The sequence below is a fragment of the Mus caroli genome, unplaced genomic scaffold, assembly GCF_978045245.1.
Source record: "Mus caroli unplaced genomic scaffold, Mus_caroli_1 scaffold_20, whole genome shotgun sequence".
Taxonomy (NCBI): Eukaryota; Metazoa; Chordata; class Mammalia; order Rodentia; family Muridae; genus Mus; species Mus caroli.
The window spans coordinates 20,320,255-20,463,273 of NW_028227275.1; the positions used below are offsets into that span (position 1 = coordinate 20,320,255).

At 42.4% G+C, this 143,019-nt stretch overlaps 2 protein-coding genes across 5 annotated transcripts; one reads left to right on the forward strand and one right to left on the reverse strand.

Annotated features, from left to right (window-relative positions):
• Nucleotides 1–2,246: 2,246 nt before the first annotated feature.
• On the forward strand, nt 2,247–67,354 carry Blnk (B cell linker). Its single transcript, XM_021152187.2, has 17 exons — nt 2,247–2,584; nt 24,614–24,679; nt 29,055–29,104; nt 33,459–33,499; nt 35,327–35,483; nt 37,934–38,097; nt 43,970–44,051; nt 45,355–45,426; nt 50,546–50,615; nt 51,751–51,778; nt 52,580–52,622; nt 56,082–56,166; nt 56,917–56,948; nt 58,640–58,716; nt 59,809–59,892; nt 61,728–61,883; nt 66,995–67,354. The coding sequence occupies exons 1-17, from the start codon at nt 2,538–2,540 to the stop codon at nt 67,112–67,114; spliced, it is 1,374 nt and encodes a 457-aa protein (XP_021007846.1). The 5' UTR covers nt 2,247–2,537; the 3' UTR covers nt 67,115–67,354.
• Nucleotides 67,355–77,923: 10,569 nt separating this feature from the next.
• Znf518a (zinc finger protein 518A) lies at nt 77,924–102,345 on the reverse strand. 4 transcript variants are annotated; one of them, XM_021152278.3, is made up of 5 exons: nt 102,267–102,345; nt 99,452–99,529; nt 88,336–88,480; nt 84,737–84,818; nt 77,924–84,349 (listed from the first exon to the last, which is right to left on the reverse strand). In XM_021152278.3, the coding sequence occupies exon 5, from the start codon at nt 84,214–84,216 to the stop codon at nt 79,780–79,782; it is 4,437 nt and encodes a 1,478-aa protein (XP_021007937.1). In that variant the 5' UTR covers nt 84,217–84,349; nt 84,737–84,818; nt 88,336–88,480; nt 99,452–99,529; nt 102,267–102,345; the 3' UTR covers nt 77,924–79,779. The 4 variants fall into 4 exon arrangements, with proteins under 4 accessions (XP_021007937.1, XP_021007936.1, XP_029328584.1 ...); XM_021152277.2 differs by lacking the exon at nt 102,267–102,345 and adding an exon at nt 101,832–101,926; XM_029472724.2 differs by lacking the exon at nt 102,267–102,345 and adding an exon at nt 101,551–101,808.
• Between the last annotated feature and the right edge of the window lie 40,674 nt (nt 102,346–143,019).

The following is a 143,019-nucleotide window of genomic DNA, read 5'->3' on the forward strand; positions in this document are numbered from 1 at the left end:
TTCACTGAACATTCTTGCATGTGACCTTGGTTTATCAGCTTAGAAATGTCTTACAGACCCTATGACCTACCCTCACAAACATGTGCACCATTTAACACGAACCTCCTTCCAAAGTGATTGTGCCGTATGGCTTTCTCCGTGGTATGTATGACTCACAGTTGTGAAAAGGCATTTGTCGTGGTACTTGGGTGATTCAGTCATCTCTGTACCTGCTGTTGTAGCCTGGGCCTGGCTGCTCTTCAAGGCATAAGCTGTGGAGTCACACTGTGTGGTCTCCCTTCGTTAACCAGTCAGCAGCTGAGATTTGGTAACGGGTTCCCAGTCGTGATCAACCCTTCTTGGCAAGCCGTGGCAGCAGGAAAGCCACTGAGTCAGGCTTGGATTGTTGGGCTGACCCACTCCACACACTCCACACCACACGGGGCAGAACTGCAACACACCGGCCTGGAAAAGCAGTTTCTCGTTTTCATCGCGTCAGACTTGAATACAGTAAAAAGAAGAAAGACAAGCGGCTGTAAAAAGAAAAAGCAGAAGTGGAACCCTCGACCCTCTCTCTCTCTCTGGGGAAATAAGTTGTCAGACCAGGTGCTCAACAGAGTTGGTGGAGAGGAAAGTCCGCAGGTCAATTGGGAGCATTTTACAACCATCCAGAAGGAACAAAAGGCTATTATCACCGCCCCTGGCCAGACTCTCCTGACCCTTGATGACATCATATATGTTTTTTATGTTCCTTTCTGCTAAGAGCTGTGGGAAGGGCGGGGCAGGCAACTAGATCTCCTTCAGGATACATTGCAAGAAAACCGTGCAGGCAGATTAGAGAAAGCCAACAGTTACGGGGAAGCAAGTGTCTGCATTTCTCTCCTGATGCCCTACTCTTCTGCAAAGGGACCTCACCCTTCAACCACGCTGAAGCATCAGCTCTCAGACATCCTGAAGAATGGCAAACGCAGATATAGTGCATGAATGTGAACAGTCAAGGAACCAGGAGGACCGAAGAGCTCCTCTTTGAACCTGGAAGTGGGGGTGGGCAGGGGCGGGAAGAAATCCGGTTTTGCTCTCCATCTCTTCTCCTCCCTTCTCTGGCCTGGTCCTCCTTCCCACTCTCTCCTCAGCCAGGCCTTGGAGCTATAACAGGAGAGATAACTGAAATCCCTCCACTCTGTCTCCCTCCAACCCCCGTGCATTCTTTAGACCCAGGTCGATGGTCCTTTGATAATGTTCAGAATGTAATCTCCTTTCACAAAGGTGACTAGGACGTGCCAGGTGAGTGGGGGTGGGGGTGCTCAGTTCCAAGGGGAAGAAAGAACACTCCCTCTCATTTTTTTTTGTTCTTTTTTGTTTTGTTTTGTTTTTATTTGTAACCGTAGACTGCCTTCTGGTCTTTTTTTTTTTTTTTTTTTTTTTTTTTTTTGGTTTTTCGAGACAGGGTTTCTCTGTGTAGCCCTGGCTGTCCTGGCACTCACTTTGTAGACCAGGCTGGCCTCGAACTCAGAAATCCGCCTGCCTCTGCCTCCCGAGTGCTGGGATTAAAGGCGTGCGCCACCACGCCCGGCTTGCCTTCTGGTCTTTAACACACAGATAAATCAGAAGCTCACAGAATGGGGGGGGGGGGGGGCTCATGTCTCGAGGAGTGTAGCAGAACTGTCTAGATGGGGTCAGAGGCAGGTGTGGGATTTCACTGTGCTTGGGATACCCCTACACCTGACATATTGCACTGGGTGTGATGAGAGGGGAAGACATGGAGGGGAGTTAGGAGGCATCTGCCTGATGCCATGTGTTGGGAAATCACTAGGCTTGTTCTCAGCTGACTTTTGAGTGTATCCTGACTTTATTTGAAAATGGCAAGCTTTCGGCAAGGCAACTAACTCCTGACTCCACACAGCATAGGGTCGCCTTTTCCCCACTCCTAAGTGACCTTGACCTTGCACAAAGAATTACCCATCACATTTTAAATGACCACTGCTGCGACCTCAGTGACAAGAACTGTCCATTTCATGTCTTAGTTCTCTAAGAAGAAGAAGCTAATCCGTGGCTTAATGTAAATGAGCAGAAAGCCCCCAAGAGCCATCCAGATATAATTGATTATTCAGCTTTTCCTTGTACCTCAGAAGTGGCAGGGTGACTCTGGCCATCTGCTGAAAACAGGGACTACCTAAGGTTTGGGACAAACAGGAAGTAGTGCTCAGTCAGAAACTTATCCAACCTGGCAACACACCTGATCATAAAAGAGAGCTACTGGAAGGGATTTGCATGCCCAATAAGGTTTCACTACCGAAGTTTACACAACGCACAGTAATCAGCCAGGCTGGCTGACTCCCTGGATCACATGACCTCGTAGAAACATGAAACTTGGCGATGCGCTCCAGCGAGTTTTACTTCCCCTGTGCAGGGGTGTTTGCCAGCAGCCTGCGGGTTGCTCGCAGAAGTCAGTTCCAGTGGCTTGAACTCTTGAGGCCAGAGCCTTACCATGCTGCTCCCCAGGAAGTCCAGGAGCTGCTGACATCCCCCTGGACAGCAACACATCCTCTCTCAAGAAAATGGACAAGCTGAATAAGTTAACTGTCCCTGCCAGCCAGAAGCTGAGGTAAGAGTTTCCCTTCGGATCCTTATTCTTCTTCTTTGCCCTCTAGGGCTCCTCCAGCACTCAGAGGCACCAAAACCATGGGATACTTGACCAGTGCCAATCGGTTAGCAATGGCTAAAAGGAAGTAGATCGGCTTTTTAAAGAAACGTGTAGGAGGAGTGAAGGAACCTGCTTTAGCTGGTTTTTGCCAGGGATGGGACAAAGAGTGAAGCTCTGGGAAGGAAGAAGATAGAAAATTTGATTGCCCACATGCTAGCAACAGCCAGCTTTCTGAGTCTGAGGAGGGGCTCGTCCACGGTGTGAAGAGCATTTGTGGTCACTGTCGGTTACTGTCTCTTGTTTGTTTTGTGGGTGTTCACCCTAAGTTTATTGGGGGAAACTACACGTCTCTCCAGTACCCTCATGACTATCTATTTTAGAAAGTGCTTAAGGGCCAGTCAGATGGCTCACTGGATAAAGTGCTGAATGTGCAGGTCTGATGACCTAAGTTCCATGCCCACAACCCAGATAAAAAAACGGAAAGAGAAGCAACTCCACAAAGCTGTCCTTGGACTCCACAGTCACTGCCAGCCTGGCACATGCATGCCCTGACACATCATGGCCACACACATTTCACACACACACACACACACACACACACACACTGATAATAACAATAACCGTTTTAAAAACAGCTTTGGCAACTTAAAGAAATCTATACTAAGAAAGACTAAGCCAGCAGTGGCCTAAGGCATACATACGTCAAGAGACCACGCAAAGATGACTTCCCAGGTTTTGAGTTTGAAGAGCGTTGTCTTCTGAAGTGGGGCTGATGACTCTCAGAGGCTGGAACTTTCAAATGTTCAAGGGTGCGTTATATTCCACGTGCAGGCTGGAACTTTGGACTTTCATGAGGTCATACTTAGGGGCTGGAGCACTGGAGATTCTGAGACAAATGACAAGAAAAGACATGGAGTTGGTAGAAGGACAGTCTTTCACGGTGGTGGCACCTGGGTCTTCTCACTCTGAGGGGTTTGGTGAGAGGCAGACTGAGAGGTACTAAGGGGTCCAGACCAGTGGGCAGCATCAGCTGGTCAGCCATTTTATAGAGGATACCCAGGAGAGCCACAGAGCCTTTAACATGGAAGTCAGAAGGTCCCACAGGCACCCTACGTCTTTTGCTGTGCATCTCACGGAAGGGAGGGGTAGAGCAGACGTAGTAGAAATAATAAGGGGGCCACAAAGTGGAGAAGAGGATTGGAGTAGCAGAGACATCTTCATGAAGATGATGCTTCAAGAATTAAGCTTTTGAGAGGCAGCTGAGAAAACAGATGGAGAACTGAGGGAAACGGGTTACATGCTGAGGGGGCTGTAACCTCACACGTACAGGCTGATGGGAGTGCAGTCTCAAATGTGGGCTGGTGAGAAAAGTCCTGCCCAGCAGAGGCCACAGAGTGGAACGTATGGGGTGAGAGGGCCCTGGGAAATTGGTCCTGTCTAATGGGGCCAGCTGGAAAAGAGCTACTTGGGGGGGGGGGGTCTAACCATACAGAGTTGGGTAGCGGCTGTGCTGTTAGAGAGTGACCAGGACGGATTGCATAGGGGAAGCTGAAGGCGCAGATTCTGGGGGTGCTGGGGATATAAGTCTCCTAAGCATCTAGAGTTAAAGGCACAGCATTGAGAAGGGACAAGCAGGGAGAAGTCAGAAGACCTGGCAGAGAACTGACAGGATCTCCTGTCGAGGCTGCTCTGAGCAGAGGTCCCATCGGTCCCTAACCTAAAGCCTCTCAAACGCTCAGAACGTGCTCCAGGGAACCTAGATGAGGATCGAAATAAAGAGAGCAATAGAATTTTAATCACTTTACGATCCCTCCCGGTGAGACAAAATTCCGTCTAACCATGGAGTGGGTGGTGGGCATTATGTAATTATATTACAGGCGAGAAGGCCACAATTATATTGCAGTTAATCACATGCTACGTCTATCCGCTGAGAGCAAAGCATCATTTCCCCACCCCCCTATCTCCCCCCCCCACCCCCGCACCTGGTTACTAAGTTGTCTGCACAGACTTGGCCCGTTTTTTTTTTTTTTTTTTTTTTTTTTTTTTTTTTTTATGAAATGTGCAGTCAGCGTGGACCTTTGCAAAGAAATGCAACTGTAAACAAAACAACTCAAAAAAAAAAAAAAACCACCTCAAATATTTTCTGTAAATACTGGACACGGTGAGAAGTCAGCAGGGGAGAGTTGGGCAGCAGCTGTGCTGTTAGAAAGTGACCAGGACCGATTGCATAGGGGAAGCTGAAGGCGCAGATGCTGGGGGTGCTGGGGACTTCAGGATCCTGAGCATCCAGAGTTACAGGCACTGAAGTGAAAAGGGAGACTGCGTGCCCTCCCCTGACTGGCCAATAGCAGTTTAGAAGGTTGCCCAGAGAGTTACTTGGCTCCAGATTGCAACGTAAATGCAGAAGGATATTTGGATTCTTGCAAATTCATCAAGGCTTATAGAGGAATGTGATCAAAGCAAAGCCAAGCAAACAGCAAATGATACAACAAAGCCATGGAGTGAGTATTCTGTTCACGAAAGGGGTGCGGTGGGATGACCGGGATCCAGGGGCTGCATATCCAGGTCTGAAGAAAGACTGGGAGCAGAGGGGATGAAGAGGAAGAGAAGAGAGTGAACCAAGGAAACAAAGGCAGGCGGGATTGGGGGTGTGGGTAGGGGATCCTCAGTGTGAAGGACGGAAGTCTCCCATGCCCCCCCCCCCGGAGGTGCTCACCAACACATCTTCCATGTACCAGAACTGAGGCAGTAGAGGTGGCCAGGAGAATATGGGGACATGTCTTTGTTAATATAAATTCCCAGACTTTCATTACTTTGGACTTGGGTCTTTGCCAGGACTTCCCTTTGCGTTTTAGAAGGTAGTGACATCATCACGAACTCGCCTGAGACCTAGGTTCTCAATTCTTCAACATCGAATGTCCGTAGGCTCACACAAGTGGCACACATTGCTGTGTGAGCATTTGGGGATCTACAGAGCTCTGGCAGCGGTGCTCTTCGGTGCTCTTCCCGTTACTGTTACTAACTTGAAAATGAAATGTTACATTTTAAACAGCTTCCCCACCTGTGCTTGTGCATTTCCCTCTGTAAGGCACATGAACGCATGCCCATTTGTTGGCGTCAGTGGAGAATGTCTTTGACATAAGGCCGGTCAAGCCACGCTTCGTCAAACTTTCTCTTATTGGATAGAAGATATAGTATTGGTTTTGATCAGACAAAGTAAGGTGTTTGGTTTTTTTTTTTTTTTTGTGACATTAGGCGAGTTTACTTAATTTCCTCATCCCCAGTCTCTTCCCCTGTAAGACAACAAAAGTTATAATAATAACACCAATGCCATAGAGCTATTGTAGGAATTAAATCAATTGTCGAATGAAGCAACTGGCATTATGACCCTGGCACCATAATTACTGGGTCTAAAAAAAAATTAGTTATTAATGTAGCCATCATGATCATTCTTATTAACTGTTCTGGATAACAGAAGGCTTTATGCTGGCCCCTGGCTCATCTCCTGTTGGTCTCGTTTATTCTTTCTGTGTAGGACATGTTTGTTATTGAGTCTGGCATCTGCAGCATTTAGCTTTGCATGAATTGTGGACAGGACACACATGTCTCTCAGGCCTCGTCTAAGTTAACAGTGAAACTGCTGGGGACAGAAGACTCTGTCACAGATGTCCAGGCCTTGCTGCCTAGGGTCTTACCTTGGGATTTTCTCTGACAGACTCTGGGATATTGCTCTCTCTTCATGTCCTGGAATTTTCCATTTAGGGGTTTTCAGTTCCTTGACTTTCCACATTAAGTTCTTTAGAAACCAATCCAGCTTTCTTTCACACTTCCACCCCTCCCTCCCTCCCTCCTCTCTGGCTCTCCCTGTTTCTGACAATGGTTTCGTGAGCAGCCCTAATTCTGACTCATCCTCCTTGCACTGCCCTTCTGCCTACTCACCTGCCACACCCTGCGGTCTTTATTTCACTTCTATCTGTGTTCTCTTCTTCCACACCATAGCATCCTGAGTTTTCCACAGTGCCTGATCTACATCCTTCCACAAAGGGGTGATTTAGTCTAACAACTCCCAAGGCTCTCTGTAGCCCTGAGCTCTGTGACCCTGTAAGCATGGGGGGGGGGGGCATTTCTGACACACATCTTACATTTTTTTCTAAGCTACTGTGTTCTCCCTTGAGCCTCGAGAAATACTTCTGATGTATTCAGAAGAAGGATGGGGCTGACTCCAAAAGTCTGCTCTCTGTTGCCAGCTACCAGCCTCGGGTCCCCAGAGAAGTGAGGTGTTACGTCTCAAGCATGAAAAGAACAGACTAAGAAGATTCGGGGCTGAACCCACACACTCGCTATCTATCCTTTAAAGTCTTCTTAGTCGCATATGCAAATCTCCAGCAGTGTTTTTGAGACACAGCTTTGCAAGGATCCTCCGTCAGCCAGTGTGGCATCCCTAAGACTCTCTCCTTCTGAGCACCCATCAGGCTAGAGGAGTAGATTTTGAGAGTTCAACTTTTTATTTCTGTCAGAGTTTTATCTGGCACTATTATAAATCCATTCCATATCTCCCCTCCCCCTGTAAAATGACTCCTTGCTTTGATCTTATCAAGGTCTCTGGAAATGGTTTCTCTGATTTTATGTGAAGGATCCAGGTCTACCTTGCCTTAAGTGGGGTGTTCAAGGTTGGTGGCTGATCCTAGATCCTACCTCTGAGAAGCTTCAAGGCTCCTGCCCTCTGTAAACAGAGCCTCAATGGAGCCTTTAAGCCTGCTCCACTGGAATGTCACAGGTGCCTCTCTCAGACACCTGTAACTCTGGGCTGATAATTATATCTCAGTGGCTCCTCTTTGTGTTCCTGTATTTCCTCTTTTTCATTCTGACAAAATGCATGCAGCATAAAAGTCACCATCTTAACCCCTTTCGAGTGTACAGTACAGTAGCATTGGGTGCTTTCATCACCTTGTGCAGCTGCCATCACCATCCATCCCCAGGACTCTTTGGTTTGCAAAACGGGAACTCTGCTTGCTGAGCAGTAGGTTCTCACTGCCCTCCCACTCGGAAACCACAGTCTACTTTATGTCTCCTCTGGGAACCTCAGATACCTGGAATCATGCCCTGTTTGTCTTTCTGTGCTCGACTTACTTTGCTTAGTTTAATGCTCAAGATTCACACGTGCTGCGTCGGGACATCATGTTTTAATTTCCCTTGTTTGTGGGCAAGTGGCACTTGGCTCCTTCAGGGGTAGCCTTGCTTCTCTTGGCTTGCCAGGTTGGATAATGATGCTTAAAGACTCAGGGATGGAATTACTCTTCTCATCTTACAGCCTCGCTGAATTTCCTAGGTCCCTAGGAACTCGGAATTCTAGGGACCAGTACACATTTGGTGTGGAGGGTTGGGAGGGTAGGGAAGGAAATGATATCCATCACTCCAGAGCTGTAGCCTGAGAGGGGGCGAAATTCCATCCCTCCTCTCAAGGGTCCCTCCAAGAGAGTGGGAATACCTAGTAGGTGACACTGGGGCTGTCTTCTAAGTCTCACATGCCCTCTACGCTCCCCAACTCCATGTGAAGCAGCAGCCTCTGTGCTTGCTGATGCTGGGTCTCAGGGATGTGCAGCTACTAAGAAACCTTCTTTTGGGGAATGCTTCTAGACAGTGTATTGAGCCTCTTTATTAGTGGTACATTTTCTGTCTTCTGGTCTCCGTCCACCAGTATATTAGCCACTTCTCTCATCATTATGACAAGAGTACCCGACAGAACAACTTCAGTGAGATTACCTTAGTTTTGTTCACAACTCAATCATCGTGGGGAGGGCATGGCTTGGTCAACAACACTGGGCACCTGCAGCATGGCTTGGATACGTCTCGGAAGATCAGGAAGCAACGAGTTTGGGATAGAACCAAGAATAGATATTACCTTCAAGGTCTGCCCCTAGATACCTGCTTCTGTTGGCTAAGCCATGGTCCCCAAAGTTCCACAGCCTTCCAAGACATCATCAAACACATGAGCCTATGGGTCCTTTGTCATGTAAACCATGATAACTGGAGTGTGTTTGTCTTTCTCTCTACTGTCCCAAATCTTATTCCACAGCTGAGAAGTGTTTGCTTCCTGAGGCATCCTCTCCGGGCCCCTGTCCCATTCACCTGACCCATGCTGTTGGCTTGTCTTTACCTCCTCTCTGAAACAGTACACTGGCAGCTATGCTTGCAGCCTTAGACTTCATTCTGGTGTTCTCACAACTCTCCATGACAATGGAGTAGGCCTTTAAAATGCCATGTGCTCATCAATGCCCATTTCTAAAGCAAAGAAGCCAGGGTAAGAACACTGGGTGTCTTCTTGCTGGGCTACACTTCTCTGTTGGTCACTTGCCTGCTGAAGGGACCTCAGTAATGCAGGAGCATCTCTGCCTCCAAGAAATGGGGTCTCTGGGGTCCCCAGACCTTCTTCGGACTTCTCTCCCTCATACAAAGAAAGCAGGATACAGGCAGCCAGGCTACTGATCTTCCTTGGGTGCATGGCCACACACACTGAAAGACCCACATGTAGTTTAACCTTCTGTTGGCATTGGCCTTAGTAACTTCAATGAGAGGTCTTGTCATTTTACACTGGACCCTGGAAATATGCAGCCAATGCTGATCAAAGTGTCTACGTTGTAGTATGCCTGCTTGCCTATGTAAATATGTGGTGTCTACAAAGAAGCACTGAGGCCCACTTTTTTGGACATGAGAGACATCTCCCAAGTCCCTTCATATCTCAAGTAGGAGAGCTGAGACCAGAAAGACAAAGCCATGCGTACAGGTCAGTGCCAATAAACCCACCTCTAACACTTACACTTCCGTGCTGCCTTGGATGAAGACTTGGGGAAGTACAACATCCTTTCTCCCCTCCCCTCTCCCTGAGCGATGTACTGGCTAACAGAGTGTTCTAGCTTAGACAGTGCTCTATACGTACCCTAGTCAACTAGTTTAAGAAGCTAAAAAGGATGGACTGGAGAGTCAGCTCAGTGGTTAAGAGCTCTTGTGGTTGTGAAGGACTGGGGTTTGATTCCCATCTCCCACATTGGAGGCTTACCATCTCCTCAGGCACAAGGCACATACATAGTGCACAGACATATAGATGGATATGCAGGCAACACACACATAAAATAATAAAAATTGAAAATAAATTAAAAGGAGACTGCTTACTTGTCAGAAACCTCCAGGGGGCTAGATGTGGGTATAGTTCTAGTCATCGCAAATTTTCAAGCCTAAACTTGAATCCCACTGACTCAGCTTGAGAGGTATCATACACTGATGTGTTTTACAGTGGCTGAGCCGGCAGTGCTTCCCATTGTCTGTGGGTAAGTTATAATTACAAAGAGCATAGCTGGCCTTACCTGCAGGCTGGGCATGCATCACCAGTGCAGTATAATTTAGGAGGCACCCTGGGAAAGTGTCTTTGCTATGATGGAAAGAGAGTTCCTGTTGGTTGGAATCAGGCAGACCCAGGTCTGGCTGCCTGCTCTGCACTAATTAGCTCACAGTCTTTGAAAGGGGCACTAAATCCATTTAACCTTGGCTCATTCATCTGGAAGATAGAAGTAATACTACGTACTAATAAAATACACAGTGTATAACAGGGGCACTGTAACAATGAATAAAAAACCAATTGTGAGAATATCCTTTTCCTACAAATAAGCATTGGCTTCAACTTCCTTGATGCACAAATTATGTCCTTAGAGCTGTCCACAGTATTTTGAGGCTCTGCTTCACAATCACATCACTAAGTGTAGTAGTTATGGACCCTCGCTGTTCCCACACCAGCACCAGCCAGGAACCATTGCTCTGAGAGCTAGCGTGGACCCAGAAGCAGATGCTATGCCCCTGCCTCCGGCTCAGAGATTATTTGGTCAACAAGGTTTGTGAGTTGAATGAGCAGAACACTGCTGTGGATAAGGAGGTCAGTGGTGAAGACATCCCCAAGGGAACAGAGTTCCCAGTAGGAGGCTATGCCTATGGGTGTTAGAACAGAAATTGAGGGATCTAGGCTTAGACATAGAATGAATGTCTTCCTATGGCCCCACACATACTTTAAGCCAGTAGTTCTCAACCTGTGGGTTGTGATCCCTTTTGGAGGTGGGAGGGGTTGAATGACCCTTTCACAGGGTTGCCTAGACCATTGGGAAAACACAGATATTTACATTATGATCTATAGCAGTAGCAAAATTACAGTTATGAAGTAGCAACAATGGTTGAGGGTCATCACAGAGTGAAAAACTGTATTAAAAGGTTGCAGCATTAGGAAGATTGAGGACTACTGCTTTAAACTATCTGAGAGCTGTAGTCCTCTGTACTCAAAAGGTCAAGGCAGAAGAAGTCGCAGGTTCAAGGCCAACCTGGGCAACTTAGAAAGACCCTGTTTCAAAATAAAAAATGAAAGGAGGAACTGGAGATATAGCTTAGTGATAGAGTACTTACCTAGCATGAATGACCCTTGACCCTTGGCCCTTGACCCTTGACCCAATCTCTACTACTGAAAACAACAATAAAACAAAACCTATACTTGGTTCAGGTGTAAAAATATGTAGCAAGAAGAATAAAGTTTGTTTTTAGGTACAAAAAATTGCACATATGTACACACACACACACACATATATATATGTATACACACACATAATACACATAGACACACACAAAGAAGGAGACAACAAATAATTTATTTTTATGTGCTAGAGTCAAGCACTTACAGGAGAATATACTTTCTTTAAAAATTGTAATTTTGTTCATGTGTTTTGCCTCCATGTATACCTGTGTATCATTTGCATGCCTAGTGCCCAAGGAAGCAAGAGAGGGTATCAGATCCAATGGAACTAGAACTACAGATCACTATGAGCATCCATGGGGGTAGTGGAATTGAACCTGCATCCTGTAGAAGAGTAGCCATTGCTCTTTACCATAGAGTCATCTCTCAACTTCTGATAAATCTATTTTCAAAGAATAAATGGAAAGCCAAACATGGCGACACACACCTGTAAGGCCAACACTAGACAGGCTGAGGCAACGAGGCAGACAGAGTTCAAGGTCATCATGACCTACATAGTCAATTCCAGGCCAGCTTGGGTTTTATGAGGTCTTGTCTCAACAAAGCTAAACAAAACAACTGAAATACAGAAAAGAAAATGGAAAGTGGAATGCTAAGTTCTTAGAAAGCCACATTCTACATACATGTGATTTGTAAAGGTTTTAGTTTAATCATATATTAATTGTATTAAGTAATGGGAGAATTTCTGGCTCAACAGCATATCCACATTCAAGGATCTCTCAGTTGCCATGCCAACCACAGATCGTTGGGCCTGTATGCCTAGTGCTATATTTTAGGGTGAATGTTGTCATATCTTAAAATGATGACAGCACTGCGGGGGATGAGGACTGTGGAACAGCCTTGCCTAGAAAGTGCTAGGCCCTGCATCTGATCCTACATCACACACTCACACACAGTCTTGTACAATCACATACAGCCTCATACAGTCACACAAACATACACACACACACACACACACACACACAAGCTATTCATTTAATACCCCAAAAGTAAGTTGAAGAAAATGATATGCTTTAAAACTGTTACTGACTGTTCTGTGCACCTGGATGGTGGCAGTGGTTGTATGACCTTGTGAGTTTTCTAAACATTGCCATAGAAATGGTGAAATCTGCATTGTGTGTGTTTTGCTACAATCAAAAGCTTGTATGGGCCAGAGAGACAGCTCAGTAAGTCTTGTGCGCGCCCGCCTCGCCAGCAAGAACGAAGCTGCAACAGGATCCTTCTGCACACGTTTATTGGGAGAGCTTGATTGCAGAGGTGAAGAGACCCCAAGCCCAGAACTGGTGCTGCTTATATAGGCCTAGGAGAGGCATGTCTCACACCCGGATTGGTTGTGCTTGGGTTATGCTTACCACCTCATTTGCATGCCTACATCTGATTGGTTAACTTGTCTCTCATCTGATTGGTTAATTCTCAAAAACCTCATCTTGGCAAAAAAAAAACTTTACTGCCTATGTATGCGTGGTGGCCAGCGGAAGCCAGGGCCACCCTGCAATGGCACATGTGGCTTCCCACAAGTAAGTGAGCTCGCCAAGCTGAGGTCCACTCCCTGGACCACATGGTATGTGTGTGTGTATGCGCGTGCATGTGCACGCGTGTGTGCACGAGCGCTCGCACACATAGATAGGTAGATAGGTAGATAGGTAGATAGGTAGATAGGTAGATAGGTAGATAGATAGATAGATTTTTAAAAATTGATAATGCAGTCTATTTAAGAGGTCATGGTCAAAGTTTTCTTTGACTAATTCGACATAACTTCATTCTCTTTAAATGTATTCCTTTGTCTTGTGTTGTGTGTGAATATCTGAGTTTACTTAAGCATATGTAACAGTGTGTGAGTGTTTGTTCATGTGTGCACATGTGTTTGGAGGCCAGAGACCCAAAGCCCCAGAGACATTGTTTCATGTTCAATTGTTCTCTACTTTGTTTGTGAGTCTGGTTTCTCACTAAAGCTGGTGTTCAAAGACTAAGCTGGACTGGTTGGCTAGCAAGCTCTCTGGTCATCCTGTCTCTGCCTCTGTAGTGCTGGGGTTACAGGGACACCCACTGTGCCTACCTTTGTTACATAGATTCTCGGAGGTCACACTCAGGTCCCCTTGCTTGTGTAGCAAAAACTTTATGGAGTGTGCCTTCTCCACAACCCTAAAGGTATTCCTGATGGACATTTCTTCAGGCTTTTTGAGAATTGCAAAGTTTCTTTTCAACCTTCTACTCCCCCCTCTCCCCCCGCCGGAAACACAAGATGTTCCCAATGTCTCTCTTTTTAAGTCAAATCCCAGAAAGAAAAGTTTAACTGGGTCAAATATTTTCAGGACATAGGAAACTTCTTCTTCAAACCTGCTCTTTACTCTAAACAATGTTTTGAGGTTTAGCTGCAGGAATGAATGCCTCGCCAAGCAGGTGGCAACACTGTGCAATACCACGTGGTCACAGGCAAGAGTCCTTTTTTCCAGTTGAGTCAACTAAATTTTGTTTATGTTAGTATTCATTAAATATACACAGTGGGTTTTGTTATGAGATTTACACACACACACACATACAGCATTTTGTACACTTAAACATTTTTTCTGCTAACATATAATAATTATATAAAATGATAGGATTCATTCTGGGGGGTTCACACATGTATCTAACGTACTTTGATCATAGGAGGGGTGAATTGAATGACTCTCACCCCTCTGTGACCCATTAAGTTAGCTTTAAAAAAGATACACTCAAATTCTTTAAGCACATTCATTTCCTAGAGAAGTATTTCCAGAATATTCTAGCAGCAGCTTTGAAAGACTTCTTGACACCTGCTTTTACAAAAAATTTCTAGCTGCTTTGGCTTAGAAACTCTGTTTTGCTGTTGTTATTATTGTTGTTGTTCTCTCTCTCTCTCTCTCTCTCTCTCTCTCTCTCTCTCTCTCTCTCTCTCTCTCTGTTTGTTTGTTTTTGCTGGTAATGGAGAGGCTGGGCATCCTAAGCTTCCTTAGATAGGACCTGGTAGAAACAGTGAGCATATGAGAATTAATTAACAGGCCCGGCTCACCCAAGGGCCTCCCTCTCTATGGACACAGAAGCCCCCTGTAATTGTTTGGGTTATAACTTGCTTTTTTTTTTCAGCCTCTTGGAGAATCTTTACTCCCTTCCATGAAGCATGGGTGGTAAAAGCCCCAGGGCAGCAGGGCCCTGCATTCTCAGAGAAGAGAAAAAAAGCTGTAGCCCTGAAGGCACCAAGGGCTTCTAGCCACTGAAATCAGAAAGAGAAAGAACCATGACAATGTTTGTGGTCATATCCAGCAGCAAATCTTCCAAGAACAGGGTGAAGACAGGATGATAGCACAGGTTTTTGGTCAGCCCACCTCTCTCAATGAGGAGAGTCCCCAGTCAATCTGCCTGACAGGGTAAATGGGATCAGGACTTTAAATAATATTGGTAGAATCCTCTCTGTTCCTGATTGTAACAAGTGCAGCCCAATTTCTGCCTGTGTCTAACCTGGCTCAACAGTGTAGACACGCCAACCACCAGCAGCAAATAGTTGTAGATGTTGGTGGGAGAATAGAGACGGCGAAGGATGCTTGAAACATCTGTGATCTACTTTCCATGGTTAGTGGCTGTTAACTGTGAGGTACGGTGTCAGGCAGGCAGGGGCTTTATGCTCCAGGCTCCACGGGGCCTTTCTGCCTAGGCCATTAAACAACAGTGCTTCTTCCAGCTTCTCTGTTCAATCACTACCAACATGTTCCAGGCCTGGAGATCCCCACAGCATCCCCTTCTACTCTCACACACTACCTTTTCTCCTTACCTCCCACTGCCATCTGCCTCTTCCTCTTTTCTTTCTGCCCGTCCCTAAAGGCTGAGATACACAAGAACTCACACCCCCCACTAGCAAAATGCTTGACCTTGGAAGTCAATAACAGGGTAGGAGTGGGGACACATGCATCCTCAGTATGACTGCTGGGCAGGTAGGGGGACTGTGTGCCATCTTCAAAGATAGAATGGAGGCTGTCCATAGAGGCTCATGGTGAAGCTGGTCACTTCCCCAGAAAAGGGCCCAAGTTGAAATAAATCTGTGTACTGTCCAGAGCGAGCACAGGTTATGCACTTTGAGGTCACATTTCAGTTTGTGTATCACCTCTTACTAACAATAGGACTACATGAATCCTTCAGCTTCCCTGACTACATGTTCTCATCTCTATAAATGGGGCTCTCATAGCAGTATGAATATGCTACTGTAGATGTAAAAGATGGTTAATGTGCTTGTCATGATAGACAATGGGACAAAACTAGGAGCTACACAGCGAGGTTGTGACACACTCAATACCTGGTGCATGATACAGAACAAATGCTAAGGGTTCCTTCTGTTCTGGTTCCTTCTCCAAGGCTCTGGGCTGGCCCAAGGGTGGCTCAGTCTTTCAGCTCTGTCTTACCCGGTATGTGCTTCAGTCAGAGTTCCCGTGGTTGTGGCCCAGAATGGAAGAGGTGCCTCATTCCCATATATCCCAGCAGGAGATCTGAGCCAGGTGGGAAAGAGGAAAAGAAACAAAAGAAACAAAGCAATTTTCTACTAAGGTAGCCCTGGGACAGTCACCAAATCTCCCTAGAACTTAATTCTCTCCCTTGGGGCAAGAGGAGACTGACCCAGAACATGGCAAGGTCTCTGCCACTTCTAAATTTCTATGACTTCATAGACAAAATAAGAAGCCTAGATTTCAAAACTAGACAGTCTGGAACAGCACTGTGCTCCTTCTAGACCTCAGTATTTGCATCAATAAAATGGAATGGGAACCCTAGGAGGCATACTATGGCTACCCTGCCATGGAAGGAACCACCAAAATGTGTCCGTAATTACACCACATTGTTCAGAAGGAAGCGAGTGTGGGTGCTGAGTTCACAAACCTAAATATAACACTATTAATGCCACAGGAAGGTCAAGCTGGAGGAGGTGGGCATGGGGAAGTTGAGACCAGAATATGGAGGAAGGAGGCTAGACTTCAAGTGGGGGAAGAAGAAGCCCGTTGGAGGATGTCTGTGGCATGCAAATAACAGGGCAGTCTGCTTCAGAATGGTGGGTCGGGAGCCAGAAGATGTCTCCTTTGAGTCGGAAGTTATCCGAGAGGATTCTGTGTAGGACTGAGAATCCTTGGCTTTTCTCTGAGTTTTCAGAGGCCGGAGGATTTGGGCAAGCCAGGAAATGGGGAGGGATTTCTCTGTCCTCTGCTGCCATCACAGAGGGCAGCAGGATTTATATTCAGCATAATTTTGCATTCCAAGCTTGGCTAGCTCCTTGAACTTTGGAATAAATAAGACAAACAGACAACAACAACAACAAAAAAACCATGACACCAAACTTCAAGGAGTCTGGAAAAAGAAGTAAATCAAGGTAAATAATATTTTGAGAAAAAAAATACAAAACTAACCCATTAAGAACTAAATATTGGAAATTGAAATATGAGGCCAGGAAGATGATGCAACAGTTAAAGCATCTGTCATGCAAGCTTAAGGACCGGAGTTCAGATCCCCTGAGCCCATGAGAATACCCGGTCAGTGGGCACGGCAGCCCACCTGCAACCCCAGCCTCAGAAGGCAGCAGCAAAGGATCCTCAGAGCAAGGTAGTTAGCAAGAGCAGCTATATTGATGAGTTCTGGCTTTGAGGGACCCTCCTTAGTGAAGAAGGTGGAAGAGAGATAGAGGGTGACTCCTGGCATATGCACCAACACACACGTGCACATGAAACACTTGCATGAATCAAACACAGAGAGACAGAAGTTTTAAACGACAGCAGGGCTTTGCTCTTGTTAGTCTTTCTGCCACAGACTCCCACATGGCACACTGTGCAGAACTTTAACACCAGAGTTTGTCTTTTTTCTTTCTTTCTGTGACAGAACTAAAACCCGTGGCCTTGTGTTTTACGTGCTCTACCCCTGAGCTGCCTCCCGAGGCTTTGTTTTTCTGAGACTAGCTGGGCAGCAATGTCGCATTTGAAAGTTGTCTGCCTGAATTCCCAGGAGAAAAATTTCACATCCTCCTATGTCTTCAGTGTGTTCACTATTCTGGGTGCAGGCTCAGCAGAGAGAGGTCCGACTGGCCACCAGTGTCCCCTGCACACAATGTCCCCGTTGTCCTTCCCTTAATCATGACACACCCCAGGAACGGTCCATGAGCATTTCCTGCTACCTGGGACTCATCTCATCATGAGCCTGTGGGAAGATTTTGGCACGTGCCCCTGTCCGGTTAGCCTCACTTTTGGCTGCATCCGGCTTATAGCAGTCCCTCTCCTTCTCCTTGCTGCTCTGAGCTTCCCACCAGGCCCCAAAGGTCCCAGATGATCCTACCTCTGAGCCTTTGTACTTCCTGTTGCTCTGAGTGTCTGGCATTTCTGTTCATATGACTGGTGACAAAACACCAGCAAGCTCAAAGAGAACTCAGAAGCTTCAAGTCTGGCGATCCAAGGACAGCAGATTACAAGAGCCATTGTTTTCCTTTTCTATGGCTTCCTGGAAGTTTTTTTCCCCCTAAATTAAATATGTATTACAATTTAATTAAAAACTAAAATGTGGGCCGGGGACATAGCAAATACCTACTAGTATATGTGTGGCCCTGAGTTCAGTCGCCCATGCCCCCTCCCCAGAAAATGGAACTCCTATGAAAATGATAACTAACATCTTAAAAAGGAATCTGGAGTCAAAAATATTAAACCATGTGAACACTCAAAAGGGATTGGAGGGCTGGTGTGATGGCTCAGTGGTTAAGAGTGCCGACTGCTCTTCCAAAGGTCCTGAGTTCAAATCCCAGCAACCACATAGTGGTTTGCAACCATCCGTAACAAAATCTGATGCTCTCTTCTGGAGTGTCTGAAGACAGCTACAGTGTACTTACATATAATAAATAAATAAATATTTTTTTTAAAAAAAGGGATTGGAGATGCTGTCTCAAAACAAAGGCCAGCTAAATTTGCTTCTTACCCAGCCTGGTTCCTGGGACTTACATGGTGGAAAGAAAACCAACACACAATAATCCAATAGACCTAGGACTGTTCATTCAAACACTTTTAATTTAAAATATAAGTTTAAGCCAGGAGATGGTGGTGCGCACCTTTAACCTCAGCACTTGGAAGGCAGAGGCATGTGAATCTCTTTGAGTTAGAGATCTACAGAGCGAGTTTCAGGATAGTCAGGGCTACACAGAGAAACCCTGTCTCAAAAAACACAAACACACAAACACACACACATACACACAATTTTAAACAAATATATATTTTACGTAAGTTTAAAACAAAAGCAGTTTTAAACATACATTTGTAGTAAAAAGTAGTAAAGAGGCTGGATATGTTCCTTATACATGTGCACAGAGACAGAGGATCACAGAGAAAATATTACTCCGAGTTAACCTTAGAAACAAGTAGCTAGAGACGGCAGGCCTCCCATTTGTATCAGCACCGAGGTCCTAAGGGTTCCTGAGATGGAAGCTTCCACAGAGATCAGGGTGGGCTCCAGTAATGATCAGCCAAGATAAAAGCCCCACATTAGGGTCAGTGGCCACCAAGGAGCTCCTACAGACTCCTGAGGAAGGGAATAAAAGCCAGGTGAAGTTTGAGATTTAGAAGCAGGGACTTTGAAGGCCCTTGAAGCAGAGTGCTGGGCCTTGAGGCCTGGCTGGGCACAGCGTTTCCCAGGTAGGGAGGGGCACTTAGGCTCAGATGGACTCAGGTGGCAGGGCAAACCTTACAGCTCCTGAATCGTGAAATCCAAGAACTGGAGCTGAGGTTGAAATGGATGAAAGGAAAGGGATAGATCTGCTCTCAGCTGGATTTGCTCTCCTTTGAGACTCTTAATCCGAAGACCAGGCCACAGGGGATTTTCTCTGATCTGGTTGCTTTGCATTCGGTCTTCTCTGGGAGAGGGAAGTAGAGCAAATACCAGCATGCCGTGTCCCCTACTCACGGTCCAGCGAGTGCAGTGTGAGCTGAAGGAAAAAGTAAGATACTTCACACACACACACACACACACACACACACACACACACACACACACACACACACACCATGCTTTTGATAGGCTTTAAAAATATGCTTGTGGCAGATGCTACTGTTTTTTTTAATCCTCTTCTATATTCTATTAAAAAGATAATGGGGCATGAATCTTGTAAAATGTGAGCTTCTTAGGACTCCTGTTTGGTTACTGGCTACACCTCAGTACAGCTGCTTTCCCCAGAGCCCCTCACCTTGATGTTCCACAAACTATCCTTCCAGAATTTGTTCCACCCTCCAATGCCTAGGTCAGTTGGCTCTGTGTGGTCCCCCTTGATGTGCCTTCTCTGACCAGATCCCCAGAGCGGAGGGGTGGGGTGCACAAAGCTCTCCTACCCTGATAATGCTGTCTGAGGTTCTCAGCTTCAGTGACACATTGGAAACACTTGAGGGTCAATGACTCTGGGTTCAGTGGTCTGGAGTGAGTCCTGGGTATCAGGATGATTATAAACTCTGCATGACTCCAATCCCAAGCTTAATTAAGGCCCCTTCTTTAGCTTAATCTATCTCCCATGGACAAGTTGTAGTGAGATCAATGGAAGACAAGATGGTATATGATGTCAATGTGCTTTGTGGCTTATGGAGTTGGCATTGCTGCTCTGATACCCAGCATTACTTGATGAGCTTAGGTAAGGGAAGACTGTAGGCCACCAGCAGCCAGAGCTCTCCCTCCTGCTCTTCTCCCATGTTTATGGTAGACAGGGGCGGTGTGCTGTTGACTGAAACAGGAAGCCGAACACTTTCTGTGTCCTGAGCAATGAAGTATCACCTCACTCCCGTTAGAATGACCACTAACAAATTGCCAATAACCATCTGTGGGGTGGTTGAACCAAGGCAGGCAGCCAATGGGGGTCAATGCTTAGAGCCGCTGACAAGGGTTGGTCCTGATAATGACAGGACCTGCTGCTTATAGCAGCCAGTGATAAGAGAAATTACTCAACAGACTTTTCTCAGAGGGAAGAAAGCTTAATTTACTGGCCGGGCACTCCCTGTAGCCAGTGACAAACTTTGAACTCTTAACTCCTTGGAGCTGGCAAGAAAGAGAAGGAAAGAGAGAAAAATTCATGCACACATATACATACACACACACACACATTGAGTAAATGAAGTAAAGGCATATCTAATAAACTCATATATACAAATGCATACATATATGCATGCATATGTACATACATGTAGACAGACAGACAAGCACATATATATTCATACATAGAATAGATGGAGCAAAGCTCAAACAAGCAGGTTCCAAGCATATCTCTCTCTCTCTCTCTCTCTCTCTCTCTCTCTCTCTCTCACACACACACACACAATTGTGTGTCTGAATAAGCTCCAGACAAGCTTTACATACAGACATACATACAGACATACAGACATACAGACAGACAGACAGATTTGATGGATGGAATAATGTTTCAACAATTTTATTCTTTCCCCTATAGCCTATATACCCAATCAAAGTCTTTCAAGCAGTATAAAATTACAATGTGATTATGTCCTAGTTTTCTTCTACTGAGTGACCATGAAAAAAACAAAACAAAACAAACAAACAACAAAAAAAACCCCAACATGTTCCTCAGTACCTTTACAAGAAATAACATTATGTAGTACAGGTAAAGAAAAATTATTCCCCCAAACTCACATACATTCGTAACTAAGCAACTTGTTATAGGTTAACAATGTGAGCAAGCAAGGGAGTTTTCTCAGCCAGTTTCTCTTACTGGCAGTCAGCAATTGGTAGTTACAAAGAGAGGATTAATTGTTTTATTATCTATCTTTAAAAGTAACCTTAAAAGAATCACAAATCTAAACTTGTATATAAAAGTCAGTCATATCTACTTTAAGCCCTCAGAATGCATATCTATTCATCAGCAATTCTTCTTAAATCCTCTCAGGAAGCTGAGGGCAAAAATGGGTATAAGAAATCAGTCATCACCAGTCAGCCTCAGTGAGAGTCCTGTCAGCCAGGGCCGCCATTGTTCTTGTTCCTTGACCACAAAGGGTCCCTAGCTTAACTATTAAGAGTGTGACTTTCTTTTCTGATCTTCAGATTGTTCCCTAAGATTTTCTATATCAGAGCCCGTATCAAAAACATCTTGGGCTGGTGAGATGGCTCAGTGAGTAAGAGCACCCGACTGTTCTTCCGAAGGTCCAGAGTTCAAATCCCAGCAACCACATGGTGGCTCACAACCATCTGACTCCCTTTTCTGGTGTATCTGAAGACAGCTACAGTGTACTTACATATAATAAATAAATAAATTTATTTAAAAAAAACATCTTACCCTAGCTTTGCTAACAATTTTACTTTCCTGAATGTTGTCTAAGGGTGGCTAGAAATCTGAGTTCTTTCCTAGGGTGTTGATTGAATCATAAGTGTGCTCTGGCAGCAGTGCCTGAGAGAGATCAAGCCCGAATGTTGTGAGTGCAGAGATACTGCCCAGTGAGGGGCTGGAAGCTCCCTCTGAGTTTTCATACAATTCTTAGATCAAGAGGGATGTGAGGACAGCAAGCAGGGCAGAACTTCATAACAGCATGAAGCCCTCAGGACGTGTGGTCCTCAGGGTCATGTCACAATAGAGGGGAACCCATCATGGCTATGCTAACCAGTGGGCCGAATCCCATGAGTTCCAAAGCCATCTGCCGTTCCTCCTGCATGGCCCTCGCCATCAAATGAAGTAGGATTACAAGAATGTGGAGCAAAGGGAACCCAGTATGGTAGGAATAGACTTTGGTAGTATTGTGGAAAGCAATATGGAAATCCCCCCCCCCAAATCAGAGAAATAAAGCTACCCTATGATCCAGCAATCCCACTGTTGGACATATGCTGAAGAAAATGAAGTCGTTTATGGAAGAAACTGCTGCTTACTGAAGCACTATCCATCGGCACCAAGAAATAGCAACCTGAGTGCCCACAATGAGCAGAAAAATAAAGTTTGACAATACAAGTTATAGAATATTATTCACTCATCAAAAACATGATGGGGATGGGTAAGAAAGTGGAGAAAAGGGGATGGGGAAAGGTTGATCAATAATTAACAAAATTATAGGGATTTTTTCCTTCTTATTATTGAAAATAATATAATATATAATATATTCTGATTGCATATATATATAGTCCATATAATATATTCTGATTGCAATCTCTCTCCCACAACTCCTCCCAGATTTTCTCCACCTCCCCACCCACCCAAATCCATACCCTTTCTTTCTCTCTATCACTGTAAGAAAGGTCTAAAATGATCTTTAAAAAGAAAGGAAGAAAAGAAAAAAGGAAAAGAAATAAAATAAAGGCCAGAGTACGAAGGGTATAAAAAGGAAAAAGAACATAAAACATACATAGACAGGGAGACACACACAATTGCACATACATAAATCCCATAAAACACAAAGTCAGAAACCATAACACATCAGCAAAGGACCTATAAGGACAAAGCATTATGAGACAAAAACCTCCCAAAATATCATTGAGTTTGCTTTGTGTTGGCCATCTACTGTTGGGCATGAGGTCCGTCCTTAAGTGTGGAGAATTAGCTTGATAGTACAAATAAGTTCTGATATTCTAGGGAAAGGGAAATTTTGTTTCTCCCATAGTGAAATGATAATTGTTTAAGGAGAACTGTAGCATTTTGGCCTAATGTGAACCCTACACGATGTATACATACATGTATTAAAATGCAAGATGGGCCCCATAAATATGTTCAACCTTTATGCGTCAGTTGAAATGAAAATGCATTATATTTATTTTTAATAGACTCAAATATTGAACATATTTCTGGGGCACCACCTGTATACACACATCTATTACGTAGAAGATGCAAGGCCAAGATGGCAATTGTATAAATTAGATGCTTCTCTGTGCATCAGCCTTGGAAGCTTGGGCAGTTGCTTAAAGGAATGTTATTAGTGAAGACTGGAATTAAGACAAGCATTTTTTAGTATTGTTTCCATAGTACCTTCCATGGGAACTATAGTACAGTCACGTGTACTACATGGGTCTACTATTACAGAACCTTGTCGCTGTTTCTTTCACGCTGTAGCCTTTCCGACCTTCAAGCCTATAGATGTCATTGCTCTTTTATCTTCTCTGTAGCTTTCCCTTCTCCACAATGTCAGGTACACTGTTGGAATCAGATAGTACATAAACTTTTCCAATGGGCTTTAGTTTTCATCTGGCATATATTTTAATATAAAATAGCCATTGGTCACATTCCATCATGAAGGAAGTCAGGACCAGAACTCAAGGTCATGGAGGTGTGCTACATACATACTGGCTTGCTCCTCATGGCAAGCTTAGCCTGCTCTCTTATAGCAGCCAAGATCACCTGCCACACTGAGCTGGGCCCTCCCGCATCAATTATTAATCAAGAAAACACCCCGAGGCTTGCCCACGGGCCAATGTGGTGGTGACATTGAGGTTCCCTCTTCCCAGATGACTCTGTCTTGTTTCATGAAGCCCTTCAGCACACTAGGCAAGGGTTCTACTATTGAGTTATATTCACAGACCCAGAATTGTCTGTTCAATGATGGGTATGGGGACCAGCATGTACCTCACTACCAAACAGCATCTCCAGCTTCAGCCAGTCAAGTTACAGTGCCCAATGTCATCATCTCCTTAGTGATTCCTAGAATGCCCATTAGAAATGACAAATATACCTTGGTAGTCAGTTGTAGTGAGAGTTTGGGTTTCTTAAAAACCCTAGTTATGCTATGTGAACATGTTTTCATTTTAATCCCAGAGTGAGATATGAGGCTGCTTCAGGTTATTCACAGCAGCAGACTATTTGCCTCGTGCGTGCTCTGGCAGGGAATGACTCTGCCAGCTGCAGATAGTTTAATTCGGAGGAGTCTGGAGAGGGTAGAAATGCCAGAGTTCTGAGAGGGACAGGGGGGTGTTCTGAAGGAGGAGAAGGAGGAAGAGGAAGATGAGGAAGATGAGGAAGGGTAGGAAGAAGAGGAACAGGAAGAAGGGGAGGAGGAAGAGGAAGAAGAGGAGGAAGGAGGGAAGAAGGAAGAAGAAAAAAAGGAAGAAAGCTGCTGCTTCCCCTCTGCTGCTCCTGGTTGGTGGTGGTGTGGTTTGTGAGTGATCAGAAGCAAAGAGCAAAGTGACAAGAAGTTAGAGATATCCTGACTGTGAAACCAGCCCTCCAAAACTCAATGTCCCTAGTCAGCAGAAAGTAGTTTAAAGATACCTACGCCCCCTCCTCCCTTTAACCTTTCTCTCCTACCTAGTCTTGGAGGAGAGGGTTAGAAGAGAGGAAGAGATCAAAGAAACTAAATAAAATAGCTTTAAAAAATATGCCAGCATTAGTTTGTGACCCAAATAGCACCAGTGCCTTTTCTTGATGAAGGTAAAAATTGTATTGCAAAAATTAGCCTGGATGTTAATATTTTATGCTTGTGATTTTTTTTTTACAGACAGCTTCAAAAGATGGTCCATGATATTAAGAACAATGAAGGTGGAATAATGGACAAGATAAAAAAGTAAGTTAGTCACTATTATCTCTATGCATTGAGTTATTGAGTGCTGAGTGGAGAGCAAAGCTCTGCCGGCCAGTGGAGACCGTGATGCCCCTCCTCTTCTTACTAGGGAGTGAAGTAGAACTCAGGGACCTACCATCCCCATCTCCCTGAGGAGGGATGCTCGGCCCACTCAAGGCACAGAGCAGGAGAACCATTTGGATGACTGTTGAGCTAGGGCCTGGGTATAAAACTGGAGAAGCCAGGAAGAGCACAGGTAACTCAGCCTGGCTCCTTCTGTTCTGCATTACCTAGGTGCCACTGAGACAAGCGTGGCTTGCTTTGGGGTGGTGCCTTGTCACTGGGCTACAGTTTGGTTTCTGCTTTTGCCTGAAAATCAGGTTTCATCAAGCTCTTGAAGGAGCAAAGCCACAATCCTGGGTTTTCATCCGCATCAAAAAGCCCTTAATTTAAAACACACACACATACACACACACACACCACAGAAATTGTATATATTTCTTGCATTCACTATTCAAAGTCTAAGTCGAGATGAAATAACATTTTGTTTTATTTGTCTTTTGAGATAGGATCTCACTATGTAGCCCTGGATGGCTTTTCAACTTGTAGACCAGGCTGGCCTCAAATTCAAAGAGAGATATAGCTACCTCTGCCTCCTTCCTGGGTGAGTGCCAAGATTAAAGGTATTTGATATCACACTCTGCTTAAAGGTCAATTTTTAAATTCACTTATTTTTTATTAGTGTAATACAAATTCAACATGAAAACAATCAGATGAATTTGAAATCTATCAGGACTGCTCACTTTTGCATAGTCCCTCTCTAAGCCCCTCCCCTAAACAGGCTTCGTCCAATGTGCTATCCCGGTGATTCATGCACACTTATCTGTCTACACTTACACAGGCATGCATATGCCAACACTGCACGAACTTACACACAGGCATTTCTGTTTCAAGCAGCATCGTGTTGCATATACAGTTCTCCCAGCTTGTGGTGTTGCTGTTACCATGGACCGCTTTATTAGTATGAAAAGATAAATCATATTTTTTGTAAGTGCTGCTTAGTAGTCTACTATGAGTACATTATGATTAAACAAACCAACTGTAGATTAGTAGGTGTGTTAAAGGAGAGGGCGTGTGTTTGAACTGATAACTTCTCTAGAGTGATAGTTCCCTCCCATCAACCGAAATTCTCTAGCCCTACCTTTCCATTTAGTTGTCAAAGATAATACTCAAGTGAGGGTCTTCTCAGACTTCAAGTTATCCGTTAATCTAAACTCTTGAAATAGGATGTCTAAGTGAAAATTAAAGTTTTATCACTATTGCTAAATCTCCCCCTGCCCCCAATTTCATGCCAACGGCAGCATAGCCCTGGTCATTTCTCCGTGTCTGTAGAACAGTGTACTCATTCTCTTTGATTGGTTTTAGAACCTAACCTGTGCAGGAGCCTTAGCATACATGGGGACTGGAAGGCAGAGGCTGTGGTCCTCTGTGAGGGGAAGGGGTCGTCTTGTAAAGGAGGACAGGCTCTGTCCCGAGGCTGGCAGATATGTGAGGTCATTTCTGTTTATCCTTTCCACTATGGCATCTCATACCCCACACTAGCCACTGTCAGAGCCACTAGCAATTGTGGATTGCCCCAGCTGCCAGATTTGCAACTCCAATGTTCTCAGTGGTGTGAGGTTTCTCTCTCGTGTTCAGTCATCTGACAGAAGCCATGGGCAGCCAATGATCCCGACAGTCTCCATTTCAAACATTTTGCCTGCTGTCCCTAGAGCACTTTTCCCTCTCTCTCTCTCTCTCTCTCTCTCTCTCTCTCTCTCTCTCTCTCTCTCTCTCTCTGTGTGTGTGTGTGTGTGTGTGTGTGTGTGTGTTACATGCACACATGCACTCCTCTATTGCTCTCCAGTTTTCTACCTTGAAACTGGGCGTGCTACTGAACTAGAAACTCACTGCTTCTGCTAGGCTTGGCTGAACAGAGAGCTCTCAAGATGTGCCTCTCTCTCTGTTACCAAATTCTGTGGTTACAGAGATGCACAGCCTGGCTTCTTATGTAGGTAACAGGGATATGAATTCATGTTGTCATGGTTGCAGGGCAAATGCTCTTACCCCGACTCCCCAAGCATCTTCCTAGCCTCTAGAGTTCTTTTTCTTGACAAGCCACGTTTCAGGATGATGGAAAATCTGGCCACCATGGCCAGTACTGTGGAGGTCAAGGACTCCTTGCCTCAAAGGAACTGCAGTTGGGCTCCTTTGTGATACCGTACAACATTCTCCCTTGAGAGGAGGAAGCACGGTTGAGCTTCCTCTGTTTCCTCTGTCACAATGACTAAGATACAAAGTGTGGGTTTAGTGTATGCTGCCAACTACTTATTACTTTCTTTTTTTTTAAAGATTTATTTATTTATTATATGTAAGTACACTGTAGCTGTCTTCAGACATTCCAGAAGAGGGAGTCAGATCTTGTTATGGATGGTTGTGAGATGGTTGTGAGCCACCATATGGTTGCTGGGATTTGAACTCCAGACCTTCGGAAGAGCAGTCAGGTGCTCTTACCCACTGAGCCATCTCACCAGCCCCTACTCATTACTTTCAAAATATACTTTTTATTTCTGGCTTGTGGGCTGTGGTATTCTTTTTTCCTTCATTCTCTCTCTCTCTCTCTCTCTCTCTCTCTCTCTCTCTCTCTCTCTGTGTGTGTGTGTTGCATGTATATGTTTGTCTGGGTGTGTGCACATATGCATATAGGTGCATGTGTGGACATGTGCATGCATGTGTGTGTATGTGTATGTGTGTATGTGTGCACATGTATGTATATAGAGGCTAGAATCCCATGTTCCTCTCCCACTCTCCACCTTAGTTTTCTGAGACAGGCTCTCCCACTGAACTGGGGCTTACCAATCCAGCTAGACTGGCTGGCCAGCAAACTCCCTGAATCCTCCCCTGTCCAGCCACCAGCACTGGGTTTACAGGCAGGCACACCACTCCTATATTTTATGTAGGTGGATGCTGGGCATCCAAACTCAGTCCTCATGCTTGTGCAGCAAGCACTTGCTAACCAGTCTTTCCATTCTTAAGCTCGTCTTCCATTCCCAGATGAGTTGAGCTGTTAAAAGTCTCCTCTTCTGGCTTGGGGATGGGAGTGGATGCTAACTGGCTTGAGCCTTTTGAAATTTTCCTGGACATCACGCCTCCTTTTGTTCCTTTTTCTCTTCTCTTTGATTCCTTTGATGACCTCTTTGCAGACTTCATCACAAGTTTATTTCGATGAGAGTTGTTAGCTTTCGATGAGAATGGGAGCAGAAATAGACACGAAAGCCTGCGGTGAGCTAGGGAGAGCTCCCAGACAAACCCAATACTGTTATTTTCACAATCTGCAATTTTGGTTTGTAAGGAATTTTGTACATTTCTAAAATACACAAATTTTCTTTTAAAAAAAGAAGCAAAATAGATACATAATTACTACATATATGCTGTTTCTATAAAAGGAAATAATATTTTAGTAATTAAAGGCTATTAGATATAAATTTTATATGTGTATGCTTTAAATTTCATTAAGGGCATCACTCTTAAGCAACATGGGTAATTAGTACTAATTGATAATTTACTATAAACCTTCCATCTGAGATGATACTTGCCTATTTGTCGTGGGTTTTGTTTTACATATGCAAGGCAAGGGATTTGCTACTAGGCTATAGCCTAGGCCCCACTTGACATGTTTTGAAATAGTGAAAATGATTTTATTCAACCTAAGAATGAAGTACTTATTATTGATGTTTTTTTTCCTTTAAAAAAATATTTGTAGCCAGGCTTGGTGGTGCACGCCTTTAGTCCCAGCACTCGGGAGGCAGAGGCAGGCAGATTTCTGAGTTCGAGGCCAGCCTGGTCTACAAGAGTTCCAGGACAGCCAGGGCTATACAGAGAGACCCTGTCTCAAAAAAACAAAAAAAAAAAAAAACAAAAACAACAACAAACAACAGAGAGACCCTGTCTCAAAAAAACAAAAAAACAAACAAACAAAAAAACAAACAAAACAAACAAACAAAAAATTGTGAGCTCTTAAAACCCAGTTCATCTTCTCTTATTGTCCTGTCAGTCAAGGAGAACCGATCTCCCCCGAGTCATTGAATGCAGTATTAACTAGTCCTTGGACCTCACAGAGCCCTTCCATGTCTTTGCCTGACCTGGCCCAAGTTGTAAGCTCCCTGTGCACTGTGGAGAATACTGGCTTCAATAAATTAAAATACACTAAACTCAATGCAATGGGGAGAAAAAAATATTCTCATAGTTATCTATCTCGTCTCTATGTTGGCTTGTACCATGAGCCTTGGCAACAGTTGCCCTGCCTTCTGACCCTTGTTCTACTGATTCCTACCCACAGGCTAAAAGTCAAAGGCCCTCCAAGTGTTCCTCGAAGGGATTATGCATTAGGTAAGAATATTTCCAAAATATATTAGCTGGCTTTTGTCTAGTGTTCATATGTATTTCTTCCTTTTTAAAAAAAAAAAAGATTTATTTATTTATTATTTGTAAGTACACTGTAGCTGTCTTCAGACACACCAGAAGAGGGCATCCAATCTCATTACAGATGGTTGTGAGCCACCACGTGGTTGCTGGAATTTGAATTCAGGACCTCTGGAAGAGCAGTCAGTGCTCTTAACCGCTGAGTCATCTCTCCAGCCCTCATATGTATTTCTTAGGGAGGGAAATATGCTGTACTCATTTGAAAGCTAAAAATGCTCAGTCTGATTTTTAAGAACAACTCTATCAAGGGGAGCTTTAACCACAGTGAAATGAACTCTACCCATTCAACCACCCACACGTTCACCTATCTACCTACCCACCCATCCATTCACCTATCCATTTATTTATCTATCCACACATACACCTATGTGTTTATTTAGCTGTTTACTGAACACATCCCATGTGCCAGGCATATATTATTAAGTAGAAGCCATACTTATAAGTGACTTATAGTTTCCACTGCCACAGAACTGATAGCCCTAAAGGGAAGACAGATGATGATAGAAATAGCTATAATTTCTTATAGTATGGAAAGTACAGTCCTGTGCTGTACATGGCAGTAGGGACTAATCTAACCTGCACAAAAACTAGTTAAGGAGTCAGATAGCTCTGCCAGTAAAGTGCTTTGATATGCAAGCATGAAGACCCAAATCTGACCCTCAGAAACCACATAAAAAGCTGGGCATGGTAGCATTTACATGTAGTCCCAGTACGGGGGATGTGGAGATAGACAGTGCCTGGGACTTGTTGGGTAACCATTCCTAGTGAGAGACCCTGTCAAAAGCAGCAGAGGGGTCCCGAGAAAAGGCACTCAAGACTGACCTCTGAACGCCTCCTACACCTTCACATCTGCAGTTCCATTTCAACCAGAATCAACTTTGCCTGCAAAAAGACTAATCTTGAGATTGGTAGCAATGGTGATCAAAGTCACTTCCTGACAACTTCGTCTAGAGTAGACAGAAGCCCACACTGTCAAGCATTTAGCAAGCTTATACAGTTAGCCATGGGATTCCTGTGGAGCACAAAACCAAGAAATTGGGGATTGTGTCCAGGAACTCAAAAACCCACCTAATCCATAAGTCAAGGAAACCCTGTTTCTCAGCCGTGGCGAAAACCAACCATTCTTCTCTGCAAAGGTGGGGAAAGCAAAGAGCTCTGACCTTTTTAGTGTCCAAACAGGAATGATGGGTGTCCGTGTGTACGAGGCGATCCAGGCCAGCATCTGGTCTGGACTTATTCCACTATCAGCACCCTCGCAAATAAGGTTACCTCCCATGATGGTTTCCAGAGCTTGCTTGATCCCCGAGAAATGAGCATCCCTTCCTGGATGGAGGTGTTATTCCTCTCCACTGTCTCCTCATGGACACCCAGTACAAGCTCCGAAGTCTCCAAAGGCAGCCTATGTGGCGTCACAGCTGACAGTTCAGAAGCGATGTCACTTGAACAGTTAGGTGCTGGGTAGAATAGACATCTGCCAGGGCTGCAGCCTTGACCCACTCAACAAATACATCACGAGTTTGACCTGGATGGCAGTGGGTAACGTGTGTTAGGTGCTGGGTAGAATAAATATCTGCCAGGGCTGCAGCCTTGACCCACTCAACAAATACATCACGAGTTTGACCTGGATGGCAGTGGGTAACGTGCTTGCTACACAAGTGGGAACATCTGAGTTTGGATCCCAGAAACCGCAGAAGGCTTAATATTGTAGCAGTCTGTAACAACAAAACTCATAGGACAGGGTGGGAGCAGGGACAGAATACCCAGGCGTTCCTAGGCCAAGTAGCTCAGCACACACACATGCACACACTCACACACGTGCACGTGCATGCCCATGTACACACATTAAAAAAAAAAAAAGTGATTCCCAAGCATGATGGCTGCTCTGGAAAACAGGAAGAAGATGTCAGGGTACAGTGACAAAGAATCAGATGGGAGATAACTTTCTGGGATGGTCTCTCTGAGGAGGTGGCATCTAATTCAAGTGCTGGGGGACAAATTGCAAGCATATCTGTCCCCTGTAGATGAACCAGCAGCACTGGAGATGACAGACTCAAATGCTGGACCTCAGAGACTCAACTAGCGAAAAGAGGCACATCTCTCATCACGGTTGCTTGGTCATCCCTTCCCCAGGGCCGTCAGTCCCTCACCATTTCTTGTTTGCCATTGGACAGAGCTTCTAAGTGTCCCTCTACATCTAATTGTATTCCTAGTTCTTATCCTTCATCAGAGAATTGAGCCATAATACAGTTTTCTTCATCTCAGCCCCACTGAACTCTTTTGGCTTAGCAGAGTGCAGTCACAGGTCACAGGGCTAGTGACAAGGTCCTCTCATGTCTAGCCACTAACTGGCTATGTAACTGTGGACATCACTCCAATTCATCCTTGTCATTTGAGGACTGGAGATCTGCTGGGTTTTGGTCCTGATGCTACGGCAAGCCTTTCTGACATTTGGCTTGAGGAACGTGTGTCTTCCCATCTGCAGCACATCAAAAAGTATTCTCTTTGACCTCAATCACCTGATCTTTTCCTGAAATGTTCCATTTAGTCTTTTCTTATATGGTACTGGGGCTCAAAGCCAGGACCTCATCTACGCTAAGCAGGTGCTTTATATCTGAGCTACAGACCCAGCCCTTCCACATAGCCTTGTTATCAGTATATCTGGGTCTCTTGGAACACAGGAGTATGGCTTGATCCATAGTCTGATCCCTAATATAATGGCAGCAGTCAGCTGGGAGCTTGTTAGGCATATATAGCCTCTACCCTGCACCCAACTACTGAGTCAGAATTAGCAAGAACTCCCACATATTAAAGTGAGGCAACCCCGCCTTAAACCAAATCCATCCAAGTTCCCAATCTTATATATCAGTCCCATGCACTTTGTCAACAGAGCCTGCTCGAACCCTTTGCTCCTCCCCTTAATCCTTGGAAACTATCCTTTTGGCAAAATCAACTTCATCACTGGCAGTTGTGTCTCTTCCTCCTTGTCCTGTCCTCCCCAGCCCATAGGCATCCATGACCCAGGGGCATTTTAAGCTGTTGCCTCTATGTTTTGGGGGGAATTCCCATTCAACTGCAAGTTCTGACTCAGAAATCATCCCCAAAGCTTCCCAATCCAGGGACTCTCCAGGGACTTCAAAAGAAAATTACCTAATTAGACAGACAGACAGACAGACAGACAGAACTATACACCAAATCCAAAACATCTCCAAGTTGCTTTTGGTTATTGTATGCAAGGAGACACAGTAAAGAAACTGCCAACATGACTGTTCCAGGGTATGATTAGGGGAAAGGTCTTATTGTGCATAAGAGGAAGAAAATATACAGGGGCCATCTGGAAGAGTCCAGAGTGGGGGAGGGAGCAGACTGAACATGGCCTGGGCTATCTGCAAGGGAAGGGGGAAGAGCTAGAGAAGAGAGAATAGTACACAGATGGGTGGGAGTAGAGAGAGAATAGTGCACGAGGAGGGGTAGTAATAAAGAGAACAGTGATCTGAGGTGAGAAGGAGGCCAAGATATATGATATATACACACACACACACACACACACATATATATATATGTGTGTGTGTGTGTGTGTGTGTGTGTGTGTGTGTGTGTATATATATATATATATATATATATATATATATATATATATGAAACAAGTACTTGGGAACAGGGATTGTGGAAATCGGGGGGGTCAGTCTGGGCCTGCAGCCACAGGTGCAAGTCAGTGGAGAGCCATTGTCCCTTCTGCCAGAGGTAAGGAAAAAAGTTCCCATTTTGGCAAATGGGAACCAGTTTTACAAGTTCCTAAGAATTCCTGGCTCTTATCTAACCACCCAAAATCCCCCCTAGAGTCCAGATTGAGCTGGACCTAGACTCAGTTTTGGACTGAGCCAGTGGGCCTACCCTTTGGGAGGGGGATGGGTTACCTTCTGGACCTGACAATTATGGAGTTTATCAAAGCAAAAAAATGGCCAAATGTCCAGAAATGTCCCTTGACAAAAGCAGGCCTAGGTAAAGGGCCCCACTGTTCTGTTCCTGCAGGACTTATCTTTTGTGCTTTAGGTTAGGCTTTCTGAGAAAGAGATAAAAAAAAAAAAAAAAAAGAATGACAATATGTTCTTTCTGTTCAAAGCCCACAGAAAAGCAGCCAGTTTTGGCGCCTGTGGGCAGTCAGCTCAGGGGTCTAAGGACAGACAGTACATGTGCCTGTGGGTCAGCCAGAGCTGGCCAGCTGGATTCATGCTTTTTGCCCTGTGTCCCTCTCCTGTTACAGACAGCCCTGCGGATGAAGAGGAGCAGTGGTCAGATGACTTTGTGAGTGTTTGCTCCATGGATCAGGAGGGTACCAGCCTTTCGGGGAGACCTCTTCAATGGCTTCTTTCTGAACCACACACTGAAGGCTAGCTGAGCAACACAGGGAGGGGGGGTGGGTCTCAGAAGGACTGAAAAGCCTCCTCTTGGTAGGTGGCAGTGACCTCGCTGAGAGCTGACTTGACCCAGTGCTCATCAAAAGTCAGGCTGAACGCTTTTACATGTAACCTTTCTCTATTCTACCATGGCCCTGGGGGGGGGGGGGGAGATAGTCTAACACCATTCTTTGAGCTCACAGACTCACAAAACCAGAAGTAACACATGCATTTAAATACTCTGTACTAATAGGCATACTTCTGACCTAAGCTGTCCAGTGCTCTCTTACTCTCTGACACCAGGCAGGAGAACCACCAAAACAAAGAGTTAACGCCAGAGCTGGTACTCACATCTAATCTCAGTACTTGGGAGGCTGAGGCAGGAAGACTTGAGAGTTTAAGGCCAGTCTGGGTTACTTGGAGTGTTTGAGGTCAGGCTACTAAGCAAGCAAAACTCTATTTTCTAACAGAGTTAATGATAGGCAGAGGTGCTGCTAGAACCAGAAAGGAGCATTTCATTAATTTATAATTTCCAAACTCAAACCTGGGTCTCAGAACCAGGCTGTCAGCCACCAGGGTACCTGTTAGGACCAAAAGAACATCAGCTGTGCGTCCTAGGTCACGGAGTGAGAAAGAGGGACCTAGCCATAGTGACCCTGGCAGGTGATACAGCAGAATAAACTGTCACCCTTCTCCAAATGGCCCTGTAGTTTGCAGGGGCCCTGATGGGAGCTGCGTCTAAAGTTTTCTTCAACATTGTTGTATCCATCCACAATGTACCTTCCACAATGTGCTCTGATCTGAGTTTCTATCTGTGAGGAACCCTAAACACACCCCTACCTCATTTATAAGGAAGCGGAGATCAGGAAGACAGACTGATATTTCCGCTGTCCCTCACGGGGACGACACAGAATGAAGACTTCCAGGCCAGTGTCTAGAATCGAATCTGTGTTCACCACCTGGAGTGGATGTGGTCTTTAAGACAGCAGTTCCTCCTCCTTCAACCGCAGAAAAAGAAAAGAAAAATAAGGGGAAGGGTGATCTCATTGCGGGTCACTGGGGCAAGAAGTTCCTCCTAGAACCCAGTGTACCGGAAAACCAGAGTGTCGCGGGTGCGCCCCCTGCTGGCTTCAGCGCAAGATCACATCTGCGGCTGGGAGGGAGAAGACAGCTTGCTGGCTGAATTAAGAATTTGAAAAACAGCAAGGATAGGTATATGGGAGGGTTTGAAGAGAGAAAGGGGAGGGGAAATGGTCTAATTATATTATAATTTCAAGAAATAAAAGAAGTACTCTTTACAGAGAAGGTATAGGTCGAGGAGTACAAAGTAAAAATTAACCCGGAGAGTAGGGATTGACGTACCCTGAAGTTAAACAGCCAAGATTAACAAGGATTGGTTAAATTCCCCTAGCGGTTATTTTTACTTTGGTAGGTCTCCACTGCAGATAGTATGAAACACAGGCTTGTTCCTAAAGCCTTTATGCCCGACAGAGGAACCCCGTTATAACATCCCAACAGAAAGGAGACAAGTGTCTGTCTCTGCACTGGAAAGTCTTGTGTGATCATGGCAGGAGCTGTGTGGCACAGGCAGAGACGAACAGTCTCCATCAGTCTCCAGTCTCCATCAGCCTCCACTTCCTGTCCTCTGCCGCAGGAACCCCTCCTGCCTCCTAAGGTGGGATCTGCTCACTAGACAGCACCTGCAGGGTACCAAGCACAATGCTTACATTTGCAGGACAGTGACTATGAAAATCCAGATGAACATTCGGACTCCGAGATGTACGTGATGCCTGCAGAGGAGACGGGCGACGATTCCTATGAACCGCCTCCTGCTGAACAGCAGACACGGGTGGTCCATCCAGCCCTGCCCTTCACGAGGGGCGAGTATGTAGGTGAGGTCGCTGTGGACGCTGGGACCACAGGATGGGGGAGATGGGCAAACAGCTGCTGCCTGAGGGTCCCCTGTCTGTCTCCACTCTCCCTTGGGAGCAGCAGTACAGGAGTAGACAGGTGCACAGTGGGGGGCGGGGGAGGGATCACTGAACAGATTATTTGAACTGATTAAGAAGTGTACCCTAAGAATTGCTCTCCCCACCCCTGCCCTCATAGCCCACAAGAAGTTAACCCAGACATTAGTCCTGTTTCTCCTAGGATTTCTTTCATCCAGGACGCTGGAGCCCACACAGAATAATGGTGTCCTTCCAGGACCCAAGTGTCCACCACAAAAGTCCCCTCTTTGTTCTGGTCCAGACAGCTTTGCACACAGGCCACCTAAACTGTGGATGTCCACTGGGGAGGGTGGGAGGGGGGAGGTCAGTGAGCCCTGGGCCTGCAATCAACCTCTTAGGTCAGTCGACACTGCACAATCTGGCTTTGAGGCATGCCTCTGGTGGTCCATCAAGAAGTCTGGCATGGTAGCACAGGTCTATAATCCTAGCTGGTGGGTGAGGGTGAGGCAGTAGGATCCCAAGTCTCAAGGCTGGGCAGTTTAACAAGACCACACCTCAAAATAAAAAGTTAAAACACAGGACATAAACAAAGAGACAAAATCCAGGCTGTTGAGTGTTGCTCAGTGGTAGAGTTCTTACCTAGCTTGTAGAAGGTCTCAGGAGGAACGGTAAAATCATTTCTGTTCTCATCATAGCAAGGGACTAGGAGATTTCCTGAGCACTGAGCAAGGTAGCATACTCTTTTTTTTTTTAAAGATGTATTTATTTATTATATGTAAGTACACTGTAGCTGTCTTCAGACAAAGAAGAGGGCATCAGATTTCATTACAGATGGTTGTGAGCCACCATGTGGTTGCTGGGATTTGAACTTGGGACCTTTGGAAGAGCAGTCGGCACTCTTAACCACTGAGCCATCTCGCCAGCCCAGTAGCATACTCTTGCTATTTTCTATATATTGCAGGGCAGTGCTTTATCGCTATAGCTTCTCATCCCTGTCAGCCTTATGGAACAGGGATGCATCTTCACTGTATAGGGCAAGAGGAGACTGCAGGCATGAAGCAAATGGTGCCAAGGTTATGTAGGTGTAGAGCTCCTGTGTGAGCTAGGCCCTCAGTGTCCGTAGTAGCCTTAAGCCCTGCCCCATGCACTCCCCCACTGGATGTGGTAGATGACTTTGTTCACCCATTGTAATGACCCTGAGAGGCAAGAGGCTGTATTAGGTGCACAACCAGAAACCACGGTTCGATTTGTTTCAAAGCCTGCCTTCTGTTCTTTTGCTATGTCTCATGGATTTAAACATTGCATCAAAAATTCTATGAAAACACCAAGAGCTGCAAACAAATACACCTGGCAAAGCGAATGCCCTAGTGTGTGAGCACAGTAAAGGTGACATTGGCCACATACCTCAGACAAAGAAGAAATAAGCGCCGGGAGCAGGAAGGAGCACCAAGAAAGAGCATAGCATGGTGTTGGGGTGTGACAGGCAAGGTAGTGTCACAGGAGGAAGCAGGGCACCCAGCAGCATGCTGCAAGGCACTGCACTGCCTAGGATGGTGAATGCCAGGGCATCGTATGCTAAGAACTCCTGAGAATTCATCAGTCTGATCAGAATGCAGCCCACCTCATCGCTGGGCAGACTGGGTATCTAAAGCCCTCATAGAGCATGATGGGGTCAGATCCATTTATTAGGTAGCCATGCCGCACCGACTTTGTTCACTGCAGTTTTTCTTATTTCTTACAATTAACTCCAAGGGTGGATAGTGTGATCTACTTTAAAATGAGGAAAGGAATGCCAGAGAAACTGTAGCGAATGCAAACAGGTGTAGTTAGTCGATGCTAGAGCAGAAGGAACCCAGAAGGAACCCAGATCCATCCCACTTCAGAGCCTGGGCTCTTTCTCAGATTTCTGCAAAAAAAAGGTAGTCCTGGCTGGACAAAGCAGGCTTGCCTGGTTTCTCCAGGAGTTGAGGGAAGGAACTCCTTGATATATTCTGGGCGAGTTAAAAACCCATCACAACAGATTGCATCCACAAGTCCAGAGTAGGACCACTTTTAAAGCCCCTGAGATGTCTCCAGTGTGTAACCAGACTCCTCACTTGAGCATGCTGTTCCTGCTCACTACGCTTAGCAGAGTGTTGGGTTCTCAGCTCTCCCATCCCTGTAGGCTCTTACCACCCCCCCCCAATGTGGTCTTGAGGACCTTCTACTAGTTAGCACATAGGTAAATAGACAGTTGACAGTTTCTGTCTACCTGTTGACTTGGCTCCTTTAAGAGCCACAGGATCCCTCGTGGTTAGATAGATAACTTTGGCTGTGTGTCTTTTAGATTCCCCATAATATCCACACAATGAATGACCCAGAGCCTCTTTTGTGTTGTCTTATGTTTGTTCAAGATAATCGATCCAGCCAGCGGCACTCTCCGCCCTTCAGCAAGACACTTCCCAGTAAGCCCAGCTGGCCTTCAGCGAAAGCGAGGCTGGCCTCCACTCTGCCAGCCCCCAACTCTCTACAGAAGCCTCAAGTTCCCCCCAAGCCCAAAGACCTCCTTGAGGATGAGGTAAAGTAAGCCTACGAGGAGAGCTGGAGGGACTGGGGAAATAGGTCTGGAGCCCTGCTGGTCCCCTGTCCTCCAAGTCCCTCAAGGTGACACTGAGGGGAACTTACTTTCTCTGAAAATGGCACATGGGACCCATTTTACTCTTCTGGGTTTTCCACTGAAATGTGTATGCACGGGATCTGAGCCTTTCCTGTCACCCTGCAATGTCTCTCAACAACCTTTACTGCTTTTATTTCCCCTCCTACACCCAGCCCCTGGGAATCCGGAGACCCCCTTCATCAACCTCCCCTCTGTCACTGCCTGTCCCTTGGGAGTCTTATTCCACTTGGGATTGTCTCCTCTTGAAAGTAACCCAATGAAATGCCCAGGCTGAGTGACAATGGCTGCCCTAACCTAGTAGTCCTGGATTTCATGGCATTTGAGTTTTAAAAACAAAGACAACCCTTGAGAGTGGCTGTTAAAATAGTCCATTACAATGGACCTACAGGAGAGTGCTGAAGGCAGCTCTAAACCACCACCAGACATTCTTAGAGAAGCTACTCTGAGAAAGTACTTCTTTTGGGATGCCTGCAGTTGCTAGAACCTGTTGTGAAATGACCTTCATTTGTGTCTTTATATGATTTTCAGTAAGGAGACAGAAAAAAGGAGCTTTTAAAGTATGGTAAAGACAACATCTAGGTCTAAATTCTTTCTGATTCCATCAGCTCTGTGATTTTAGGCAAGCTGGCCAACCTCTCTGAGTCTACTTTCTTTCTTTTCTTTCTTTCTTTTCTTTCTTTCTTTCTTTCTTTCCTTTCTTTCTTTCTCTCTTTCTTTCTTTTCTTTCTTTCTTTCTTTCATCCTTCCTTCTTTCCTTCCTTTCTTTCTTTTTACTATTTTGATATTTAATCAATTAAATAGATAGATAGAAATAATTCTTAAACATATATACACACACACAGGGTTTCTATCTTATTCTAGACTTTTTTAGTTTCTCCTGAACACTGAAGGTGGCCATGGCCCACACTGAGTCACAGCTGCCGAGCCCCATGGTAGCTCATCTCTGTTGTGATTGAACCCTTTCCTCGTTTACCATGGACTCACTGTTCCTACAACATATGCACACAGCTTCATCCTGAAAGGCCCCTCACTTCTGTCACCTTTGCACATTTCTGTGGCTGCTCTTGGGGACAGTGAAAAGCAGATGGCAGCAGACTTGGGGGAGCAGTGGTTTCTCAATCCTCAGTCTGTCAGCCAGAGAGGTGGCTTAAAGAGACATTATTGTCTCTTTAAGGAATGTCTCAGACAGGAATGTCTCTTTAAGCTAGGCATGGGGGAGGGGGACCTGGTATGGGACAGTGGTATAGAAGAGAGAAAGGGGTCAGTAAACTCTTAGCCTTGGGCAAACTCACTTGAAGATGTGACTTTACACACAGAAGCAAAGAACTGTGCCAGGATCTCCATTTCTGTGATTAGCTGGGAGGGAGATTAATGAGGCTGGGCAGAGCTCTGCACATACCATCCTGGAGAAGTGGCTCGAGAAAGCCTGGACCAGTGGGAAGGAAGTAGAGAGGAGGCTGCGTTCTGGAAGGAGCAGATGGGTTACAGGCTGGGCGTGGTGGAGCACACCTTCCTTTAATCCCAGCACTAGGGAGGCAGAAGCAGGTGGATTTCTATGAGACAACCTGGTCTACAAAAGCAAGTTCCAGGGCAGTCAAAGCTACACAGAGAAACTCTGTCTTAAAAAACAAACAAACAAACAAACAAACGGTTACAAAGAAAACAACCAAACTGGCTGATAGTTCCGTTGGTAAAGTGTTTGTCTTGCAAGAAGGAAAACCAGAGCTTGTTTCCCACAGAATCACATACAAAGGCATGGGAAGCAATGTTTGCCTGCAATCCCAACACTGGTGAAGACAGGGTAGAGATTGAGTCCCAGACCAGTGAGAGGCCCTGTCTTAAACAAATAAACAAATAAAATCATAGCCAAGGCTAAACAAACCCTGTCTCAAATGGATAGATAGATGATAGATAGATAGATAGATAGATAGATAGATAGATAGATAGATAGATAGATAGATAATTTAAAAATAAACCAAATAAACAAAGCCCACAAGAGAGTGACACCTAAACAATGGTACCTGAGGTTCTTCTCTGTGCTCATGTCTTTCTGCTCCTGCACACACAGAGGACCAAGGATGTGGTTCGGTTGGTAGAGTATTTTTCTAGCCTATACACAGTACTAAATTCCATTACCAGCACCACATAAATCAGGAGTGGTGGCAGAGACCGGTAATCCCAGCAGTCAGGAAGGTCAGGGTTCATGGTCATCCTTTCCTACAAAGTAAGTTCAAAGCCTGGGTAGGCTACATGGTACCCTGTCTCAGGAGGGAACGAGAAGGAAAGAAAAAAGAAAAGGCAAAACTAACACACACAGACACACACACACAGACACACAGAGAGACACACACAGACACACAGACACACACAGACACAGACACACACATACACAGACACACAGACACACAGACACACACACACACACACACAGACAAAAGCATACCTTTTTCTTTTTCTAGTACTCAGAACCTGCTATATCTCTAAAAGTTTATGTTTCATTTATTTTGTTTGTTGTTTGGAGAGGGGGTTGTTTGTTTGCTGTTGTTTGTTTTGTTGAGACAAGGTCTCTCTATGTAGGGTTGGCTATCCTAGAACTCACTATGTAGACCAGGTTGCCCTTGAACTCACAAAGATCTGCTTACTTTGCCTTCCAAGTGCTGGGATCAAAAGCATACACCACTACACCTGGCTCTCTTATTTTTATCTCAATGCAGTCTTGATAAACTGTTCAGCCAGCCTTGAACTTGCTGTACTCACAGGCTGACAAAGTTATGATCCTCCTGCCTCAGCCTCCCAAGTAGCTGAGATTACAAATGTGTATACCATCACTGGCCTACTTATATCTTTGACTCACATCTTACAGTCACTGGAGTTTCTCAGCCACGTGGTGGTCATGCTACTTGCGTGTAAAGGATCAGATGATAGCTAGGGGTGGTGATACATGTTTGTAATCACGAATCTCAAGAGATCAAGGCAGGGGGATCTGTAGTTAAAGTCTTTCTCAAATATTCAGCAAGTTTGAGGTGAACCTATGATAAAGAGGTCCTGCTTTTGTTGTTGTTGTTTAAGAGTAATTTCTGCTCATACTACAGCTACAGTTTTATGGATTGCTCATGGGATAGCAGAGTTTTACCAGAACCTCAAGTTATGCTTGCGGGCTCTTAAAAGTACAGATTGTGATGGAGCTTGTAGCAGGTGGCAATTTCAAACCACAGAGTTGCAGGACCAGAAATGCGCATTTCTCTTCTCTTCTTGAACAAACAGAACTCTGGGGAGTGAGTCCAGTCTTTTCTGTCATTTCCCTTTTGGAATAAAAACATCTCAGTTCCAGAAGTAGCATTATTCTAAGTAGACTGGGTTCTAGATGCTGTAGACAGGATGACTCCTGTTGAAGGTGAAGAAGAGATGAGAAATAGCAACTAACCAGAGAGAGGAGAGAAGAACTCTAAAAGAGGAGGGGAACGGTGGGAGGGTGGGCTGCGGGAGACAGACAGACAGGTGGCTGTGGAGTGTTGGAAGTGACTGGCCTCAAAGCCTGTACCTACTGCCTTGAGCATGCGCTGCATCTTCTCCATACCTCAGAGTTGGTGGTCGTACCTACCTGACAGGGCTGTTAAACTAACTGAGCAAGACGATGTTTGTTTGTTTGTGTGTGTGTTTGTTTTTCTGCTCCCGGTACATTTTTTTTTTTCAGTCTACCAGATGGATTAGAAAATCTATCTTTAAGATCTGGGCAGCAAGTTTGTATTTTATCAGTATAAAAAGTCTCTCCCTAGCCGGGCGTGGTGGCGCACGCCTTTAATCCCAGCACTTGGGAGGCAGAGGCAGGCGGATTTCTGAGTTCGAGGCCAGCCTGGTCTACAAAGTGAGTTCCAGGACAGCCAAGGCTATACAGAAAAACCCTGTCTCGAAAAACCAAAAAAAAAAAAAAAAAAAAAAGTCTCTCCCTCTCTACATTTGTGGTCAACTGGTTGTTGACAAAGGCCAAGAAAATTTAATAAAGAGGTAGCTGATTAAAAAAAAAATAACAATGCTAGAAAAACTGCATATCCACATGAAAAATGAGGGAACTAGACCCTGTTTCATAGCATATACAATACCAACCAGAAGTGGATCATAGACCCAAAGGTAAGATATGAAACTATTGGGCTCTTAGAGGGAAAAAGTATAAGTGTAAACCTTTATGGCCTTGAGTTAGGCATTGGTTTTTCATGACACCAAAACACAAACATCGAAGAAAAAGATACACAAATTAGACTTAAAATTTAGATCTTTGTACCTGTGGAGGGATGATAAAACAAGAGCTCGTGGGCTTGTGAGTCCCATGGTGTCTCAGGCCTATAGGACAGTTGGTCTGTAAATCCTATTAGGAATAAGAAATGCTATCACAGACACAAGTGTTGCATCAAAAAAGGATGAGCAAGGCCCGTTACACGTGCCTGTAATCCCAACACTGGGAGGATTTCAGCTCAGTACTGCTGTGTGCCACATAGTGAGACTTAACATTGGAGAGAAAAAAATCTAAGTCATGGATCTCATAAAGAACTTAATATCTAGGACACTCAAGGAACTTACATGCCATAACAATAAAAGGCAAACAACCCAATTAAAACTAGGAAAGGATATTAGTAAGCACCCGAGGAGATGCTCGGAAGCATTAGCTATCAAAGAAAGATGGATCCAAACTACAAGACATGCCCTACATCATACTAGGTGTTTAGAAGCCTAACGATTACAATACCCAAGCCTTGGCTAAATACTGACATAATGGTCTGAACGAAAATAGCACACACACACACACACACACACACACACACACACGGCCTCAGGCATTTAAACACTGGTAGCACTGTTTGAGAAGGTTTAGGAGGTGTGGCCTTGCTGGAAGGAGTCTGGCTTTGGACTTTTATAATCTCACCCCACATCCATTTAAGGCTCTGTTCCATGCTTGTGATTAAATATGTGAACTCTCAGCCGGGCTTGGTGGCACACACCTTTAATCCCAGCACTTGGGAGGCAGAGGCAGGCAGATTTCTGAGTTCGAGGCCAGCCTGGTCTACAAAGTGAGTTCCAGGACAGCCAGAGCTACACAGAGAAACCCTGTCTCGAGAAAAAAAAAAAAAAGAAAAGAAAATATGTGAACTCTCAGCTTCCTGCTCCTGCTGCCACCTCTTCTATTGGCTACTGTGCCCATCCCCCAACCCCCTGCACACCATCATGGACGCTTATCCCTCCATAACACTAGGACCAAACAAATTCCTCTTTCTATAACTTCCATCTGCTCCTGATGTTTTTTTTAATGTTTTTTTAAATTTATTTATTTATTATATGTAAGTACACTGTAGCTGTCTTCAGACACCCCAGAAGAGGGCATCAGGTCTCATTAAGGATGGTTGTGAGCCACCATGTGGTTGCTGGGATTTGAACTCAGGACCTTTGGAAGAGCAGTCAGTGCTCTTAACCACTGAGCCATCTTTCCAGCCCGCTCCACATTTTCCTGTGATGCTTTATCACAGAAAATACAACTGATATTATCCATTTCTCTTAAGGGACTCCGGCAGCCATGAACTTAGCATTCAAGGGGCGGAGTCTGGTAGGCAAGCCCCTGTAGATACAATGGATAACTAAATGCCAAAAGGTACCCCATTGTAAGCAATTTTACAGTGTGTGAATTATAGCCCATTAAAGCTTTTATAGACAAAAATATCTCTTTCTCCCACAATTAACTATGAATGTATAGCAAGCGTTCTCTTCACCTCTATATTTCTTTTAGGCTGATTATGTGGTCCCTGTGGAAGATAACGATGAAAACTATATCCATCCCAGAGAAAGCAGCCCGCCGCCTGCTGAGAAGGGTAAGCTTTGGAGTTCTGGGGTGCTTGAAAGCTTCCAGCAGTTGCCTGGCACCAGGCTGCTCAGCCAATAAGCACTGGGGAGCTCAGGTGGGGCAAGGGCCTCTCCTCTGTAGCCCCGCCCCTTGACTAAGGACGCATCTGCTTCAGAGCCTTTCTCCTCCTTCCATGTTCACGGGTTTATTCCCAGGTTATAAAGGCACTGGGCTATCATCCTCCGCTGCCTTCACGCAGAATGGTTCTCAGCAGTTAACTCTCACTGGACCGCGAGCCACAGACAGGGTTGACTTATAAATAGTGCACAGCTAGCAAATCTGTGGAGGGATGATAAAACAAGAGATCATGGGCTCTGCAGCCTGGCTTGTGAGTCCCACGGTGTCTCAGGCCTATAGGACACGTGGTCTGTAAATCCTGCTGGGAATAAGAAATGCTATCATGGGCTGGAGAGATGGCTCAGTGGTTAAGAGAATTGACTGCTCCTCTGAAGGTCCTGAGTTCAAATCCCAGCAGCCACATGGTGGCTCACAACCATCTGTAATGAGATCTGATGCTCTTTTCTTGAGTGTCTGAAGATAGCTACAATGTACTTACATATAACAATAAATAAATCTAAGAAAGAAAGAAAGAAAGAAAGAAGGAAGGAAGGAAGGAAGGAAGGAAGGAAGGAAGGAAGGAAGGAAGGAAGGAAAGAAATGCTATCACAAATACATTGTTCCAGATCAGACAGGAAAACAGCGCCCTCCAGAAATAGTGACTTTGAAAAATAGAGTCCCAGGCAGGTGATGTCTCTTCAGGTGACGCTTCTCATCTAATAAACTGGGCCAGAGAGAACAGGTCCTCCCTTCCCCAAGCATGAGCCATGGCTTGAAGACCAAGCCACCCCGTGAACAAAGCAACACCTACACGTTCCCTCTCTTCTCTCCTCAAACAACCTCAAAAAATTTGTGTATGGAACGGAAGGCGCCGTGATCAATTAGGCATCACCATGTTGAGGTGTAATATACTTTTGGTTAAAATGAAACAAAACGAAACTTTGTCCCCCAAGCTTCCAGGATATTCTGATATTCTGATGACTCAGTATGTGTTTTAATAGATTATCTTTCTTTCATTTCTTCAATCACTAATAAATACACCCATCCCTGAGCTTCCCCTGAGAAGATTTCTTTGGATGGCTTATGGGATTAATGAGGGCCATGGAATCGTTGCAGATTCTCTGGTTTGACTGATCAGTGTTCCTGTCTACAATACCTTCCCTCAATGGGACATGTCTGCAATCACTCTGCCTGTGTGTATTTGTGTGTTTCAGCTCCCATGGTGAATAGATCAACCAAGCCAAACAGTTCCTCAAAGCACATGTTGCCTCCAGGGACTGTCGCAGGTAAGTAGATGTACGGCTTGTTTTTGAATCTGTTCCAAAAGATATGTATAACTAAGATCATACATGGACAGTCACCTATATCCCAAGTTCCTAGGACAGGGGACAAAGTCTCAGTCTTACCCATGAGCACAGTCTTCCTGGAAGCGGCCTGACCTCTACCCACTAGACTGCAAAATCATCTCCCTAAACATGATGGGCAAAAATATCCCCACATGGTGCCAAGTATCTCTGAGTTGGATTCCACTTCTAGCTGGATGAGAACCATCAGTTTAAACAAACCAGTTAGCTTAGTCCATAGGGACTGGTCTCCTGGTGAGAATTTGGAGAGGGTAAAAATCTCTAGATGGTCTTCAGCTTTTGAATGGAGAAGATACATAGAATCTGTATTTCTAAGCTTTCTCTAAGCTGGTATTTCTCTAAGATGGTTAGGATTTATCGTTGGAGTACCTTGGTGGGTTGATCCCAGCCAAGGGATGCTGTAAAGATCATATAGTGCAGCAGATCTCACACAAGAGATGCGTGTGTGTGTGTGTGTGTGTGTGTGTGTGTGTGTGTGTGTTGGGGGGTAAGAAAAAAATGTCTTGAAGCGGATATATGAGAGAGATAGAGACAAAGAGACAGAGAGTGAGAGATATACCGAGACTGGAAGACAGAGGAGGCTGTGACAAGGGGGAGCTTTTAAAGGGTTGGTGACTAGTGATGATATAGGCACCAGTGCCGAGCCTCTGAGGGCAGACCGGGGAGCACCTACTTTCTAACAGATATCATTTAAAATTGTGTTCCTCAGAAAAAGAAAATATATCCTTGCCAGGTAGTGATTTAGCAAACCTTCAATCCCAGCACTCAGGAGGCAGAGGCATCTCTGTGAGTTTGAGGCTAGCCTGATCTACAAAGTGAGTTCTAGAACAGCCAGGGCTACACAGAGAAACCCTGTCTTGGAAAAAAACAACAAACCAAAATAAATAAATAAATAAATAAATAAATAAATAAATAAATAAATAACCGAATGAATGAATAGATATATAGACAGACAAACCCTTGAAATTTATAAATCCCCCAAAATGTGAAAATTGAACCTCACACTAATGCAGCCAGAATTACTGGGTGCAATCTTTTGTGTGCATGCCTTAGAATACAGTATGCTACATACTTTAACAACAACAACAACAACAACAACAACCAGAGTCCAAGAATGCTTGCAAAGAGCTGGAGCTCTGGAGGCTAAAGGGAGGTGGGTGCCAGGTACACCATTGCCAGGGTCCTGCTGATGTGCCCCGTGGTCTGGCTGCACACTGGGAGAGCAGAGGGCTTGGCTGGTGATAGAGGGAGGAGTCTGTCTGTCTCCATTCTCCCTCACAGAAGCATCCTCCTTCCTCTCCAGAAGAAAGGCCAGGATGATGTGCAAGCAAAACAATATGGAGTCTTGGCTGAAGAGAGAAGTGCCTGCCTGGGTTCACAGCTCAGGTGACCCTGCCACTTGCTCTCTCTGAGTCTCCATCTGTCCCACCTGGTGTTAGGGAGGTACAGATGGTGCATCTCCAATCCCTAGCCCTCTGCCACACCCAGAGATGCTGGGGGTATTGATCACAAGACACTAGTTATAATCCTGTTTACTAATCCTTTATGAGTTATAATTTGATTATAAATCTCATCCATCTTAGTACAAAGTCAATGACTTTGATGAACGATGATGTTTATAGTAACGCATTATGTAACCATTGCTACAGCTCACTTTAGAGCATTTCCCCGCCCACCCAACCAAGATCCCTTATGTCCATTTGTATATAGCCAGTGCTAGTTCCGCTCCTGACTTCAGGCAGCCACGCTTCTGTTTCTCTTGCTGACATTTCGTATAGACAGGATCGCTCACTATGTAGCCCTGCACAGCTGGCTTCGGAACATCTGGCCCTTTCCCCTCACTATCAAGCCTTTAGCGCTATCAGATATGTTTGCTCCTCTTCCAGCGCTATTGATTCTGGCTGTCAGATTTATCCTGTTGTCTGACCCCCCAAAAATGAATTTGATAAGATGACTGTCCCCATTTCACAGGGCGCCTGAGACAGTGTTTGTAAGAAGTCACCCAGACCCTTTGGTGACAGATAAGTAACTAGAATGCTGTCTTCCTAATGCAAGGCCATGATAGGTTTTTGTTTGTTTGTTTTGTTTTGTTTTGTATTTGTCAAGGGACAGGGCATGCTCACATCATGGGGCACACGTGGAGGTCAGAGGACAACTTTGTAAAGTCAGGTCTTTCCTTTCACCAAGGGGTTCTGGGGACTGAACTTAGGTCCTCAGGATTGTCTGCAATCACTTTTACCTGCTGAGCCACCTCACTGGCCCAAGAGCTCCAAGGTACCTCAGAGCAGAGCTGGAAGGTCCTCCTTTCTCCTGTCTGCTGGCTAAAAGCTGTTTATAAAGAGGAAAAAAAAGGGAAGCTATTGGCAGGCTGGTTGGGGACATGGAAGAAAGGATAGCTTAGTAAACAACAACAACAACAACCAAAAACCAAAAAACAAAAATCCAGGCAGTGGGTCTAACAAAAGCTGGGGTTGGGGTGCCGTCTGACTTAGACCTTTTACCTACTTCCTGGGTTTCAGGCATGGCTGCCGCCTCTGCCCTGACTTCTATCTGAACATGTATGGCTAGCCTACTTGCAGTGTCAACCTTTAGTATTACTCAGCGGTTAGACCATCACAGTGGGACTCATGCACCAAGGCTAGAGGACACTTCAGTTTATTTTCATGTAACATGTACAGCTTACTGTATGTGAAGAGACACAGTTAAAAAAACAAAAAACAAAAAACAAAAACCTGTCAATGTGACCAGTCCATTATTAAGGGAAACGTTTTCATTGTGAGTAAGAGAGAGAAAATATCCAGAGGTGTCTGAAAGAGTCCAGACTGGACATGGCCAGGGCTAGGGAAGCATGGAGAGGCAGAAAATAGTGGAGATAGCAATAGATAGAAAATACAGCATGCATGCATGTATGCGCAGACACACACATAAACACACATACACACACACACACATACATACATACACAGCTACACTCCCACATACACATACCCCCCCACATACACATATACAACCACCCACACACCCACACACCCACCCACCCACACACACACACACACACACACACACACAGAAAGAGAGGGGGTGTTGAACAAATCTAGTGGATTATAAGGAGGATGAGTAGATGAGGGTTGGGAGGGGGGTGAGCCCTGGATGCCAGTGTGGCCTCTGAAGTGTGTAACAGGTTCTTCTGATACTGAGGGAGCCTGGAGGCCAGCATGGGTGTTGTCGGTATGCTAATAACTACTTTAGGGGTAGTCAGTGGAGAGCCAAGGGAATGGCTCCAGGCAGGTGGGAAGGGGGGGGGGCATTTCACACATTCCTGAGGAATGATGGCCATTATCTAACTGCCTGGAATCCTTCTGCCATCCAGCCTGAGCTCATTTCTGGATATATGGACAGTTTAAGACCTAACACTTAGAAATACGGTTTTCTTTCTTACATGTTTCCTAAAATTGTATCTAAGCCATGAGTAGGAGCAGTCCTGGAGAAGGCACCATCAGGTACTGGTGAAGGCCCAGAGCCGTCTGGACCACCCACGCTGCTGTTTAGTGACATTAGCACCCAACTCAGCAAGTACTGTGTGAAGAAAAGGAGTAGATGGCCTCTGAGCAGAAGTTGAGAGAATAACCCTGTGGCCAGACTATCAATACTTTCCGGGGCCTTTTTCTTCAGAATGAGATACATGAGGGCAGTATGTCTCTCCTTCCGGGTACCTTCCATAGAGCCTGTGAGCGCTTCCTAGTGCTTACACGCAGACCAGGTCCTCAGTAGTGTTTGGTAACTGAGTTCTTACGGGAAAACTACAACACTAGAGAGGGCAGCAGATCTATCCTGAGCTTACAGGGTAACTCCTGCATGTCCATTAGGAACTGAGGACCTCTCTATATAGTAGTCTCTTAGTGAGATGATTATTCGGGGCTTGGGAGATGCTCAGTGAATATGGCATACTGATCAAGCAGGATCATGGATCGGATCTCCAAGCACGCATGTAAAACGTCAGGCATGAACATATATGCAACTGTAATTCCAGCACTGTGAGGAATAGAGACAAGACGGTCACTGGGACCTGATGGCTGTCAGCCTACCTTCAGGTTTAATGAAAGCCCCTATCTAAGAGGGATAAGGTAGAATAATGGAACAGGACATGTGACATCCTCCTCTGCTTCCTGTGCACACATGCACAAGCACATACATGCATATACATCACACACAATGTTTACTCGGTTCAGTTTGATCCAACAAAAAAAATCTCATCATGAACCCTGTGCTTACTGAGTAGTGTCTAGGAAGCCACGCCTGGAGGGAAACTCCCATCATCTCGTACGGCCTCCTTCACATTGCCTGGCTTTGTTTTCAGGCAGGAAGGTGGGGAGGGTGTGGACACAAGGTCAAGAGTTCCTTATATGACTTCAGAAGATTCGATGAAGGGAATGGTCTTGAACTTGCCCATGAGTCTAAGGAGATCTTGAAGTGTTAGACTGACATCTGGACCTACAGGCCTACAACAGAGTTTATATGTTAGCATTGTGTGTGTGTGTGTGTGTGTGTGTGTGTTTGCGTGTGTATAGGCACAGATATACGGGTGCACGTACACGCGGAAGCCTCAGATTGATGCTGGGAGTCATCATCTATCCGTTTCCCACCTTATTCACTGAGGCAGGCTCTCACAATCAAACTTAGAGTTCATCAATACGGTTAGTCTTGCTGAGTTTCCTATCTCTCTACCTTCTAAGACTGGCATTACAAGGAAGTTGCCACACCCTCCTGGCATTTACAGGGAGCCTGGGGACCTGAACTCTGGTCTTCACACTTGTGTGGCAAGCACTTCAACCATTGAACTATCCCCCGGCACCTGTATTGACCCACATTTCAAATTTCTCATCGCCTGTGCCCATTAGTTTACCCCTCGGCTTCAGTGGCACTAGACACACACACTTCAATAAAAGTAACACAAAACACACATTCTCTGAAAGGTTAGCCTCACTAATACAACTGTCCCTAAAGGCAGACACAGTGACCGAGTCTTGTTTGTGCTATGCAGGTCGAAACAGTGGGGTCTGGGACTCCAAGTCATCTTTGCCTGCTGCACCATCCCCACTACCACGGGCAGGGTGAGTATTGATTCAGGCTAGTGGTTCTGTGAGATCTGGGTGTGTGGAGTTGGGGGTGGGGTGGGGAGCCACTGCCATGTGGACTCCTGTTAGTTCTCCATTCCCATGGCAGCCTTCCTATTGGAGCAGGCACTAAAGTTGGAAAAAAGGAGTCTTGCTTCTCATAGAGTCAGATTTAGCTACATTCTGAGTTCATTGGCTCACTGTTATCTGCAAGGCACCCCAATTTTCAGCACCTGATAGCTCTGAGACCCCCAAACAAGTTCTACCTTTACTTTCTGCTCCCTAGTTTTATCTGCAAGTAGTGTATGGCCTATAAGAGTGGACCTGGCATCAGAACATGCATTAGGGTGCTCATACATCTGAACATGCATTAGGGTATTTTGTGGGATATAGGATGCATATGAGATATAAGGTGGCTTTGGAATCTGCTGGGTGAGTATTATGACACGCTATTAACTGACACCATACTGGTAGCTTTTCTATTGCTGTGATAAGACACTATGGCCAAGGAAACATAAAAGGAAATATTTAATTTGGGCTTAGTTTCAGATGGCTAGAGATCACAGATTTGAATGCTTAGGGAGTGGCACTATTTGAAAGAATTAGGAGATGTGGCCTTGTTGGAGGAAGTGTGTCACTGAGTGTGGCCTTTGTGGTCTCAAAAGCCCATACCAGGATCAGACTCTCTCTCTCTCTCTCTCTCTCTCTCTCTCTCTCTCTCTCTCTCTCTCTCTCTCTCTCTCTCTCTCTCTCTCTCTCTGCTTATGGGATTAGGATGTAGCTCTCAGCTACTACTCCAGCACTTGCCTGCGTGCTGCCATGCTTCCTGCCATGAGGATAATAGACTAAACCTCTGAAACTGTAAGCAAGGCCCCAGTTAAATGTTTTCTTTATAAGAGTTGCCTTGGTCACGGTGTCTCTTCACAGCAGCAGAACACTGACTAAGACATTTAACCCTTCTCCGTCTGTTGGGAAGATCAGCACAATTAAATCCTCCGTCCATCCTTATCTGTCCTTCAAGAGCAGTCTTCCTGGCCACTGTTTGCACAGCTATGGTTTAGGTCTAAGGAAAAGGTGATAGTTCTATGTCATCTCCCTCGGGGTTTAACACAGCTAATTTTTTATTCCCCAGGAAGAAGCCAGCTACATCACTTAAGACTGTAAGTTGATTCTGCATTTGAAAGTGTTCACATTCCCTGCAATGTCAGTTGATATCCGCTTTCTTAAGGTCATCAGTGCATCCGGTTGTGCTTAACATAGCAGGCTTAGCAACTGAAGCTGCTGCCTAGACAACCCAGAGAAGCTTCTAACGATCAAGTAGCTGGGAAGATATTACTTCCTATGCACTGATCTTTGCTGGATTCTATTGGCCTCCCGAAATGTGTACATCAGATAATCGAGAATGGATAGGCATCCATGCCTACATCATAGCAGAAGGCCCCTGTCCATTTCCTGCCTTGTTGATCCCAGAGCAACTGGCAGACTACTGTGTATCAGATAAATAGCCACAAACTAAACTTGGCTTCTAGCCAGAACAGGCTGACCCTGGGCCAGCCCATGATGCAAGGCAGCCCGGCTGGACCCAAGCTTACTCTAGAGCCTGACAGTGGTCATTACTTCAGATACACAGAAAGTGGGACTATAAGACCAAACCCAGATGCCCGATGTCCACTGCACAAGCACTACTGCCTAGATATTGCTGGGGGAGCGGGTCACAGTGTCCATCAATACTGTTGATAGGTTAGTGATGTCCCCACAAGGAGATGGACTGCCCCTCCCATGAGACAAGCTTGTCTGGTTTTCAATGAATGAGAAGACTGGGCCAGAAACTGCCTTAGCTTCTTTGTCATGACTTAGAGCAGCGGCAACAAGTCGCTAACAGCATATTTCATAGTTCTCTGATTTTTATCTCCATCTTCTGATTTGCTGACTTGCCTTTTTTTTCCCCCCTCTTCACGTAGACTCCTGTTCCTCCCCTACCGAATGCATCAAATGTTTGTGAAGGTAAATGTATTTATTCTGAAGGTTTAAGGATGTACTCCAAAAATAATTTTTCAATTAATAATATGCATATAAGCTCTTAATTCTGAATTTCTTTCATTATTTATGAGCCAGTTGTTAATAGAAAGCCAACGTTTTTAAGTGATGGGTCGTTTGTGTTGTGGTAGAGAGCAGCGACATTCGTTTAGGAGCCTGAGCGTAGCAGACATAGGCTGTGGAGGAAGCTACAGCCTATCTGCCTCTTGCCTATTGCTGATGGCCACAGCCATCTGGGAAGCAATATGGTGGTACTATGTCTCAGAATGAACAGCTTAGGCAAGGCAATAAATTTTTAAAAACCTGTTTATTTAAGGTTCTGTTGCTAAGTTTTCAATGTTCAAATACCCCTTGTGTCCGTACTGCGCATTAGCTTCACCACAACCCAAAACAAACAAAACAAAGCAAAACCATGTTTTTTAATGACCCCATTTAAAAAAAAAATTGTATTTGAAAAGCGTGAATGGGGACTGAGAAGAGAAAGTAAGAGTCCTTCATGATGTCGGAGAGGCATTGAAGTCCTGCCCTCCCCAGCTCCTTACAGAAGGGTACCCTGTGCAGAATCACACTGTGTGTCCTTCCCCCCTGTCCTAAGTCAGTGTCTGCCCAGAGCATGCTGGTGTCCCTGCTCGTGGGACAGTGACCTTTTTGTTTGTTCCTGAGCACACACTGCAGCTCTCCTCTCTGCTTTTACTGCATCATTAGAGCCCCCACCCCCCATTTTACTTCCCTCTTCTTTCTTTTCCCCAGGCTGTTTCTGCCCCCACCTCCTCCTCTGCCTCCCCTTTGAAGTTTTTCTGTTCCTGGACATCCCTCGCGTACCTTGCATGACTTTCCAGTCTCTCCAGCCTGATAAGCAGGAGCAGAGCAGAGTCCTAGTGACCTGGGGCCTCTGTGCAAACTTTAAGGCTCTAGGAGTCTCCAAACCCAAGTCTGCTTGGAAGCAGTTTAGAGGCTTCCCGCAGAGTTTAGCAAGCAGCTTACTTCATAGTCATTCCAAGAGCCTGGGTAGAGGCCATCTAAACCCAAAGGGAGGTGAGCAGCCTCCTCTGCCCTGGGGAGGAGACCTCAGGACTGTGAGAAGGAAAGACAGATAAGGAAATTAGAGACTTGAGACCATGCAGGGCCTTATTAGGGGAGAGGGTTACTCTGTAAGAATTACTGCCCGTGGCTTGCTTACAAGCTGGGGTGCAGGTTGAAGTTTCCTTTTCCAGCTGGCATTTGGCCATTGTTGGGGTGGCCAGTGAGTAGTCAGTTAAAAGAATCTGAGATGACAGACAGACTAACACATGACTGGGGGGGACGGCGGGAGGGCGGGGTGGGGGCAGGGGGGGGAACTCAGGCCGGAATCCAGAGAAACAACCCACTCGTATGTGAGTGGGTACAGGAAAGAAACTGCCAAGCAGACTGACCCATGAGGTGGACAGTGTTTTTATTGGAGACATGAGAGACGACAGACAGAGGCTTCTGGAAATGTCTAGGGCAGAGAGAGAAAGGTTGAGTGAGCATGGTTGGGTTAGGGAAGCAGGAGAGACCAGTGGGGATAGTGAGATCCAAAGACGTGGAGAATGGAGCATAGCTAGAGAAAGAGAAGCAAATGTGAGAATGGCCAGGCTATAAGAAGGATGGGCAGCTGGAGTGGGGGAGGGACACTGAGCTGGCAGGAGAGGGAGAAGGCCTAGGATGCCAGCATAGACTTTGAAACCTGTAGCAGGTACTGGGGATACTGAGGGAATCCAGAGGTCTCCGTGGTCTTTAAGATCCCGATAGACCCCACAGGTAGCCATATGACTCCTTTTGGCAGATAGGAACCAGTTTCACAAGTCCCTGAGGAATGCTGGCTTTTATCTAATCACCAGGAATCCTGTTGTCCAGCTTGTTCTCATGTCTGGATGTCTGAGAGACCTAACAAGCTCTGGAATCGAAATTACTGGAATGATGGGGACTGTCACAGCTCAACCAAAACAGAGGAGGTTTTATAAGCAGGCAAGGCCCTGGCTAGCAGTATAGAGACGGTACAATGTGTTCAGAGCTTAAGGCTGCTGGAACCTAATGTGGTTCCATTGTGCACTTTTGGGAATGTCTGCGCTTAAAAAAAAAATGAGCATAAAATTAGCATGGTTCTTTGAACTCAAAGAACCCAGCCACCTGTTTGAAACACCTTTAGAGTCAAAGCTGCCTGAATGGTGGTGCACTTGGGCTTTGAGTTACTAAGTTCTCACGGTTTCTCTTATGGAGTTCCTGTAACTTTTGCCTTTCTCAATGTCCCACTAGTAAAGTTCCCTATGGGCTTCAACAGTCATTCCCCATCCCCGAGCCCCCGAGGTAGGGCCTCTGTGTAGCCCTGGCTGTCCTGGAACTCACTCTGTAAACCAAGCTGATCTTGAACTCAGTGATCAACCTGCCTCTGCCTCCCAAGTTGCTGGGATTAAAGACATGGGCTATCTGGCTTCAACAGACATTTCTTTCTTTCTTTTTTTTTTTTTTTTAAAGATTTATTTATTATATATAAGTACACTATAGCTGTCTTCAGACACTCCAGAAGAGGGCGCCAGATCTCGTTGTGGATGGTTGTGAGCCACCATGTGGTTGCTGGGATTTGAACTCTGGACCTTCGGAAGAGCAGTTGGGAGCTCTTACCCACTGAGCCATCTCACCAGCCCTCAACAGACATTTCTTTTTTTTTTTTTTTTTAATTTTTTTTTTTTTTTTTGGTTTTTCGAGACAGGGTTTCTCTGTATAGCCCTGGCTGTCCTGGAACTCACTTTGTAGACCAGGCTGGCCTCGAACTCAGAAATCCGCCTGCCTCTGCCTCCCGAGTGCTGGGATTAAAGGCGTGCGCCACCACGCCCGGCTCAGACATTTCTTAAGCTCTATATTTGTGCCCATTTTCTACCCTCCCTCAAGAACACGCTGAGATCCAAGTGATATTCACATTTGAGGGTGACATGGATTTAGATTCAGTTAATTTTTTCATAAGGAGTAGATCATTCATAAATCCTAAGATTTTACTCTCATCAGCAATAAGTTACTTATACCACATCTCATGACGAATCAAGACACAGGAAGGTAACGGTAACACCCAAAGGAAGTCTGCACTGACAGCAGAGAACGAGTTACACAGAGGCTGTGGAGCCTGCTCATCTCTTGGCACCCACCTGTGCTCAGACAGTTGAAGTTCTGTCTCTGTACCCATGGGTTCTGTCTCTGTATACACTGCCGGAGGAGCTAGCATGACCTGTACCACTGCGGGAAGGGAGTCTTGGTCCTAAGAGTGCATGCACGCCAAAAGGCTGACGCATAGTCAGACCAAGAACCCCTTAGAAGACAGGGTATATTGGGAAGACATCTGATCAAAGAGGCTGTATTTGGGCAATGGGGACAGGCATTTCACTTTAATACTAATGTGAGACTCTCCTAATCCAGAAAAGCCTGTTCCTGCTGAGCGCCACCGAGGGTCTAGTCACAGACAAGACACTGTACCGTCACCAGTGTTTCCTCCCACCCAGAAGTGAGTATCCTTCCATTTATTTATTAGTTTTGTCTTTATTTATACTTTAAAAATATTTTCATTTTGATTTTGTAGTTATGTATGTATGTGAGTATATGCTACATCTGTGTAAAGAGGATATCAGAGGCCCCGGAGCTGGAGTTACATGGTTGTGAGCCATCCAATGTGGGCCCAGGGAACTGAACTCGGGGCCTGGAAGAGTAGGAAGCAACCACATCACCCACCCTTTTGTCTCTCTGTCTGTCTGTCTGTTTTTAAAAGATGAGGTCTTACTCCATAGGCCCAGCTTTCCTGGAATTCCTATGCATGCAGCCAGGTTGCCCTTTCATTCAAGTCCCTCCTTCTTCAGCCTCCAGAATGCAAGGATAACAGATCAAGAGCTAGTTCTTCCCCTAGTAAGAGAATCCTTCCCTTTAAGAACAAGTTTCTTCTTGTTGCTATGGGAATTTGTTGTCCTGCAAGGTCGCACAGGAAATCGGCGTTTCATTGCTTCTTAATTAAATCTGGAAAGCTATTAAGCAACTTCCGAGACTGTAGAATCTCAGAGACCCATCCTTCAGGCTACGGGTTTCATCTAATGCATGTACTACAGTCAAGGCTCCTCCTTTTTCAAAGCTAAAGGGAAAAATCTTGGTTCTCTAAAAGGTTTATTGTCCCTCCCATCTTTAGATCGAATTATCCTTTGGTGCAGCTTCTCCAGATTCTGTATTGTATTCTGCCTTTCACATAACCTGCATTTCTTCCTTGCAGACCTGTCCATCAAAAGCCTGTACCCTTGCCAAGTAAGTACAAGATCATGACGGCCAATCATAGGTGGAAGGTAGGGCCAAGCCTGGGGGCAAATGAAGCTGTCACTTCCACTGTGCCACTGTTTTATTTGCTTCCTTGACTGTAAAATGGGGGGAAAATATTTCATAGAGTTGTTTTGAAAGGTAAATATTTTCTATCTTTAGTATGGGTTGAATATTTACTTATCAGTCAGCAGCATTTAGAAAAAAAATACAATACAGCTATTTTCAAAACTCAGATTAAAATAACCAGAGCAGTGCTTGGCATCTAGAAGATTCTCAATAGATGATAGGTATTTCATATAAATCTGAAATGTGTTTTAATGACCTTTACATATGTCTATAAAATAAGCCCTGAAATGTGAACATGTTAATTAACTGTATAATTTTCACAAGGAAAACAGCACCTTACAAACACACTTCCTTCAACAAAGCCACACACACCCCAACCAGGCCATACACACTCCCACAAGGCAACAGCTCCTACTCCAAGACACTTGATGCTGAGTGGGTAAAGTCGCTTCTGTCTTGATTGCTCAGTCCTTTAAAATTCAACTTCCAGGAAGGCAAAACATTTTGTTGTCTCATATATATATATATATATATATATATATATATATATATATATATCCCAATGACTAGATCCACATCAGGCAGAGAGACAAGAGAGACAGAGAAACGGTGTTTTTTCTACTTCTTGTGTTTCTATTAGTCAGACTGTAAACTTGAGGGAGTTTTTGCTTTAATGCAAGGATTCTCAAACATTTTCCCTTTGAAACCACTTTTAATACTTTTAAAATTCCCTGGCGAGTCAAAAATACCTTTTGTTTAAACATTTCTTCCTATTAATAATAAATACGTTATAAACTAAAGCTGTCAGTGAAAGGAAATGGAGGAGACATGTCAAAATCCTTTAAATGTGTTCGTGAAGATTACCCTGCATAATAAAATAAAAAAAATTAATTAATTTAATGACAAAAATATAACACACTTACCAAATAGGTCATTTTCAAAGCTGTAGGTTAAAGCCATGGATATGTGGACTGACTACTTCCTTGTTTTATGCACTGGATAAGTCTCAAAATGGAGCATGAAGAAACTGCTTCTCATTATTAAACTTAAAAAATAAAACTATTAAATAACCCATTTAAAAATTACATTGGACTCATTACACACTAACATAAATATTTTTATGAAAACTATTCCAAACTAAATATAACATGCGTGTGCTTGTGTGTGTGTGTGTGTGTCTATAGAGCGGCACTGGATTACATTTTACAAATTTTACTTACTCCTAAGACAGGGTCTTACTGTGTAGCCCAGGCTGGCCTTGAACTTGGGCTCCTCCTGCCTCAGTTTCCTTGTAATTGATATTACAGACTGCATTGCCAGGTCCAACTTGGCAGAACTTTTAAATTCTGGAGCCAACAGTCTATTGCTATGCTTGTTGCAATAGGTGAGGAAAACCTTGGCTTTTCAAAGATAAGATTTGCCAACAACAAAGACCTCTCAAACATCTGGAAGGATCTTGAGGATTTAAAGGGGTCCTGGGGCCCCCCTCTGAGCAGTCCTGAGGAGTTTTCAGCTGTGTGTGTGGCTCTGAGAGCTCCTGCAGTAGTGAGGCATAGGCACTGTACCTGCTCAGAAACGACTGAAGATTAATGGAGTTTCCAAATCTCTTCCAGGGTTCCCAGAAGGGGGGAGCCCAGCTGCAGATGGACCGTTCCACAGCTTCCCATTTAATTCGACGTTTGCAGACCAGGTAGGGCATGAGCTTGACATTGGTGGATTATTTCCAGTGGATTTCAGGAAAGGGCATGTCTTCTGAAAAGACAGCTTGGAGTATAGCTCAGGATGGAGTCTGGATTTTAACTGAGTTGGTCCGATGGATGCAGAATATCCTGTGTTTTTTTGCTTTGTTTTGTTTGTTTGTTTGTTTCAGTGACTAAGAGAGACCTCGCCCCATTTATTCTTGTTTCTATTCCAGATGCCCCAAATAACAGTGTTTCTTTAAAACAATGACAGAATGTGTTGTTTTTGTTGTTAGTCCTCTCACATTTATTTAAACTTTATAGTTTCCTCAGAATAGACCTGTGGAGGCTTAGGATGTTAAAACCTCTATCAAACAGAACAGCATAAAGAGACAGAAAGGACACTGTGTGCCCTTGAAGGTGACAAGTGAACAAGTAGCATTGAGGATTTGAATCCGATTTCCACCCCCCAAAAAAACAGAATAGAAGAAAATGAAATAAAAAAAGGAGTGGGATGCTATCTGTGTACTTCTAATCCCAGCCCGGAGAGACAGAAACGGAGATCCCCAGGGTGGGCTGGCAGCCAGCCTAGCTTAGTCCTGGAGCTCCATCTCAGTGAGTGATGCTAATTCAAAACGCAAGGTGGACAGCTCCCGAGAAGCAGCATCTAGTGATGATACACTGACACACTTGCTCACAACTGTCTGTAACTCCAGGATCAAACAACCACACTGATGCATACATGCAGGCAAAACACCAATACACATAAAATAAAAATAAAAAAATTTAAAGAGAATATTAGCACAATAAAAAAAGAGTAAAGATTTCATTCAGGAGGAAAATGGTTCAGGAATCTAGTGAGGTCCATTTATGTTTTAAGACTAAATTTACAGCTTAAGGCCAAATGGGAATGAGCTAGCTAGCCACATAATCTCTGTGGTTGGCCAAAGGAAGCATGAAACAAACTCACTTTGACATTACTGGTAAAGATGTCGATTATTGTTCCCGTCTTTGGTTTTGCAAAATGGGCCACTTAAGCACGAGGTTAAATTTTCATTTCCTTTGAGAACCATCTCCTGTTTCACAATGCTTCTGTCTCCCAGGAGGCTGAACTGCTCGGTAAGCCCTGGTATGCTGGCGCCTGTGACCGCAAGTCTGCTGAAGAGGCCTTGCACAGATCCAACAAGGTTGGGACACCTACAAACTTAAGCCAACTAGTAGTTGTTGCTTGGGTTAGGTGCAGAGCACCTGCTGCTTTGCTCTTTCATCTCCTTCCTGTTTGTCTTTCAATTCAAAGCTCCAGGGTGCCCACTACCCTCAAACAATAGAGAGAAGCAGGGGGCAGGGAGGTCTGGGGAAGACCTGATGCAGCTGGAGCCCAGGCTCTGAGGAGCAAGGAGAGAGAGGATAGGCCATGTTGAACCAGCTCACAGGACTTAGGATATGGATAAAGGCAGAAGACACTACCTGGAAATATTTTTTTTTTTGAGAGCTCAACACTGGGGACAGATGGGACAGTGGAAGGTTAAAGTTTCCTTTTCACTTCCTCTGTTCTCCCATTTAAAAAACAAAACAAAAACAAGCAAACAAAACCCTCAATTCCCTGTGAAAATGTCACCAATCAGCTGGTGAGGGTTTTTTGCTCTGCCTAGACAGAAATCGTCGGTAGATCAGAAGGTCTTCTAAGGCTGCGTTCAACAAGTTAAAGTTTTCCTCGGTTTTTCCTTCTTTCTTGTCCAGCCCATTCTAGTTAGGGAAAAGTAGACCTCCCTTTTATGGGCCCCAGTGCAGGAAAGGTGGCCCTGGAGAGAGACTGGGTTTGGGAGAGGGTGTGTTTTGGAGCAGCAACAACCTGTTTGAATGGGCCAATCACATCCTTACTTTCTTATGACTCACAATGCTAGAGGCTTGTGTTTTGAACCAACCCCTGTCCACCTCCTTAGCTAGCCCCCCAGGGAAGGGCTATCGAGCTAGTGCTTAAATGGTCAGGGCTTCCCAGAGGTCGGTGAGGTTTCAGCTTTGCTGTCACAGTGAGCCTTGGTTGACTCCGCCCGCCGCCTTTGGAGCGGACAGGACAGTCAGCAGCAAGAGTTGTCCTCAGGCCTCTGTGACTCTTGGGTGGTCATCACAGTCTGGCTCACGACACTGCAGTCCATTTTTAAATGCTGTGGCTGTCTCCGTTGGCTTACTTCGGGTCACACATGAAATCTATTAGACCTTACTTAGTCTACAGAAACCTTGTGAATGTTATTCCTTTGTTTCTGAGGAATAAATAATAGGTCTTTTTGTCTTTTCAAATTCCTTCCTGAGGCTGAACACCATTTTTGCATTTCTTCTTCCTATCTTTTAGGTCACGCGCTTTGCTATAATTTTTTAAATGTATGATTCTAAGCTATTTTAATAAAGTATTTAATACACATTGAATTTTTTTAAATAGTTTTTCTACCTTAAAATAAGTCTATTGAGGGGAGCGTTTTCTTAAGCTAAAAGCTTGAATTTCCAGCCTCTGCCTTCTTACTGTGTAGATTTTTACTTAAGGAACTTATAAACATGGGCTCTAACTCCAGAGACTCTCGTCAGTGATCTTACCATGTCCTTTTACGTTTCTAAATCCCAGCAAGCACAATGCCTCAGTCGGCACATTAAACGCTAGTACTGGCTTCACTCAAGTTTGTCTGAGTATCCATTTTTTTTTTTTTTTTTTTTTTTTGGTTTTTCGAGACAGGGTTTCTCTGTGTAGCCCTGGCTGTCCTGGCACTCACTTTGTAGACCAGGCTGGCCTCGAACTCAGAAATCCGCCTGCCTCTGCCTCCCGAGTGCTGGGATTAAAGGCGTGCGCCACCACGCCCGGCTCTGAGTATCCATTTTAATAAAAAGTATTATTCATGGAAAATAACACAACAAATTCTAATCAATAACAAAAACATGGAGCTAAATACTATCTGAAAGTGATAAACTACTCTTCACACACTGAAATCTAGCTTAAGGATCTATAACTAATATTGTCACTCTGCCTAAACAGGACGGATCGTTTCTTATTCGGAAGAGCTCTGGCCACGATTCCAAGCAGCCGTACACCCTAGTTGCGTTCTTTAACAAGCGAGTGTATAACATTCCTGTTCGGTTTATTGAAGCAACCAAACAGTATGCTTTGGGAAAGAAGAAAAATGGTGAAGAGGTTAGTAGCCGTTATTTCTCTGTTTCTTTATTTCCTTATTTAGAGACATAGTCATAATATGTAGCCTAGGTGGGCCTAACACTCCCTAGCCCAGGCTGGCCTTGAACTCGTAATCCTCCTGAGTATAGGATTTCGGGAAAGTATCACTGCGGCTGGCTGGTAACTTCTCTTCAGCTCAGCTCTATATCTATGTATTGAACACAGCGGCACATTGCTCTTTTAGGTGCCAGAGATAAAGGAAAAAAGTGAGAAAGTACTTGGTCTTAGGGTTGTTATATATGTCATAAGCAGGAAATAAGGTGAAATATCATGATTTGATATACTATATAACATAGTATATGATGCACATTGTGTAGTAGTATATCCTGTGGGAAGTCAGAAGAAAGTGTGATGCCTATGCTAGTATTTTTGTCTAACTTTTAAATTACATATGTCTGTGTGTATGGTGTGCATGTGTGGCAGGGGTTCTATGAAGGTCCAAGGCTAATATTTAGAAGTGTTTCTTGATTGCTATTCCCCTTATTGCTTAAAGAAGGGTCTTTTGATTGGATATGGCTACTCTAGCAAGCCTCTTTTTCCAGGTGTCCCCTGGATCTGTCTTCTGAATTCTAGAATTACATGCAGGCTATGTCTACCCAGCATTCTTTCTTTTATTTTTGGTTTTGGTTTTTTGAGATAGGGTTTCTCTGTGTAGCCCTGGTTGTCCTGGAACTCACTCTGTAACCAGGCTGGCCTCGAACTCAGAAATCTGCCTGCCTCTGCCTTCCGAGTGCTGGGATTAAAGGCGTGCGCCACCACCGCCCGGCATAAAAAGGTATTTTCAAAAGGAGACAGACCTTTTTCCAAATCCAGCATGGTTTAAAAAAAAATCATAATTACTGATGCATCTGTTTTTTTCCAGTTCTGAGGCACTGGCTATGTCATATTCACTGTGCCTTTCCAGACCTGGAGTACAATGGCTAACTTTAGTCGATGCTGCATGAATGAATTCAATTGTTAGTTGAATAGTTATAGGCAAGATATTTTGCTTTCAAAAACAAAAATGTGGTTAAGACACACAGATCAAAATACTTTCATAGACCTCTTGGTTATGTTTAGGTTACAGAGGGGCATGCAGCATCATTATACAGCCCCACCAACAATATATGAGCACTCAACAACGCCCCCCACCCCACCCCCCAGTACTGGTGACTTATTATTTCTGAGTTGTTTATTATAGCAGCCATCTTAATGGATGTGCCGTGGTACCTCATTCAAGTTCCTCTGATGATTAGTATTGCTCAGCATCTTTTTATATGTTGATTGGTCACCTATACATCATTTTTACATAAATGTTTATCTCACTCCTTTGTACACATTCCAATCAAGTATTCCTATTCTTGCTGTCCAGTTTGCCTCTGCCTTTCTGGTATTAAGGTCGTGCACCACCACGGCCGGCTCTGAGTTTGGGAACGTAGGAACATACTCCCCTCGTTACTTGCTTTACCTTTTAACTGTTGATTTTGTTCTCTGACAGACAAACAGATTGAATTTTATGTACCCTCATCTATGTAACTTGGCTTTGGTGCCTGTGTTCTTTTGTCACATCCAGGGAGTCATCACCAAATCCAGTGACATCACGTTTTCCCTCTGTGTTTCCTTCAAGGGTTTTTATAGCTTGAGGCTTTAAATAAAGTCTCAGGTGATTAGAAATGCGAACTCTTTCCTGAGTTGTCTGAGAACACTAATCAAGCGCAGAATTGCATTGCCGATTAAATCATTGTCATTAAATAACATTAAATAATTGTTCTAGTTTATGTCTCAGCCCTTTAGTTTCCTAGTGCACTTAGCTTGGCTTGCTGCTCGCAGGTTCTGCTTCTGCCCTCAGGGTATTCGGGCATCTTTGCGCAAAGGTCTTGAAGCTTATCTGGAGAGAAACAGCCTTCTCTGAGACAGTTTTCAGTAAAACAGCTTCCCTTTATTAGGGGTAGCAATATTTAAATCTTGGGAAGTGGGTAGGGGGCTTTCAGGATAATTTTAGGACGTTATTGGTTGTTGGGAATGCTTCATTTGCAGGAAGAGGAATTCCAAGGTTCTTTTGCTGGACATGTCCTTATAGGGAGAGAGGAAGTCAAACTCATAATTTGGCCACCTGGCTACGTACATGACTACCTCAAGTGGGACAGAGGTGGGGATTGTACACGCTATGTCCACGCAGACCCAGAGTATGGAGGGAACAGTCCTGACTCCTGCCTGTCTCAGGATGAGGATTTTTGTGGTTTGGACACTTCTTGATTTCACTCTTGCTCCGGACTGGCTCCCCTAGTCGCCTGGCTTTCCGGCTCCACTCTGTGCCAGATAAACAGAATGAATGTATCATTGTATTTATCACAAAAGAGTTTCACTGGCAATAGTAAGAGGACTGGATGATGGAAGGACTCAAGATAAGCTTACAGGTTCCTGCCTGCTTCTCCCTCTTATAAAACTTCCATTCCTGCTGCAAGCGCGATCTTAAAAGCCTCTTTTAAAATGTTCTTAGGAAGTAAGGGTGATGATGCTGACAAGACAGACCCAGGAGTTGCTTCATTTCCATGTCTTCTCAGGGGTGTAGCTCACCTTCCAGAGGAATGAAAATGGGGAGCTGGGAGCTGTCCTATTCACAGGTCCTGAAAATTTCTGATATAAACTGAACTCTCAGAGAGACTGAGAACTTCCTTGCAGGAGGGGGAAAAAAAAATCACACTACTTAACAGGAATTCCTCAGTTCCTAAGAGCCTTCTTCTCTACCTCAGAATTAAAAGTCAGCACCTCACTCCACTCTCAGCATAACTAACCCTCGGACTAAAATATGTACTAGATTATTATAAAGGTGACTGGTAATACTGAAAAGCAATTATAAAATTCCCCTTTAAATAATTTGTAAGAAAAAGTGATGTTTTAAATATCCTGAACATGAAAACAGGAAAATGAAAATCTGGGCTAATACCAATTATGCATATGTTTTAAAAGATTGTTTCACATATATATATATATATATATATACATATATATATATATAGTGTGTGTGTGTATGTGTAACTAATAAGTAATCAGTTAATTAAAATGTGCTTGATCAACTCTACTTCCTGTCTCAAATAATTCCTCCTCAATTTAAATCTTCTGTGTCTCTCGAGTTCAAAACATAATTTTTTAAAACTTGGAATTCATTATCAAAGAGCTTGTGTTAGCTCGTTTCCTAGCCTTTTTGTTTTTTTCTCAAACTTTCCTGACTGCATTTGACTTGACAAGATTCTGTGCCTGCTTCCCCCCTCACCCCCACCCCACCGAATGTATCATGGCATTTCTCATAGAGGAATTCCACTGGTAATTGCAAGAGCACTGAGTGAGTGGCTCAGGGGAGGGAGTAAAGGTGAAAGGATCTGAAAGCCCCGGGCCATACTTCTCTCCTCCACAGGGTATCACTCAGATGGCCAGACGCTAAAACACAACTATTTCATTTGAGAAGTTGTCCAGTGTTATAAATATATCGTTATTCAATGTGGAGATCTTGGAAGTCATCCAAACAATCAATAAAACATTTAAATTGCTTTGTTTCCAGATAGCTGTCTGTACTTAACAGGTTAAGGGGCACAGTGAAGACAATAGACACCAGTTCCATAAACGATGCAACTATTGCAGGCCAATTACTTTAAACATGATACATGGCCGGGTAGTGGTGGCGCACACCTTTAATCCCAGCACTCGGGAGGCAGAGGCAGGCGGATTTCTGAGTTCGAGGCCAGCCTGGTCTACAAAGTGAGTTCTAGGACAGCCAGGGCTACACAGAGAAACCCTGTCTCGAAAAACCAAAAAAAAAAAAAAAAAAAAAAGATAAAGGTACTTACTGTTGACTACGGACTTTTATATGCACGATGCACTTTGTTCCATGGTCTGTGTTATAGCCCTTTAATCCTTCATTTAAAACTGGGATAACTTTCAAAACAAACTTTCTGACATGCTTGAATGAGACTTATAGACACGGGACATTCAAATATAGAAAGAGTAACATGTATGGTGAGAATATAGCAGGAAACTCCATTAGTACTTTGGCACTGAATTACCTCTAAGCTTACAAGCAGCCAAGCATAGATAGAAATAAGAGGACCCATAAAGCTCCCCTTTCTTGTTCAGAAAAGAAAACAAAAATACCAATGTATCTAGGAAATCAGTTTTCTAGTACTGAATCCTGAGCAGCTTATTTTATCATTGTGTTTCAGTTTGTTCCCATCACCATAACAAAAACAACTATCATGGTCAACTTATGAAGATGAAAAGGTTATTTTGGTTCAGTTTTGAAGGTCTTAGTCAACAGTCGAGTGGCCCTCTTGTTTTTGACCCCATGGTGAGTCAGTACATCACAGCCGAGTGAAATCACTCACGAGGAGGAAGGACCAGGGTCCCATGGTCCCCTCAAGGGCACATCTAGAATGACTTCTTATGAGGCTTGCTTCTTAAAGGTCCCACTAAGTTAACAATAGCAGCACTGTGGGAGCCCAGCCTTTAACACATGGGCTTTTGGGAGATTGTCAAGATTTGGGCAACGTTGAAGATAATTTGTGTTTTATGAGGGATATAAAGAAGTCTAACACATGGCAGTTTCATGTTTGACAATAAGAAGAAAAATTTAAATTATTTATGTTTTTTTCTTTTTGGATCTTCAAGACAGGGTTTCAAGTCAGGTGACTGTTCTAGAAGCCACTCTGTAGACCACACTGGCCCTGATGCAGGGTCATCCTGTCTCTGTATTCCAGGGTTAAAGTCGTGCACCACCACGCCCAGCTCAGAAGCAAATATTTTTAAGATATTTAGTAAAATAATTAAACAAATATTACATCATAATCAGTAACTTGTCTAAGTAGGTATTGTAATTGAAGCTGTCTGTGTGGCTTTGGACTTACTGAATATAGGAAAGTTCAGAACCTACCCCATGCAGGATCCAGCCTTTGTTAAAGTAGATGGACACTTCTGAGCAGAGTGTCACTTGAGCCCCAGTAACCATGAACAACTTGAGAAAGTTGGGGGAGGTTAGGGGTGGAGAGAGGGCATGGAGAGGACTTAAGTGGAAATTGACCCGCCATGTTTTCCTTCTCTAGTACTTCGGAAGTGTTGTGGAAATCGTCAACAGTCACCAGCACAACCCCCTGGTTCTTATTGACAGTCAGAATAACACGAAAGATTCCACGAGACTGAAATATGCTGTGAAGGTTTCATAACGATACCACGGTTCCAGACATGTTCTCTGTTTCTTCTTTTGAGAAAACATCATATTCTGGCTATGACTCATCAGCAGTAAGAGAGAAAAGATGAATGAAGCCACTGAGGCTTCGTGAATGAATGAATCTACTCCTTCCTAGGGCGTTCACACGAGCTTTTCTATCGCCTGACCTGACGAAGTCATAGGTGGGGAGGTTCGGTTATTATGATACTAATATTGTCCAAATAAATGTATTTAAAAGCAATAGGTGTGATGCATTTTTAGTGATACAAGAAAGCAATACTGTGTTTTTAAACTAAGAAAAATTATACTCTTGCATTGGACAAAGCTGCTGGGAATTTAGCCCTTCGAGGCAGCCAGTGAGTGTACCTGGATGTGGTGAGGCTGTCTGCTGCTGATGCTTGACAGTTATGTCTTAGTTAAAGTGTTTGTCTTTCTTTTTGAGGGGAAAAAAAAGAGAGAAAACAGTGTCTTACTGTATAGCTCTGGCTGTCCTGGAACGCACTATGTACACAAGACTGGCCTTGAACTCAGAGATCTATCTGCCTCTCCCTCTCAAGTGCTGGGATTAGAGGCAGGCACCACCATGCCCAGCTTTAGTTGAACTTACAATGTGTAGATTAAAGTGTTAAAGGTAATGAAGGAGTGGCAGATAAAGCAGGGGTACGGGATGTGGGTGGAACAGATCTTCCTCTGTGGCTTTCGTCCACAGGAGAAGGATGCAGGAATGAACTTTCTAGTTCTTCTGCCAGACTGTGCTGTTAGCTTTGCCTATTGGAAATAATCATTCTCTCTTTGAGCTGAGTGTCTATTAGATGGAAGCCTAACTTGGTATGAGTTTGGAAATGAGATGGTAGATCAAATGGAAAAACCAGATGCTAGGAAAAATACTCCGGAAAACACAGCAGGCAAATAGGTATTGATGAACACAAAGGATTCCTTAAGGTTTTTTTTTTTTTTTTTTTCTGTTACTGCAATATAACATCAAATCTAAGGCAACTTACAGAGAAAAGAGTTTTATTTGGTGTATAGTTCTGAAGAAACAAGAGTCCACCATGGCAGTGGACAACAGGCATGACAGCTGGAACAGGGGGCCAAGAGCTCATGCCTCAATCACACATTGAAGCAGACTGAAAGTAACTGAGGTTTTTCCCTCTCTCAAAGCCACTCCCTCCCCGAACCTACATTTCACACCAAAAACCTCCCCAAACAGATCTACCAGCTGAGGACCAAGTGTTTGGATGCCCAGACTATGGAGGACATATCTCATTTAAACAAAGTACTATCGTGAACAGCCTTGCACAAGGTCTTACTTAGCTCAGGCCAGAAATGTAGTCTAGATGGGGTTAAAATGATATGCATCAAATTAGGTCAAATGAGAACACACTTGATCACTGGATAAGATGGTAGCCTCAATGTATTTTCTAAAAGCCAGATAGCAATGCCCAAGACTATGGCTCGAGCAACTCACAGACTCTCTTGTAAACAGAATGACATGTTTCTAAGCGTCAGTTTCGTGACAACTAAACTATGGGTTGAATTATGTCGAAAGACTTTGCAGATAAAGTCAGGTTGATATGGAGTCAATAAGTTGGTGCTACTCAGGCGACCTGTTCATTAGGAAGAAAAAAGTGTGAGTAGAGACGCAGTCACGCACAGAGGAAAGGCTGTGAGGAGGAGTCAGGAGAGAACACCATGTGAAGACAGAGGACTGGGAACCTGTACCCATCAATCAAAGACTACCAAGGATGGCTGTCAAGCCAACAAAAGCCAGGCAAAGACAAGGACAGATTTCCCTGCAGGGCTTAGACGAAACACAGACCTCTTTATACCTTGATTTCAGACTTCCAACATCTAGAACTGAGGTAGTCAATAAGTCTCCTTTAGGCCATTCGGATTGTGGTGGCATTTTTAACAGCCCCATGAAATGAATACAATTCATAGACACTTTTTTTTTTTAACAGTTAAATCTTTTTTTTTAATTTTTAATATCTTTTATTACATATTTTCCTCAATTACATTTCCAATGCTATCCCAAAAGTCCCCCATAGCGCCCCCCACTTCCCTACCCACCCATTCCCATTCTTTTGGCCCTGGCATTCCCCTATATTGGGGCATATAAAGTTTGCAAGTCCAATGGGCCTCTCTTTCCAGTGATGGCCGAATAGGCCATCTTTCGATACATATGCAGCTAGAGACAAGAGCTCCGGGGTACTGGTTAGTTCATCATGTTGTTCCAACTATAGGGTTGCAGATCCCTTTAGCTCCTTGGGTACTTTCTCTAGCTTCTCCATTGGGAGCCCTGTGATCCATCCGATAGCTGACTGTGAGCATCCACTCCTGTGTTTGCTAGGCCCCTGCATAGTCTCACAAGAGACAGCTATCTTTGGGTAACAGTTAAATCTTATTGTATGTACATAGAAGTTTGAAATTTTGTACTATAGGAAGTGTTTTCCCTTTTACAGAAACTGGAGTTTATGAAAAAATGGAATTGCTTAGAATGTACTAACCAGAAGGAGCAATTTCCAATAAAGACAGTCCTTTGCGCTCTTGCCTCTTGATCTCTGTGACCCTTGCTCAAAACAGCCTCTTTTGTTCTGTCCTCAGCTGTCCCCCTTCAGGTAGCACAGTCCAACAAAATGAAGAGTTATAGCTTGTAAAAAACAAAAACAACAACAACAAACAAATAAAAACTACAACTCCATAGTACTTTAATACTCAGCACGGCTGTGGTGGGTTTCTTGGAACAAAAGCTGGGATTCATAAGCCACTCTCTGCAGAGGCATCCTCTCAATCTCCACTATTAGGAGCAATATCGTACCTAACATACCAACCTTTCTCCATCTCCCAGAAAGAGTCTCTAAGAGGTTAGGTAACCCTAGCTGCTTCTCCAAAGCCTTCCTCTGCAAGTAGAATTCTCAGTAAAGATATGAAAAACCTCCGGGAGATCCCATCAGCTTTGTCTACAACTGTCAATGCTTAGAAAGTGAGTTTTGACAGAGAGCTTTTCCAGCAAGCTAGCTGATGGCACCGGAGAAGAGGGAGTCTGTTCCATAGTGGCTGAAGGCAACACCTCAGGCCCTGTTTTCTGTTTCAAGGATGTCAGAGAGCAGGTTGCAGCTGTGGTGACAGAAGAGCTGCAAGCTTGTGCCAATGGAAAGCAGAGGTGGGGGAGTCTGGGCCAGTGGCTGTCAGGAGCCTGCCCTGTGCTGAATGAACCAGCCACAGCAGAACTTTCATGATTCTGAACTCTGAGAGCTAAACTACTTTATAGCAATGGGAGCAGGTTTGCCTAAGAATAGTATAGACTGATGTGGAGCAAAACTAGACATAGGTGAGGCATGCTTTTAGAACTGGACTGAATTCAAAATGACTTTCAGGTGGTGCATAACTCAATCTCTACTTCTAGGTGAGGTTGCATGGCAAAAATGTAAAGGTTTGCTCCCTGAAGTTTAGCTACAGTGAATGTGTCTGGCAGCACAAGGTGAGAAAGTGTTGGCCGCAGAGCTAGGCAGTTTACGATCTGTTGCTTACTGGTATGCTGTTGTGTTCTCTTCACCCTGTTAGGATCAGTTTTTACATTTACACTCTTGAACATTACACTCTTGTAATTACTCAGTGAAATTACTTCTTTCTAGTAATGACACAGGAATGAACAAAGCTACTTTTTTTTTAAATACACATACAACTTGGCCTGTTAAATATTACTCTTAGCCACCTAGCTAAAATATCATTTGCAGAGATTAAAAACTGATCTGTGTGGGGGCTGGAGAGACGGCTCAGTGGTTAAGAGCACTGACTGTTCTTTCAAAGGTCCTGAGTTCAAATCCCAGCAACCACATGGTGGCTCACAACCATCCGTAATGAGATAGGACGCCCTCTTCTGGAGTGTCTGAGGACAGCTACAGTGTACTTGCATATAATAAATAAATAAATCTTTAAAAAAACCTGATCTGTGAACAACTTTCAAAAATATCTGCTTAAAACTGCTTGTGTACATTTATTTTGATTCCATGTCAGGAAGGTACCTAAGATTTTTCTCTGTATCTGTGGGTTTTACATTTTTTTTTTTTTTTTTTTTAGAAGCTACGAAGTTTGCAGGTGGTTCATGTCTTTAATCCCAGCACTTGGGAGGCAGAGGCAGACAGATTTCTAAGTTCGAGGCCAGTCTGGTCTACAGAGTGAGTTCCAGGACAGCCAGGGTTATGCAGAGAAACCCTGTCTCGAACTCCTACCCTCAGCTCCCCCCCCCCCCCGCCCCAAAGAAGCTACAAAATTAGCCATTCTCTTTCCCAAGAAGAAAAATACATTTAATTACAATCACCAAAACCTATCAGTTTTCTCGAGATTCCTGCACCCCTTTTGTATGGACAAAACCCCCAAAGATCTAAGGCTTTAGGACTGTGATTCATATCCTTCTTAAATTTTAATAAATCAAAATGACTGAAATACTATACACTAAAGACCTGAACATCATTTCTCCAGAGTGAGAAGCAGGTACTGATGGGAGTTAGAATAAGGGCTCTTCAGTGATGCATCAAATGGTAATCCCAGCTTCTGTGGCCACAGACTGTATGAATTTGGCATGCCACGCAGCAAATGGAGATGGTAATGCAATTTATCTTACAGGATTGTTCAAAGAGTGTATTAAAATTGTAAAACATTCAGGAGTGTGGATTACCACTGATACAACTAGCCAATAGTCCCTGAGCCTACTGTTCCAGGTGGTATATATATGTCAGGCCCAGGAAGGGTGGTGATAAATCATCTTACAGCTTTGGAAGCACCCAAATAACTTCCTGGATATTTCAGTTCAATGTTCTCACCTTATAAAAGCATCAAACGGGATTTTAAATCTAGGAATGACTGCTTTTAAAAGTATATCCTCAGGCAGGTGAGATGGCTCAGTGGTTAAAAGCACTGACTGCTCTTCCGGAGGTTATGAGTTCAAATCTCAGCAGCCACATGCTGGCTCACAACCACCCATAATGAGAAACAAACAAACAAACAAACAAACAACCTATGGGCCGGAGCGAACAGGACTGGAGCAAGAGGGGAAAGGGAAGGGGAGAAAAAAGGATATCCTCTAATAAGACAAACTTCGAAGGGGAAAATGTAAGTAAAATACAAATACTAATAAACACTTGTTACCCCAATTGCAGTGTCTCATCCTTTACCCCCACCCCCCCCGAAAGTTTTTTTTTTAATCTTACCATTTCCCCCTTTTTACTCATAAGTAGGCCATTTAGATCGAAATCCTGCTGCTCTATATTCTCCAACAAGTTATTCAACAAGCTTGTTGTTTCTTTGGCTTTGAAGGTTTCTATGATGGTATCAAAATCCCTGAAACAAAGTCAGTTCTCAAAATGCGGGGCCATCATAGAGAAAGGTCCAAGCAACCCAGGGGAAGTCTTGAGTAAAGGATACAATTCAAAGGCTCTCACCAATAACATCCTGTGGGGAGACAGAGCTTTAAACAGCAGTCGTGAAGAGGGGCCAATAAAAAGGAGGTGGGAAGGGCTGAGGAATTACACCAAGGGAGTTAGCGACTACATGTGGAAGGCAGAGGTGAGAGCCACTGCCTGTGGACTCCCATGTTTCAAACATGGATGATTTAAAGAATGAAGTTCTCTGATGATGGGAGAAATGTCTCCTTCAGAGGTGACTCATTCAACATTCTAAGACACACAGTACTGGTCTGAGAAAGATTAAGAAGACTCTCTCTTTCTCTTTCTTTTCTGTGGAATCAAGGCACACAAAGAGCTGTTTGAATGTTAACATAAATATTGGTAGGGTAACATGTTTTTACTTTTCACGATGGCATCAAGGCGTAGTGTTTTCTGAAGAATTTGTTGTTTTCTGACAGTAAAGGAATGTAGCTGTGAATGAAAAAGCTGGAGGCAGCCCGCCACTGGATGAAGCCTTTGCTGTGCTGAGGCTCCACACTAGTGGGTCAGTATCAAAGAGAGGCGTAGAGGAAAGTTGTATAGAGAAAGGCACTCCAGGCCTTCAAAGTCACACAATACTCTTGAGGCTCATTTATATAGTTGTGTGTATCACTAGTGTACGTGAGGATTGATGAATAGTATTTGTTTTGTGGATCAATGTGTTGTTCCATTCAGCTGGGGATTCTGCTTGCCACTAAATGGACTGGTACATGCATGTGTATAGAAGAAGTCATCTTAGTGTGGACATGTTTTTATTTCTCTTTGTTAAGCACACAGGACAGTAAATGTGGGTCCCCTAGAAAGTGTGTGCTTTGCTTTATTAGAAATTGCTAGGATGTTTCCAAAACGGATGTGCCTCAGAACAGGCGATGTGTTCACTTGCTTCACACCCTAGTCAGTACTCGATATTGTTAGTCTTTTTGACTTCAGCCATTCTACTAAGGACTTAATAATATCTCATTGTGAGCATAATTAGCATTTCTTAGTGACTAACGACACTGAGTATCTTTTCATGTGTATGCCTTCATTTATGTAGTTTATTCAAATACTTTGTCTACTTTAATATTTAGTCTTTTGTTTCTTTTCGGTTTCATTTTAAGACAGGGTTTCTCTATGTAGCACTGGCTGTCCTGGAACTCACTTTTGTAGACCAGGTTGGCCTTGATCTCATAGACAGCCACCTGCCTCTGACTTCTGAATGCTGGGATTAAAGGCATGTGCCACCACTGCCTGGCAATATTGAGTCTTATTTATTTTATTTACTTATTTATTGTCAAAGGGTTTACTATGTCATCCTGGCTGTATTGAGTTTTATCTATCTACCTACCTATCTATCTATCTATCTATCTATCTATCTAATCTATCTATCTATCCAAAGAGGAAGGGTCTCACTATGTCATCCTGGCGGACCTGAAAGTTTCTGTATGGATCAAGCTGGCCTCAAACTCATAGAAATCCACCTGCCTCTGTCTTCCAAGGGCTGGGATTCCATGCCCTGTTCAATATTCACTTGCTCTTAATGCCATGAATATCTCGTATTTTCCAGATAAGTACCTTGACAGATGTATATTCTATGCATATTTTATTTTGCCTTCTTATAGTAAACGTGAGGTCATTGTAAAACACCTGATTCATAATGCTGAATTTGATTTACTAATATAGCATTAAGGATTTTTGCATGAATGTTCATAAAGACACTGGTTTTCTTCAAGTTTGTTTTGTTTTGTTTTGAGATAGGGTTTCTCTGTGTGACCCTGGCTGTCCTAGAACTCATTCTGTAGATCAGGCTGAACTCACAGAGATCCCAAATGCTGGGATTAGAGTGAGCCACCACTGCCAGCTCCTTCAAGATTTTTTTTTATCAGTGTTAACGTTAAATCCATCGATTAGACAAGAAAAAGTTCCTCTCTCTGTTTTCTAGCAATTTCTGTAATACCGAGGAATCTGTTGCTACTGATACTATTTCTCACTAACCAGCAGAGCCATCTGGCCTGAGGCTTGTGTGTTGTGAATAACAAGCTCAGTTTGTGTGTGTGTTGCTAATGTGTGCTTTTTAAGTAGTTATCTATATCAAGTGGGATATAAAAAGTTGATGATATTCTAATACAATTTTAAAAAATGTGTAGTAATATCCCCCTTTGTTCCTGGACAGGCACACTGTCATGACTGAAGCATGTGGTGGGAAAAAGCTGGAGAAGGGTGGATGCCTATTCTCTTTCAAGTCTCTTCTCCCCAGTGACCTGATTTCCTTCTGCAATCCCTAAACAAACCATCACCACCCAGCAGAGCCAGAGTTGCTGATAGACCCTTCAGCACATGGCCTTGAAGGGAAAATCCCAGATCCAAACCATACCACAGTCTTTCAGGCTGAAAGGGACAATGAAAAGAAGTAAAACCTACCCAAAGGAATGAAAAATGACACACAAGTACACACACACACACACACACACACACACTACAATGTAAATACACTTTTCTTTGTTTTTTCCCCCCTCTCCTGACTTGAGACAACTCGAAAAAGCAAATATAAATCTACAGAGATACACAATTTACTAATGCGTTTTGTAACAAGGATAGTGATTAAGCTGCAGAGAGCAAACATTTTATTACTGAAACTGAAATTAACCTGAATTCAATGACATAGGTCAGGCCTAGAACCTCCTGCATTAAAAAATTCTACATTTTGTGAGAGGGTATTTTTGTTTCTTTGGGTGTCAAATCTAAGAGGCATTTGCCAGGATGAAAATCACAAGATATCGTCCTCTGTTTTTCTTGTTTGACACTTCTTGCTTACATTTAAATGTAGACTTGTGCAGTGACAGATTTTTGCCCTTTACTCCGGACTATGCTTCAGGTTGTAAAGTTTCTAATTTTCAAGTTTGTTGATTCTTTTACCAGACTAAACCTCTTGTTAAGATGCTAGTGTTTGGCCTTGAGTCTAAATATTTCATGGGAGATTTTTAAAAATTATTTATTATCCACATTGGATAAGGAATTATATTTTCCTCAGTTCTTTGGTTTCCTTTAGCTTCTTGAACATACTTATCAATGCTGCTCATCACTTACCTGACACACCTCTCCAAGGTTCTAGTATAGGTTTTCCCATGATCACATTTTTATTTCTGTATTTCATAATTTTTAATTGAAATTGGACATTTTATGTAATGCTTTGTACCTGGACCCTTCTTCCTATCATCTTACACACACACAGACTCAGACACAGACAGACACACAGACAACACATGTCAGATGTGCTACTCTGTAGTGACTTGGCTGAGCTGAATTAGAAGTCTAGTTCGGCCTTGGATGTTACTATTCAAGTCCCCCCAACCCCTGGGTTTTTTAAGTTTGACTTTCACAGGAGTTGCTCTTGAATCTGCATGTTTATAGTGGTCACCCCTCTGCATCTGTGAGGTTTACACTCTTTGTCACTGTACTGGCTAGTTTTGTGTCAACTTGACACAGCTGGAGTTATCACAGAGAAAGGAGCTTCAGTTGAGGAAATGCCTCCATGAGATCCAACTGTAAGGCAGTTTCTCAATTAGTGATCAAGGGGGAAAGGCCCCTTGTGGGTGAAACCATCTCTGGGCTGGTAGTCTTGGTTCTATAAGAGAGCAGGCTGAGCAAGCCAGGGGAAGCAAGCCAGTAAAGAACATTCCTCCATGGCCTCTGCATCAGCTCCTGCTCCCTGACCTGAGTTCCAGTCCTGACTTCCTTGGTGATGAACAGCAGTATGGAAGTATAAGCCGAATAAACCCTTTCCTCCCCAACTTGCTTCTTGGTCATGTTTGTGCAGGAATAGAAACCCTAAGACAGTCACAAAACCCATGTGTCCTTAAGACAGCTCTCACTGCTTAGGGAGTTTACAGCTTTGCCTAAGTTCATCCAGAAACTTGCAAGTCAGAATCCCTCTGGTCACTCCTTCGAGGTTATAGCCTGCATGTGAACTAACTGGCTTTCTTCAGGTGGTCACTTCCTCAGATCCTATCCTTAAAACTCCTGTGTGGTACCTGTTAGTATGACCCACAACTGTTGGTCTTCCCTACTGTTCTGATTGTCGTTTTTAGCAGTACTTTTGCATAGGAACTGCTCATGTTTTGAATACATGGTTTTAAGGCATCACTTTTGACTGAAATAAAGACTACCTCGAGAACTCATTTTTTTTTTTTCTATGTAAGGGTTATTTCCAAAAAAGATGGTGGTGTAGGTGGGCATGGGACATGCTATCTCTCCAAATCTAGGACATTCATATGCCCTTGGATATCAAAACTCCTAGCTCTCTAGACTTTAGATGTTAAAAGTACCTTGGCTCTCAGGCTTTTGATCTTGGACTGAAGAATCCCAGCAATTTACAAGTTTGGGTTCTTGTTCTGAGCCACATTACCAGTTAGTTGTCTTTGAGTCTCTAGTCTGCAAGCTACCTTTTTATAGTGCTTCCTGAACCCCCTATTGCAGAGGCCAATACATTCAACAGAAATCAAATACCTCTACCTTGCATTCGTTCCACCTATGGAGAACAGGCAATAGGCTACCTTTGATACTCACTCTAGTACTCTTCAGAACATCTTTGCATTTGGAACTTACAGGCTGAGGAAGGAGTTGCAGGCAGAGCAGAAGGGAGGAAAATGCAGTCAGTGAGGTTGAGTATGGTTGCCCACTGAAAAATACTATTTATTTCTTAGTTTTTCCTTTAGATGAGACATGTAGACTATTTTTAGCCCTTTTCTATAAATGGGCCTGTTTCCTTATTAACTAATTCTCAGTGCATATCTTACAATTTTGAAGATATGAAAGCTAATTATCTTCAATTAATATTTTGCCCTTCTCTAAATCTATACTTTTTTTTTTTTTTAATCACATGTACATGGGCATTTTGCCTGCATTTATATCTGTACACATGCATGTAGTGTCCTTGGAGAGTAAGAGTCAGAACCCATGGAACTGGAGTTACAAGGGACTGTGAGGCAACACGTGGGTGTTGGGATCTGAAGCTGGGACCTCTGTAAAAGCAGCAAGTGCTCTAAACCAGAGCCTCTCTCCAGCCCCTGGCATATATTTGGACGCTAGGATAGCCTTTTCTCTCTCCTAGACACAGAAGGGAACCTACTTTATTATGGACCTATTCATAACAACAAAGTTCCTAAAGATCAAAAGCTTTCCCCAACAAAGCCAAGGACATGTTATGCTAAATATGACCTTTCTCAAAGTTCAAATATTAATTTCTGAAGAAAAAGAAAAGTCCCATGTTTATTCTGTAGCCTTCTCAGACATTAAATAGACAGAAGGGGAGGAAAAGATTTCCCATTAGAATTTCCATTAGCTCAGTTAAAAAAAAAAAAAAAGAAACTCTCATGTAAACACAAGCTTAAGTTTAATTGAAGAAAACCTTCATTAACAGTGAACAAGGAAATTAATAATGCTTACCGTTCTTTAAACATCATGTACATTATCAATATATACTGTGCATTTTCAATCAATTCCACTCAGACTCAATTCAAGAAACACAATTATAACAGGTTTTATACAAAAAATATTCCACTAAGAAAGTAGATAAACTGCACAAAAACAGTACAAGTATAATGTGCATAGCAATATAGCTCGAAGCATCTATTTATGGCTTTGTTTAAATCAAAACTATTAGGGGAATGGGCCCATTTAGGACCTACTGTTACAGTTGGCATGTGTAAACGGTTCACATCATTTTTAGGCACTTGCTAATAATAGTGTTTAATCCCTGAAAAAAAAAAGTATGTCCCCAACCAAAACGAACAAAAAAGGTCAGAAATAAAAACCAATAAAATAACATGGGTACAGTCCTGTTTTCTTTTTTTTAAATCACCCACTTTTATTAATGCATGCAGAGAACTAAAAAGAAAATACTTTTTGTGTCATAAACTTCTTGTGCAAATTTACATAATCAATACAAAAATATGTACATTTTTGTTATATACAAAAAAGCCCTGAAATTGATCTAATCAATGAAAATGTCATTAACATGTATAGTAACAAAACAAAAAAAATTACATAGAGTATCATCTTCTAACTTCATTATCCAATAAGACAAAAAAAATTGATGCAAATGTATATGGTAAATGGATTGTTATGAAAATAATCCATTTTGAAATTGTTGGGCATGTCTCTTAGGAATTTTTCAAGTTTAATGAACTGCTACTGAGTCCATCGTTAATGCTTGCTTCTCTGTTTTCAAATGCCAACTATTAACACTATTTTGGGTTGTTGGTCATCCTGAAAATGGTCTATCCTAATGTGGACATGTTTCGGTAAGAACAGTAATTAAACACAAGCAAAAATATAATCTGCTTTGTTAACCTCGCTTCAAAATATTATCTCTGTAAAAATAGTTTTAATTTTCAAGAAAAGCATTCTCTTTGAAGTGCTTCTATGTTCTTTCTGTTCATTTTGAGGGGATGCCAACCAAGGGAGATAAAAAAGCCATTTGGTTATGGACACTTCCAATCAGATAAGCATAGTTCTGTGCAAGGGGATCACTAGAAAATAGGACCAAATTCAAGAAAATGTTGACGTTCAAGTGAATTTTAGAAAAAAGTTTGTTTCTCCTTTGGAGATTGCCCCATTTACTGCAGTGATCGAAGACAGCCACAGGAAAAGACAATTAACTTGAGAGGGCATTCCAATCTGATACAGGGCAGAGCAACAGCAACAGGATTTACTTGCCCCAAACTCTTCAAGCATTATTTCAAGTTTAACTACAGTCCAGCAAGATGTAGCTTCAAAGGAAATTAATACCTTTCAAATGAACTATAACAGAAAGTAACTTTATCCTAGCTCAGTCCATCTTCATATGTAGTAGAAACCATTTGTGAGAAGGTTCTCCACCTCCAGAGAAACTCTTGTCAGCTCGGTAAGGCTGGTGGGAGAAGAAAGGGCTGTCCACCATTATCTTCTACTCAGTCTCTAAATTCAATTGGGAAAACTCTTGTCCAAAATTTCCTTACCCTTCTGTCCCACATATGCATCTTTACACAACTAAATCAAGGTCTGTACTAATTACTTTCTTTCAAAACATACGTTAACTGTGGTATTTCCAAGTACCACACATAAAGCTTTTGCTCTTCCACAGAAATATAACCAACTCTTAGAAATGTTCAAAACTATACCAATGTAGAAAATGCCTGAATTATACCAACCCATTTTTTTCCTTCTGAGATATCTTTTCCTTGGTAATCACAGTACATTATTCTAACATATTCCAATTCCGAGTAGCTTCCACTAAATGTCTCTGTCCATGGCCAGCCCACACATCTTGATTGTCAAAAACTCTACCACAGAACCAGCAGTTAAACTTCGATTTCAAGACATCTTCGGAGGTAGTTTTTACAATCTGGTAATTATTTTTGCTTGTCTTTTTGAGTGTTAGTTTTAGCACAAATCTTTCTTTCACAGAATTAACAGGTTTAAGCATTTTTTGTCTCTTGGAAAAGTCATTGTAAGTTGTTTCAGAAGTGTTAGAAACTGGTTTCAGTAAAGCATTAATAGTTGTTTGTGACAATGAAACCTTCAGTACATGCCCATTAAACTTTGCGATAGTTTTCATTACACGTTCTACTTCTGGGGTATCTGCATCAGGATGGTTCAAGACCACAACTGGTTGGTTTCTCCTAGGACATTTCACAAGCTGTTTGGAACTAAAAGGGAAAAGTCTCAAGGTTCTACTAGAATCCTTTGGAAGCCTAGGTCTGCTAAATCCAAATGCTTCCTGGACATCTTCAGCATTAGCCCTTTCTTTACCTTTTCTATTCAATGTTGACTTTTTCCTTGGAGGTTCTTGGTAATTATCAATGTACTTTCGTTTACAGTTTCTGTTTCTAGATACAAAGGCAGTTTCAGAATCTTGATCTATCCGAGTTTTAATTTTTGCAAACTTATTTTTACAAGTCTTTCTTTTATTGAAATTTCTCTCAACTGCACAATTTGCTTTACCTCTTAAAACTCTTGTTTCTGAACGCTCACTGATATATACTGGTTCCTCAGAAGATCCTGGGCATGCTGTAGTAGAAGAACGAACAGTTTCATTTGCTGGCATCAAACCATGCACTAAGACTGGTAAGGCATTTCTAGAAGTTTCTGGCTCTCTCTGCTCTCCATGTACAGTTGGTTTAGATGGTACAATCTCTTTCTGGAATGACGATGCAGAGTTGCTGGCTGAAAGATTATTAAAAGCACTCATACTTAAAACAGGATTAAAAATCTTTACGAGTATTTTCTGTGGTGCTCCTGCAGGTCTCTTTGGCTGAATATGTTGGTAGGTACTACTTTGGACTAACTTAGGCTTAAGCAGTTTAGTGTTATTTGGCATCATACACTTAAAAAATACAGCTTGTTTACCGTCAGGCATGAGGGTGTAGAGAGATGCTTTTGGTAAATTTTCATTCTGTTGCTTTACCGTATCCAAGATATTCATCTTAGGGCCCTGCTGCTCAGGTAGAATGTTAGGAACAGCTTTCACTGAAGAACTTACTGATGTTTTAATAATGTAAGAACCTTTCAATGGCAATGTATTCTCTGAGCAAGTCTTCATGTTCACACAATTTCCAATGCTGGAACAAAGTCCAGGTGTAAGACAACTGTTGTTGTGTTCTGCCTTCAGAAAAGGTGTTTTGCAAGGTTCCTTAGTCACAGTTCCGTAACTATGAACATTCTCAGTCTTCACCGTGGGGACACTTTCAGGTTTCCCATTATTAGCTGCCAAAAGCATTCCAGGTTTCTTGTTTACAAGGAGAGTAGCAGGCACACTCTGTGTATTAACCAAAGGAACTGGTCTTCCAGAAAAAACGTGCAATCCAGGCTTGTTAGCAACATGCAGTGGTATAATAAAACCTTTTGGAGTTTGAACAAAAACAGGATTTTTCTGCTCTGAGGTTAGAAATGGATTCTGAACATATACAGGACCTGAATTTTGTGTTGTGGTTCGGAGTTTGTCTTTTACAAGTTGTTGTGTTATTATTGCATCTGATTGAGTCTTAAGTAATGTGATGATATTTGGAATTTTAGTGGTCACCTCTGAATCTCTCACATCTTGTAATAGTGACAATCCTTGCTTTTCTTGTCCATTACATTTTGAATTCAGATCATTTGCAGGCACATTAACACCTACACTGGCAGAAGGAACTGGGATGACGTCTTGCATTTGAAAGTCTTTTGAAGATTTTATCACGACTTCTTCAGACGTTTTAAGTGTTTGGTCACAATGGAATGGAAGGTTTTTACTTGGAATGTTATTAGAATCTTCCTTTGTATCAGATTTTGGTTTTAATGTATCTTGAAGCAACTGATTTACTTCAGGTGGCAAAAATTCTGAAGCCTGCTCACTCTGGAGAGAGAAAACAGATGTAATTCGGGGCATCATAGGGGAGCCGGCACTGGGAATGTCATTCCATTTAGGTTCTTCAGTCACATTCAATAAATTTTGGTTTTCATTAGTGAACAGGCTCCGTTCATTAAAGTTTTGTGTTTCTTCTAAATTGTATGGTTCTTCAATTTCAGTTTTTATTTTTAAAGTTCCATTTAAAGGGCTGATGGACGCAAACAGGTTATCTGAGTTAGAGCTCTCCTTTCTCAGTAGTGGTGAAGCTGTATCGCTATCACTAGTTGATTGCTGAGTAACTGTTTTATTTGGAGATTCCTTCTGAAGGTTTTCACACAGTGTTGCTCTTGAAAACCTACGGCGTTTATTATTTACCTTTGAGTAATTATGAAAAGGTAATGATCCTTGGTTAGAGAACTCAAAAGAGTTGGAGGATTCAGCAGGTAACTCAGAGTTGACATAATTAATGCAATAGTTATGCATATCTCCAGAACTGTATGCATTTGGCTTAGTAGTAAGGTTGACTTTATCTGGACTATTGATGGAGGTATCTAATGCATCTGGATGACTCTGAGTGCTATGATTTTCCCACAAGTCAACATTATCTCTTGCTTCAACTTTTGTAGTCAAACGCACTGATGTAGTTGATGTTGTTGGCAATGAAGATAAACTTTTACTGTCATCTACCATCTGAAGCGTATTATTCTTTTCAGATATGAAAGCTGCTTCCTTTTCAGAAATTACTTTCCTGGCAAGCACAGGGGATGAACATGCAGGTGGAGCTGCTTTCACAAAATCTGTGTCATTCACTTTGGTTGTTGATCCAGTTGCAAACCCAGTGTTGTCCACAGCCTGAGGTGACAAATTAGCTGTACTATCCTTTTCTGTGTTTGATTGTAAAACTGGTGAAGGTAAAATCTGTTTATTGGCAGGCAACAATTTTATTACGATATGCTGTCTCCCATCTACCATCTTGAAGCCCATAAACTTAGCACTGTAGTTAGCAGGAATTGTTATCTTATTATTTCTCACCAGTAACACCGTAGGCCCTTGTACAGCACTCAAGATACTTGAAGTAGTAGTACTCGCTCCCTCGTCAGCTTTATTATATTGCCTGGCGGATAGCACAGTTGCCTTTTCTGACTCCGATTCTACGGGCTTATCACCATTCTCACAGTGCTGTTTTTCACCCTTTTCTTCATTTACTTGCTCTTGACTCTGGTCTTCAGATTTAGTTTGTGTTTTGCTCACCATATTAAACGCTTGAGCATTTTTTCCTATACTTTCATCGTTTCCACTGGTAATTGTCTTACGTTTCCAAAATGTCTTTGTTGGACCTATTTTATATCTTTTAAGTATTAGTTTAAGTCCTGTTGTTGTAGTCTTTGCCACTCTTTTATCATATTGGTCTCTTTCCAGCTTTTCTTTTGCATATAAGTGTTCTTTATGCAAGGTTATAACATGTCTGATAAGTTGGTCTTTATGAATGGCACCATAGCTACAGTAGTGACAAGTGAAGGGCAGAGTACCAGAGTGGACACGAAGGTGCTTCTGCAGCTCTCCCTTGGTAAAGCACAGGTGATGGCATTTTCCACATTTATAGTGCACTTCTTTATGTCTATGAATGTGCTGAACAAAAGTGCCAACATCCTGGGTAAAGAATCTACACTCTTCGCACTGAAAATTACCATTAACACAATGTTTGGATGTGAAGTGTTTTGTCAAGTCCAATAAAGTATATGAACGCCCACTGTTGCAAATATCACATTTTACAAAAGTGTTCCTATGGGTTTTTCGGTGCTGTTTAAATATCTGGAAGTCACTTGCTGAAAAACTACACATTTCACAAGGAAATGAAGGTAACTCACCATGATGCCACATTTCAAAGTGTTTCTGCAAATCATTTGGACTATATTGAGTACTGTCCTGGCATTTTGAACAACGAAAGTTGAGTATTTTTGCAGACATATTTACAGTCTCATCTTCAGCTCGCTCAGATTTACAAAGCAGTACACACTCCTCAGCACAGCTTACTGTTTTTACACTGATAGACTTCCTTGCAGTCTGTGGTTTACTCTGAAATAATAGTCTGTATTTTTCAACTTCATGTTTCATTAAGATTTCATTTGGAATATTTATCTTGGGTAAAGAGATGTTCACATCTTTTAGTATATAATGGAAACTAGTTTCGGAAATTTTTGGTGTAGATACTGACCCGATAGTATCTGCTATCTCATTTCTTGTATCAAGTTTTTTCAAAATAGTTGGTTTTTCATCACAAAATAGCTGTGTCTGTTCAAAGGGCATGATTTAATTAAAAAAAAAAAAATCCCGTTTCTTTTGTTCTGAAAACTTGTGAAGTTATTTGTGATTTAAACACAAAATAATACTGAGCTGCAACATCTTCAAAATAACCAGGATTTTCCTCAAATCAATTCACCTAAAATTAAACAAAGAATTGAAATTTTCACCACAGAATTAAAAGTAAATTTTATATTTTTAAGTTCATTCTGAATCAACAAAGCAGAAATGCTAATCAAACACATATTCTAAAGACACAAAGACATGATCTGTTAAAGAACACTCAGGTTTAAAGGAGGCTTCATCTAACAACATGAATAGTAGCATCACTTTAGCTTCTGGTATCTTTCTTTCACTTAGGTTAGGCACCATGAGATGCCAAATGACTGTTCAAGTTACAAGTTAACATCTTTCAAGATACAGACTTAATGAAAGAACATATCACCCTCCTAAAGCAGGACAGTCTCAACCCAAATTTTCTTAAGTGTGATTTCCTACAGTAAGACAGTTTTATGAAGGGCCATACCTGATTAGAGGTCACTCATGGGAGCCAGAAGCATAAAACACCATCAAGCACGAACTGATATTAGTGACTACTGGATGCTTCCCTAGAAGAAAATCAGAGCATTGTTACCAAATGGTAGGAATGTACAAAATAATGCAAAAGCAACATAAATACATAAGATTTTGTTTGTTCTTGTATAAAGTATTACCACAAGACTTTCACAACTTGACTTTTTTTTTTACAGTTTTATCATAGACTTCTTTCTAGGAACACCATCATAAACACCTAGATTCCCCCTTCCAATGGCTACGGAACATTTCACATTCTTACTGCTGGTGGAATTTTTACCTCAACTCTTTTGCTACTATACAAAGGCTGTTACAGGCTCTGACCAGGGAAACAATTTCTAGGGTGCATCAAGCTGAGCTGCTCATGACTAGATGACTTTGTTCTTGTGTTTTGTCTCTTGTAATGCACTTATTAAAAAATAAATGATAAATAAAAGCTAAATAATAGTTCCTTTTAAAAGCGAAAACAAACCAACAGAAAACCAAAGGCAGCTACAGGAACTCTATCTACTTCCATCTCACATTTATACAATAAATATTTCTGAAATGATATAGATTTGCCTTTATCCTAATGCATACTTCTGCAGTTCTAAAAATTCCTTATCTCCAAAGTTAGAAACATACACTGGAAATATTATTAAAGAATTACAGGCATTAATTTTTCTCTGTAATATATTGCCCGCATGTATTTTTTTGTGCTTCTTTCTGAACAGAAAGACAATGTGTTCTATAAGTAACAGAGCTAACTGTGTATTTATCTTTCCTCATATATTAAAAGGGACTTAAGTTGAAATGACCATTAGTAGAAAATTACAATATTCTAAAAACTCAAAACATAAAGCTTTCAATCAATTATTTTGTTGCATTAATAAAATTTCAAAACAAGGTTGCCAATGATGGTATCAACAAGAAAATTGTCATCAAAGTCACTATTTGATCTGATAAGCCTATTTATGAAGTGCAAACTAAGTTACTGACTCATAAACTTTTGAAATAGTGAACTGTACTGGCTAGTTTTGTCTCAACTTGACACAGGCTGGAGTTATCACAGAGAAAGGAGCTTCAGTTGGGGAAATGCCTTCACGAGATCCAGCTGTAAGGCATTTTCTCAATTAGTGATCAAAAGGGGGATGTCCCCTTGTAGGTGGGACCATCTCTGGGCTGGTAGTCTTGGGTTCTATAAGAAAGCAAGCTGAGCAAGCCAGGGGAAGCATCCAGTAAGTAACCATCCCTCCATGGCCTCTGCATCAGCTCCTGCTTCCTGACCTGCTTGAGTTCCAGTCCTGACTTCCTTCTGTAATCAACAGCAATGTGGAAGTGTAAGCTAAATAAACCCTTTTCCTCCTCAACTTGCTTCTTGGTCATGATGTTTGTGCAGGAATAGAAACCCTGACTAAGACATGAACCTAGAATGGAATGTTTAAAACTTTAGTATTACCAAAAGGGGGTGGGAGAGAGTTCAATAAAGGTCATATAAAGGGGCTGGGGATCCTAAAATAAGAAAAGCTACTGAAAGTAACTAGAATTGTTGGGAAGCCAGGTTATAAGAGTGTCTACTTGAATGGTCTTCTTTATCCAGACGCAACTTAAAAGATAATTCGATAATGACTAGTATAAAAATGTTTAGCTTTTACTTAAAGGTGATAACTGTCAATTAATTTTGAATGTCAATATAGTATAGGAAGAGCACATATATTTTAGGTAGTTGAGGGCTTGTAATTTGCTCTCAAATTCCAACTTTATCTGAAAAATCTATTTGATCTTGCAGCATGCCCACTATTTATTTATTTGGTATTTGAAGACAGGGTTTCTCTGTATAGCCCTGGCTGTCCTGGAACTCACTTTGTAGACCAGGCTGGCCTTGAACTCAGAAATCCGCCTGCCTCTGCCTCCCAAGTGCTGGGATTAAAGGTGTGCACCACCACGCCTGGCATGCCCACTATTTGTGTGTAAGCAATACCACCAGATAACTTACACTAGAGCTGCCACCTTTGGTTAATGAAAAGAGAAAGAAACTATGTTATAGATACCTCAGGTAACATAGGACAGGAATTTTATTATAATTTGACCCCCCACCTATTAAGTTAGTTTGTATTATAGTTCAATTTCCATCTCCACCAACAAAAAGAACTGGTTTTAAATGTGCTATTTAAATTATGGTTCTACTCACTCATAAGTTTACCAATGTCCTAAGTCACTGAAATAAGACACCTTTGTAAAAGCAGTAAAATAAGTTTCCTACACAATAGCAAATAAAACTATAGGCTTTTATCCTTCTACCAACTGACCAATGAAGTAACAAAAATAATAGAGAAAAAAATTAAAGATCTAAAACCAAATTCCAAAATGTATTACAAAATATTTGATAGGAAATGGCCTACTGAAAAAGGAGAAGAAAAAAAAAAAAAAAAAGCCAGGCAGTGGTGGCGTATACCTTTAAAGTCCCAGCACTTGGGAGGCAGAGGCAGGTGGATTTCTGAGTTTGAGGCCAGCCTGGTCTACAAAAGTGAGTTCCAGGACAGCCAGGGCTACACAGAGAAACCCTGTCTCGAAAAAACCAAAAAGAAAAAAGCAAATGCTGACTAACAACCATCATTTAAAAAGTAAAATGCGGGGCTGGTGAGATGGCTCAGTGGGTAAGAGCACCCGACTGCTCTTCCGAAGTTCCGGAGTTCAAATCCCAGCAACCACATGGTGGCTCACAACCACCCGTAACGAGATCTGGAGCCTTCTTCTGGAATGTCTGAAGACAGCTACAGTGTACTTACATATAATAAATAAATAAATCTTTAAAAAAAAAAAAAAAAGTAAAATGCACGTGACACTGGGTTTAGCTACATTGCCTGTGTTGACCAAGCTAGCCTTAAATTTCTGGGCTCAAGCAATTTTCCCACTTCTGCCAATGAGGAGCTTGAACTACAGGCTTAAGTATCACATTCAGATATTGTATTAGTCAGGGTTCTCTAGAGTCACAGAACTTATGGATAGTCTCTATATAGTAAAAGAATTTATTGATGATTTACAGTCGGCAGCCCAATTCCCAACAATGGTTCAGTCGCAGCTGTGAATGGAAGTCCAAGGATCTAGCAGTTACTCAGTCTCACACAGCAAGCAGGCAAAGGAGCAAGAGCTAGACTCCCTTCTTCCAATGTCCTTATATTCTCTCCAGTAGAAGGTGTAGCCCAGATTAAAGGTGTGTTCCACCACACCTTTAATCCCAGATGAAAGGTGTGTTCCTTAAACTCGGAGATTTAATCTTCTGGAATCCATAGCCACTATGGCTCAAGATCTCCATATCAAGATCCAGATCAGAAACTTCTATCTCCAAGCCTCCAGATAAAGGTCACTGGTGAGCCTTACAATTCTGGATTGTACTTCATTCCAAATATAGTCAAGCTGATAACCAGGAATAGCCACTACAGATACTAACCACCATTTTGAAAGAGAAGTCCAATAGGAGAGAGACACTCATCAACAAATATTTGATGATTATCTTTTACATCCAAAGTAAGGAAATGGCAATCATGTGCTCCCTTTCCCCACTAAACCTACCTTGGGAGAGATGGAAGCTTGAATGAAAGATCAGGTTGGAGCTCTTTCGATGACAGAGGGCTCAGGTTGACATATGAGAAAGAAAGAATCCAGAATTCTCAGCTGAGTCCAGAAGCCAGGAAAAATGAGAACTTGCTAGTATCAACTGTCAGGAGATATAAAAGGACAATCATTACTAAAAACAAATGAACCTTTCTGCACTAATGGCTATTTCCCTCTATCCAGTACTGTATTTTCTGAAGTTATGTCAATATCAGGAAAAAAAAGAAAAAACCCCTCCAAATTTCAACTCTTCTACTTAAATAAACAGAGAAAATCTTGTTTTATCTCATCTTAACTACTGATGTCATTATTAAAATAAAAGCAGGGACGGAACATGGACCTTTAATCCCAGGGTTTGGGAGGCAGACTGGAAGGCAGACAGATTTCTTTGAGTTTGAGGCCACTCTGGAGCATACAGTGAGTTCTAGGCTGGCCATTGATAAACAGTGGGGCCATGCCTCAAGCAACAGGTGTGTGTATGTGTGTGTGGGGGGGAACAGACAGTAAGACAATAAACTATAAGAAACAGAAATAATTGGATAAAGTGATGGATGGGTGCAAAGAAGGAAGTAAACACTTTATTCAGAGAAACTTCTTTTTCTTTCTTTTATCCAGAAGTGACTATATAATGAGTTATTACTGCTAAATTTTTTTTCTTTTAAAAATCAAGTTAACACAATATCCCCTAACCTTACCTGGGGTGCTACCTTGCTGAATTATATTCACAGTTCTTCTGGTATGAAGCCTAAAGATACAATACTCCCAAAGCAAGGTAAATGATGCAGACACTGGCATAGCACTCAGCTACTATACTGTACACTGGGTAATATGATTTCTGAACACCAAGCTGATAACCAATATACCTTCCAAATGACTAGCAGGTTAAGTAGCATAAAACACTATGGGCAGGCTAAGAAATAATTACATCTTGGGGTGTAAAGAAATAATAGACTTCAACACATCACCCAGAGTAGCACACTATTAGAAACGTAAGAATTGGTTATTTCTGAACTTTTCTATTCATCATTTTCAGACTATCACTGTTCAAAATGGAAGAGTTCTATAGTTGGCAATTACAGTAAAGAAAAAACAGCTAATGTTATAAGAGAGATAAAGAAGATGAGAAAAAAAATAATTTTGAGGTTAAAAAAAAACTTGAATTTTTAAAATCAGTTTTTCCAAAAGCTAGGTAAAATTACCAGTAGGAAGAAAATAAAAAACTCAACACATACAGTATTAGCTAGCTGTAAGTGCTATGATATATGGAACATGAAACAGACATTTATAGTTTTCAGAGGAAAGGAGAAGCCCAAAAGTTTATTCTATGTCTATTATAAAACTCTCATGTGAGAAAAAAATGTACAAAGATCAAGAGACTATGATAAAATCTACAACATGTAAGTAAATAGTAACAGCATTACTAGTATAGTTAGGCAAACAGAAATTATTAAAGGAACATATACAATATAAAATACATAAGAAATTCATGAAAAATTAGCAACTTCTCATTGCAGATACTATAAAAAGGGAAACATGAGATGCTGGAAAGTTATCAGGCAGAAAATGACAGCAGTTCTTAGTCTCGGGCCTCGGCCAACACTGGGTAAAGTGAAGAACTGATCCATCTTACACGGATTATCAAAATACTCAGCAACTGCAGCAGGAAGCAGCAGGAAAGCTAAAGCAAAGTGAAATCTGGAGAAAGCTGCTTGAGTCTTAGATCTGATTCCTACCTGGTCTGTCACATAAGAAACTGCTCTTTTCCTACCACAGTAGAAATCTAAAGATGTATTCTCTGCAGGGTAAAACAGAAAATCTAAAGTGAAAGAGGCCACATTAGAAAGAAAGTGAGTATCATAGCAAAATTAAGAGCATTTCATTAACCATTCACAAACAGACACAAACCTCCCCTCATCCATATCCTTTATCCCCTCTAGTAGTGCTCCTAAACTAAAACAATGTTCCTTAAACCATGATCTGCTAATGGTTCCTGAACCATGCCACCAACCTACAAGACTGGTATAGACAGTGGCTGTTTAAGAAAACCTCTGTGGACTTGTATCTTCTCCTCTCCTCATGTTTTAAGTGTCTTCTTCTAATTTTTTTTTAAAGATTTATTTATTTATTATATGTAAGTACACTGTAGCTGTCTTCAGACACTCCAGAAGAGGGCACCAGATCTCATTACGGATGGTTGTGAGCCACCATGTGGTTGCTGGAATTTGAACTCTGGACCTTCGGAAGAGCAGTCGGGTGCTCTTACCCACTGAGCCATCTCACCAGCCCCTTCTAATTTTTTTATGGTTTGTTTTTACTATAGTTTAAAAACTACCATTTTACAATAAATTGCGGTTTTATTTATAAATTCTGCTTTTTCCAGTCAACTTAACAAGCACTGAGCCAGAATCTGGGGACAGACCAAGCCCATAGAGAGCTCTCCAGACTGAGGATCAAATGCTGTGTTTATTAACCCATCTATCAATTCAGACAAAACTTCCCATCAGCTTTCTAATTATTATCAAACAATTCAAGGACTGATTACTGGACATCCGAGGTAATGTCTAAAAATAGCTCAGAATTCAGACCAAATAGAAAGAAAATAACTCCTAATACAGACATATATATTAATACACTCCAATTTTAAAACTGATTTTCTAGGTAAATAAGCTATAACAAAAGGTATGAAAGAACAACAGAAAAGACTCTCTGAAAGTAGGAAAATGGAGTAAACAAATACTGGAAACAATGGCATGTTCATCTAATCCTAATTATCTGTAAGGCAGAGGCAGAAGGGTGACAAGTTTGAGACCAGCCTAAGCTACATAGTGAGACCATGTTAAAATAATAAAACAATCAAAGTATAACAAAATAAACATTCAAAAAAGTAGAAGGCCTGGACAGCAAATGAAGTAACTTCTCTGACACTAGAGCAAAGCAGGCAAGCTAGGTATGACTGAACATGCCTGTTATCCCAGCACATTGGAAGTTGAGACAAGACAACTGCTGAATTAGAAGTCAGCCTAGTGTACAGAGCAAGATCTGTCTCAAAAAGAAAAAAAGCAAAAATCAACCAACCACCCACCCACCCACCCACAACAACAACCCCAACAACAAAAGGAAATCTGGGTGAGAAGGCTAGAACAACAAAGCTCTCAACACTGACCAACAGGAATGCAAGAATAAAGTTAAATCACACAGAGAAGTCACTGAAATAGTTTAGGCAAGGGGGTTGATGCTCAATTTCCCTTTGTATTCCTTTGCATCCCCAAACCGCCTAAAACCGGCACACCTTTGGCTCTACCTTCCAAGTCCTGGGATTATAGGCACTGAGCCATATCTCCTAGTTTAAAATAATTTTTTAGGGATCAGAGAGATGGCTTAGCAGTTAAGAGCACCAATTGCTCTTCTAGAAGAGCAAGGTTCAATTCCCAGCACCCAAATGGCAGCTCACAAACATCTGCAACTCTAGTTCCAGGGTCTGTCCTCTACTAGGATCACACATGCATCTATAGAGTACACATACATATATGTAAAACACTCATGAAAACCACACATGCACTCATGGAGCACATACATACATGCAGGTAAAACAGTAAGAAGTTTCTGAATGCACAACAACCAACCATTAATTTAAAAATCTAGAGTGTAATGAATCTAAGGTGTCTCCATTAGCATTCACCTTTGTTACTTGGCCTGACCTACTAGTCTCAGTCTGAACACACAACATGCACACTTGTACTAGTATATCCTCAAGACTCACAATGCCAACCAAAGCTGCCCGAAACATCTCAGTTCCGATTTAACAGTCTTGTGTTATGAACTGCAGTTTCCACTGTACATACAAAGCTTTCTACTTACAGAAATATAATGATTTAATTAGAAGACAAAAGCTTTTAGTATTTCTCTTACCATTCCTCAGTGTCTAATTGGTATTATCTTTAGACTGTATTGGGTAGAATATTTGATTTCAGAAACTGTTTGAATTGCTAATTTGAGTTTCATTAGCAGGTAAAAGCCACTGCTGCACAAACCTAGAGTTCAACCCCTAGTACACAAGTAGAAGGTGGAAGGAAAGAACTGATAACCATCAAATTGTCCTCTGACCTCTACACACACATATATGCACAGAATAGTAATAATATAGTGTTCTTCTTCTTATTATTATTATTTTAAAAATTATTGAAGTGAATCCTGAGTTGATATTAGGACAGAATTTCTAATAATTTCTGAAGTAGACATAAGTGTAATTCTGCTATTATGTATTTACACAAAGTGGTGTTCTTGGCACTGAGTATTATAAAATCAAAATATTGATCAACCATAAAAAAAAAAAATCAGATGCACCCTACAGTATAAATTTTCAACCAAATTGTAATTGTTTATATAAAAACAAACAGACACATCTACCATACTAGTATGTAAATTTGTTTTAGCCTTTGCTAAATTATAAAACTACATGTATAGCAGACAATTGTTTTAAAACAAATGTTTATGACTCACTATCAGTAAATATTTAATCTGTATGCCTATTTTATAAACCTTGTTACCCACAGTTACATAAAAATTCTTGGGCAAAAGGGTCATGAGTGGACAAAAATTTTTAAATTTACATGGAATACTGATTTTTGTTTGTTTGCTTGTTTGTTTGTCTCTCTGTCTGAGACAGTGTCTCTCCACATAGCCTGGCTGTCCTAGAACTCACTACATAGGTCAGGCTGGCCTCAAACTCATAGAGCCATCTGTCTCTGCCTCCCCAGTGCTGAGATTTTAAGGTGTGCACCACCATGTCTGGCAGAAAGTGTAGGGAGGAGAGGGCACCACCACCAACATTATGATCCACAAGTAATCTTAATCTACTCTAGCTTCAAAATATAACTCGTATCCCCACTCTCCTCTGGCTATTCAATGTCATCACCTTAGTCCAGCCACTATCAGCTCTTACTTGAAGTAACAGTTTCCTAAGTGGCATCCATGCTTCCCACTTGTCTACCACATTCTTCTAAACACATTCTCTAAGGATAGAGAGATGGCTCAGTGGATAGGAGCAATAGTTGCTCTTCCAGAGGCATCAATAGTTGCTCTTCCAGGCATCAATTCCCAGCACTGCTATGGCAGGTCACAACCATCTGTAATTTTAGTCCCAGGAGATCTGATATCCTCTTCTGTTCACTATGGCTACTGGACACAAGTACATAAGCACAGATACATATGTAGGCAAAACACAATGCACATAAAATAGTATTTTTTTAAAAGTACAATAAAGTAAAATGCATTCACTCAGCAAGAGTTAATAATCTATCAATATAAGTCACAAAGTTCCTTAACTTGAACCTTAAGTCCATTTAGGCTGATCTAATAGGATTCTATATTATACACTGAGTAGCATGTAAACAGTTGAAATCTACTTCTCATAGTTCCAGATTCTGGGAAGGCCATGATAAAGGCACTAGCATCGCTATTATCTTCCTAGTTTACAAATGGCAGAGAAACAGCAAAGAAACTCCCTAGGGTCTCTTTAATAAGGACACTAATTTCATTCATGAAGAATATATCTTCATAATCTAATCAATTCCCAAGGCTTGACCTCCTAATGCCATTACATTGGGGAATTAAGATTATCCAGTCTATAACACCCCAGCACTTACATTTTAATCTTTTTGCAAGGGCCTGACCAAAAAAAAAAATAATAATAATAATAATACCTGAGGCTGGAGAAATGGCTCAGTAGTTAAGAGCATTTGCTGCTCTTCCTGAGACGTGAGTTTGGTTCCCAGAACATGTATCAAGTGACTCACAACCACCTCTAAGTCCACCTACAGGGTTCCTGACACTTCTGGCCCAGAATGGGCACCTGCACTCAAGTGTGCATACCCACATGCAGGTATGTACACACCTAAACATAATTAAGGACTATTAGGAAACAAATCTGTATTTGTAAGTATTAAAAAAGGCAACAGCACCTTACCTTGCCTTCCCTCTTCACTGTCATTTCTACCACACTTGCCATCTGTAAACATCTTAGCAAGCCACCAGTCTCCAGCTCCTCAATTCTTTCTTTCTTAACTTTGCATCACCTACTTAGCAAGGCTTTCTCTTCTATAAATCACCCTCTCCTCAAAAATAAACAAATAACTCTCTATTTTATGCCTTTATTAAACTCTTACGTGCTAGCACTGTTTAACTCTGCTAATTTACCCTCCAAGTCTACACTATGGCATGAACTAAATAAGGACTGTAGCTATAGTGCTCTTTGCTGCTCAACCCACAGTGCTGGGCCTGCAGTTAGCACCAAGTTAGTGCCAGTCTTTTGCTCTAAGAATCAGGAGCACAATAGGGGAAAAGAGAAGAGAAAAATTCCTCCCCTTGTAGAGCTAATATTCTACTGTTCAGACAATAAAGGACACTGTTATTCTGGTCAAAGGGAGCAAGAGCAGATAAAACAATGGGGGAAAGGAAAAACCAGAGTGTTGTAATTTAAAATACAATATCAGGAAACTCTCACTTCAAATGTTCTTATGGGGTATGGGTCAGTGATATTTATTTGTTTAGCATGCTCACTAAGGCTCAGAGTTCAGTCCTCAGCACTCACTGCCAAAAGAAAGAAGCAAGTCTTAAGTCAAAGGGAGGAACTGGGATGCAGGTGTGATACCTGGGTCCAAGAAGCAGAGACAGGTGGATCTCTGTGAGTGTGAAGCCAGCGTGGTCTCTACAACCTGAGTTTTTAGCCAGCCACGAATACACAGTACAACACTGCCTATAAACAATAAATTAAACAAAATGAAAGAAAGGAGAAGTTGAGAGAGCTAGCATTCTAAGTAAAGAAATATTAAGTCCCAAAGTCCTGAGTGTGCAGTATGCCTAACATATTTCATCTATCAGTATTACTAGATCAGAAAGCATGAAAAGAGAAGAAATGTAGACCAGAATCAAAGATCTAACATGGAGACAGAAATAGGGCCTGAAGATGCTAAGCAATTTGGTTTTATTCTGAATGAGACAAGAAACTACTTCAGCAGAGACGGGACATGAGCTGAATTTTCCTCGCAAGTGCCTTGGACATGATAGGCAACTATACTCCCATTAACCTACATTCCCCAGCCACTGAACTACTTTTAAAAGAGACCATCTGGGTTATTATATAAAAAGTAGAAGATCTGGGAGAAAAATGGAAATTATTAAAGAACCAATTTAAAGGCTATTATAATTATCCTATACAACATAATGACCTCACAGAATCTAGAAGGCATGGTCAGGTTCTGAATTGATTTTGAAGAAAGTACCTATAAAATTTATTGGCCTATCTTCTCTGATATAGAGATGTACTAAAAGCAGCTAAAACTTCCAACTCCAATAACTATAAATATGATCTACTATAAGCCATAAGTATTCTAATATAAATAAAATGCATGTCAAACATTTACTGAATTTTTTTTAAGAGCTGTAGAAATAGGCAAGTGTATCAAAAAGTCAGTTATATACATGCACAATTCAAGGTATCTCTGACATTCAAGTGAAATTATTATTATTATTTTTTTAAGATTTATTTATTTATTATATATAAGTACATTGTAACTGTCTTCAGACACTCCAGAAGAGGGCGCCAGATCTCGCTGTGGATGGTTGTGAGCCACCATGTGGTTGCTGGGATTTGAACTCTGGACCTTCGGAAGAGCAGTCGGGTGCTCTTACCCACTGAGCCATCTCACCAGCCCTCAAGTGAAATTATATAATGAGTACTCCACAAAGGTCTAGCTACATGATAAAATTTCAGTTGTCATCAGGATATAGCTGTTTGTATCTAAGTATTGGGGACCTAATTAAATCACCAAAGCATAAATAAACAGAAAAGTTCAAAGCCCAAAGCCTCAAGAACAGTAGGTGAGGTAGAAAAAAAACATCCATTGATACTGAAGCTAAATGAGAATGTGGTATTCTACAAAAAGGTAAATAAAATGGGACTGATCATTTCCATTAAGTGAGATAAAACACTGGTTTTAATGTCACAATCACCAGGAACAGTGGCTAGCCCAATTTAGGAGGAGTTAATAGGGAAGGCAGAATCCCATAGGTTTAGGAAAAACTATGGGAACAAGACACAGGAACAAAGCTGCTATACAGACAACCCTGAGGGAATATACCACAAAAGATCTATGGGTAGAACTGAACTCACTGGGTTTCTGTTTTGTTTTTAATAAGCAAAACTATAGGATAAACAAATATCTATGAAAATGATCCTGGTAGGAATTTTTAAAGTTGGGGATAGAGGAAAAAATATGGTAACAATGACTTTGGTAGATCAGAGGGATGGAGTATAGAATAAACTGGAGTCATACTTAGAAAAGAACAGAGAATTCCTCTACAGTACTCCAGGGGATAACACTGATGCTAGCAGGTAAACAAATCTGTGAGTGCTTGTGGAACAAAATGTCTCATTAAGTTTACCTACAGGCCAAATTTGGCTAATAGCCGATTTCATAAAATTTCACTGGAAACACAAGCCCAAGACACACTTGCTCTTCTACATATTGTCTATGACTACCTTTCATATTCCAATGACAGCTGATAGCAGTTAACAGAAACCATATGACCCACAAAGCCTAAGATATTTACTATCTTCATTTACAAGACTAGTCTGCAAACCCTGGTTAACAATCTTAAACTGTTAATCTTAAATTTGAAAGTCAGATAATTTGGCAAAAAAGACATGATCTTAAACAACACCAACATCTAATAAACAGGTCATAAATTAACTTTTATGTCTTTCTTAGTACTCAGCTCCAGATGAATTTCTTTTTTCTTTTCCTTTCTTTTCTTTTTGTTCCTTTCTTTCTCTTTCTTTCTTTGGAGACAGAGGCTTACTGTGTGGCCCTGGCTACTTGGAACATACTATATAAACCAGGCTGGCCTGGAACTCAGAACCTTCTGCCTCTGCCTCCTAAGCACTGGGGTTAAAGGCACGTCCCAGCATGCTCCCCAAGAGACGTAAGTAACCAAATATTTACTTAAATTTCATTTCTTACCTTGTATATCTATTTTGTTACCTAAACAAAATAACACTTATTTTTTTAATATCAGTATCACTTTTGAACTGGTTGTATCTCTAAGATTTGTCTGTTACTAAGGGATTTCTCAAAAAGGTAAGAAAAATCAGTAATATTTAAGAAACAGACTATCATTCTAAGTGAATTATGACTAATTGTTTATTGGGGACCTGGAAATTGACTTTAGAGATTAGGCAAACACTCTACTACAGAGATATAGCCCTAGCTCAATGACCTTTTGTTTGTTTTAAGTTTTCAAAGGAGACACAACAAAAGCCTTTACCACACTAGATAACTGCATACCATTTAGGTATACTTTATGTGTAAAATCAACAAAACAGCATTAATAAATGTCTATAGAGCTAACACTTATTTTTACCTATTATTACTTCTTGAAATGAGACCCCTGTGAAGCCTAAGCTTTCAAACTCAAATATAGTTTATTTTCCTAACACTCATATAGCAATACTAATCTTAGCATCAATTCTGCAAAATGTAATCATCTAAGCTAGTTTAGTAATTGTGCTGCAATTTCTTATTTACTTTCACTAGTCATGATTTTTTTTCTACACAGGAGTATATCAAACACGGTTTTGAAAATTCTCTGCATTCATCATTATCTATGAAGGAACAAAGTACTATGCAAATCTAGCAAGACATCAAACATGTTTTATAAAAAGGAGTTACTCAAGGAAGGAACATCAATGATAAATAACCAAGTTCTGAACTTTGTTGGTTTTTTGTTTTTTTTTGGTTTTTTTTTTTTTTTTTTGGTTTTTTGTTTTTTGATTTTTCGAGACAGGTAGCCCTGGTTGTCCTGGACCTCACTTTATAGACCAGGCTGGCCTCAAACTCAGAAATCTGCCTGCCTCTGCTTCCCAAGTGCTAGGATTAAAGGCGTGCGCCACCACCACCCGGCTTGAACTTTGTTGTTCTATTCAATATAGTTATCAGACATTAATTTCTAAATAAATAAAAATGTATGCCTTTGTGAAAAAAAGACCCTGAGAAGAACGTAATCTATTGGTAAAGTTCATGGAAGAATATGGTTATGACTGCCAAGTATTTTAGTATATGCTTAATGCATTTAGAAATGAGCATTATAAAATATCATGGCACCCATTTTAAAGATTCCAAGACCCAAGTAACACAAACAAGTGACAGACATATTTGTGTTGAGAGTAGATTAAACCGTGTTTTTTAATAAGGGCACACAATATTTTCCAATCCATTTTAATAGCTCTCCGTATATCACCATGGATCTGTTGGATTTTTGCCATTCTTTTTGTCCACATCAAGACATTCAGATACTTCTCCAGGACACCAGTCTTTTTTTTTTTTTTTTTTTTTTTTTTTTTTTTTTGGTTTTTTTTTTCGAGACAGGGTTTCCCTGTGTAGCCCTGGCTGTCCTGGAACTCACTTTGTAGACCAGGCTGGCATCGAACTCAGAAATCCACCTGCCTCTGCCTCCCGAGTGCTGGGATTAAAGGCGTGCGCCACCACGCCCGGCTCCAGGACACCAGTCTTAATTCTCAACAGATTCTCCAGTTCCTTTTCTAACTTCAAGTAGATAAGCATTAATCATAATGTAAATGAAATATATTGTTTTTCTTTAGGTGCACTGACTAGCACTTGCCAAATTAAGGCACAGACTCTAGCTATTTATAGAGCTTTGAAACCTGTTTCTACCATATTTGTATTTATTGATCATTATCCAGAAGCCCTTAATGCTATCTCTAGATTTAGCATGACATATTAAAATCATCTTTGAACTCTGATAAAACATTCAACAAATATGAAACCCAAAATTAGTCTTTTACTTACATTAAAATAAAAACTTCTGGAGAAATTCCTTTTATTTTGGCCAAAAATAAAACTCTAAAGTAACTTTGAAAATTAAGAGATCCAAAAATAAAACTCTAAAGTAACTTTGAAAATTAAGAGATAGGCAACCATTCAGTCTATTTAATCCAATATTAAAACGTGAACTTACTACTTAATAAATCTATCTACTCAAGTGCTCCAATCCATACCTTTCTCCCAGGAACAAAGGCACACAACTTAATGCCTGGACAATGCCACAATCAGGTACAGTGATCAAGAGATGATATCTAGAAATGAAAATGAAGATTTAAAAATTTTGACAGCAAAAACAAAATGCTTTTATCCTGGTCATTTACAGTTCATATTTAAGTAAGGAATATTAGTTTTTAAGTTCCTCCGTACTTGGGGCATAAGCATACAATTGATACCCAGTGATATAACTCATGTAAAACAAAAGTCACATCTCCAAGAATCTAATACAAAAGCATCATTTAATAGAATAAAAGGAAAACTCGTCTTGCCCTATCCTAATCGCAAAAGCAGAATTAGTATTGCACCTGATTCTGAACCACTTATCTGCCCACTACAAAAGCCTACTGACAACAGTAATGCTCAAGGCTGGTATCAACATCCCACTGCCTATGAATGCGAAGCCTATAGAAATTAATAGACTATACATGAGGGCAGACAACTGATAAACATTTCAAATTTTCTCTGAACCCTTTTCTGTATCTAATTGACAAAACCCTTTTAAATAGAGCACCTGAAGAAACGCAAGATTAAAATCTTGAACTTAAAGAAAAACCAGAAAAGTAGTTAGACTGGTCATATTAAGTGTTCTCTACAGGGCACAATGCTTCAATGAGAGTAAGCCCCAAAACTTGCAATAAAAGTACATTAAAAGGGCATTGTAAGGTTTTGTGGGTGTTTTCAATCAAACTATATTTAGATAGAAAGTTTCTCATTCAAAATATTTCAAAATACAGCAGCTTTTGGAACCACACTGTACTACTTCCAGAAAAGATATCATAAAATGTGAAGGTGGTTATGATAAAAACCTCCAGTATTTAAGTTTATTTGCTATGACACAGTCATTGTAGTTGCTATCCTTTTATCTTTTCAAACATCTGACATATAATGTTTGAATTGGTAATTATGATTTGGAAAAAAAAAATCCAGTAAAGAGTAAGGTCTATTATGCTTACCTACCCCATAGAAAGCCAACACCCCTCAAGTGCTAATACGAATTGCCCCTTTTGAATTTCTAAAGAAAAATACAGCTTTGTTGAAGGATAATTAACAGATCTGCAGCTATAACTTTAAAAATGTTAGGGAATTTCAGCAAGTCACCTTAAATGCTCTCTATTCATTCTGACCATACAAACTTTAGAGCACACTCAAATCAGACCTCTTTTGCTGGGAAAAAAAGCAATTCAATTATTATTAGTAAAATGTGCCTTTAAAAAAACAGACTTTCAAATAATTACGTTCCTACCACGCTGTGAGTTGTTTTTACATTACATCCCTGAGATAATCACAGACAGTTCAACATTTTCATGAATTCCTTAAAAACTGACACCTTTCCCCATTTTCAAGACTTTTGAAAAAAATAATTTACAAAAACTAAAATAACCCAAATTTAAACCTGAAGCGAAAACTGACCCTTAACTTTTGTTTTCTAAACTTTTAAGTTACATCTGTTCCATTGGTCTAGATAAGAGTTAAATCACATATCATCTTATGCATTCAGACCCAATACTTTTGAGTTACCAAAGCCATCTAACTCAAGATACTACCCACTTAACAAAGAGGACACCATGTTAAGAACAGATTCAAGATGGACCCTACAAGTGGGGAAAAAAAAAAGCCCGTGACAAAGAAATCCATCTGCCACTGGGTGTGGTTGGGGGGGGGGTGCGGTCTACAAAGAGGACCACTTTCTTGCCCAACTCTGAGGGCGCGCAGTGCGTGCGCCAAGAGCGGGGAGTCTCTGCAAGGAAGAACCCCCAATAGCCATAGACTGGGCCCATAGTAGGGATGCCGTCGAGGCGGGCCCGCGAACCTACAGCTCGAGGGGTGCGGACTGACGGCTGCCCAGCCCGTCTCCACCGGGCGCGGAACCCGACGAGCGATGGCTTCGCGCGCCCAACGCCCCCGCATCGCCCCCAAAACGCCGCGCCCGATCCGCCCCTTTCCCCGGAGTTCCGCTGCCCCTCGGACGCGCGGAAGTACACGGTCGCCGAGCCAAGCGCGCGCGCCCAAGTCCTAGACTCTGAGACCGTGGGGGAGTTCTTAGGGACAAACTTACAACCAGCCCAAGCCGAGACGACAATGACCAGCCCTAAGAGCTAGCAAGAGCCCCGGGTTAGAAACCAAGGACTTCTCTAGAAAACTTTGCGGCAAGTTGGCCGGAAGCGCTGAATGGACGGGACTATTTAATGTGAGCTTCCTAGCGCAAGAGGCGGATCCCCCCCAAGACCATTTGGGGGGGAACCCTAGCACCCCACGATTTCGCCCTTGGCCCCTTGCCGTCTCTCTGTGCGTCCCGACATCCTAACTGGTCTTGGCGGCTCCGCACACAGGGAATACCTGCTGTGGTCCCCATTGCCTGCGAGTCCCAGATGGCGGCCATTACCCCTCCATCCGGGTACTGCCGGAAAGCCGAGCGCCGCGCTGCCGGCAGCTCACGCTGCGGCGGAGGGATCCGCGCTGCACCTGAGGCGAGCGGAAGAGAACGGCGACCGGAAGGGCCCCCGCCTCAGCCTCCCGAGAGTAGGCCATGGCGCTGAGTCCACGGCTGACCTCGCCATACTGCGTCCCGCCTCACCGCCCCCTGTCTACTCACCAGCCGCGGGGATCTTACTGCGGGGGGAAGAATGGGGAAAATGGCTACCGTCCTTTCCCAAGTAGACACCAGAAGTAGGAACTGGTGTGCTTGGCAAGCCTTGGTTGACAGGAAATGGCCTCAACCCAGAGGTTTTAGCCAGCCCCCATCTTAGCAAATGGCGTGTTCCCTTTACTTACTCGGATCACGCGAGTTGTGGTATCCCTTGACGTCCCAGTGGTTGGACGAAGCTGCCACCCAAAGCTCTGGCCCACGAGGGAGCCAACCCTGAGCTCCAGAGCAGCCCCACGCACAGGCTACCTGTGAGGGACACTCGTCTCTCCCGCCGCGACACGACCTCCTCCCACGGCACGGAGGACTCGTCTGAGCGAAGGAAGTCCTCTCAGCGAAGGAAAACCCTCGCACGCCCCTCACAGACTCAAAAATGGGATCCTTGCCCCCAAGAAAAGAATCCTTCCCCATCCCACACAAGAGTCGTACAAAGTTCAAACGTGGCTCCTCTCTTTCAGAACGGTTCAGAAGCCTACTAATCTCACTTGGTAAATAATTACCTCCCTTAAAAGAAAAAAAAGGATAAAAAACACACGTGGAAGCACTGTGGAAACGGCCGCCGTCAAAAACACGAGGCGGAGGGATATAGCAAAATATAAAAGATCGAATCTGAGAATTTTGGCTTCAACTGTGGGGTTTTTTTTGGGGGGGGGTATGCGTGGGGGTAAGGGGTAACCCAAATAACTCCTGACACGCACAAATTTTTCTTAAAACCAGTTTTAAAACTGTTAAGAATTTTCCATTTTCTTAGGATATGCTTTTGAACGCATTGACCTGTGCCACACGGACTTTACCCTTTAAATTAAAAAAAAAAAAAAAAAATAGGAATAAAACACACACGGAGAACCCTTAGTTTTGGGTGGTTTGTACAACAGTCCTAGAAGCGACAAGCTGCAATTCACACTAGAAGTACAAACATAACTATAAAAGTGAAGGTGAAATCTATTAATATCAAAAGGGCATATTTATAATCTATAATGATGTTTGCAAAATAGATTTTCATGGAGGCGGGGGGGGGGGGCACACACAGGTCAGCAGGCCCTGAGATAGTGTAACAGAGCCCTGGTTGTCCTGGAACTCAATTTGTAGACCAGGCTGGCCTCCAGCTTACAGAGCTCTGCCTGCCTCTGCTTCCTGAGTGCTCGTGGGTTTTCTCCTTAACACAATATTTTCATTGTTCCAGAAAAGAGGACACACATTGCTGAGGAGAGAAGTGGAGAAAAGCCTGTTTGTTTTTTAATAGGAAAAAAAAAAAGTTGTTTTGGACTGTGAGTAGTTAATTTTGTTATAGCTTTTATAATTTACTTGACAAAAATGATGCATCATCATGTTCTGTAGTATTCTCATAAAACTTTATTTTTGCATCTATGTTCACCTTGAAAACCCGTGTTTATGCTAGAAGACTTAAAGTTTTCATTGCATGCTAAATAACCTAAAACGTTGCTGAACTCTCTATTTCCCTAGACCAGTTTTTTCATTTTTATCAAACTCTTACTCTTTGCTCTTTTAAAGTTCTGAACACTGAAGTTAATAATAAAAGGAGTGAAACAGAAAGGAAGAGGAGATAGACTTTAAAACTGCAAATGAACAAATGCTGGGTAATAGCTCCAAAAAAAAAAAAAAGATTCTAGAATGTTCTATACATAAAGATAGTTCATGGGAATAGAATAACCATATTAATGCTTTCAGGGATAGGCTGCTCTGAAGATGAACCTGCGATTTACTCTCAGCAGGCAATAACCTCTTAGCTTCTCATACTAAACCTGGTGGTGACAGTCGCAAAGTTTCCTTCTTGCTTACAAATCCTTTGTTTAAATGTATTATTAATTCATGGTCATTGTATCATAAAGTGGGTTAATATAAAATAATGAAAATAAATGGATATAATGCATTTCACTTTAGGCATTCTGTCTTCACGGTCATTGTATCATAAAGTGGGTTAATATAAAATAATGAAAATAAATGGATATAATGCATTTTACTTTAAGCTTTCTGTCCTCTGAATCATATGACATCATATCATAATGTGGCAGCTCTCTTATATATAAGTTCACAGAAAAGTAAGTATAGCTTGGTATACCGTAAGTACTTCAATCATAATGAAAACCCAGATGTTTGCTTATTTTTTGTTTGTTTTCAAGACAGGGTTTCTCTAAGTAGCCCTGGCTGTCCTTGAACTCTCTCTTTAGACCAGGCTGGCCTCAAACTGATCCACCTGGTGCTACCTCCTGTGTGGAGGGATTAAAGGTATGTGCCACCACTGCCCCACAAGATTTTTAAATTAAAGAGCAAGAATCTCCTACGATTTTATCTCTTTTGTTGATCGTTCAACTCAACTCCATGCACCCTGACCCCAAAATATAATTCAATGCATCTGAATGTGGACAAATTAGACATAAAGAATGTGAATGATCTAACATAAAATGGCCATACACCTTGATCAAGGCTATTATGGGCTGGTCACTAATGGTAAGCTATAAAATGGTAGCTGAGCTTCAAGTGGATATTTTCCCCAACGTTTTCCTTTTCTTTTTTTTTCTTTGCTTCCTCTCTTTAGTAGCCAAATCCATTCACTTCACCCTTTATCATTATGGCTCAGGGATGAGAAGATGTTCCATTCTTAGCAAAGAGCTCTCAGTGTTATCTTCAAAACTCATTATTTTGCATCTTTTCAGGAGAAATTCCCTTGAACATCTATTTATGAGTCACAGAGGTGAACATGTCTATTATATTAAAACAGACAAAAACAGTTGGGATTGAGATGAAAAATAAATTTCAGGAAACCTCAGCAAGGTGGAGAAGAGATATTGCTATTGCCATATAAATTATAAGAGTGGCCCAAATCTTTAAAAAAATGTATGTGCTAGAATCTGCAAAGATCTTTGTGCTACACGATGCTGTTTCTGCTCCTGTATAACAAGGTTGAATCAATGGAAGGTAAAGGGATCACACAACTCTGTTCTGTGGACGTTCTGGTTTGTTCCTGTTTCCTCAAGCTCACTCTATGCAACAGTTGAAGCTTAAGTGAAACGTGTATGCTCACTAGAGTGATAAAGGAAAACTACTGAAATTTTCATTAATTAATAAGTAATGTTTGGTCTGCTTTACTTGTGGCTTAGAGAAAGGAAACAACTCATTCATAGAAAGAAATACTGGCAGAAGCAAGAACTATTATCATGAGCTTATGACTAATCAAATAGGAGATTTTCTTTACAGCGTGGTGCGGATAGATGGATCAGAAAGAGTTATCCTCAGTGGTTTTGTGAGGTCTGGTCTCTCAACTCTGATTTTCTTCATTTCTCTCCTTTTAACTGAGACTAAAATGACTGTGTTTTCAACCTGATATAAAAAAACGAGCAAAACTTCCAAAGGTTTACCAAGCAAAAGAGAAAGATACCAAACCAAGCATATCCTTTCTGAAAAGCTAGGAAGATCCCTGAAGCTGGCTGGCTAACCAGTGTAGCAGAATCTTTGACCTTCATGTTCAGTAAGAGACTCTGTGTCAAAACTCAACATGAGAGCAATGGAGGAAAGGCATTTAACATCAACCTCATGCCTACACACACACACACACACACACACACACACACACACACACTGTGGGGGAGGGAGAGAGAGAGATTTTGTAAAAGAGATGGAATTACAGATGCTACTCATTAAAGCAAGCAAACAAACAAACATGAATAAGGGACAATTTGGAAGTTTGAAGACTGAAGATATTTCATAGTAAGAATTTCCAATAAATTAGTGCAAATAGATATAGATAGCGTTAGGGGTTTTGAAAGTGTGCTACTTGAGATATACTGCATTTTTACAGATGAGATGATAATTTATTAGAGAATTATTTCACAAGTAAGAGGAAGACATAGGAAAGAATATAGATGAAAGATGAAATGGTTGTCTTTCTTGTTAATAATTGGTAGTTCTTGGCACTAAAGAATGAAGCAGAAAGATATTAAAATATTTTTTTTATTTTAACATTTAACATAGAGAGAAAGAGAAACTGAATGACTTATTGTCAGGTAAGTTTGTATTTCCTTGACTTCCTAGCAGGAAGGGAAAACAAGACTGTAGCAGAAAAGGAAATAATGGAATTTGGAGAGATGGCTCAGCAGTTAGGAGCACTGGTTGCTTTTCTAGAGGTCCTGGGTTCAATTCCCAGCACCCACATGGAGGCTCCCAACCATCTGTAACTTCAGCTCTAGAGAATCAGATGCTCTCTTAGACATGCACACAGGTAGAACACCCAGACACATAAACTAAATAAAAATTTTTTGAAAAGGAAGAGATTAGTATTAATCTTGGGAATAAGTATTATATAATAAATCAGCTGAGAGGGGGAAATGTCTGTATCCCACGGTCTTCACTTTACCTGGCCAGGTCACCAGAGAGCCTACATTCACCAGAGACGAGGAGCCAACTGCACCAAAGGAGCCTCACCTCAAGGCGACAGATAGAAGCTCATCAGATCTAAGTGAAAAAAAGTCATCTTAGGGAGCCTGAGATTACCTCTGTTGCCTTTTTCAAAAATCCAAAGTAGCAGAATAGCTAGGAAAAAAACATATATACTGTTAGTATCCCACTCTTGGCTCAAAGTGTAACAGGATTCAAACACTTACCTAAAAAATAGTAAGTATAGAAGACTCTTTTTACCTGGACAATTATTGGGACAGAAAGATGAATTTTAAATTAGTCACTCAAAATGAATACACTTCATGAAGTAGAAATCAATTTCACCTTATCCAAAAGAGGACTTATAAAAAGACAGGTACCTAGAAATAATTCTGGGACTACAGCAAGGGAGTAAGTACCAGGTGTCTGTCTACCTAGTCAAGAGGTGTTTGTCAGGATCTGTTGATGATGTAACAGAGTTTGGAACTCTGAAGTCCACTGATAGCTTACAACTTCCATAGGAAGTCTTGTCTAGACTGACTGCTAGTGACTTTAGTCCATTTGAGCTCATAGCTTATGCCGGCTTCTGTAGTCCATTTAGGAAAATACCTGGGTTCTTGATCCTGGAAGAAAAGTCAGGATATGCAATAAGAAACAAGTGCTCGTTGTGCACATACAGATCGGTATCTTCTTCCTTCCTCCTTTCCTCCCTCCCTCCCTCCCTCCCTTCCATTTTGTTTTGTGGCACTGGTGGTTTGGGTACACAGTGGTTCATATATGCAAGACCCCCCCAACCTGGCTCTGTATTGAGATTACTTTTAATCACAGAGATACTGACATAAAGAGGAAGAGGTGTTGTTGCACAATGGTCACACAAACCTGCTGCAGGCCCAGGTTGCAAGACCTTCCTCTGCAGAATGAAGCTGAGGCAACAACTGAGTGGTCAGGGCATTTAAAGGGCCTGTGCCTTTCCCTTCCTTCCATTTTTCTCTTTCCCTCATTTTAGAAAGCAGACCTCAAACCTTTTGCCGTAGAACACTAAGGCAGCAAGGGAAAAAGATTAAATGCAAATAAAGGACAAAGTAAAAGACACCCCCTCCAGTGGCATCTTAGAGACTGCAAGACACGTCTGGAATTGCTAAGTGTAAAGAGGGCATGACTATCTACCTAAGACCTCACACATAGCTAAAATAGCAGGACCACGGGAGTGGGAGAAAGGTGTTCACCACATAGGAAGAATAAACAAGCTTACATATCTCCTTCCTAGTCAGGCTGAACTTTGCCAGAGGGAAGTCAGACTGCAGGTAAGGTCACAGATTTAACAACTTGTAGATTTCTGAAACTTACAAATTATTTCAGAAAAGTAATTCTGTAGGGGAATTTTATCTTCAAACAACTTGGTGCCAACACTATCCAACAGTTAAGCAATTGAGTTAGGCTTGGCATTTAGTGGGTAAAACACCTGTACTGGCTAGTTTTGTGTCAACTTGACACAGCTGGAGTTATCACAGAGAAAGGAGCTTCAGTTGAGGAAATGCCTCCATGAGATCCAACTGTAAGGTATTTTCTCAATTAGTGATCAAGGGGGAAAGGCTCCTTGTGGGTGGTGCCATCTCTGGGCTGGTAGTCTTGGTTCTACAAGAGAGCAGGCTGGGCAAGCCCAGTAAAGAACATCCCTCCCTGGCTTCTGCATCAGCTCCTGCTTTCTGACCTGCTTGAGTCCCAGTCCTGCATTCTTTGGTGATCAACAGCAGTATGGAAATGTAAGCCGAATAAACCCTTTCCTCCCCAACTTGCTTCTTGGTCATGATGTTTGTGCAGGAATAGAAACCCTGACTAAGCCAACACCTTATGTTCTCTATTATGTTCAGAATAGAGGTAATAAAAATGAGTATGCACATGGCTAAAAATGTATATCTAGAATTTATATTCATTAAGATGAGTACAATTAAGGATGACTAACTTAAAGAATAGACATAAGGCCCACAGTTTCTAATCCAGAAGAAAAAATAATAATAATGCATGCTTCCCACCCAATATGAGAAAGGGAGAACATAAAACTTAATAATGCTACAGTACTAAAACAAAAAAAATAATATAAATGTATCAATAACCATTTTAACAGATTAAGCTTAGACAATGCATGACAGATTCTGAGACCGAATCCTCAAAATAAATGCTATCTCTGAGCTATGTATAGGAGAAAACCTAAAATAAAAGTATGAACTCTGAAAGCAAAGGGTAAGAAGACATACCAGGAAAACCGTGAAGGAAAATGAGGTCAACTATTAAAAGGGTGCAAAATATCATTAAAACACCAAAGCCTTAGTGGGGATGAAAAACAGTCCCTGAACTTGTACATAACATTGTAACATTTAAAAAAATATTTGTTTGTTTGTTTTATGCATATGAGTACATTGTAGCTGTCTTCAGATACACCATGTGGTTGATGGGAATTGAACTCAGGACCTCTGGAAGAGCAGCCAGTTCTCTTAAGTGCTGACCCATCTTTCTAACTCCCATAATTTTTTTTTATAAAACAAAATCTAAAAATGAAATGAAAACAACTGAGTGGTCTATAATCCAAGGCGATCTGAGAGCACATCTGTCAGAGTTGCATAGGTCTGGAGTACAAAAGATCTGAGTAGCAAAGCACAAAACTGGATCTCATGTCTGTATTCCTGCCTTTGAACTGTGCACAGAAAAATGGAATGTTTACAATACTGAGACTTTGAGGCAGTCTCCCTACACTGCCTATGCTTATCTTGAAATGGCCATTCTCCTGCCTCTGCTTTTCAAGGGCTAGAGTGCAAATATGAACCACCAGGCTCTATTTAAATGCAATTTTTATTTTTCTTGCTCTGTGTTGCTTGAGCACATCAGTGGGGTCCTGTGTAATATTTCAGTCTATGGATGCAATATGCACGATAGCATTCAGCTTCCCTCCATCCATGCTCTCCCACTCACAGCTTCTAAAAATCTCTATTCCACATTCAGATTGACGTTATTTAAAGCTTCCACCTAGGAGAGAAACACGAAGCAACTGCTTTTCTGTGTTTGGATTGTTTCACTCAACACCATCCTATCCAGTTCCATCCATTTGATGCAAAATACAGGATTTCCTTCTCCCCTATAGCCAAATAATATTCTCTGGTCTGTGCCTGCCACACTTTTCTTTATTTGGACACCTGTGGATGGGCAACTATGTTCATTCTCTGTCTTAAGCTACTCTGAATAGTGGGGCAGTTAACATGCATATCCAGAAACCACTTTGGTGTGTAAATTTCATTTCCTTTGGACTTATGCCCTGAAGTGGGGTAACCAGATCCTGTAGCAGACTTACCTGCACTTTTTGAAGCAACGTCTGTACTGTTCTCCATAATAATAGTACTGACTTAGATTCTCGTTTTAAAATAATTTGTTAAATTTCATTCTGAGTAGGTGTGCATGGGTGTGTGTGGGGGGTGTCAGAGGACAACTTTGAGGAATTGAATTCTCTCCCCACCTGTGTGTGCATTGGGGGACTAAGCTCAGGTGTCCAGATTTGTGTGTGACAAGTGTTTTATGTGCTGAACCATCTTGTTGGCCCATACACCATTTGAAAGTTCCCTTTTCTCTTCATTGTCACTAACATTTGCTAGCTCAGTTTTTTTTTGTTTGTTAAACAATAACTTCTAACCAGGGTAACAAAATTGCTCACCATGGTTTCTTTTTACATTCCTTTAACAGCTGGTGACATTTTTCATACATTTATTTGGCCTCTTGAATTTCTTCATTGGAAAGTTTCCACTCAAATCCTTTGCCCATTTAAAAATACATAGAATGGGGGTTGGCTTTTGGACAAATTTGTTTAGCAAACATTTTATTCCATTCCATTAGCTGTCTCTTCACTCCTGGGATAAATTTTAAGACACAGAGTTTCAGCACTTTTCCTAGAATTTATACCATGCCAACTATTCCAAGATCAAAACAAGTAAGTAAATAGTTATATATCATTTCACAGAGTGGAGCATCCTTTAATATCTTAAATATTAACCAAATTCTCCAACTGAGGACCCTAGACATTAAACATTTCAAGCACAGTAGAAGCATATAAATACTACAAGGCTTTAAGAATATAACCATTAAATATGTTTGTCCTTTAAATATAGTTTTAAAAGCACTAAAATTACACAAGTGCTATCCCAGAGTGGATAAGTTTTAAAATGAAAAACCTCCAATGAAGTTATAGTTGATGATTTTTCAACTATACAGCCCCGCCTGGAGAGGCAGCTCAGTGGCAGAGTATTTACCTAGCATTGTACATGGCTCTCAGTCTAACTCCCAACACCAAAAGGAGGGGAAAGTACAAGCTTAGAAACAAAGTGTGTTAATTAACAGTGACATCATTGGCTCACATGTGTACCTCCTGTACATTTTCCAGCTCTGTATTTCCTCTTCTTGTGTTCAGTTTGTCATATTTTCCTAGAACATGCATCTTTTCCTAAACTTCACTGTCATTTTATCATTTTCCTATTTATAGGTGTTTTGTATCTTCTTACTCATTGCTACTATAAACTGTGATATCTCTCTGTCTCTCTGTGTGTGTGTCTCATCTTAAGCACCTCAAGTTTTAAGTTGGCTGATCCTGTTGTTCTGTAGACCAGGCTGGTCTTGAACTCAGAGCTCCACCTGCCTCTGCCTCTTGAGTGTGGAATTAAAGGCATGCACCACCATATCCCACAGAGTTTGCTGATTCTCCTTATAGAATATTTTGCTCATTTACTTCTTTTACATGACATGAGCTTGCTTGTTCTCTGCTTCTGGTCACTTTAGTGAATCCCTGAACTAACCCATTTCATCTCTTTTCATTATTCATACATGTAAAACTAAATTTCCCTCCTAAGCACATTAGCTGTTTCAAAAATATTTTCTAACTTTTATTGCAAGGTTTTTTTTCCTGTTTGTTTGTTTTTGTTTTTTTGTTTTTTGATTATTTTATTTATTTATATTTCAAAGGTTCCCTTTACCAGTCTCCCCTCCACAAACCTTCCACCCCATCCTCCTTGCCTCTAAGAGGGTGCTCCCCCACCCATCCACACATTCCCTGCTCACTGCTCTAGCATGCTCCTACTCTGGGGCATCAACCCTCTATAGGACCAAGGGCCTCCCCTCCCAATAATGCCAGATAAGGCAATTCGCTGCTACATACATAGCTGGAGACATGGACCCATTCGTGTATACTCTTTGGTTGGTGGTTTAGTCCCTGGGAGTTCTGTGTGGTCCAGTTAGTTGATATTGTTCTTTGTTTGGGGTTGCAATCCCCTTCATCTCCTTCAGTCCTTCTAACCCTTCCATTGGGGTCCCCCAGCTCAGTCCAATGGTTGGCTGTGAGCATCTGTATCTGTCTTAGTCAGATGCTGGCAGAGCCTCTCAGAGGACAGCTATACCAGGCTCCTCTCAGCAAGCACTTCTTGGCATCAGAAATAGTGTTAGGGTTTGGTGTGCAGATGGGATGGATCCCAAAGTGGGGCGGTCTCTGGATGGCCTTTCCTTCAGTCTCTGCTCCATTTCTTGTCCCTGTATTTCCTTTAGACAGGAATAATTCTGGGTTGATTTTTTTTAGATGGTATTCCTTTAATTCTTGGGGTTTCTTTTGAAATATATAGCTTAATATCTAAACCTATGGTGTTTCTTTGATTTTATTTTCTTTACTGCTTTTTGTTATGGATTTTGAGCACAATTCTATTGTGATCAGAAAAGGCATTTCTCAGAAAATCAAACTGTCCTAATTTGCTGAGTTTGCTTTAGAGTCTTCAATATAGTCAATATACGTAAAGATTTTGTGTGCTTTTCAAAATAATGTGCATACAAGGTAAAGTGTCTATAGATGTCACTTAGGTGAATCTGAATCAGTTTTTTTCTTCTATATATCTATTTTATTTTTACTCTATTCACTTATTTACTAGAAGAGTATGTACAGGGACTGACAAGATGGCTCAACAGGTAAAGGCACTTACGTTGTAACCCTGATTACCTAAATTTAATACCCAGAATCCGCATAATGGTGCAAGGAGAGGATCTACTACACAAAATGTTTCTCTGACTACTATGTATATGCTATGACTTGCCCCTTCATGTATATCACACATACACATACACACACACACACACACACACACACACATACACATTCACATCATCATCATAATATTAATAATATACCCAAAATATATACACATACACACAGTAATAATAGTAATACACCCAAAATACACACACACACACGTATACACACATACACACACACACACATACACACAGTAATAATAATATACCCAAAATATATACACATATGTATACACACACACACAGTTAATATATGCTGACAAAAGATAATGACATTTCCACTAAGAATGTAGACGTGTCTTTTTTCTTATAGCTTTGTCCTTTTGCTCTGTCCATTTTGAAGTGATGTTATCATGTACATACAAATTGTTATATCCTCCAAGTAGACAGGATGTTTTCCTTAGGAAGACTTATATGAAGAGCTACCTGTCTCTGCCTCCCAAGCGCTGGGATTAAAGGCGTCGTTTAGTATATGACTTCAAGTAATTTTCTTTCAGTGTTTATTGGTCTGAAGATGTGTTTGCTTTCCTTTCGATCCTTCATTTTTGGTTGGTGTGGAACCTAGGTGGACATTTGTTTCCTCACACAGCAAATAAGTTATTTTACATTGTCTCTAGGTTCCCCGTGTTTTTATTTAGATATCATGACTATTTATCCCACTTCTGTTCCATTGAAGATACTTTTTAAAATATGAGTTTTGCTTTTAAAGCCTTGGTTATTAATTTTATTTATGTGTGGCTAAGTGTCTTTTGTGAGGGTATGCAACACATGTGTACAGGTGACACAGAACCTGAAAAGGTATCAAATCTCCTGGAACTGGAGTTACAGGTGGTTGTAACTGATACGGGTGTTGAGAACTGAACTTGGGTCCTTTGGGGGGGGGGGGGGATAGCTGGTGTTCCTAACCACTGAGCAATCTTCCCAGGATGAGTTTTGCTCTTAAAATTTTCTACCTGTCTGCTTTCGGCAGCTTGGCTCTTACACCTCTAGCATGACTCTGAAATATGTATTGTGCTTATAGTTTTGATGGGGAAGTAGACCTTCATATTTGGGGAAAATCCTGTGTTAGCAATTTATAATTACATTAACAATTACTTCAAGCTTCACAAACTCAATTGTTTATTATTTTATTACAGTTTGTTTGGGTAATTGACCCATGAGCAGCATTGCAAGGTGTCTCGGGCGCTGTGTCACCAGAGGTGACAGCAGGTGGGGCTTACTAGAAGTGCCATCACAGCTTGACTGTGTTTAGCAATCAGCTTTCAAGTGTCTTCCATGCCAGGCAGGCTGTTGCCTGACAGGCTCCTCTGAAGCATCCCTTAGCTGTGCCAGGGTATTGCGTGTACTCTGGCATGGCAGCTGGCATCCACCACAGCAACTGATCTGAGAGAAAACAAGGTGCAAGCCACCTGTCCTTTATTACACAGTCCTGCTCCCCCCAACTCCCATTTCCACTCTGTCACTTTGGCTGCAGAGATCAGCTGTTTAGGAGAGTCTGCTAACAGTCTGCTAATATCAAATGACAGAAATCACTGGACGCCTTCTCCTCGGCTACTTACTTCGTTTCCCAAGTACCCCACGCCAATTACTCATGTGCCTCTCATATGGGAAATACAGTCACTTTGAAATGTGTCAGCACAGTATAAGCACAAAGCCCCCCAATTTTATATCTAGGTGTTATGACTCGACTTGGGCAGTGTCCAGCTAGAGCACCTAAGAGAGGTTATAGAAGTGATTAGCAACTAGTGAGCTTCCCATGGTTACTTACAGGAACATAGGTAAGGGGTTACTTAAGGGAGTGTAAGTGACTCAGAGCATGTGCCTAGCCTACCCCAGCATGAGTGATAACCCAGGTAAGAGGTTACCTAAAGGAGGTGACTCAGGGCAGGAGCGGAGCTTACCTCAGCTTGGCTTCTCCTCATGGGGCTTCTCCCATAACTTGCAGATGACTTGGCTGCCAGAAAGATCTCCTCTCCCAAGAAATTGTTTACTGCTCTTACAATCTTGAGGACAGAGCCTTGTGACTCTAGTAGTTTCTGTTACTTCCTAAATGTTATGAGTCCCCCTCTTTCCTCCAGGAGGAAATGGCTACAATTGGCTACACAGAGGTGGATGAGACGTTGTTGTGAGATCCTTAAAATAACAACAACAACAACAACAACAACAACAAAAACCCCGCTCCTGGGACCAGGTGTAGTGGCACATGCCTCTAGTCCTTCTACTTGGGAGGCAGAGACAGGTGGATCTCTGTGAATGAGGTCAGCCTGATCTACAGAGTGAGTTCCAGGACAGCCAGACCTATGTACCTTATCTCGAAACAAAACAAAACAAAACAAAGCAAACAAAAAAAACCGAACAAACAAACAAAAAAGCTCCTGGGTATTGTTCCTGTTGATCTGAAGTCTTGTGAACAAAGAAGAAAACTTGTCTGTGACTTCCAGGCCACATAGAGACTGGATAGAGAAGCCCTGGGTGGCCTGCTATAGATGCTTAGCTTTGCAAGGTGGAACTGGGCAGAGCACATGGTTTCCGGAATTCTGATCAACATCTAGACAATAAGATAGTTTTAATTACATCCATTCCAAATCACCTGGCCTTACTATCCAAGCTCTTGGTTCCTCCTTCTGAATTAGCTTTTCTTTTTTTTTTTTTTTTGTAAAGCACAAACTTGTACTTGGAGTATGTGAAGCTCTCTGCAATGGAGTTCATGGATTTGATGATGGGCTGCTACCTCGGTACTAGGGCACCATCTCTTTCGCTGTTCTTAGTCATTTCCCAGCAAGCTATTTTGTCTGATAATATCTTTAAAAGACAAAGTCTCCCAGAATATTCTTTCTGTCTCGTCATTCTTCTCCACTTGTGTCATTTCAAGACGTCTCTCATGAAAACATTAAAGATGAATTTTAAAAACCAAATGTAAAGTATTTCATCTAATTTTATCTTTAAATGATTATGCTATTCTATTAAACTTAAGCTTGCTCTTTTGTGTATGGGGATATGTGTGTGTGGGGTGTGCATGTGTGTGTGGGGTGTGCATGTGTATGTAGAGGTTAGAGGACAATCTTAGGTGTCTATGGCTCTTTTGCTGGTCTGGAAGTTGATCAGGTAGGCTAGGCTAGCTGGCTATAAGCTAGAGGAATTTGCTCTCCTCTCCCATTCCACCATCTCTGGGGTTAGCAAGTGTCTGTTATCATGCCTAGCATCTGATGTGGGTTCTAGTGTCTTCAGATAACTAAGGCAAGCACATATCTACTGAGTCATTCCTCCAGTTCCTAAACACACTCTTCTTTCTAGCCTTGCTCATAATTAATATTGAGCCAATATTTTCCTTGTAAAACTTGCCTATCATAATCATTTATTTCAGAATTTGTGATTGTAAAAGAAAAAGACTCCGAGTTCAATGTTATTAAAAACAACTTTTATGCTTAGGGCTTTGGTGTGGATCAGATTTTAAAAATGCATAGAGACAGCTCATCTCTGCTCTACCGTGTTTGGATCCTTACTTGGAAGACTAAGAACCGGTATGTTGAAGTCACTGGAGATCTTATCCCTTAGAATGCTGGTGGTGGATGCTGGCTGGGAGATTCATATTCTTTCTCTATGGGTCTCTGTAGGTGACTTCTGTTTGTTAGATTACTTTGGGATTCCTTACAGGTGTCTGGTTTCCCCAGAGTAAAATTTCCAATAAGAGAGAAGTAGGCAGAAGCAATATTTTGGAACTCCCAGAAGTCACATGACATCAGTTATGTGTACTTTGCTATTAGAGAGCTGGTAAAAACTACCCAGCTTCAAAGGGAAGAACTGATGCTGCTGACCCGCATAACCACTCTTAACCAGGGGTCAGTAGCTGCCTCTCAAGGCTGGGCATTGATCAGATCAGAGCATTGCTCAACCCTTGCCAGAGAAGCTGTTTCTTGTGGTGGATGGTAACTAACAGAGACTCCCAGCTGGGCAAGGAGTAGATAATGGGAGAGTTTGGAGCACTCAGTCCTATATGTGATATCTTTATGAAACCACTCCCTCCAAGGGATGGAGATCTATGTGGAAGAGGAAGAGGAAGAGGAAAGCCAGAGGTGCTGAACGACTCCAAGGAAACAGGGTCATTCAGACACAAAGGGATTGATACACATATGAACTTACAGAGACTGTGGTAGCATTCACGAGACCTTCACAAAAAAACAAACAAAACCTCAAAATGGAGAAGGACGAGAGATGAAAGTCTCACCCCTAACCAAGGAGCTATTTGCAATTGATATGTGCTGGAAAAGGAAAATTGTTTTGTTTTTCCAATGCAGTGTCATTGGGCATAGCAACCACACTCCAGGACAGGCCCCAGCCCAGGGGCCTGAAGTTGAATAAATAATAAAATAGAGTCCTATTTATTTATTTAGTGCACGTGCATGTGCAAGAGAATGAGAGAGAGCGAGAGCAAGAGAGAGAGAGAGAGAGGAGAGATTATGTGTGTGTGTGTGTGTGTGTGTGTGTTGGTTTGGTATGTTTCGTCACATTGGGTTTTTGTTTTGATTTTCTTTCTTTTCTTTCCTTTTTAACATAGAGAAAGAGCATAAAGTTGGCTGGGTAGCAAGGTGGAAAGCATCTTGAGAGAATTGGAGTAGGGAGTAGAATATGATCATAATGTATGGAAATTTTTTAAAAATAAATTACCTTTAAAACTAAAATTTTAGAAGAAACCTCCTTGAACAACAAACCATCCTGTTCCTCCGAGCTCATCAATCTTCTTTCTAGAGGCTCCCGTCTTAAAGTTCACTGTTTTGTCATTGGACGCGGAAGGCTCTCGGACCACAGGATGTCAGGTTCAGAAGGAGAGTGTGACGTTGGCTGATGTGTTGATTCTTTCTGTGCTTTCTGTTCTCTTCGATTAAAAGAAAGCGTGACCGCAGACGCCTGGTGCTTGCTCAGAGACGTAGGAGTTTTGTGTGCAAACATACAGGGTTGATACCAGTAGCACAGGGAGCATCTTTGGGTATCAGTTATTCTTCTCTCCTCTTCCTCCCCTTCTGCTGCTTACATAGCAGTGTATCATCACAGAGAGCCGAGCAAGGCTCCCTTTGCTCCATTCAGATGGAAATCATGAACAGGCAAGTGTCATACACTTACAGGTTGGGCTTTGAACCTAGAGACTCTCGGCTTTAAGCTCTAAGAACCTAGAAGTTCATTGCTGCCAGGTTCGAAAGGGAAGACAGTTCGAATGCAGTTCTAGCTACCCTGGTCCAAAGATGATCAGCTGTTTTGGGCTTTGAGTGACAGTGACCCAGCACCTAGTGTGACAGCTCCTAAGCAGTGGATAATGGGACTTTTGACTCTTAACTCTGTTGGCTTTCGAGAATACTTCCAGAAACCAGGGGCTGGAAGCTCCTGCCTGCGGTTTCTTAAGAAACCTCTCTGCCCTCCCTGGTCCCAGTTTTGCTGATTTAGCTCCTCACTGTGCTCCTGAACTCTTCAGCAGCCTTTTCATGGCTGTCGTGGGTTTGGGACTAAAACCTCTAGGAGTGCTGGTTTTCCTTGTATATCCAGCTCATTCTACCCTAGCTGGAAAAAAAAAAAACCCTGCAAGTAATCAATAAAAGAATATTCAGGGCTGGTGAGATGGCTCAGCAGGTAAGAGCACTGACTGCTCTTCCGAAGGTCCTGAGTTCAAATCCCAGCAACCACATGGTGGCTTACAACCAACGGTAATGAAATCTGACAACCTCTTCTGGTATGTCTGAAGACAGCTACAGTGTACTTATGAATAATAATAAATAAATCTAAAAAAAAAGAATATTCAGAAGCCAGGTACAGTGGTGCACACCAGTAATCCCAGCAATTTGGAGGCTGAGGGAAGAGGAGGGTAAGTTCAAGGCTAGTATGGGTTATATGATAAATCCTTATGTGGTGGTGGGGGCATTGGGAGAAACCTTTCCTGAAGCCCAGTGTTGCAAAACTGGATGATTGGGGGTGTTAGAAGAAGGTGACTTTACCAAACACAGCTTTGTGTGTGAGTGGCTTCCCGTTTACCATCCACAGCTTACATATAACCTTATCCGATGCCTTATCTATGAACCAATCAGACACAGCAATCACTACCTCTTGCTGAGTTCGTGGGGGAGGTGCCTCCCCTTCCTCTCCTGAATAATAACAGTTGCATGGTGGACAAGATTATCTAGGGTTCCCCAAAGCCCACTAGCATCTTCCAATTCCACCTTGAGTTTCCTGGAGTGGTTGTGATTGGAGCGAGTTCTGAAAGAGCAGTTGGACTCTAGCATCTGACATGGTTTGTAGTGGTCCTTGCAGCTGGAATAGAGTTCTCTCAGTGTCTTGGGGTGTTCAATAAGGCTGGACCTCCCTGGTCAGGTCAGTCAGTTGCCAAGGAAAGAGTACATGACTAACATCTCAGAGACCAGGGCAGCCAGGCTTTCATGCAAGGGGCCAGATGGCCCATTCTTGATACCTGCTCAGTTATGGGAAAAATATCAAAGGATGCTTACAATAAAGAACTAATAGATTAATATTTTTAGGATTACCTAATGATGCTGAACCCCCCTCAGGAGGGTTGGCTTTTATCGATTTGTCTCAACCATACTGATGATATTCAAGTATGCTTTTCAGCAATTAAATCGTTCATTTCCAAAACCTGTAACTAACTTACAGAGTAACTTACACTTGTCTGTGTGTTAAATCTGTTTGTCCTTAATCTGGGAACATGCACTTTATACATTAATGGCTCATCATCAATTCCCTGTTTGTTGCCTCTGTTCATAGTATATGGTCCTTAAGTGTCTACTGAAAATTGACGATGAACCTACCTTCAGAGTTGTAATTTCTTTCTTGCTGGTCTTGAGTGAGATCTTCATGGTAAAAGAAAGGAAGTAACTTTCTAGGGCTTGCTGTCTGCTTCCAGCAGGAGTGGGTGTATTATGAGGGTCTTAGGGTAAGGGGTTGTCACCTAGGGGCATTGGCATGAACACATAATTGTTAACCTGGGAGAGTAGACAAACTGAGAGAATGAGAATGTCACAGGTGATTAGAAGTGAACGTGTCAGCTGGTAGTGCCAGGGCTGTCTGCCTGAAAGGGGCTGGTGCCTAGAAACTGAAAGTGACAGCCAGGAAGAAGAGGGCCACAGCCATGGGGACAGAAAAGCAACATCCACAGAGGAAGGACAAGAAAGAAAAGGACAAATCATATTTAAACAGACAAACATCTGTCAGCATAGGAGGGGCCTAGAGCTGTGAGCCCATGATGGAACTCTAGGTAGAGATGTATAGGATTTTGGGGTCCTCACCTTTCCAGACTCTCTCCCATTCTCCATTAGTGGTTTCACCTGGAGTAATTTTTCCAGGGATCCCATTGAAGGGCCAGCCATGTGTAAGAGTTACAGCATCCTGGGATGAGCAGAAAACAATCTCAGGAACAAGCGACAACACCTGCTTTCCTGATCAACCTAAGTTCCCCTGACCTCCATCAGGCTGGGTAGAAATGGACAACCAAAAGAGATATCTGAATTGCTGGTTTTCTGGATTGCTTCATGCTCACAATTAGTAAAATGAGAGTATTTATCTTTCCACCAGCTCCTTTCTAAAACTGAGATACCTGTATTATAGCAATTGAACTTTTTGTTAATATTTTATTACTTATGCCCTTATTGTATTTGTTCTTTGTTCTGTACTTCAAAGATTATATACTGAGTTTGACACAAAGAAGTTGCTTGAAAATGTTTACTAAGCCTATAGAAATGGTTCACCAGTTAATGATCTTTCTGCACAAGCATGAAGACCTGAGTTCAGATCCTGAACATCCATTGAAATACCAGGGATGGATGCATGCTTCTGCAAACCCAGTGCTTGGAGGGAGGGAGACAGGAAGCGCTCTAGGGCTCACTAGCTGCCAGGCTAGCCAAAAAGTTGGTGAACTCCAATTCAGTGAGAGACCTTGTCTCAAGGGAGTGAGGCTGAGAACAATAGAGCAGGACACTTGGCCTCATGTGCATATTTGTGTTCATACCCCCTACACACACACACACACACACACACACACACACACACACATACACACACACACACACACACACACACATTTATTGGACCCATAAAGAAAAGTAAAAAAGAAATTTAGTTAAAAATTAAAGTCTGAGGAATTCTAACACTCCCCAAAGTGGAAGCAAAGATGGAGGCAGCAGGATCAGAAATTCACTGTTGTATTCTGGCCATTCTACATGACTATAGGAAACCTTGAAATGCTAGTAAAAGCATCTCTCATGAAAAGAACCTTGGGACTTTCGACTCTAAAGAAGCAGGGACGACAAGAAAATATGAATAAGCAGATTTCTCTAGATAAACAACATTCAATTTTTCCATCAGTTCTTCACCTGTCCATTGCTTTGGATTTTCAACTAATCCAAGCCAAGCAGGCTTTCTCTGCTAGAGTCTCATCTCTCTACTTAGGCATGTCAAAAATGTTCTAACACAACTTTCTCAATCTTGTGCTCCACACTCGATGCATCATTTTTCTTGACACACTGGTACAAATGGTCAGTATCGACATAGTGACTCTCTATCACTTCTGCCAAAACTTCTTGCTGTTCCATTTCTTCTACTCTTGACATTTCTCAGATGTCAAGAAGATATTTCTCAAAATACCATAGTATCTCTAAAAGCTCTGGTGATACACAGGTACTTCTCTGAGTAATGTCATTGGACTTAAAGCAGTGTAGGGAAGTGGATAGCACTCTAAAAATCCCTACCCCTTTTATCATCTCTAATATCCTCACTTAAGACTTGAAACTTGAGAGTGAGGTAGACGGACAGCAGCAAGTTCAAGACCACCACAGGCTACAGAATACCAGGACAGCAGGGACCATATTACAGGAACCTGTGAGGCAGGGGAGTACATGATGCTGGTAAAGTTTCCAACAATTATGAAACCAATCTTGAACCGCTATGGCTGTTTAACAGAGAGAGCAAAATTGGTCAAGGGTCCCCATATAGTACACTCAGAAATCCTTTGCCACATTTGCATCAACACAGGCTGTTCCAGCCAGTGAAAGGGGAGCAGGGACATAAGGCAAACTGGTTCTAGGGAGGTCTCCTCTGACAGCTGAGTTTTAGATTGAGGATCCTCAGTGGGTTTGTTGAAAGTTACTTAGTTTGAGACATTTTCACCAACTTTTCTGACCTCTGCCCTTCCCTCCTTAACTGCTTCAGACTGTGGGATGGCTCTTGGAGCCTCCCCTGGTTCTCCCCCATTTTTTTTCTTTACATATAGATTTTCACTACGTTTGCTCTTATCTTAAGAAAAAAAAAATCCCCCCACCCCAGGAGAGTCAAGACTTACAGAAATAATCCAAATCTCTTTGGATACATGTGTTTTGTCAGTACCTCACTTTGGCAGTTCAGAGTTGCTGCACTGTAATGCTGCAGTCAGTATTGTTATTTGTTTACTATCATTTTTTTTATTTACAAGCAAAATAAAGCAATAGTGAAAGTGCAATATACTGATAGAAGACAAAAGTTTTATTGTGCTGAGTCTGAAATAAATTGCTTAAAACTGCAGTTTTCCCAAGGTTTGTTCCCCAATTCAGGAAAATGCTATACCCTCAATGAAGCCGGAATAAAAATTTGATCTTTGATTAAAATCACGGGTGTGTCGAGGTACCACTGCTTGGGCTACTATGCTTAAAAAAGGCTTGCAGAGGCAACAATCTATGATGACAAGGGGTAGGAATTTAAGTTTTCCAAAAAGGGAGTCATCATGAAGAACACAGAATTTGGTTTAGGTCAAATACTCCTGGTTATGGGCTTAGAGAAGTCCCTAGCCCTCGCTCGGTCTTAGTTTCTCAATACATATGAAATAAAAATAACAGCTTCTGTCTCTCCGATTGTTGAACAAGGCATAGCATGGTTGGCTTTGAGCTCAGTGACTGGCCTTGTGTAATGGGCCACGCTCCTCCTACTGCCCGGGTCTCATCAGCAGAGTCCAATTGCACCCGCTTCCGGAGGCCTCTTCACCTCAGCCGCCCTCGGTCGAGCGCGTATCCTTCCGCGTCACGTCACTTCCGGGAGCCTCCGGCCGTGGCTCGGCATCATACCCGGATGTAACTGTCATGGCCGACGCCTGTGAGCGCTCGCAATGGACGTGGAGTTAAGGGCTGCCCGAAAGGCGTTTACAATTAGGGGTTTCGAAGCCTGCCAACTAGAGGCAACGGACGGGAGTGCCGCGAGGCAGGGTGTCCCCTGGCGGCTCCCAAACTGCGCTCCCGCACGCCTGTCAACCTGTCAGGCGTCTCTAGACAAGTTGCTCCCCCTTGGCAGGGCGAGGCCGCGCGGCCCACTCAAGTCTTTGATCCTTTTGCAACCCAGGCGCAGGGCGCGCATCGCAGCCGCATCCTACAGGAAAAGGCGGGCCGGACGGCCGGAAGAGGTGGGGGCGCTGAGGGCCATCACTGAGTGCCACCAGACGCCTCCGCCCCATGGGGTCCTGGCCAGATCTCAGCCAAGATTGTCCTCGCTGTGGAGCACTTTGCTGACTCAGCCACACGCCCTAGATTTCTATTTTCTGAGTCTCAAGGATGGGTTGCGATGCAGTCTGATTGGTTTCAGAGTTCTAAAAGAAAGAGAGAGAGAGAGAGAGAGAGAGAGAGAGAGAGAGAGAGAGAGAGAGAGAGAGAGAGAGAGAGAGAGAGAGAGAGAGAGAGAACAACCCAAATATAAGCAAAGCAGTACTAGTTTATAATTCAGAATTCATAAACAATTGTACATGTTGAGTCATGATAGAGTTGAAGATATGATTTAAAAGAAGTGTTCTTGTAAGACAAGAATAAATACGAACATTTAGAAAAGCTGAACTCTGCTACTGTGGTGAGTTGCAAGAGGAAGACAGAGTTCCTCATAAGGTTGTCACTGCCGAAGGTTTCTGAAAACATTTTACATACATTCACTTTTAATTACATTTTCTCTTAGCGGGAGTGGAGAGTCTTAAAGATCTTGTCGCCAAGTAAACAGAGACAAACATGTGTCTTGGTTTATTAACAGTTGATGGTAGTTAAAGTCAACTTGTACCAATAGGATTAAAATCTCAGTTAAAACTTTTCTTGCCTGAAATATGTAATATAAAAGACAGACTGTAGCTGCTGCATTCATAGAAACACAAATGTAGAAGTTAGTACTTAACAGCAGGCTGACTTCACTTGGAAGTGTTGTAATTTAGACTGTCACCCAAAGTCTCACAATTTTTAGAGATGATTGGAAAAATAATGATTTTAAAAAGTAATAATAGTAAAAGAAAAGAGGAATGAGGGCCACGACCCATTTTCAGAATATCCCATTACTTAAAACATGAAATTAGGAAGCACCTTGAAAAACAAATTGTTTTGTTTTGAGACAGTCTTAAACTATAGTTCAGGGGGCCTGGAATTCACTGTATCCCAGACAGACCTGAAATTTACAGCAATCCTCCTGTCTCAGCCTGCTTATATTTGAGATTTTTACAACTATGTACTATGTGCAAAGCACTAAATTAGGAATGAATGAGAAAGTACTTTAAAATAGGTCAAGTAAATCACAGTCAGTTATTATGCTTCTGACCAAGTTATGTGTCCTGACACTGTAATCACCAAAGCTTGTGTTTCTGTGTGTGTGTTTTAAATACTCACATGTAGTTTCAGTTTTTTCTTTTGTTTGCTTTGATGTAATACGATTTTTTTTTTTTTTTTTGAGACAAGGTTTCTTTTTGTAACCCTGGCTGTTCTGGAATTCACTCTGTAGACCAGGCTGGCCTCAAACTCAGAGATCTTCCTGTCTGTGCCTTCTGGGGGCTGAAACTAAAGGTGTATACTGCCTTGCTCATCAAGTTTCAGTATTTTAAAGAGAACAAAAGTGAAGTATCTGTGTATACTGGGTATAAAAACACAGTCTGCTATGTTTCTGAACTTAGTGTCAGAAAAGAGACAATTTGCAAGTCCCAAATTATTCATATACTGTATTTTGTTCCTTGTATTATTGAGATTGTTATTTGTGCCAAATAAAGTGTTTAGTAATTTGATCATACATGGCCTAGATCCTTTCTGTTTGTATGATTTCTTGAATGCAAGTGTTCTGGATCCATGATATAGTTTCTGGACAAAGCAGTGCAAAAGTGGTTATTTTTGTTGTTGTTTGTTTAATTGCTCTAGTTGGGACATCAATCATTTTATTGAGTTTTTCATTATTGTAGTTAGTTGCAGGCCTTGTGTAATGTCTTTTAGTTGTGGGGTAGTTGAGGCTTCCTTTAAATTATTTCCTACTAAATATAAAATTTAGTAAGGCCTTGTCATTTATAGAAGACTTACCAAATGCCAACCTCTGTTACCAGCCTGTAGTGTTTAGTTAATATTTATGGCAAGTTTATGTAAAGTGGTCTTTTAACAGATGGAGAAACAAGGCAAAGAGGGATTTACCCATGGTCACAAGACTAGAGCCATATTCTCTGTACCTTCCCCTCTTTCTCTTTCATTGTATGTGTGTGTGTATGTTTGTGTGTGCATAGTGGTGTGCATGAGTGTAAAGGCAGAGATCAAAGTCACTTGTCTTTCTCAAGCACTCTCCACCTTATTTTTTGAGACAGGGTCCTTCACTAACCTTGGAGCTCACAGATTGAGCTTGACTGACTGACCAGTGGGCTCCAGGGACCCAATGGTCTCTGGCCCCATAGACCATTACCAGGTAACAGGAGGCACCAGGCCCTTCCATCTGCTAGTTGGCAGCTGGTACCTGCTTGTCTCTGAACTCTGAGGGTTGGAGAGGTACAGGTAGTCTGCTATGTTTCTAAACCTAGTGTCAGAAAAGAGACAATTTGCAAGTCCCAAATTATTCATTAGATTAGGGTCTGTGTCCTAAACCAACGGGGTGGGAAGCTTGGAAAGAGGACAAACCTTGGCCTAGGAGACAGGGAGGACAAGAATTTCCCACGACTGAGGTACATTACAAATTATTCTCTTCCAACAAATCAGCCGTTTGCCTTTCTCTCTGCGGAGTGGAATACTCAGACCTGCTTTGTTTTCACCAGTCTCTTGGATTTCCCATCCTGTAACCCCCAGACTGAACTCAGGCTTTAACCTGAGGCAAATGTTATGTGCTTCTTCTAGCTGGCATCCATTTCCTCAAAACTGAAAACAGATCCAGACTCAGCTTTACCTACCCTGATTTGTCTGTTGGGGGAAAAAAAATTTAAAATTTTCTAAATTTTATTATTCTCACATCTAGTAAATTAACCCATGGAACCTTATCATTAATTTTTCTTTCTTTCTTTCTTTCTTTCTTTCTTTCTTTCTTTCTTTCTTTCTTTCTTTCTTTGTTTATTTTGAGACAGGGTCTTGCTATGTGGCTCATGCTATTCTTGAATTTGGTATATAGCCTTGACTAGCATCAAACTCTTGGAAATCCTTCTGTCTCAGCTTCCTGAGCTCTAGGGTTACAGATGTGCACCCCCACATCTGACTGAACCTTTTTATTCCTTCAGACATCCAGGCATCTTGAGACATCCAGAATCCTTAAAAGGATCTTTTTCTATTGAGTTCGGGATTTTCTTCTAAGCCCTCACACTGATTCTGTTATTTTCTCTGCTTCACTTGTGCTTTCTCCACCTACGGCTGTCTGACTTCACCCTAACTGTGATGTCTCTGATTTCCAAAATGTCCAAGTTTAAAAGAGTGTACATCTTGGATTTAGGCAGCTTTCCCATCTTAATTATATATCTTTATAGCCTTTTATTTCTGTGTTGTATGGTTTTGATATATAGAATTCAAGGTTAAAAAAGAAAAAGCTCTTGCTGGGCATAGTGCTGCAGGCCTGTAACTTTAGTTCTTGAGAGGCAGAGATGGGCCGTCAGACTAGCCTTCATTATATAACAAGGCTCTGTCCCAAAAATAAAAATAGAAGCTCTGTGGTAATGGGATAGTAGGAACCATTTCTACCATTCTCATAGTAAGACATTAGTACAATGCCTAGCATGCAGTAAGTTCTAGGTAAACATTTGCCAACTGAAAACATGCTGGCACAAGCCTGTAATGCTAGCATGAATGAGGTGGAGGGAGGAGGCTCAGGGATTTGAGGTCAGCCTTAGCAACAATAGAAAGGGGTCCTGTCTGAAAGATACCCCCTCCTAAATCTCTAAATTAATTAAGCAAATCTTCATATTACAAATGCATTTTTAAAAGGTTACACTTGGCTTTAATTTTATATAAAGTACAGTATACCAAAAGTGCAAAAGTAAGGCTGGAGAGGTAGCTCAGCAGTTAAGAGCACAGACTGCTCTTCCCAGGGGACCTGGGTTCAATTCCCAGCACCCACATGACAGGGCACAACCATCTGTAACTCCTGTTCCAGGAGATCTGACTTCCTCACAGACACAGACAAAACACAAATGTAAACAAAATGAAAATAAATATATTCATTTAAAATGCAAAAGTAACTGGGCCTAGTAGCACCAACTTTTAACCCTAGCTTTTCAGAGGCTACAACAGGAGGATTGCAAGTTCAAGGTTATTTGAAAGCCACTTCAGACAATTTAAAAAGTCTCTCCTCCCTCTCCCTCTCCCTCTCCCTCTCCCTCTCCCTCTCCCTCTCCCTCTCCCTCTCCCTCTCCCTCTCCCTCTCCCTCTCCCTCTCCCTCTCCCTCTCCCTCTCCCTCTCCCTCTCCCTCTCCCTCTCCCTCTCCCTCTCCCTCTCCCTCTCCCTCTCCCTCTCCCTCTCCCTCTCCCTCTCCCTCTCCCTCTCCCTCTCCCTCTCCCTCTCCCTCTCCCTCTCCCTCTCCTCTCCCTCTCCCTCTCCCTCTCCCTCTCCTTCTCCCTCCCCCCCTTGTCAAGCATGTCTCAGTTCCTAGCTTTCACACTGGTACTAAAAAAGTGGAGTGGGGGAAGGGGAAGAGGCAGAAATGGTCATGCTATTTTTGTTGTTGTTGCATTAAGAGAGCAAACACTGGGCTTGGGAGATAGTGCAATTGGTTGTATATGAGAGACTTTTCCTGGGCAGACACAACACACACACACACACACACACACACACACACACACACACACACACTTGTATTTAAACACAGGCATGGACTCACTCCAGAAAGGGAACTCACAACAGATTGCAGTAACGATTACAACAATATGCAATTTGGTGAAGCAATGGGCTTTTGCTGGGGCTTTTGACAGGAGTGTGGGTGAGGGGGTACTTACAAGGAGCAGGGATGACTCCAAAGCAGCTGCACAGAAAAGTAAGGACCGAGGGAAGCTGCAGAGCCCGGCAGGCACAGCTGCTTGAATGCTGGAGAGAGGGAGACTCCTTTCCACAGATGTTTTCTCCCTTGTTTCTGCTGTGGGAGGGTCCTTGAGACTCAAGTTTCTGTCCTTCCAGACATGTGACTTTCCGTTTACCTTCTAGTCACCTGAGTTTCTACCTACCTCCTAGAGGCACGGTTTTAAAATGCTATAGTACAGTTGGTTAAAAACAAACAAGCAAATAGTTCTTACCTTGTAAGGGTGAGGACATGGAAAAGCCTGGGTATGGTGCTGGATGGTTGTCATCTCAGGACTGGTGGGGGCGGGGGCGGGGGCGGGGCGGGGGAGACAAACAGATGCCTGGGACTTACTGGCCAGGCTTCTCTCCTGCTTTGTGATTCTTTTGTGACTGAGAGATCCTATCTCTAAAAACAATGTGGACAGCACCTGGGGAGAATGACGTCCAAGGCCACACTCAGCTTGTGCGCATGCAAGTGCAGGCACATACAGAGAAAGCACACTATCTCCAATTTCCTGTGTGGGTGTGTGAGTGCTTGTGCATGTGTTGTACACGTTCATGTGTGTGTGTGTGCATAGTGGTGTGCATGAGTGTAAAAGCAGAGATCGAAGTCACTTGTCTTTCTCAGGCACTCTCCACCTTATTTTTTGAGACAGGGTCCCTCACTGAACTTGGAGCTCACTGATTTAGCTAGACTGACTGACCAGGGGGCTCCAGGGAGCCAATGGTCTCTGGACTCCTGGTGCCAGGGTTACAAGGCATGCCACTGTGTGCAGCTCCTCTGTGGTAGCTGGGAATTCGAACTCAGGTCCTCAAGCTCGTTACCAATGGAGTCTTCTCCCCATTCTCCCCAAATACCGTTCTTTTCATCCTGATAACATCAGTCTTTTGTCCCTTAGAGGCAGCCTTGTAAAACTGAAATGCTGGTATATACAGACTTAAACAAGAAACCCAACTGATTTTATTTTCAAACTGGCTAAAAATCTTTACAGTAAGAAAAAGTTATAAAAATGTTGAAAGCTTATTACATTCTCGTATTGTGGCGATGTGTAAACTTACAAATAGCATGGGAGGTTTCTGAGTTCTGAATTTTAAAATCTATGGTTGAAAGATATTTTGAAAGTATGTGAATAGACGAGTGTTCAGATGGGGGGTAAAGGAGAATATGATGCTGCAACTTAATTAAAGTGAGCCTCATGAGGTCTGTACGTGTGTTAAAATGAGGAGGGGGCAATCAAAACCGAGCTGTATGTAGACGCTTCCCTGCAGATCATCTGCTCACTGTTCTGAGTTTCTCTAATCTCATGTGTTCTCTTTAACCTTGACATTGTCACTTGAAGAAGTTGAAGAGCTGATTATTCTGGCTAATGGCCACCTAAGGGACCATCTCAGAAGGCATTTTATCACAAAAGGGATGGATTTTTGTTTTGTTTTCTTGGGTTTTTCCCCCCTGTCCAGATGGAACTAGGCCATGCCCTTGGTATTGGCAATCCTAAACTCTAGAGACTTAGAGGATGGACTCTGGAATCCAGAGGCTTACTGTGAGGCCTTGAGGATTAAGGACTTTCAAAGCCAGAGACTTGCAGCTGTGGGTACTCAAAGTAAGGGGCATAAGGGGCCTTGAGTGCCAGTGGCCTGGCACCTAACAGCTGGAGTTATAGTGTAAGCTGCAGACATTGAGATTAAGCTTTGGTGGCCCTCTGGAACTTTTCCAGTGCCCCTTCATGGTCTCTTGTCTTCCATGATCTTACCTTTCTGCCGTTTCTTTACTTAGCAGCTATGGTCATCTGTAGTCTCCACAGGCTCTACTTCCAGCCACTCTGGAACTCTTCTGCCTCCTCTTAGTTGCTGAGTTGAGGGGTTATAGTTTGGAAGTCATGAGGACTTATAGCTTAGGGGGTTTCTTTGATGCAACCGTCTACATCTACCAGCCAGAATTTTGTTTATGGTTTGTGCTACCTGCCAGCCCACTCTACCAACATTAAAGACCATTTGAAAGATGCTTTGACTGGGGCTTCATGTTGAAGTAGCATGGGAGGGGAGGCAGTGCCTGGGGAGGAGCCTCCTGGACTGACCCAGGGAGTCTGAAAAAACACATTGATTATATAATCAGAAGAAGGGTGTGGCATGCTTGTGCATAGCTTCTAGATGCAACAGTCTCAAGTCTTAAATGTGTACCAATCATGAGCTTTTCCTGGGTCACTCAAGGGAGCACTCCTCCGGGTTCCGAATGAGAAGAGCTACAAGATGGGCGGGGTCATCTGGGAGTCACAAAGGGCATGTCACAGCTGCATGAAGTCTCCTGGAGCCAGGACAAGCTGCCTGGAACTGCTACGGTTAAAGCAAGGCCTCCTGCAACTGAAGTTGATACGTTCAGCAACAGCCATGGTGGCAGCAGGCTTTGCAGTGGAATAGAGATCCTCTCAAGGGATCCAAGACTTGTTCACTGCTCAAAATGGCTAGGTTGCCATGATGGAAATCCAGTGTGTAGCTTAGGAAAGAACTGTTTGTTCTATAGTTCCCTGTTCAAAGCAGCTGTCAATCAAGTGGCTGGTATGACTGTTCCTAACAGTTTGGCTACTTAAAAGAAAAAACTATTAAAGGATTCTTAGGATAAAGATCTACCAGTGAAGTTAATATTCTCAATAGTACTTAACAGTGTTCCCCCATAGGGGGAATTGGGTCCCTCTGATCTCACTTGAGAACATTTCTAGTTTCTCTGTGCAACAGATCTTTCCCTGTCACTGTTCTTACATACATAAGAAGGCACACTTTGCTCTTCTATATAATTGAAAGGATCCCAGTAACCTTTCCCCCTTTGTGATGGTTGATATTACAAACTTGATGCGATCCAGGGTCACTTAAGATACAAACTTCATATCTGTGGGTGGTACCATCAATAGTAGGGCTCCTAGACTGACTCAATAGAAAGAGAACTGAACAGCCGAATCTCTCTCTGCTTCTTGACTGGGCACCTGCTGTGACCAGCCACCTCAGGTGCTGGCTGCCAGTCTTTATTGTGGCCTCAGATTGTGAGCCACAGTAAACAACTCTTTCCTTAGGCTGCTTTGTTAGGGTTCCTTCAGCACAACGAGGAAAATAAGTAATATACGATTTCCCTCAGACATCATAATTTCTGTGTGTCTCATACTTCTCCACAATTCTGACCTGAGTTTGAGTCACTCCGTTTCACCAGCAAAGAAAGACTGTGGTGAAGAGGGAGGTTCCTTAGAAGCCTCTCCCTTCCTGAGAGACTCCCTGAGGGGGAAATGGAATGCTGGAGAGGAGCAGCACACCTGAGTTGATAAGCCTAACTTCACCTGGCAGCTCTCTGTTTCCTGACTCCAGGAGAGAACCAGTCTGTTCACTCATTTCAGTGATGAAGGGACTTGTGTTGCACACACTTGCCTCTAGTTCCGGTTTAGCTTCTCCAGGAGCTGCAATGAGAGGGACACAACTACTGCTCTGACTTCAGGGACTCTCGAACATCTGCTTCCCTCAGTCCTCCTTGGCCCTCCAGAGCTCCCCTGCATTTTCATCCCCCCCCCAGCCTCCCCCGCAGATTATCTCTGTGATTCTCAGAGAAGAGAGAATCCATACAACAGGGGCTTCTCACATTAGTGTCACAGGACACTCTAGCATTTCCCTGATGCCCTTTGTTCTCTTCTTTCACATGAAGGAAGGAAGGAAGGAAGGAAGGAAGGAAAAGGAAAGAAAGAAAGAAAGAAAGAAAGAAAGAAAGAAAGAAAGAAAGAAAGGAGGGAGGGAGGGAGGGAAGGAAGAAAGGAGGGAGGGAAGGAAGGAAGGAAGGAGGAAAGAAAGAAAGAAAGAAAGAAAGAAAGAAAGAAAGAAAGAAAGAAAGAAAGAAAGAAAGAAAGAAAGAAAGAAAGGAAGGTCTTTTCTGGGTCCAGGCTCTGGGTGCCTTCCCTGTCCTGCCCTTTCAAGTCCCACTAACTCCTTCATGCTGGTGCAATCACCAGCCATTGGGTGCTCTGAAACCCATCTACTTTAGAAGAAAACAAATCAACCATCTCCCAGCACTTTGTCTTTCTCAGTTCTACGCCTTTTTTTTCATGCCCATGGTTCATGAAAACATGCCTTTACCCACGTTGCTCTTCCTCTTAATTCTTTGGCCAACTGCAATATTTTACCTCCATTCAAATTAACCAGTTTTAGAGTCACTAGTTACCACATTGTTTCTAAACTCACCACGTACCTCTTAGGCTCTAAGGATGACAGATGAACACTCTTTGCTTGAAGGCTTTTTCCTTGGGCCCTATTGACAGTGCTTCCTAGTGGCTAATTAGCTATCTCTCTAGTCATTCTTCCTTGAGTTTCTAGAAATCTTCATTCGTCTTTTGTCTTATTTTCATATCTATCCCTTCATAAAGCATCTGTCACATTCCACTAAGTATACTACTTATTGGAGACTAAGAAAAAAAAATGTTTGCAGTATTTAAACTCTTCAGAAAAGGGCAATCCTTAACATACACCTAAGTTTACTTAGCATGTGTTTTCAAGTGTCTCACAGTTATATATGTTTGCTTTCATTCTAGATTTTAAAAAACTGTTGCTTCAAGACCTGTACCCCATTTTCATAGAAACTTTTACAGAAATATTAAAACCTTTGAATATTTCTGGTGGGGAAATTAGGGAAATGTTTAAGGAGATAAAGTGCTTGCAGGGATGGGTGTTAGGATATCCCAAACCCATACAAAAGTTGGAAACCTGTAATTCTAGCATGCTGGAGGTAGAGACAGGTGGTCCCCAATGCAAGCTGGCTAGCTACCATAGTTATAAATTAGCTTCTTCAAGGTTCAATGAGAAACCATGCCACAATTTTTTTAAAGAGGAGTACGTGAGAAAGCATCCAACATCAACTACACAACTACACACACACACACACACACATATACCACACATATATTCAGACTAAAGAGAATGCATCTTTAAAAAGTTAAGGCTTTAGGCTATAGCTTAGAGACGGTATTCTTGCCTACCATGTAGGTAGCTCTACAGGTTAGATCCTCAGCCCTGCAAAAAAAGAAAAAGAAAATGAAGAAAAAGAAAAAGAAAAAAGGTTAAGTTAAAAAAAAGAAGGAAGACTGGAAAGTGGAAATGAAGACAGTTGCATAAACTGAGGGTTTGGGCAGCAGATGTTTAAACTGGGGCATGACTGTGCCAAGGTATGTTCGAAAAGATTTTTACTGTGGACATGAAGGATAGCACAGCCAGAGAGATCTAGACGAGTCCAGCGCAGGGAGAGAAAGTAGTGCACTGACCATGGCCAGCAGACTGGGCTAGGCCATGGGTATGAAGGGAGTAAGAGAGGAGGAAGGAGAGAGTACAAAGGAGACCAAGAGAGAGGGGCACGGGATCCATGGGCAGGCAGGCAAGAGGCTCACAGATAGTCCCTGCTCCAGTTGTTGGGGGACCCAGATGAAGACCAAGCTCATCTGCTACATATATGCGGGGAAGCCTAGGTTTAGTCTGTGCTCACTCTTTGGTTGGTGATTCAGCCTTTGGGAGTCCCCAAGGGTCCAGATGTGTTGACTCTGTTGGTCTTCCTATGGAGTCCCTTTCCTCTTCAGGTCCCTCAATCTTTCTCTCAACTCTTCTGTAAGACTCCCAGAGCTCCATCTAACGTTTGGCTGTGGGTCTCTGCATCTCTTTTCATTGGCTGCTGGGTGGAGCGTCTCAGAGGACAGTTATACTAAGTCCTCATCTGCAGGCATAACAGAGTATCATTAATAGTGTCAGGGATTAGTTATTGTCCGTGGGATAGGTCTCCATTTGGGGCAGCCATTGGTTGGCCATTCCCTCTGTCTCTGCTCTACCTTTGTCCATGCACATCTTGTAGACAGCACACACTTTGGGTTGAGTGGAAGAGGATGTACCTAGTCCTGCAGTGACTTGATGTGTGTGTGTTGTAGTGAGGTGTTAGTGGGCAGTGTGACACCCAGAGGGGGCTTCCCCTTCTCAAAACAGACGGAGAAGGTGGAATGGGAGAAGGACTTATATGAGGGGGTACTGGGAGGAAAGGAGGGGCCGATTCTAAGTTGTAAAGTGAATAAATTTTTAAAAATTAAGCAAAACAAAACAAGAAGGATAACCGACAGCCTCTAGAAATAGAAATGAGTCTTCACTGACTTAAAAAATCCAGGGCTAAAGATGAGTACTTTCTGCAATTTCTATTCCTAATTTAGCCAAGGACTAAAAAAACAAGGCCACGATCATATTAGTCAGGTAATTTGTTTTCATTGGAGGAAACCCTGGTTAAAAGACAACATTTGTCTTTTCACTCTTGACTTCTAAAAGCTTGAATCAAGACATGCCATGCTCAATCCATTAAAGACGAGGAAATGGAATGTTAGGCTAACTTCACTCTGAGATGAAGCTGAGTGGTATCTTACCTTCTACTGCCTTCTACTAGAACAGAGGAGGGGTCAGAGAAGGGGCTGAACGATTCCTTACTGGATGAAGTTATGTCCAGCGGGAAGCAGTGATCCTGGTGTTGATATCTTGTAGTCACAGTACTAAGCTATTTTCAGTCTGGGCATTATCCATACTTTACTGTTTGTCCTCCATACTTTACTCCTCCTCCATGTTGAATGGAAGCTAAGATGTGTCTAGCAAGGTATACTATTAAAGAAGGGGTCTTCTAGCTAAAAATCCCACAGTAGGCTTCCTGAGGACATTAATAACAACAAAGGAAAAAAAAGTGAGATTCATTTTTCATTAGGGACTACTACCTAGGGCCAAACAGTTATGCTCTCTTGTAGCAGATTGCCAGTAACTCCAAATCACAGACAAACATAAAAATGGAAATATATACCATGGATTACAACTAATGCAAGAACTGGACTGTGCCAGGGAGTCAGGAAGTCTTTCTAGAGTTATGCTCAGCTGAAATCTGAAGACATGAGGAAATGTTAACTGGAGGAGGAACGAAAAACAGCGCCCCCTCGATGAGAGGGGCTGAAACAGACAATACCTTCTATGGAAGAGAACAGTCGAATGGAGGAAGGACTGGAAGGAAAGAGTCAGGAGGAGATGATGTTGAAGCCAGCTTTGAACTTTGAGATGACCCTAGCTACAGTTGCACAAAGGGCTGCAATGGAACAAAGAAGACCTAAAGGAGCAGCCATCCAGGCATTTGATAACAGTAGCTCTCAGTGGTGGTGATGGACAGTTAGAAGACCAAATTGATAGTAACCTGTTATTATTTTTATATGAATGCTAGATCAGACTGATTATAACTTTTTATAGTAATTTAGCAGAAACTAAATTTTGAGAATTTCTTTTGGCACTGGAATAAGAATATTGGTTATAGAGCGTATTCATGAGGTTGAAGCTTTTTAACAGCCTCACAGTGAAGGTGGAAGGAGCCCTGAAGACAATCTATTGCTCTCTAAGAGATATATGTATAAACAGTCCATTCTTTAGAAAACCAATTAGAGACTGGCATCCTATGCCTGAAAGCAAGTGCATGTATGTGCATGTGTGCCTATGTGTGCCTATGTATGTGTGTGTGTATGTGTGTGTGTGTTTAGGAGGACATAATGGAAAGTACTTACTGTTGGCCATGTTGGAGATGTGAAGGATACAAAAATATCTGTATTCACTATAATGTTTTTGTCTACAAAAAAGAAAAACTCAAAGATTAATACAACTACGGTGGTTTGAATAAGAGTGGCCCCACAGGCTCATAGGTTTGAATGCTTAATCATCAGAGAGTGGCATTATTTGATAAGGAATAGGACACATGGTCTTGTTGGAGTAGATGTAGCCTTGTTAGAGGATGTGTGTCACTGGGAATGCGCTTTGAGGTTTCGAAAGCCCAAGCCAGGCCCAGTGTGTCTCTCTCTTCCTGCTGCCTGTGGATCCAGATGTAGAATTCTTAGCTACTTCTCTAGCACCATGTCTGCCTGTGTGCTGCCATGCTTCCTGTCATAATGACAATGGACGAAACCTATGAAACTAGAAGACAGCCCTAATTAAATTCTTTCTTTTATAAGAGTTGGTGTGGTAGTGGTGTCTCTTCAAAGCAATTAACTTGCAAAATAGAAACTACAGATGGAAAGGTATGTATATGCAGGTTCAGGGTGTGTTGCAGCTATTCACTGTGATATTAAAGAAAGGTTATTGCCACTGTCTCTGTCACTGGCCCCACAACTCTCTGCTCCCTCCCCCAGCGTAGACCCGTTCCCCCCCCCCCACATACTCTGTATGGGATTGAGTCCAGTCAGGATCGCTATGCAAGCACTCCACCATTGAGCTACACTGCCAGCCTTCTGTTGCATTTCATGTTGCAGTTGCTGGATAAAAAGGTGACATAACTTCAAAATCAAGCTGCAGCAATGTGGTTGCAGCAGCTGCAGGAATTCCATGCAGAGCTGGTAAAGTTCTCTCTACACTGTTAGACAGCTACTCCTGGAATCCAACCATGAGTCTTACTGGCCCCAAATTAGCCATGTGTCCATTTCTGAAACAAGAACACACTCTCTCTCATTCCCATGTCCAAGCTGGCAGAAGAAGTGGGTATGTCTTACTCATACCTGCTGGAGAATTATTATGGCGAGCCTATTCTGGTGAGGAAGGCCTACAATTGTCCTGCCCAGCCTTTCTGGTTGGGAATGCTGAAATCTGTGGTATTTATCTGAATGGCCATTGAGTTAACACATCAGAGGCATGTCCTCAAGGCAGAGTCTTTTCATTCATCCTCAGAGACCATGAGGGAGCTGAGCAGTAAGCATGTCTGGGGAATATTGTAAAGGAAGGATCTGGCTCGAGAAGCCCTTAGAACAAGGGCTTCTCAAACTGTGGGTCACAACCCTGAGAGGACTCAAGGACCCTTTCACAGGGGTCATATATATCAGATATCCTGCACATCAGGTATTTACATTATGATTTAAAACAGTAGTAGAATTACAGTTACGAAGCAGCAACAAAAACGTTTTATGGTAGGGACCAGCCACCACAGCATGAGGAGCTCTATCAAAGCATTAGGAAGGCTGAGAACCACTGCCTTTGCTTCACTCAGCTCTGAGGCTTGAGGGACCCTTTTCAGGGGGACCTGAGTTTTTTTTCTATCTGTATCTTGCTTTATAATAGGCTAAGTCACACAGCCCTTTTCTAGAGCTAGATAACGTTGAGAGCCCTAATCCATTTGCCAGTGTGTGTGCTGCTTTAGAGATCTCACTGGGCAGGGGCTAAAGAGGAGTTCTGCACATGTGCTGGCTCATAGTCTTATTATCATGTCTGTGCTGGCATTTCACAAGGGCTCACAGCTCTGCCAGGCACACTGTGTAGTTCTTGTTTAGAACCTTGGCTTTGTTTGCAGTGACACAGTGCCAACCTTGTGTCAAGATTGGTATGTGTCAGTTTTAGCAATCGTATATCCTTTTTGCAAGGGCTTCATTAATTTCCTGGAGCCTATAGATGGTCTTGAGATCCAATTCTAGGTGATGAAATAAGAAGAAATCTTCTGGGGACTCTGGGAGGAATCTTGCTTTTCCTATAAAAATGACATAGAGAGCTCTTCCTGCCTGGAACACGGACATGTTATCTTGGCTCTGGCAGCCATCTGACTTTGTTCTAATGATAGAATACAATACATTATTCAGGAAGTCTCCAGAAAGCATTGAGTCTCCTGCTGCATCACTTTAAATACTGGTCCATAGTCTTCGCATTCCTGCATAAAGACTGAGGTACTGCTATATTTTATCACAAAAGAACTCCCCCACCCCAAAGATAAAATGTATTTGTATGCTTTAATTTTTAGTTTTAGTTTGAGACAGAATTTTGAGATGCAGTCAGTCCTTTGGCTTCAGTGTTCCAAGTACTAGGATTCTGGGTCATGTGGTACTACACTCTGCTTGTAGCCTACATTTAGCCAGTGGCTGACACTTCAGAAAAATGTTTGTGGAATGAGGGAATGAGGGAAAAAATAATGGTTGAAAGATCAACGAGTTCTATAAGCCTAGAGCTGAAGAGGGGAAGACAGGAGGGACCCAGCCTTGTCAAATTGGTGAGTGGTAGGTTCAGTGAGATCCTGTCTCAAAAACTGATTAAAGAAGACAGTTAGTGTGGATCTCTGGTCTCCACACATGTACACAGATATGGATGTGCATTTGCACACATAAGATCACATGCATGCACATACACACACACACACACACAGAGACAAGATATGTGGACCAATGAATGAAGGCTTTAATGAGCCCAAATACCATTCATTATGTGATGTGATTTGTTCTTTTGAAAAGCACAAACAAAACACTATGCAGAAATAAAAGCAAACTGGGCTGATCAGATTGTCAGTGGGTAAAGTCCTCCCCATTCAAGGTTGGTAATGCCAGGTCCTCACACATATCACAATGATAGCAAATAAATTAATTAAAAACTTAAAAATAAAAACAAACAAGATGGTAAATAGATTCATTTGTTTGAAACTCTAGGTGTCGTGAGCCAGCAGGAATAAGGGTTCTGAACAGCAAAGTATTGTGTGGAAGGATCCAGGATGAGAAATAAAGAAGACAAAAGCAATAGCTGGGACCAGGAGGTCTTGCATATGCTGATGACTTATGCCAAGCAAGTTCATTAAGAAGTGCAGCATCATATATACTATTTGAGGTGGATAGGGGACAGTCAAGGTCAGCAGAGAGTTAAGTCAGACAAGGTTGGCAAAGAGAACACGCGATACCTCAGACACAGCTGCCAAAGGACTGATTATTATAGCCCAGGAGGGTCTGGCCCCCAGAAGCCACAACCTTGACTCTTTTGACGCACTGGCTCCAGTCCTACACCAGCCCTGACAAGTCCATCCCTGGACAAGGACACAGAATGAAAGTTCCCTTCATCCTCTGAGAAAAGTCTTGGGTTGGTTTGGCTCCCAATATCTAGGAAAAGTAAGTTAACCATATACCATCAGGTCCTTACCTTGTGGCCTTGTTCCCAGTGGGAGCCTTGACCATGGGCTTGTTACAGGGATGGCTGGCCGTGTGGGAAGGAACCCAGAGGAGCTTTTAGGGCCATGGGAATGTTCTGAGTCTTGGTTGTGGTGGTCATCACACAGGTTTATATTTGTCAAAACTTACTGAAGGTGTGCCTCAACATACTGAAGTATGTTGTTTGCATACTACACCCCAACCAAGTGTGGTAGTTCACACTTGTGATATCAACATCTGGGACTGAGGCAGGAAGATTACAAGTTTGAGCTCAGCTTGGGCTACACAGTGAGACCCTGGCTTTAAAACAAAGAAACTGGCTGGGTGTCCTGGCTGGTTTCCTGTGTCAACTTGACACAAGTTAGAGTCCTCAGAGAGGAAGGAGCACCTCCATGAGATCCAGCTGTAAGGCATCTCTTTCCATTAGTGATCAATGGGGGAGGACCCAGCCTTGTTTTATGTGTACAAATGTTTTGCCTGTCTGTAAGTCTGAACACCACATGTATGCCTGGTGCCCTTGGATGCCAGAAAAGGGCAATTGGGTACTCGGGAACATTAGGGATGGTTGTGAACTTCCATGTGGGTGTTGGGAATCAAACCTGGGTCCTCTAGAAAAGCAGCAAGGGTTCCCAATTGGGGAAATTATATCTTCTTCTTCTTCTTCTTCTTCTTCTTCTTCTTCTTCTTCTTCTTCTTCTTCTTCTTCTTCTTCTTCTTCTTCTTCTTCTTCTTCTAGAGAAAACGCTTCTCATGTCAAAAAGTGAGCCAGTTTACACCCCAAAAATGTCCTACTTGGAAATTTCAACAGGTAGTTATCCAGATTTCTCTCCAGTTTGAAGAAACTCAGGAGTTTTTGCACTTATATATTCATTTCTAGAAGCTTTAGAACTGTTTTGAAGGAAATGTTTAATATGTCTTGGTACGTGTGCACCCTGTGGTGGTGTGAGTAAGAATGGCCCCCATAGGCTCATAGATGTGAATGTTGGCCATCAGGGAGTGCCACTCCTTGAGAGGGTTTAGGAGGCGTGTTGAAGGAAGTGTGTCACTGGGGTTGGGCTTTGGGGTTTCAAAAGCCCATGACAAGTCCAGAGTCTCTCTCTTCCTGCTGCCAGTGGATCTGGAGATAAAACTCTAGCTACTTCTCCAGCATCGTATCTGCCCTGTGCTGCCACGCTTCCTTCCTATCAAGATGATAGGAAGCTCTAAAAAACTCTGAAACTCTAAGCCAGCCCCATTTAAATGCTTTTCTATAAAGAGCTGTCATGGTCATGGTATCTGCTCACAGTAATAGAACATGAAGACACACCCATATGTGTAGTTGTGTTTACTGTCCATAAGGGGTACCTGATCCCCTAGAACTGGAGTTACCAGTGGTTGCGAGCTGCACAGTATAGGTGCTAGGACTGGAATTCTGGTTATCTACACTGGCAGCAAGCACATATAACCATTGAGCCAATCTCTTCAGCACTAGCTGTGTCTGGAAAGCAACACTTGAATCCCTGTTTTGTTTCACATGGACCTCTTACGTCTGTGTGAATTACCATTCATGTTCAGCCTCGGCATTCCTCCCTACCACTGGCTACTCATGTCTCTGCCTTTCTGTCTCTGTCTGTCTCTTTCTGTGTCTCTGTGTCTCTTCTCTCTCTCTCTCTCTCTCTCTCTCTCTCTCTCTCTCTCTCTCACACACACACACACACACACACACACATATCCAGGGCCTTACACATGATAATCAAGTGTTCTATCACTGAGCTACCTGCTTAATGGATTAGGGTTTTAATTGCTTCAGTGAAAAAACCATGGCCAAAAAACCAGTTGTGGAGGAAAGAGTTTGTTCAGCCTATGCTTCCACGTTACTGTTCATCATCAAAGGAAGTCAGGACAGGAACTCAAACAGGGCAGAAACCTGGAGGCAGGAGCTGATGCAGAGGCCATGGAGAGGTGCTGCTTACTGGCTTGCTTTACATGGCTTGCTCAACTGGCTTTCTTATAGAACCCAAGGCCACCAACTCAGAGATGTAAACTGGATCACTTTTTGACATGAGAAGCTTTTTCTCTTAAAAAAAAAAAAGAAAATATAATTTCCCCCAATTGGGAACCCTTGCTGCTTTTCTAGAGGACCCAGGTTTGATTGCCAACACCCACATGGAAGCCCACAACCATCTCTAATGTCCCCGAGTCCCCAATTGCCCTTTTCTGGCACCCAAGGGCACCAGGCATACATGTGGTGTTCAGACTTACAGACAGGCAAAACATTTATACACATAAAACACTTTTTAAAAAATATTCAAAGAGGACTGAAGGTCCTGTATTCACATTTTTTTCTGTTCTATTGGGAAACTTCTGGAGAAAAATGTGGGTTCTAGACTTTCACCCTTGGACTATGATGTTAACGTAACAGAATGGCCAATAACATGAAAGAATGAAATATCAACTATACATTTTGGAAGGAAGGAGGCAACTTTTTAAAAAGTATATAAATTTTAGTTGGGCAGCAGCTTGTGGTGGTGTCCACCTTTAGCACATAGCAGAGGCTGGCAGATCTCTGAGTTCAAGGGCAGCCAGGTCTACAGAGTGAGTTCCAGGACAGCAAGGAATACACATGAAAAGCTCTGTCTCAAAAAAAACCAACAAAATAAACAAACAAACAAAATAATCGAGTTGGGTCATCTGGTTAACCACCTCAAAATATCAATTTGCATTCACATCTCAAATAATTAAAATTTGACCTGAGAACATGGAAGAATTCTTTTGTAATCTTAAAAAAGAAAAAAAAAAAAGTAACCTTGCCAGTCTGTGGTATTGCAGAAGGCAGAGGCAGAGGCAGAGGCAGAGGCAGAGGCAGAGGCAGAGGCAGAGGCAGAGGCAGAGGCAGAGGCAGAGGCAGAGGCAGAGGCAGAGGCAGAGGCAGAGGCAGAGGCAGAGGCAGAGGCAGAGGCAGAGGCAGAGGCAGAGGCAGAGGCAGAGGCAGAGGCAGAGGCAGAGGCAGGCAAATCTTTTGAGTTTGAGGCCAGTCTGGTCTACAGAGTAAATTCCAGGACAGCCAGAGCTACACAGAAAAACCTCAAAACAAAACAAAACAAAAACAAAAACAAAACAAAAACAAAAACCATGCCGGGCGTGGTGGCACACGCCTTTAATCCCAGCACTCGGGAGGCAGAGGCAGGCGGATTTCTGAGTTCGAGGCCAGCCTGGTCTACAAAGTGAGTTCCAGGACAACCAGAGCTATACAGAGAAACCCTGTCTCAAAAAAACCAAAACCAAAACAAAAACAAAAACAAAAACAAAAACCACAAAGTAACCTTTCTAAATGTGTGTAAGAATTCTAAATGTGATGAACTTTTACATAGCTACATATATGTAAAACAAGATGGGTGGATTACTTATTCCACTATTATTGGTAAAAGTAAAATATTACAAGTGACTGACATTCTTAGTAGGGGCTTATCTTGCTATTAAAGTATCAGTAAAGAATAAATTATTTCTCTATTACATATAGATATACCTAACTACCAAGATATATCAAAGGATGAAGATGTTCTTGCACAAGTATTTACAGGATCACATATGTCTTACGTGACCTGCATATTAAGTATATAATTTATATTCTACGTTTCCTATTTCACAAAGTACTAGTAACACTTTGCATGAATTTACAATATGACCAAAGCATATCTAGAAAGGTTGTCAGAATAAATTCTATGAATGGGACATATTTTAAGCATTTTCTACTGTGTTGAAACGATCACAATTTCTTTAGTAAACAGTCATTTTTACTTCTCCAAAACGTACACCTTCTGATGTCCAGTTTCATTTTCATGACAGTGTTTTCCACATTAATTCTGTTCTTTGAACTTGACTATAGCTTTAATTTTTTTTATAGATTAACGCAGTCAAGAATTGTTCATCTTTTGAAAGCTCTGATTAGTTTAACTTTATCAAAGGGAACTTGAAGATATATGGTCAATTACCAGTTTGCTGTGTTGTAGCGGGAATCAGTGATAGGCTTCATCCGTTGAATAACTTCACACATGAGTGTCTCAGCAGTTTAGAAACCATAATTTCTTTTTCTTTGAGTAACACTACAGACAGCTGGAAGTGGCCAAAGAAGCAAGTTACTGTTTTCTGACCTTAGGCATCTGGCTAAGGCCAATAACAAAAAGTAATTTCAGTT

What these genes read in the sequence shown, in the direction of transcription:
- Znf518a (XM_021152278.3), bottom strand. Translation starts at nt 84,216, where the DNA reads ATGCCCTTTGAACAGACACAGCTATTTTGTGATGAAAAACCAACTATT.
- Blnk (XM_021152187.2), top strand. Translation starts at nt 2,538, where the DNA reads ATGGACAAGCTGAATAAGTTAACTGTCCCTGCCAGCCAGAAGCTGAG. An exon ending in CCTGCCAGCCAGAAGCTGAG is followed by an intron (nt 2,585 to 24,613) that starts GTAAGAGTTTCC and finishes TTTTTTTTACAG; the next exon opens with ACAGCTTCAAAAGATGGTCC. An exon ending in ATAATGGACAAGATAAAAAA is followed by an intron (nt 24,680 to 29,054) that starts GTAAGTTAGTCA and finishes TCCTACCCACAG; the next exon opens with GCTAAAAGTCAAAGGCCCTC.